Source organism: Watersipora subatra, chromosome 8 (assembly GCF_963576615.1).
Source record: "Watersipora subatra chromosome 8, tzWatSuba1.1, whole genome shotgun sequence".
NCBI lineage: Eukaryota > Metazoa > Bryozoa > Gymnolaemata > Cheilostomatida > Watersiporidae > Watersipora > Watersipora subatra.
This window is the reverse complement of record NC_088715.1, coordinates 39,584,689-39,700,652: the sequence shown is the minus strand read 5'-3', so window position 1 is coordinate 39,700,652 and position 115,964 is coordinate 39,584,689. Positions and strand designations below refer to the sequence as shown.

Here is a 115,964-nt window from a genome sequence, read left to right as displayed (position 1 = left end):
AAAAGCTATATTCAGCAGGTAAAATCACATATTGCAAAGCATAATATGTGCGTTTTCAGCTATACTTGGATGAGATGAATTATCAAGCACTATACTACATACCACACCTACGCATAACATTAAAGAACAACTCTAGATGGTCTTGTGAGAACTTGTACATCAGCAGGTAATCTAAATGACCAGGCTTCAGTAGCTTCTAAACTAAACCGAGCACTACATCAACAGCACACACCAATCCAGTAATGCAAACATGCCTACAAACAAACCACAAAAATATGTCAATACATAAACATTGTTAATTTTTTTTACTGTACATGAGAGATGCTCAAATAACGGCCTGTGGTGGGCCACTATCAAATTTAACCTGGCCCACCTTACAAGGTCTCAAAAAAGTTACTTTTTGCCCATATTTGGAATGCAACCCATTTTAGGCTGGTTTGTAAAGCTTTATGTAGAGTATTTCTCTATACAATAGGTGCACATATTCGCTAAAGACAACGAAGCATAATTTGTTATTGACACATGGATGTAGTTGTAAAGTAATATAATATATAGGAATATAGTTATAAAAATACAATAATGTTCTTAAACTCATATACAACTTCAGTTCATACCATCATACATCTTGTAGCCTATCAAGATTTTCAAATATATTAAATATTGGCCCTCAATTAAAAAGATTTGGGCACCTCTGCTGTACATCAATATAGGTTAATGCAGGCTTATAACAATTATGTACTAATATCGCATTACACTACATCACGCAGCTACTAGTCTAAAAAACTAAAAAGCAGAACAATACACACAAAGATCATAAACTAGAAAAGGGAACAATAAACAAAGAGTATTTAATCATAGAAGCAAACTGAAATATTGTGAAAAAATAACAGACTATATCAGGTCACCAAACAATAGATCATTACCAGAATATTATGTGTACAATTCTGATTCAAGCCAAAATTTGAGTTGGTATTTCAGTCTATATTGACCATAGCGAAGAGATATGAATCGAACAGTAAAACAAGCAGCAATTTCAACAAAAACATGTTGTACCGTCTGTATAAGTGTTGTACAAAGGTGTATCATCCATTGTTCTCAAACTCATAAGACATGTGTTTGTGTCTAGTAAAAACGAAGTTAGACACTCCATACTAGACAACTGTATAGGCCGTTTATAGCCTCGACCTGCAACTGAATGACTATTGAGTATATTAAATAGTCTATCAACTTTCTGTAGAAACACAAAAAGAAACCACATTTACAAACATTGGATGAATTTTAATATTTACAACCTATATAAGTTAACCTACATTATTCCAACTGTGATACCACTGCCATGCATGACATCAAAATGTCCAATAACAAGTCTTTGCAGTATCAAATTGCAAATACACATAAGAAAATAGACTCACACGAACTAACCTATATAAACTCAACTGTGGCATCACAGTCTTAAAATTGTGGCAAATTTAACGCTTTCAGGGTAATTAGAGAATCAGCCACCGACGCAGATAACACCTAGGTAGCAAGAACAACATATAAAACTTAAGCATACAGATAAGCACACTAGCTAAGCTAAATTGCCTAACCAGCTGCCAGCAAGCTACTAACCAGCTACTAGTGAGCTTCTAATCAGCTACTAGTAAGCTTCTAACCAGCTACTAGCAAGCTTTTAACCAGCTACTAGCAAGCTACTAACCAGCTACTAGCAAGATACTAACCAGCTACTAGCAAGCTTTTAACCAGCTACTAGCAAGCTTCTAACCAGCTACTAGCAAGCTTTTAACCAGCTACTAGCAAGCTTTTAACGAGCTACTAGCAAGCTTCTAGCCAGCTACTAGCAAGCTTCTAACCAGCTACTAGCAAGTTTCTTCTAAACAATTACTGCTGTACTAGTGCTACTAATGCAGGAATAAAACGCTAAACTCACTTGTGAAATGATATATCATTAATTCTCCGTGTTTCAAGGTTGTCGTAGTGGTAGCAATTAATGGCAAAACACTAATTTCCAGCGGATAAATTTTTTTTCTTGTATTAACTATGATCTGCCATTTCACTTATTACAGCCGGAAGACTATGTAGCATTGTTCAAGATGGCGCTCAAATTGTCGCACGGAAGTTCATTGGTTTAGATAGGCCAATGCCATTCCAGGAGTAGTATAATTTAGCGGATAACCCTACCGTAGAGCTGGCAACAGCTACACTCAAGAACGGGCCGATTTTAACCCATTTAATCGTTTTGTTGGAAGTATAATGTCATCATTTTAGACGTCTGCTATCTGTTTGTTTTAGCTCTGTTTCTGGATTCAAAGAGTTTAAATGGCTTTAATAGATGTCCTAGACACTGCAGAATGTGTCTTATTGTCGGTGCCAAAGTCCATTACTTCCATCTGCCTTCCATTCATTATTTTTACAGGTGGTTTCAATGGTGTTGCTGCCATTTCATTATTATTATATGTGTATCCCAAGGTTGCTACTCTGACAGAAACACCCACCTGGCTAGGCCCAGACTCAAATATTGTACCCCCAATCACCTGGTTAGTCAATTTGAAATACACCCCCTAAACACTGGGAGTTCCCTAGAGGGCGCCCAAGTTCCACACCCCTCTAAACATCCAATATGATTCAGTGGCTATAAAAATAATTTCCGCCAGGCCTATAGCATATGTATCCCCTATGTATCTAGGGGAACACCTTATCAGGCCAATCAATGAAAGAAATTGTTCAGCAAAACTTAGTAATTTAGCTTGTTTTTGACCTCAAAATCACCATTGAACAGTATGAAAAAAGCTATGAGAAACATGGGCCCTTTCACTAGCTTGCCTGTGGAAACCCCCTCCCCCCTTAAAATAGCAAAATCACTGACAGTGCTCCATGGCCTGAAAACTCCCCCTAAAACGTGATTTTGGGCCGAGCCTAATGGGCCTTTTGGGGGAGTATCAAGCCTGGGCTGTGTATTAAGTATTATGATTATTATTACTTACTACTAATACGACTACTAGTCTACTAGTATTACTTTAGTATTAATTATTACACATTCATCCATTGTTACCACTGCTGACCACCATTTACTCCTCTCAACCGCTCTCACTACTACTACTATTTTTATTACTATGGAGTAGTTTTAGTAGTTGTTGTTTCTCAAATAACGATTCAATAATAATAATTATTATTATTAAAAAAAATATTTCATGTATTTATTGAATTATTTATAGCGTGTTGCTCGACTCTCACCAATCAGAACACTAATTAATATTGTTGTTATTGTAGCTATGTTTTAAACGATTGATAGCAAGAGTAATATGTGATCTCTGCTTTGTTGCAAACTACTTTTGTCTTACTTTTTTCAGCTACAGATGACAGGCGACAGATGCCGTTTATTAGTTGGAAGAAATATTACTTGTGTCACTTATTGTGCTATTGATAACAAAAATGTGATGATAATAATAACTAAATGATAAAAGGTGATGACAATAATGGCAGTAAATGAAATTGTCACATTTGTCTGCTTCTCAATTTTTTCCCACATCTGGATGAAATTAGTTGCTTGCCAAAAAAGAAACAAAAGATTTTTGTAGACAACATGAGCATGCAGCTATCCAAAATTATAGTGTGAATTAGTGACAATCAACAGTATGTTCTTTTTTTACCAATTTCAGGCGTGTGCTCGCAATTTCCTCTTTACATAGTTGAGAGCAGATACATCTTCTCCTTCCACACAATATCTTCTCCAAAGGTTGGGCAGTTGTAAAAATTTTTAAAACAGACCAGTCTAGTTTTGCTCTCTACTTCATTGATGATATCATTTGAATTGCAGCATGTTGTTTTAACCAAAACCATGCCAAACTTTTGTGCTGCATTTGGCTGTGGCAGCAACTTTTTTAAAGCCCTTGACAAATCTCACCACAGGTTTTAGAAACATTTCACATACGTTTTTAAATGATGTGATAGGCGTCTTAACAAAACATGTGTTACTATTTTTAACTTTACACAAGTACTCGGTATTGGTTGCAGGTTTTATCCTGACCCAGTCGCTTCAGCGTCATGGGTAAAAGTGCCGAGTCACAAAGGTTCACTCCAAGTGAATTGTTTACTAAAACTACTGTGTAGTAATAAAAAATGGTAGTAGTGGTGGGAGTGGTCGAGAGGAGGAAGTGATAGTAGTCAGCAGTGGTAACAATGGGTGAGTGTGTAATAATTAGTACTCAAGTAGTACTAGTAGATTAGTAGTCGTAGTAGTGATAAGTAATAATAATCATAATCTGTAATATAATAATAATGAAATGGCAGCAGCATCAGTAAATCCACTTATCAGATTAGTGAATGGAAGGCAGATGGAACTGATAGATTTTGGCAATGATATATACTCTAATCGTCATTGCCATAATTCATTGTCTAATGTGTATAACTATTACTTACTCTTACTTGATAGTAATAGTACACTTGTAATTAGCCCCAGGGGCCTTGAGAAAGTGCCCCTGGGGCACTTTCTCAAGGCCCCTGGGGCTTCAGAAAGTCACCTGTTGAAGAAAAAGAATGGATCCCCTGTTCCCCTGTATTTTAGATGTGTTTTTTGTTGTTTAGCCAGCATTTTTGCTTCTGCAAAGTTTTGCTACTTTACAGAAGCAAAACTTTGGTTTTGCTTCTGTAAAGTAACTTCAGTAAAGCTACTCTTTAATTTCTTCTTCTGGATTCAAGCGATTGTAAACCTAGCTTTTCATGGGGTGTTGATGACACATTCTCTACCTTTAAGATTGGCTATGAATCGTGTTGCTCGGTTTTGAACCATTTCCAAGCTGTGTACTGTCTGTCTGTCACTCGGATCCCATACTGTACAAGCATATTCCAGCACAGGATGACACAAAGCTGTATAAGCAAGTTGTTTAGACTGATGGTGCATCGTCTAGAGTGTGTTTGATGCATACAAGAACTTGGAAGCTTTGTTGGTTTTCTCAGTAATGTGTGCATCAAAGTGTAGGTTGGACTGTAAGGTGACACCAAGATATTTTATGGTATCAACACATGTAAGAGTCCCATCACCCAGTAAATATTGTGGCAGTTGTTGCTCCAAGTTTCCAAATATTATCAGTTCACACTTGGCTGAGTTGAAGGGCATTTTCCATTTAGTTGACCAATCATAAACTGCATTAATATCAGGTTGAGAATTTCTTTGGTCTTATGCAAAATTTACTTCTGAGTAAAGCAGTGTATCATCCGCGTACAGACTGACTTTGCAGTCCACAGCTACAGGCAGATTGTAGATATAGATAAGATACAGTGTGGGTCTCAGGACAGAGCCCTGCGGCACTCCTGTAGTTACTGGGAGCTGAGAAGATGATGTTCCTCAAAGCACTACAGCTTGGTTGCGGTTTGTTAGAAAATCTTGAACCCAATTTGCTATTTGGGGATGAAGTAATTCGACTTGTCGTATTTTAAGCATAAGCAGTCGGTGTGGCACTTTACCAAACGCCTTTTTGAAATCAAGGGCAACAGTATGGGTACAGGACCGAGTCTCAGCAGTCTTAACTAAGTCATAATACGTAGAGCACAGCAGCTGCTGTGTCTCACATGAGCGACCTGAGCAGAAACCATGCTGGCGATTATGCAGAACGTTATCAAGAACAACATTTAGATAGTGGAGAACAATAAGCTCTGGCATTTTACAAAAAATGCTAGTGCGGGAGATTGGTCTAAAATTTGATGTTTCATCAATTGGACCTTTGTTGTGAATTGGGGTGACATGAGCAGACTTCCACCAATTGGGCAGCTTGCCACTATCAATGAAAACTTAGAATATGTGTGATAGACACTGTGCAGTAATGTCTGGGGCTATTAGCATCTCACACTTTCTTACATTATCTGGTCCAGGAGATTTATTATTTTTCAAATTTTTGATGAGTGTTCTTACTCCTTTCTCTGTAACTTCCATAGTTTTTTGCGGTACGTCCATCAAGGGGGGATTTGATATTAGCTCGTCTTGGCAGAACTGCTCATGAAAAAAAGAGTTTAAAGTTTCTGCACACATTTTCTCATCACTAGTAGTGAGACCATTCGGTAAATTCAATGACAATAGGATGGATTTGGAGGTATTTTGAGACTGTCTGACATGCTTATAGAAAGGTTTGCAGTTACACTTTTTAAAGAGGCTTACAGACTTTATATAAGAGATAGTCTTTCTTGAGTTTTTTTCAAAACCTTTTCATTTTCCTGTCTCTCCTGCTGGTAACGACAAAAAAAGAATGGATCCCCTGTTGCCCTGTATTTTAGATGTGTTCTTCGTTGTTTAGCCAGCAGTTTTTCCCTATGCTTGTTTAGCCATTTTGGCCGACTGTTTTGAGCTGAGAGTGTCTTAGTGGGTAAATGTAATGCGACAGCTGATTGAAATGAACTAGAAAAAAAGATCCTCGTCGCCTCCACATCATCCATAGTAGACAGTTGTTGTTCTACCAACTTCATATCATTTTCAAAAGCTTCAACATCCGCTTCACAAAAAATACAAATTGTTAATTCATAACTAGTTTTACAAATTTTAGAATTCTGCACTGAAATGCAAATCGCAGCTGTGACCATAAAATGATTACTAAGCCCAGGCATAATAATGTCTGTAACGGTGACACATGCAGCATTGTTAGTATACAGGAGATCAAGTGTGTTATCAAGTGTATTAAACACATTCTGCAGTATCTAGAACATGTATTGAAGCTTTCTGGATTTGGATATCAAGTTTAAACAAACAGAAAACAAACATGCAACTTACGGTTTAGAATGGTGACGTCGTTTCTCCAACAAAAGGATGAGATCAAAGTGTGTCAACAAAAAGTGGATCAAGATTGGGCCACCCATTGAACTCAAAACCCCTGGGGTTTTAAGTTCAATGGGTTTAAGTTCAAAACAAAACTCAAACTACACCAACTATCCTCTGACCAATAATACCATTCACCATATAGCCTTACCTATTTTAACCATTTTATATTACACTTTGTTTTCATAACTAGAAAACTGTTGTCATAGATATGTATACTATTTTCACTGAGCTATTATTTGTCCACTTTTTGTTTGAACAATACTCATATCAATCCTCAAGCTTGCGTTTTACATATTTTATGCATTCAGTTCTAATATTATTATATTAGTTAGAATACTCACTAGTTTTTTAGTTAGACTATAGTTTCTTTGCGGTCCTTTTTATTTTTTTGTTGTACACCGCTTTTTAGTTAGTTTACTTGCCGTGGTACCTTGTGGAAAACATATTGTAAAATATGACTATTGATTACCACAAGAAAGATTGCTCATATATAATGGGCCCACCCTCAATAGCCTGTCTTGACAAACTGTTGTTTTAGCGGAGTTGTCCCCCGTCGCGCGGGCGAGCAACACAACAGCTTGTCACACAGTCACAAGACCTACTGCACCGATGCATCAGCTGCACTTATAGGGAGTTGTTTTCTTCCATCTATGCGACTTGGTTGCGATGTTATGTCGGTCGCTCTGTTGTATTATGGGATTTGTTAGGCTCAGGCTATATTGGTGTCTGAGCTCAAGGCAGTACAGATGGTCTTGGTAATTACGGTGAGTGCATAAAGCTGGATAAAGCAGGTGAGAATTACATTAAATTTATACGAGTGGGGTAGAGTGGACTTGTGGGGGAGATAACTCTATGGGCTAACCCTCAAGCGTAGCAGAGTTGTTCCGTTAGGCCATCTCTATAATAGTGACAAAAACATATTTCTATGTCAAGGTCATTAATTAATCACGACCTTAACAAATTTAAATCGCTAAATGGTTTAAAGGCATTATGCCATAAATTATAATTTTTATACTACGTAAATAGACTGCCTAACAATACATCTTTTGGTGTATTTATTGTATGAATAATCTGCATCATTCAAACCTTCACAAAGTATACGGTAAAAGCGTTTGACACACTTGCAGATAGACGTTCGAAAATAAGACAAACTCTTTTATACCGCATTTTGTCTAATGAAGAAAACCATAAGTGTGTAGTTGTTACTAGTTAGATAGTAGAAGATTATTTATTCAGGACGTGAACACTGATAATAAAGAAGTAGCCATTGCCGTTGTCACGAGCGTAACTGTCTGTATTTACATGACGTCCTTTTAACACAAAAACCGGAGGTACACAACTCCTAGTATTATACAATGCAGTGTAACATAACACGAACACAGCACATCTCTTTTCCTAAGTATGTTTGAGGCAATGAGTAAAACAGATTATGCCTGTAAAATGAGTAAAACCAAACATGAGTAACAAAGTGATATAACTAACATGACTAGCAAGAGAAATGCACTGCGTACTGTAAGCAACTAGCTACAGAATGAATAACATATTTAAGCTATAATCTGACTGACTGGCGATGCCTAGCATTCTTCAATCAGTTGATGTAATGGTTTGATTGTACGACGAGGTCTCGAAGTCGTAGGCGTGCTATCCATACTTTGGGCACAACTTGACAGAGAACTGTGTGAATCCGGATTGTCAGGTATTGAATTGTCAGTATTGGGCGGAGAGTCAATAAGTGCTGTTCGGTTTCGGCGAATTTCGCTACCTGCAGATACTATGTACATGCGGTTAGGTAACACCTCCTTCACTTGTCCATATCGTTGTAAATCACGTACAAATAAGGTGCTACCTTTTCGTAAGGTAGGCAACTCTTTAACCTGTTGTGATCGGTCATGTCGCTCTTTCATTTTCACCTTGTATTCCTCATTGACAGACTGGAATGCTTTGTGATCTACCTGGCTGGTTGTGTGATAGTGAATTTGAGCAACCTGTGTACGAAGACTACGGTTAATTAGCAACTCAGCGGGTGATCTTCCTCCATGTATCGGCGGTGTACGATAAGCTAGAAGTCCTAGGTACAAATCTTCAGATTTCTGAAGTATGGACTGTATAGTCTCAACCATTCGTTCTGCAGCACCGTTGGCTCTGGGATACATAGGCGATGAAGTTACACTTTGAAACTTGTAGGTTTTTGCAAAGTCTCTAAAATCTTGTGAAGAATATTGTGGTCCATTATCAGACAGAACCATTTCGGGTACTCCGTGCCTGACAAAAATGCTTTTCATCTGGTTGATTACACGTTTGCTGCTTTCATTGGGTAGTAGGGCTGCCTCTGAGTATCGAGAGTAGTAGTCAGTCACGAGTAGATATGGCTTTCTATTGTGATAAAATAAGTCGGTGCCTACTATCTGCCATGGTGGGCTAGGAGTGGCTGTAGGTAGTAAAGGTTTTTTAGTGACAGGAGCGGTCTCTTTACATACCCTGCAGTTATTAATCATTTACTCTATCTCTCTTGCCACATTTAGCCACCAAACGCATCGACGTGCTCTCTCGGTACATTTATTTAATCCTAAATGCCCTTCATGCAGGTTGGCTTAAGTTTCCAGACGTTCTGTTTGTGGAATAATTATGCGGCTCTGTTAAGTCAACAAATCATTGCACAGCGTAATATACCCTCTGTTTTCAAAGTATGGTTTGATTATGGAATCGATACTGGACAAATAGTGTGGCCACCCAGAGGTTACATACTTCTTGACCTGGCATATCACTTCGTCCGCTTCTTGAGACAGCCTAAGCTTTTCGACATGCATATCTGTACTTGGCATGAGCATAGCTTGACGAGAATACGTATCTACTTCCTCTACAAATAGAGTATCATTCTCTGTGGGAATGGCGCACGGGTATCTCAACACTGCATCAGCAGAAACATTCTCCTTACTGGGAATATGCTTTATCTGGTATTTGAAACGTATTAGTTTTAGCCTGAATCGTTGTATTCGAGCTGGCAGTTTACTGATTTCCTGATCTCCAAGCAGTGACACTAAAGGCTTGTGGTCAGTCTCTATTATAGTAAGGTCAAGTATACCAATGATATATCGAGCAAACCTTTCTGCGGCCCAAGTAACTCCCAATGCCTCCTTCTCTATTACGGCATATTTACGTTCAGTTTTGGACAGAGATCGGCTTGCGGCAGCTACTAGTCGACCGGTGCCATCTGACTGTTTTTGACTCAAGACAGCTCCTAACTCGTAATCGGACGCATCCGTTGACAAATATGTCTCTTTATCTGGGTCACGCGGGGCAAGAATCGGTGTAGATTTAAACTCCTCTTTCAGACCATCAAACGCTTTTTGCTGGGAATCATTCCATATCCAACAACTCTTTTTTTCACAAGAGCTCTCGGAGCGGTTGGCTGATATGAGCTACAGCAGAACTAGACTTGCCATATTGGTTGACTATGCGTAGGAAGCTCCTAACATCACGTACACGCGTTGGTGTCGGAAAGTCAAGCAATGCAGATATTCTTTCACCTGCGTGAATACTACTAGCGTCAATGCGATACCCTAAATACTCTACTGATGTTTTCTTTAGAGCACACTTGGCATGATTTAACATTAGACCAGCGTCGTGCATGCGGCGTAGCACTTGCGATAAACGGGGGTTATGCTCTCTCTCGTCATTACCCATCACTAATACATCATCTATATGTACTACGACACCTGCGATATCTTCTAATATTTTTTGTCATTTCTCTGCAGAATATTTCTGGAGCTGATTTTAGTCCAAATGGCAATTTACGGTAGTAGAAACGTCCAAATGGTGTCAAGAAAGTGGTGAGATGTTGGGATTTGGCAGACAATGGTATTTGCCAAAATCCGCAGTTGGCATCTAGTTTTGAAAATATGTGACCACCATTAACTTTTGACAGACTGTCCTCGACGGTTGCCATGGGAAAAACTTCACGTTGTACGTACTTATTTAGCTGTGTAAAGTTTGTGCAAATACGAACACTCTCCTGTTTAGGTACAATGACCATCGGTGCACATCATTCCGCAGGCTGTTTCGCTTCTACAATAACACCTAAAGATTTCATACGCTCTAACTCTAACTTAGTTTTGTCAAGTAATGGAAAGGGTACGGCTCATGACACGAATACACTGTACGGCTTGGCATCGTCAGTCAGTCTGATTTCACATCAACATTATCAACATTACAGGCAAGCAAACCAAGACTTTGACATGCAAATTTGCTCAATAGGTTCACATCTTGATTATGCACAACGTAAATTGTTTCTGATATAGATTTGTTACCGTGTGTAAGAATTGCATCAGTTTGACCAACACAAGGTATTTCTAAGTTACCAGGACCTCGTAGTCTCTTAGTATTGGGCTGCAATGGAGCGGATATAGCATTTGGTCCACACACAGTTGCTGCAGCACCAGAATCTAGTTTAAATGTTGTTGTATTGGTATGTCCCTGTATGTCAATGGCTAGTTTGGCCATCCATGGTTTACTACCATTTCTATCGCTGTTCTTGATTTTTCCAGTAAACAACTCGACTTCAGTCCCAGATTTTCCAGAGAAGCACATTTGCTTCCAATGGCCTCTCTTGCCGCATGCAGTACATGTAGATCTCAATGCTGGGCAGGAGTCTCTGGAATGTGGGGCTTTTCCACAGCATTGACATCGGTCTTTAGGGATAGATGAGGCAACCCTATAATTTGCAGAAGTGTTGTCAAAGCTATTGGCGTGTCCTTGGGTTGTCGGCCTGTGTCTAACATTACCAGTATTCGATGATTTGTGTCCTTTTAAGTAAGAGTTTCGGTTTGAGCTAGATGTGTCATTCTTTCGGCTATGTTGTGGCTGTCGTGAACTGAATTTGTTGGCATGTACATCTACAGCTGATCCCCTGACTACTGACTATGCTTGTTTAGCTGATTCAAAGCATCTAGCTATCATCACTGCGTCATCTAACGTCAGATCTGCATCGGCTTGTAGTTTTTCACTCAACTTGTCTTCAGTAACGCCCACTACTAATCTGTCACGTATTAGCTCTTCCCGTAGATCTCTATAGTCACAAAACTCGGCTTGGCGATATAGATTGTGAATAAACACATCTATAGAATCACTACCTTGTGTCAGTTTGTTGAATTTAGCTCTCTCAACAATGAGATTTCTCCTAACTCCTAACTAAGTATTCATTGAATGCATCAATCACAGAATCGTAGTCAGTTTCTTCTATTCCACGGCTAAGCACTACATCTTCTGCTTGCTCCCCTAACATATAAATAAGAGTGTTAATCTGTTCATGCTGAGGACTAGTATCCAAACCGCTCGCTTCTCTACACCTCCTCCATCTACTATACCATCTCGTCCAACCGGCAGGTTCTGCAAAGTCAAATTTGTCAGGCGGGTACAGCTTGGGTGCAGAATAATGCACTCTTAATGGCTCCACCGTTCGTTCATCAGCATCACCGGCTTCCCCCTCTTCGTCAGACATGATACAAACACTGCTGCCACCATGTGTAGTTGTTACTAGTTAGATGATAGGAGATTATTTATTCAGGACGTGAACACTGATAATAAAGAAGTAGCCATTGCCGTTGTCACGAGCGCAACTGTCTGTATATACATGACGTCCTTTTAACACAAAAACCGGAGGTACACAACTCCTAGTATTATACAATGCAGTGTAAGATAACACGAATATAGCACAATAAGGCTTTATCAAGCTCATATGATGAACTTATACAAGACCACCCTACTGAAATGGTGACAACTAGGGCTGAGGCAAGGGGAGAACCTCCTACAATACTCGCCAACAAATCGGTGTATCATAACAGCTTCTTACTACCAACTGTCAGAGAACATAAATCAAAGATTGCTTGCTAACTGCTTTTGTAACATACTGATGCTTCTAACATGCTGCTATAACATATAGTCGTGACATAGTAAGACGCTACTGATAAATGCTGGCTAATGACTTTAATTTATGACGCGCACCACTTGTTCCTGCTTTAGTGTGTCCGAAAGAGGAAGAGAAAGAGCGTAAATTAGAAAATTATGCATAGAAAAACTATTTGTGACTTAGTAAATATCTGTGATTGAAAGCCTCAAGAGCAAATCAGCAGATGTAAGAAAGTAAACGGGAGTTAAATAGTACGCACAGACTGATGAATAACCAATTAGGTTCGTCATACGATATTGTTGCTGATAACTGTTGTTTCTAGGTGTAGACGTGGCTACCCACGACGTTTGCACTATAACAGTGATTATAGGTTTCTGTGTAAGATATAGTTTGACACTGTTAATAACCCTTAATTTGTCTATTTGACTTCATCGCCGATACCATTTATTCAAAACAAACAACAACCATGACATCCTGCTATTTGACAATAATTTGTATCTACAACAAACTGTTGGCTCCTGCAACGTTAAACAGGGCATGTTTAAACATGCTTGTTAAACATTGCAGAAGCCAAAAGTTTCTGAAAACTTTTCTCTGGAAACTTTTTATTTGGTTTATAAAGAGTTTTCAGAAAGATGTTTGAAATAAGATTGATCTTCTCATCATGACCATTATCACAGTTATCTTGACTATCTTGCAAATGGTATTATTCATATCCATTTGGCGTCCTTGTGTGTTGCAACCTATCCAAGAAGAAATATTTTTACTAAATAACCAATTATGGCGGCATAATGTTTTTGAGACTCCATTGTTTGTAAAGAATAGGAGTGATTCTGACTATAAGACAGGGTTTTTCTAAGCGAATGAGAATTTTAGAGAGGATTATTGCTGAGAAAGTTATTCATGTTCTTCTCTGAATATGTGGTTTATGAGACTCACTCTACTTTACCTAAAAATGCCTACAAGCATTGTGCAAATACATTCACACTTCAACTAGATACAATCAATAAAAAAGTTAATGATTTAGTTGTAAAACTTACCTATCGCATCTGAACAAAACATCAGCAAATTATCATAATATGTTTGTTTTAACTCAAGCACAAAACACCAGATTGTACTTCTCATGGGGAAAAAAGTTTTTGAAAGATTCAATTTTCTTCTATACAGCTCATACAGTATTGTGGGCTCAACTTACTGATTTCAATTGTGGTAGAAACAGTGTGCATATGAACTGTATGAAAGTATATTTTTGTACAGGAGTGATAGTTGTTGACTTCTTTTGCTGTCATAGCTGATTCCTTTCCAAACTGACAGCTTCAAGCAACCTACCTGTAATGATTATATTCAAATCATACTGTTTACTGCAGTAGACACCCACAAACAATAATCAAACAAGGTACATGGTTGTGGCAGGTCAATAGTTTGATAAAAATATTTCTTCTGTTTTCTTGATCGAGTAAGCATTTGATTATTAATTGAAGGATAGAGTAAATGAGTTTGCTATTTTCTCACCTTGGTTTCTTCATGTGGTGTGAGATTCCTTGCAGCTTGAGAAGCACTTCGATTGATAATTTTGCTCACTAGCAAACCTTTTCCAGCACGTAGTGTTGTATTTGCATGAGTCAACAATGCAATGCAAGTTTTTGCGATGACTTCTATTGGTGTGCAATGGACCTTGTAGGCCCTATGTAAATAGTGTTCCATTGGTCCCAAAGCGTTGATTATGGGTTTTTCTTCCATTAGTAAGACTTATGAAAATGTGATACTGGATTGTAAAGAATTATGTAACCCGTGATAGCAAAAAGGTGAGACTCAAATTTCGGTAAGATTAGCAGCGCTATCCGGTGTGCCTGGGTAATAAAAAAGTTTTTGGTCAGAAAATTGATTTGTATTTAAAGCACATAAATTACATAATTTTTTTATTATATATTTCAATACATCAGAGTCTTGGCTTTCGAATGAGCTTATATTCAATACACAAAGAATAATAGAACTATGAAAAACAGGGTGTCAAAAGTATGTCCTGCAAAAAACACACTTGGTTCAGGTTCTCAAAATGTGATGTCACAATTATTATTTAGCCTTAGGTAGTCAATCCCTTTTGCTGCCATTGAAGCTGCGCTTTTCTGTGACAATCGGTGCTGTTAAACCCAGAGAGCGCTAATAATAAACTAGGATTCTAGATAATCAACAATGCCCAGGATCGTGCTAACGCCCGACCAATACAAACACATGTTCTGGGTTAATTAATTATGCTTCAATAAATGTACTGTCGTTGATAAAGGTAATGAAATCACATCGATTAAATTGTCACCTGCGGCTGCGTGGCCCTAGGACTATATGTCAATCGCACTTTCGCAAGATCGCGCAATCCTTGAAACTAATTAGTCTCAGTCGTGCCCCTCAACGTCACAATAAAATGAGAGGAATAGTGCATAATATCATCGGGAAAACATAGTATGGTGCTTGGAATCTGAGTTATTTATCATAGAAATATTCTGTACATGGAGAGCTAATGACACTGATTCCTTTGTCATCTTCATTGGTTCTCTGGAGTTGTCCTATCTTCGCCTGACACTAGCGTCATTATCGTAGTTGATAATAGCCTGTCTTGACAAACTGTTGTTTTTGCTGAGTTGTTCCCCCGTTGAGCGGGTGAGCAACACAACAGCTTGTCACAAGACGTGCTGCACCTGATGCATCAGCTGCACTTATAGAGAGTTGTTCTCTTCCATCTATGCGGCTTGGTTGCGAAGTTATGTCGGTCGCTTCATTGGTAATCATAACGAATTTCGTGCAAAAATCTATGTAGAAAAAATAAAAAGATAACGTTTAACCAGCGACCAGTCTCTGCGGTAAACTTTAGTAAAATTTAAGAATAAAATAAATTGAAAATAAAATCTATAAGAACAAATAAAACTGACTGAGCGCACAAATAACGACATGTTTAGTCGCTGTTGTTGCCTAAGTTCTCAAGTTCTACTAAAGTTTACCGCAGAAACTGGTGGCTGGTTAAACGTTATAATCTTGTTTTTTCTAGACAATTTTTTGCGCGAAATTCGTGGTTTACCAATGGAGCGACTGACATAACATCGCAACCAAGCCGCAGACGGAAGAGAACAACTGCCTATAAGGACAGCTGATGCATCAGGTGCAGTACGTCTTGTGACAAGCTGTTGTGTTGCACGCCCGCTCGACTGGGGGACAACTCCGCAAAAACAACAGTTTGTCAAGACAGGCTAAGTTGATAAATCGCTGGCTGAGTTCTCAAACCAGTCATGTGGGACACAAAGCTAAATTCACAAAATGGATTACAAGTTTTGGTCTTCTGTAATTCCATTTTAATATTAGTTAGAATTTTAAAAATTGCAGTTGCCTCGGTTTCAATATCGGAATCGGTATCGGTGTCGATATGGGTGTTAAGTATCTGAATCGGTATCGGCCGATCTTTTCTTAAAAAATCGGAAACTTCAGATACTTTTTGCAGATCAACTATATCGCAGAAAACCGTATTTTAGCCTGCTACACTAATAAAAAATCATCAGCTGCAAGTTCCTTACTTTTACCTAATGAATTCCAGGCGTGTCACACAATCTATTTCATGTCTATAGCCTGATAAACATCAACACTGCTGAGGAATCCTTTGGCTTTAGTCAGGACGTAATCACCAAGTGCAGTATTTCCCAATTACAGCGATATGATTTATTGTAGCCAATCACGATCAAGAGACCCATGATGGAAAACAAGAATGCGGTGTAATGTTTCCATGTACTAGCATTACGAAAGTAATTTGAGCAGTCGATGCATAAAGTTATTTATCTCTCTTGATCCTGATGATATGATGTATCGAGTGCATTGCATAAAATAACCTCAGTGGCTTATCGGTATTTAGCCTGTCCTCCATCATCTGTGGCAAGTGAATCCTTCTTCAGTACGACTGGCTATACCGCTAGTGATGGAAAATGAGGACGTCTCACTGAGGTAATTGAATCACTAATGGTAATTTAGAGAAACATTTATTTGCTCTAAACTTGTACAGGTGCATCAGTTAGTTCAGCAGTAGAAGACAGACTTCATTATCACAGAGAAAGCTGTACCACTAACAGTAATTACCATTATTAATAGCAGATTACAAGAAACATGGACTATTTTGTTCACAGGTTTCCTTTGGCGGGATATTGCCAAAGCCGAGGCCGGGCCGTCGTCTACACACACAGAAAAAGAACAAAGGCCCACGTAGTTATGAGCAAAAACAAAAGTATCCACCCAAATATCTCACCAATCCGATGAGCCGCACACACAAAAACTAAACCAATCGACAGAACCACCCATCATGTCAAAATATTCCAAGTTTCAAGTCATGTCTTGCACAACTCACCTTACGGTTTCTCAAAACTTGTCCTAAAGTCCCTATTAATTTGAGACTGTCCAATTGCTGTTTTAGAAATAGTCGCCGCTAGCCTAGCCTAACGTCCTAATTCAACATCTCAGTAACTATCGGGGCATTGCTGAATGCTCCCGAACTTTTTGATTCCCTCTTTTAGCAATGCCCCGATAGTTAGTGAGATGTTGAATCAGGACGTTAGGTTAGGCTAGCGGCGACCATTTCTAAAACAGCAATCGGACACTCTCAAATTAATAGGGACTTTGGGACAAGTTTTGAGAAAGCATGAGGTAAGTTGTGCAAAACATGACTTGAAACTTGGAATATTTTGACATGATGGGTGGCTCTGTCGATTGGTTTAGTTTTTGTGTGTGCTGCTTATCGGATTGGTGAGATATTTGGGTGGATACTTTTGTTTTTGCCCATAACTACGTGGACCTTTGTTGTTTTTTGTGTGTGTAGACTACGGCCCGGCCTCGGCTTAGGCAATATCCTGCTAAAGGACACCTGTGGTTTTGTTACTAATGCACGGTATGTCAGTATGTGAATATACATTTATATACGAGACATGTATATCTTTTTTCCATAAATACAAACAAATAAATGCATCAATATTTATATTTTCTTGTACATTATATTTGTATAATAGAATTAACAATTGTCTATGCAACACAAAAGATTTGAATCGGATTATTTTTCAATAAGAATCGGTATATCGGATCGGTATCTGAATCGGTTGGTGAAGTTAGAATCGGGGCATCTCTATTAAAAATCTAGTAAACAATATCCTGACAAAAATGATAATGAATAAATAAAATATTTTTATCCTATCAGTATTCATTTTGGCTAAAACTCATTTTCATAATTCCAGTTGACTGGTTTGTTCACAAACTAGTTTAGAAGTTAGAGCACAAAGCAGCCAACTGGTATATCATTGAAGCATAACAATCTGACTGAGGATACACAAGTGCATAAAATTACATTGGTTTATAGCGTACAAATATGGTATTTGCTTTCTCTATATGAACAACCAGATAGTTTTACAACAGTAAAGTATATAAGCACAAGTTTATGATAGTAAACTGAGTCTATTTTAGGAGTGATTTCATGTATGATTTGTCTGCTTCTGCCATAAAAGGAAGCATTGACTCGACATCTCTCACTTTTGCTTCAGCTAACGTTATCACCCTTTTGTTTTCTGGAGCATTGGCTAATCTGATCTCAGATGAGGATCCTCATGACTTATAACAAAACTCAATTTTAGAGTAGGCTTATTCCAGTGCTTATGATGAGAAACATTTTGAGGTTTAGCTGCACGGTTAACAAGCTTATTTACCTTTGTGTAGCGTACCAGATTGTAATGTCCTGTTTTTGTCATTTCACTATACTTTTTGATGTGCTTTGTTTCCAAAGATGGCCTTTCATAGTTTTTTATTGTTTGGTTTTACATTGAGTAGGTGGCGAATGAGGGAGAGTGGACTGTAGATGTCATGTGGTGTGAAGCTTTTTCGATCACACTATGACCAAAATCGATTTTCTGTATTGAGCTGTGTCCAGACTCGCAATATTTCTGCGTTATCTACACTAGTGTGTCATGATTTTGCACAAACTGTTGCAAAGCATAATACATGACACTGTTTCTGTTCTGTGGGATGCAGCTATCAGACCAAAAGATAATATTTTGAGTGCTGGGATGGTCAGACATTGCTTTCTCTAAAATAGCAATCAGCGCATTTGCTATCACATTCCCACTTTGACCTGACAGGGTCTCACTCAAAATGCTACAGTATGTTTTCTTAATACTCTGAATAATCTCTATAAAATTATATGTTATGAGCTTTCTCTTGTAAAAACAAAAAGAAAACCTGGCATTTTGTCAATGCAAATATGTTCTCTAAGTCAAAGGATATCACCAATGTGTTTGTCTCAGCTAGTTTTTGATATGTCCCTTTCTTCTCGCTGATTGCTATAACCAGTTTCCTGTAAGGTTGTTACTCTTTTTTCTCTTCTTCGTTTATAGAGCCATGGGCTTTCTTTTACTCATATAATTCGCACCTGTCGCGTTGATCCTTCTTGAGTTTATGAAAGTCTATTTTAACCTCTCATTAAAAACTTTTCTGCTTTTCCACTCCAGGCCTAGATCTTTTTGATTGTTTATTTGTTTTTGATAATACAGCTTGTACATTTCAGCTATTGATAGATCTGGGTCCAAATAATCTTTCTTGGAATCTGCTCGATAGTAATCCGATTCCACCTTTGGAAAACTTTTGATGTGTTTTTCTATGTCTTAAAGAGTAATTACAGAATTTTTTGTACCATTAAATGGTCGTTTGTATTCACTAGCATCAGGTAAATTTGTGACTGGATCTCTTTTTTGCCATGAAAACCGAATCCTCTTGATTTATCAATATGTAATGTTTTACATAAAAGTTTTTGCAGACCTGAATGTCATGTCCATGAACAGGCAAGTAATATTTGATGAAGCATGTTTTGGTACCTTTGTAGTCTTTTCGCTTTCTAGAGTTGGTTTGTTCTATTTATAGTGGTGGTTGGAAAAAAGTTCTGTAGGCCATTCCATTCTTGTTTCCAGAATGAATCATAAATTTTGTCTCAATCTTGTTGAGTTAATTTTTGTTAGCATTTGAACTTGCATCTGGAATGATCTACTGCTTTCACTGTTTGCCTAAGAATAGCTTTACTCCTTTTCCACCTAAGAATGGCTTTTGTCTGAAACCAAGACTACAAAGGAAAAGGGAATTTCCTCAGTAAAAAAAAACTTTACCTATAACTGATAAAAATAAAACAAATCATCTTAACCGTTTAGTAATGAATTTTTTAAGTTGTGTCAGGATTTTACGGGCACCCTGTATATAGTCTGCATTGAACAAACCAGTTGAGGGGTTTGAGCTCTAACAAGATTGTGGAATAAAACCACTTAGCTGATTTGTATGACTGATATCTCAGAGAAAAACAAAACCTTGGCAAAGAAAATTTGTCCATACGTTTGTAACCCTGTAAACACCCAAAAAATGCAAATATCTCAATTTTTTTGTTTTCGCAGTTAACTGATTTGAGAACTGAGACAGCGAAATATAAGCGGTAAGCAATAAAATAGGCGGTAAGAGCACGCAACACCGCATATGAAAATTGTGACTTCACAATTTCTGAGCCTATGCCAGTAAACATTTCTGCGGTAGAGCTCTGGGGAAATCCTATAAACACCAACCAATGTCTGTCTCACCATGACAAACAATAGCTCATTCGAAAGCCAAGACTCTGATGTATTGAAATATACAATAAAAAATTATGTAATTTATGTGCTTTAACATATAACAACATTTGCCATTCTAACTTTCAAACTATATATCATGAGAAACGTTTTTTGTGCAGGTCAAATAATTAAAAAAAAATAAAGCAACTACGAAAAGGTTTAAATGTGAAATAATTAGCAAGTAATAGCGAAGTTAAGTCGGTTTTGCTACGATTACAATAAAAGATGATTTGGTAATGATACAATTAATACGAACTGAAAAAGCAAAATGAAAATCCTGAATATGTAGAATTAATTATAACAATTCTTGCATAGGATTGTGTATGTGTATAAAAAAGGTTACTGTTCCACCAGAAGTTATCCATCAAAACTTTGAATACGACGATACTGATACCTCCCGATACCGGTAAAAATGAGATATCGTACTGTTTTTGTCTGACTGAACGGAGAGATAATGTCGAGGCTTTTTCCACGGAGATGATGTAATTGTCCGCGTGAGAAGGAGTGGCCTTGACCCCAGATATAGTTATAAAACCTTACAAAAAATATTTCTTAACAGGGGCATCGTAATGCGTGGCCGCATTGGTAAAATAATCAGCGTGCGCTATATCTATAGCCGGAATGTCAGACAGATCCACATACTTTGAGAAATATATATATAGATATAAAATATTTACTGCTACTATTAGCATCAACGACAGCCTCAGCTGAACATTACCGGAAACAGGCTAATGACCCAACTGCTATGAATGCACCTAAATAACCCAAGTACACTATTAACAATGTCCTTGATTTGGGTCTACAATTATATAATAGCAGTAGCTGATTTGGCGAATTGTTCATAATGTAAGAACAATATTATTTTTGTAATTCTACCCACCATTATTTGGCTAGTTATTTCCAGCTTATCAACTAAAGCAGCGATAGTGAACCGGATTAGTAATTACTGGGCCAAACATGTAAGTGGTAAGTGATAAAGCGGTAAGCTTCTATAGACTCCATTTTCTGCCACTTGTTCACATTTGATGGTGTTTGGAAACCAGACTATAAACTGCATGCAACGGTTTATGGGGATTTTTGCTGAAATTCTTTGGGCCAAAATGCACATTTGCCGAAAGGCCATTGAAGCCTTTTGTTGAAGTGTAGTTGTGGTCAAAAATGTAGATTCTTAGTCAAAACTACAGCTATTTAGTTTTATACAATATTGAACAAATTGTTATTAATTATAATATTAATAGTAAGTTGTTACCTGTTAGCTAAATTTATGTTTAACCTAGTGTTAGTTTAGCTTTATAATTGTGTTCTATCTCTAACAGTTGAACATATGCTATGCTATAATTCCATACCATGAAAATACACAATTTTGATACACATGCAACTTTTGTTTATAAAATTATGCGATATATTATATACTAATAATATAATCTGTTTTAATAATGTACACATGTATAGCATATTGTATGTTCCGTTGATCGAAGGTCTAAGTTGCTATGCAAAATTTTATTTGTTGAACGTGTTGTGTTGGTAATTGTTAGAATTGGATTATCCTACCAATTATTCTACAACGATTAGGAATGGCTCAGTTTATCGAACATGGATGGGCTGCTTCAAGTAGTTATTCCTACTAGCCCTTCGATAAGGTCTGATCTTGTTTATTGATTGTTTTAATCAATTTATCTTGTTGATTAATGTAACTAAGATCTTACAGTTGGCTTTTCAAGAGGCTGCAATTTGAACTTGAAGTAAATGATATTCTCAAGGTAAAAGAGATGCGATCCTCCATAGCCGTCCACATGGTTGCCTCCTATAGGTCCACGTGCTTGTGGTGTGACTTTTCAATGTCAGGCTGGCACATGTAACTTAAGTTTCTGTAATACGAACGGGCATGAGGTAGACGCACACATATATAACCGTGCCCTTTCTTTTCAAGTTGGTTAAATAGGCGTCAGGCCTAACATGACCGACGAGCATAAAATTTAACCTCGTTTTGGAGAGTTGTTGCAAACCCTCAGGTTCTCTCCTATAACCTCACAGAAACTTTTCATCATCTAAAAATGATTCTCCTAGTTCAGGAGTTGACCTCCTCTGGTCTAACCCGTATCCATGTATGGGTCGTCCTCCACCTCTCCGCCATAACCTGTAGTGTCACTACTGTAGTGTACTACTTTTAGGAGCTTTTGTCATCATTTTTGAAACGCTAATATCGCTAGCCTTAGACTCAGCGCCTTCTAATATGGCATCAGACTCTCTTGGAAGTTTTCGGGCCATCAAAGTATCAGTTAAAGTTTTCCTATCTAATTTTGTCTGTTGTATTAACTGTCTACTTAGTGAACCGCTTCCCAAGCCATTGACAATTATTGCAAAAGCAAATTCTTTTCTTACATCATTATTACCTACAAAATTAACATTTCTACTGAGTTTTCAACTAGTAGTGAATATTCACATTTTTGTTCATCGGCTGTTTGCGTAACAGTAATGAACTTCATCCTTTTTACATACACGGTAGCCTCAGTACCATAAGTAGTAACTAAATGAGCCATAACTTCCTCATTAGTACAATTTTAATTTTGCATATGAAAACCAATAGAGCTTAGAGCATCTCTACCACCACTACCTACTGCATGTAATAACGTCTTAGATTGCCATCATAAAGCTTAAATCAAGCTAACTTTGCGTTATTTATTCTAATATTGCTAAATATTTTAATACAAGCTTTTGTTTAGCTATTTATTAAATAACTATAGCTAATGGTTATATAAACTAGGTCTGGAAGGCAACAGTGCAATACATACTATGAGAGTGAATAAACCACATCTTGTGTTATTATTCACACAGGAACATAACATAACGCAAGAAACTTTCCATTGCTGACCTCATCCTTAACCAATTTCATACCAACTAATTCTACCACAATTTGAAAACTAGCCATTTTTCCCTGAATCATTACTATCACCATTATCTAATTTTAACAAAGGGAACTCATTACAATTAAACGTCATAATTGATGTGTAACAAAACACAACACGAACACCACACAGGTTTTAGAAACACCGCTGCAATTAAATAGCACTATCACACTAAAATGCATTGGCAATCCTGCCGGCTGCGCCATATTAAATATTTATAAACTCATCACAGAACTCCAGAATAGAAGAGATGCTATGCTCCAATTGCTATGCACCATTTTTTATGCAAAATTCTCAATGTTCTAGTCGTGGCATAGGTGGGTTCAAGTCTGGAAGTTGATTTTAAGGATGATTTGCCTCAAATCCAGAGCCTGCAGATGTTGTGGTGTGGGAATGTTTTTCTATATAATCTGCTACAAGAGTTGCAATAGTAGTGTAAATTGCTATTCCTTTCATTTCTATCTGTACATAGTTGATATCAGATATAAAAAAGTTACTGCAACTCTACTGACATGCATGTTTGTTTGTTCCACAGGCTATATACATAGTTAAATCTCTGGAGATGACGTAATTCTGTTGCTATAGCTAGATGTGCGTTTTTAGCAATTGTAGCAAAATGATAGTGTTATAATGCAACTCTTTTCAATAGTCTCCAATTTCGACTAATAGTCTCTGAATTTGACAAATAGCTGGTCAGTTTTGACCTTAATCTTTTTTACTGAACCTCCATTTGCCCATGCAACAGCTCAGTTTTTGGACAAGGACTGCCTGTAATTTAATGCTCAGCTCAACACTAGCATTCTCATAAGTCAAAAAGGTTTTCTTTATCACTTGACCTCTATGATATGTTTAGCTTTGTGGAAAAGAATTACAAACCATCATGCTTGGAGGCTGTTGTATATGCCAACATCTATGTAGGATGACCAAGCTATAAAACTATATTAACAATCTTAATAATCTTAACCTTAATAATTAACAATCTTCCACCAAATATCCGTTCTCTTAGCAGAGAAAGGCATTTTAAACACTATTTGTCAGACTATTTATTCAATTTTAAAGGCTAACTGTTGCTTTTTTCCTTTTTTTTGTTTTACTATTGTTGTATGGCCTAATTTGAAAAACATTTTTATTTGTGAAATGAAATTATTGCCAATAAAGTACTATATATAAAACTAGATTAACAATATTTTTGTATTTGACATCTATCTTAATTAATAACCTTTAGACATGAGACCTATATTATGCCATGATTGGGGTAAAACAACATGTGTAAATATAGAAGCAGACAATCTATTCCAATTATAATGTAATTTAAATGCGACTATGTTTACACATGTACTACTGTATTCTCTCTAATTTCTAAGCAGCAAAAAGGTAACCAAATCTTGACCATAAATGTTAGATGTGGATGCTGTAGCAATAATGAGCCGGTGGTAATCTTTCTAGTTGCTTACACAGTAGCTCTTTCTAGTAGCTCACACAGTAGCTCTTTCTAGTCATCACAACTTTTCGAAGCTTCTCTCAACCACAGTTCTCTTCAAGCCCAATCAACCTTGCCCTGAACCACGTATCTAAATTTAACACTTCTATTGTGGCAGTAGTTGGTACTGATGATAAGCAACAAACTTCTGTTCATTTGATGTTGTAATCAACCACTATAGATATTGGTTGCTTTGAAATTTTACCGTGGCCCGTATGGCAGATTAGAAAGCTGCAGAGGTTCTACTGGCATTGGGAATGTGCCCTGGACAGTTTACTCTTTCCAACATATCTTTGAACTGTTTCGCCATACTTGGTCACCAAGTTGATTTTCTAGCACCCACCTTAAACTTTAAACTTCTTTGATGTCTTGCATGTATCTTCTCTTGCATGTATAATAGACAGCTGGCACTGTATGATAGGGTAATCTCTACCTTTATTAGTGTATATACAGGTTTACAGGAGCACGTCTATTCAGGTCCAGCGCCAGTATTCAAGAGCCGAGACTAACGGTATATCCGAGATTCCTCCGATATCTCTATGACGTAACATCCGCCACTCTACATCCTCCCTCTAAGCCATTTCTTCTCCCCCACAGGTGCCAACACACCTGCAACAAACATAACACAACCCAACAGCAGTATCTTATCTCAACATGTGCAACACACTATACTAACTAATGATTGTCAATAATTAACTACTGTCAAACGAGACTGGACTAACAATATACCATATAACGAACACAACAATAAACAAATGAAATGTAGATATACAATATACACGCTCCTTTTTTTTCTTATTGTTTCGTGTTCAGTTTGTGAACATTCGAACTACTATTTACACTATTTACCAGTTAGTTAGTGCCTACACACTATATTTACAACATGATATTGATGCCTACACATCAATTATACTGACATCCGACGACGTCGCACTTCCCTATGACTGCCCAGTGTTTCTATATTTATCTGGTTAACTCAACAAATTTCCATCTTCCAGTCATCTACAATTCGAGCACTTGGGTGTAAACCATCTGTTAGAAGATCATCTCTGAAGACATACCTTCCACGTCTCCTGGTGTAAACTTTCCTATGTAGATATGGGGTTACCATATCATTGTCCATATTGAAGTCTACAATGTCCTTGTTCTCTATTTCTGACATTCCTTTTATCTTTCTTGTTGAAGACTTGAATAATGACCTTAGTCTGGAAGTTAGGATCACTCCTCTATGTCTATTATAACGTTTAAAACACATAGGGTACACTGTACAAATCACAGGGTGTATCCTATACGCTGTCAAATATCGGATCCAGTCCTCAAATATTGTTGAGACATTTGATAGAGTCCTCCGACTCCGTAGACAACATTCTGAATATCCCTGTTTTTCCACCAGCTCCGAAAAACGTACAGGCCCAATATGTATATAGATTATTGAATTTTCATATTTTCCACTATTTTCAAATACATGTATAACTATATCATACCAATCTGATCCTGTTAGTGTAACTGTCACCCATTCAGGATCCAACAATCCTCGAACAATTGAATTACCGATTACATAAGTCTTCATCTAAAACATACATAGTATTAATAGAACTAATTATAAGTTAAGTTTTTTAACTGGTTTTGAAATTCTACCTGACCTAGTTTTCTTGACATTTGTTTCCGTAATCACAGGACTTCGACTTTCTGTGGGATGTTGAGCTTCCACAGCAGGCGCTCTCTTCTTATGAACTATGCTCCTGCTATGTGTTTCTTCTACATTGGGTTGTACTTCTGGCTGTACTGGTGGTATAACCTCTGGCTGTTGTCTTACTTCCGTTGAAATTTCTGGATTTTCTGATGGATTTTCCCATATTGCATTATCAGGATGGTCCGAACTTGTCTCTTTAGTTTGAGGCGTAGCACGTGCAACTTGAGACCTATTTCTTTTAATTAAATTATGTTGTTGGTTTGCCACCACCACTTCACGCCCTTGTGTAGCAATGACAGTAGCTGGCGCAGGTCTCTTCTGTGGCTCTCTAACTACAACTGCCTGTCCAACTGCTATAGGACTTCTTTCTCTAACTGCATGTCTGAGGTTATAGTTAAATGATTGTTTGATTCTCTGGTCTTTCTCAGAGGTCCTCAGCCTGCCAACATCAACTTGTTTTCCGGACATAATACCCATTGAATTCATGGGTCTATTAAATAGGAGTTGTGATGGAGAGTATCCGTTAGCAAGAGGCGTATCTCGATATGCACAGAGAGCAGCTTGAAGATTGAGATTTTTCCTCATCAAATTTTTCACCGTCTACACTGCTCTTTCTGCTTCCCCATTACTCTGTGGATATTTTGGTGAACTTGTGACATGGTCAATATCCCATTTTGTCACAAATTTCTTAAAGCAATCAGCTATAAACTGTGGCCCATTGCCGCTTACTATGGTGTTTGGAACACCAATCATACAGATTAATTTCTCTAATTCAGCAACTATTACTTTGGCCTCAGTTGAGTCCTTCAACTCATGTACTGATATGTACCTACTATAGTAATCTACAGTTACCAAATAGTTTTCTTCGTCTTTTTCAAAAAGATCTACAGCGATTCTCCACCACGGTTTCTCTGGAAGCGGGGTTGTTATAAGAGGCTCCTTTGGTTTCCTACGAAACTCCTCACATTTAATACATTCTTTTACTAAGTCTCTTATATCTCGAGACATACCTGGCCACCAGACAACTTCAGATGCTCTGCGTATGCACTTAGTTTCTCCTTGATGTCCTTCATGTATTTCTCTCAGAACTTTCTCTCTTTCCATCTCTGGAATAAAGACTCTGTTCATGTAAAATAAAATCTCGTCAATACATGTTAGGTATTCTCTGAATGTATAAAAGGATTTTACTTCTTCTGGCACATCTTTACTCGATGGCCAACCTCTTATAGTAAATTGTTTCAGCAGTGTTCCTATTTCATCCTCTAGCATGGCTGCTTTGATCCTGTTTAATCTTCCTGATGAAATTTCCAGAGAGTCCATCAACTCTAAGACTACACTGGAGTCCTTCAACTCCTCTATACTGGAGTCCTTTAACTCCTGTACCGGAAACCTAGACAGAGCATCTGCTAGTACCAGCTTACTTCCTGGAGTGTATATTATTTTATATGTATAGTTCATCATTTTCAGTCTGAACCGTTGCACTCTAATCGGAAGCTTAGCCAGTTTCTCTCCCAGAATTGCCAGTAAAGGTCTGTGATCCGTTTCAATTGTTATTTCTTTTCCAGCTACATAGTAGTGAAATTTATCACATGACCAACATATAGCAAGTGCTTCCTTTTCTATTTGCGCGTACCTCTTCTCAGCTGCTGTTAATGCCCTAGAAGCATACGCCACAGGTTTCCACTCTCCTTTTACTCTCTGTAATATGGCTGCTCCAATACCATACGCAGAGGCATCTGCGCTAATCATAGTCTCGGCACTCACACTATAAGGCGTCAGGACAGGAGTAGAGGCTAAAATATCTTTTAGCTCTGTAAATTGTTTTGCTTGTTCAAAACCCTATCTCCAGTCTGCATCCTTGCCAAGTAGCTGCCGCAAATGATTAGTCTTTGTAGCAAGAAGTGGTGAAAACTTTCCTAGGTAATTTACAATACCAAAAAAATGTCGTAGCTCTGTTCTGCTTGTCGATGTTGGAAAGCTAAGTATCGCTCTAGACTTTTCTGGATCTGCATGTATACCAGCTTCGTCAATCACATGACCTAAGAATGTCAATCTCTTATTATTGAATTCACATTTCGAGTCATTCAGCGTTACTCCTGCTATTTGAAGTTTCCTCAAAACTTCTCTCAATCTTTCGTCATGCTGATATTGATCTGATTCATGCACTAACATGTCATCCATTTGACAAACGATTCCTTCTACACCCTCTAATATCTTTTGCATTTCGCGCTGGAATATTTCGGGTGCGGAACTGATACCAAACGGTAGTCTTTTACATATGAATCTTCCAAAGGGAGTAATGAAAGATGTTAATCTTTGAGAATCATGATGTAGTTTCATCTGCCAGTATCCGCAATTTGCGTCTAATTTGCTGAATATTTTAGAGTTTCCCAATTCACTTAATGTTTCTTGGGCATTAGGCAACGGATGGAATTCACGTTTTACTGCTTTATTTAATCTTGTAAAGTCTATACATAAATGTAACTTTTCGCTTTTCTTCGGTACTACAATACAGGGAGCGCACCAATCTGTTAGTTCTTCTATCTTCTCAATGACTCCTAACATTTCCATCCTTTGTAATTCCTCAAGCAAAGGTTCTCTTCTCGCAGCAGCTACTCTTCGAGGTACACTCTGCGCAAAGGGTGTTACTGAGTCATCTAAGACAATTCTTGCTTCCGTTTCCATGGTTCCAAGGCCTTTAAACAAAGCTGGGAACTCCGATATCCAGTCAATTCCTATTTGTATATTGTCCATAAAAGTTAAAATCCCTAAATTTGCAATGGCTGGCTTGCCCAGCAATGGTGTCACTAATTTGTCAACAATATAAACATTTTTTCTTACAGAATTGTCTCCTGCCGAAATAACTGCTTCTGAGTATCCTAAAACTTTCAAGTTATAATTACCGGCACCTTTGAGTGTTTTATCTGTATTTCGTATTCCTGACACACAATGCTTTAGTGACGCCGGTATAGCTGTCACTGCAGCTCCTGTGTCAAGCTTAAATGTTACATGTGTTGAGTTTACTTTGGTGTTAACCAACCAAGCTTTAGGAGTTTCCGTTATTACATTATTTCCTATATACTCTATGTCTAGTCATTCTGACTCAGACCCCAAGTACAATCCCCCAAGCTCAACTTCATTTTCCTCCACAACTTCATCAGTAGCTCTAGTTTTTCCCAGTCTTCTTTTACAGACGGCTGACTTACTGTAATGGCCTTTCAGCTTACACCCAAAGCATGTTGCATTCTTTGCTGGACATCTTTCCTTGGTGTGTGTCTGCCTTCTGCTACAGTAAGGACACTTTTGTTTCTGTACAGAAGTTTCACTCTTGTATTGATTTGTGGTCCTTGGAAAACGAGATCTAATTTCATCTACATTATCACTGGCTGATGATGTACTCAATTGAAGCACTGAGGAGTGGTGGGTAACATGTTGTTTAGCATTCTAGATAGCTTTGGCTAATGTCAAATCCTCTATATCAATCAGATATTCCCGTAGCTTGTGGTCATTGACCCCTACTACAATCCTATCGCGTATGAGCTCATCTTTCATTGTTCCATAATCACAGTTGTCGGCTTGTGTCTGAACATCTGTGATAAACTGATGTATTGAAAGACTTCCTTGCTTCATGTCATTAAACTTGACTCGCTCATAGATTAAATTCTTTACTGGTTCAAAATGTGCATCAAAAAATTTAACTACATTATCTAATGTCTTTTTAGTTTCATTCTTTGACTCGTCGAATGTAAACTGGTCATATATTTTGACGCTATCTGATCCCATCAATACGAGTAGATTTGCCACTTTTTCTTCCTCAGAAATTTTAGAGCATTGTTTTGCAATTTTCACTATTGCAAACTGTGATTTGAAAGTTTTCCAGCTAGCTGACAGCCTGTTGCTATCTTTGAAATCCAATCGCTGCACAAATCTATCATCTTTTGCATCTGCCATGTTTTTATTTATTTAAATTAAATGTATAATAAATTCTGGTTTTTACTGGTTCCAACAAAACTCCGAAAACACACAAATGGCAGCAATATGGCTGCAATAAACTCACAGGCTCCAACAAGCCAAATTACAAATATAATATTACTATACAGCAATGTTAATAATATGATTCCAACAGATCACAGTACAGTTACAGTAATGGCACAAACGATTCCTTCTAACACCCTCTAATATCTTTTGCATTTCGCGCTGGAATATTTCGGGTGCGGAACTGATACCAAACGGTAGTCTTTTACATATGAATCTTCCAAAGGGAGTAATGAAAGATGTTAATCTTTGAGAATCATGATGTAGTTTCATCTGCCAGTATCCGCAATTTGCCTCTAATTTGCTGAATATTTTAGAATTTCCCAATTCACTAAATATTTCTTGGGCATTAGGCAACGGATGGAATTCACGTTTTACTGCTTTATTTAATCTTGTAAAGTCTATACATAAACGTAACTTTCCACTTTTCTTCGGTACCACAATACAGGGTACAATACAATCAGCCAGCGCCGTAGTTACTTACCATAGTTACTTACCTACTTAGTTCATACCATTATTAAAATAGACTGCACCTGCTGGCAGACCGAATGTATAATAGACAGCTGGCACTACCATTGAGTCATACATATGCAGTCCTTCACTGACAGTGGTAATACTCATCTCAGTACAGTAAGTAAAGTATGGCTGTATTAGCCTCACACCGAAAGGCAGACCATCAATTATTACCATAACTAATTATTACAATAATCAGCCAGCACCGTAGTTACTTACCATAGTTACTTACCTACTTAGTTCTTACCATTATTAAAATAGTCTGCACCTGCTGGCAGACCGAATCTCGTCTATGAGCCCGCTCCAACTGTGTAAGGACTGAATCAATTAGAAAAATTGTTAAAAATTTTGACTCAATATATTCCATATCATTACTTGTCACCTCACTAGCTGACTATTTTGCAAAAGCATCTGCGATGCCGTTTTAAGAGCTTGGAACATATTTCATTTACAATTCAAGCCTCATCAGTCTCTGCCTGCACAAGATTCTGTCGATCAATCAAGATTCTGTCGAGCACTTAATTAAGATCGTTCAGTCAGCTGAGTTACCAATAGCTTGTGATCAGCCTCAATCACGAACTGAGCACCACTAATGAAAAGCTTGAACCTTTTTCTAGCCCAAGCAGCTTTGAATGCCTCTTTCTCATTCATTGCATCTTATTGTCTAAAACGTCTATGCAGCAACAATGTCTATGCAGCATACATAAGAGGTGTTCAAGTGCCATCCTCGCCTGTCTAAAAAAAGTGTTGCTCCAAAGCCAATGTAGCTGACATCGTTGGTGGCAATAGTAGATTTACTAGCTTCGTGATAAGCCATTGTCTCAGGTGAAATAAATCTTTTTTTTTAGAAGAGCTTATTTATGAAGTGCATCCCATATTTATTCATGTCTTTTTGAGTAGGGTCAAGTGGGGTAAGTACACCATCAAAAAAGGGTAATTCAGTTTCGCAGTTTTACTGCTTTGCTTTAACTGAACATTTGAGTCTAATATTGGTCATTGTGAAACTCCAGAATGTTCTGAGCAAGAATATTAGCACTAGAAGACTGTTAATTAAATATCATTGCTTTATATGAAGCGCTAAAAAATGTATGTCTAGGTGGTGCAGTTACCCCATATACAGGGGTAAGTGCACCACCTAGCCTTCTTTGCCATTGTTATGCATTGGTTGATAAGCAGAGGCAAATGCACCAAATTGCTGATATTGAAATTATATAAAATTCAATGGAAATGGAAAAAAAAAGTTTTTTTGAGTTTGTACCGCACCACTGAAATATTGATCGTATTGAACATTAAAATTTTAAAAATTAGCAATTCTATACCATTGCAATTCAAGTGACCAGTTTCAATCAAGTGAACCACAAATTTGACATAGACTAATGCAAAAGTATAACAAGAAAGACTATAGAGATTGGGAGAACTTGAAATGAGATTGAACTGTCTCTTTTGATGGGGAACTACATGTGTGCTGGGTGGTGCACTTGCCCTGCCCCTGTTATATGTTAAGGTGCACATAGGTTAATGCTAATGTGCACTACATAGGTGCACTTGCCCCTGTCTCTAAAATTATCAGGGGCAAGTGCACCACCCCAGTTAAAATAAGACAAAATTATTTGTGTGGATTAAAACAATAAAAAAGTATTCTATGGATATACACCAGTTACACTCAATAGTTAGCCAAAACAAATATCCACTAAAATGAAAGTTATAAAATTATCAGTACACATCTCTGAATTTAAAGCCAACTACTTAAATAGTGCATTTACGTTTTTGTTGCTCACTTCACAAAAAATTTGAAATCAAGCATGCAGGGACTATAGCTTCCTGTGGTGGATCATGGGTAATAGTCCTGCAACTCAGAGACAGCTATGCAGTGATTGGCTGATAAAATATCAACAGCTGGTGCACTTGCCCCAATGGTGCACTTACCCCACTTGACTATAGCTCATTTAAAGGAGCATTTATAGATGCCATATTTGGAAGCAAAATTACCAACTGTTTGACCATAGCATTTGATCGGTAGGGCTCAGTTCGATTTTCTAGCTCCGAAAAGTTCTGATAGCTGCTGTCTTTTCAGAGTCTGCCTGTATGCCTTATTTATTAATTACAAGAGAGGCTTAAGTTTAGTTTTTAGAACTGAAACCTTTTTTTATTCAAAGGTTTGCAGAACCATTGGTACTAGGATTTGGTCTCGTCCCTCTCTTGGCAGAGAATGCGACAGATCATCCATATGACATGTTACCACTTTTAGCTGTTCATAAGTATCCGTATAGATGTACACTGTCATTCTCGTCGCTAAAGCATGAATGCAGAGTGCACAGTCTATTGATATGAAAATTTGACTAGTTCTTATGTTTCATCAACAGATAATCACCACTAAACGCTTACCAACATTTTGCATCCTAAAACTGGTTGGCTCAATAATATTTAGCTTTGATTTTACCTCTTTTATTCTCACCCTGGTTATGCTTTGTCATTCAGTTTTCATTAATCTTTTGTGGATTTCAGTGTTGTATATACAATCTACTGTACAAGTATGCACGATGTGTAAGGAAAGACATATACATGTGCTGGTTGGTTTTGCACACATTGCTTTGCTCGACTCTACTCCCACACAGACTCATTTTCTCCATAACTGTCATAACTTTTGAATGAAATGGTCTATAGAAAATTTTGATACCAAAACAATCAGCATAAAACTACATCACTTGATGCCATAAACACTGTTGCAAATATGTTACAGAATGAGCTCAAAAATTTTTTGGCTATTTTTATTATGTCTGCAAGCATGTCCAAGTCTGACAAATCATCAACATTATTACAGCTTATGGCATTATTATTATTATTACTGCTAAAATAAAAATAATCTCTGTCAGTAGTATTATAGTAACTCAATAAAAAATCACCCAAAGTTCATTGATTGCAGATTATTCAAACCTCTGTAGCTGCGTTGTCTCTCACATTATTGGTCATTGCTGAGAAGAAATATTGGTAAGAAATAGAGCTTTTACAAAGCAAAGCTTTTTTCAAGATGGGTTGTAAACATATTTGCTACTAGCTCAATGCACGCAGATAATTGTCTTCTTTCATTTAAGGGCAAATTCGGAGAAGCTATTCCTGCTTCTCTTTACCTGTTTATTTTTGCCTGTCACACTAGGGCTCACCTCTTGTACACTTACTACATCCTACAGTTTTTCCTTGATCAATGACATCTTACGGTTAGTCTTCATTAGCCGCATTTGTCATGTTATTGCTCCTGCCGCGTCCATGTTTGGTCATGTATCCTGGTGGTTTAACACACTTTGCTCTATTCAGCTTTTTCCTTACACTGACTTGCAATATGACGCACAGGTTGCTGCTAGATAGTTACCAAGCGGTCCTACAAGCTGATTGTGAAATAATAAAGCTAGTAAAAAATGTACAAACAAACACTCTGAGATATGCACAGAAAAAGTTATTTTTCCAGCATTACTTAGATGTAGATGTATAATAATTGCGAGAATTTAGAAAGCAGTTCAAGTGATATGAAGTATTTATATTATAGATTTTTCAAAAATTACGTTTTCTATTTTTGAGCATTTCTATCTTACCGGTGGATCTAAAACCTAACGCCCATGAAGTAGACTGGTTTACTGTGCCCAGCATTAGCACTCATGCAAGAGATTACAGCTGAACGTTACTCACTTTAAAACCTTTGATTGAACACCATCCTCTATTAAAATTCCACCTCCATTTGATTGCCACTTTAACTATTTATGATCTTTATGAACCCATAATATTAAGTGATTTTCTTTTTTTGTCATTAAAACTTTGAAAGCAACACCATAGAATAATCATGAATGGTCTCAGGCAAATAGTAGTTCCCTGTTTAACGCGGTCTTAATGCTTCAATGTACATATATAAAAAATGGTTTGCAATTTTTGAGCCGAGGGCTATGTTTAGGGAGCAAAACTTTTACGCGTTGCATTTGTGCTAAATGCACAAGTATTGCTTTGTCACAAAAACTGTTTGGACGCTAATATCGACTACTTCAGCAGTGCAGAAAAAGAGTTGAGGTCTGAAAACATATTGGAAAGTATTGGACAACCACAAAAAGCTCGTTCCATCGAAAGCAACAATCAGAATGCAGCTATCTGAGCAAACGATGCAAATATGTTTGTTTTAAAAACGTTAATTTTTGTTTTTGCATGTCATATAAGTGTCACTTGTTTATGAATATATATTTGTAGAATTCGGTAGATTATCATTATATAATTTATAAATTTGCAGATTTATATCATATTATTTGAGAGCATCATTGCGGTTATCTGATCTTACAATTGATCAACGCTTGTAACTCCTCTTCTATTGCACAGCCTTTATTTGAAAAACTAGTTTTGGCTGTAAACTGTAGCAAACATATCAGTGAGTGCAATGAGCTTTTATGCAACATTGTTAAATAGAAATATAAAATAGAACTATGTCTTCAAATTTAGAATGAATTAAAAATTAAAAGTGCCAATAAATTGCAAAGAAGGACACAGGCTATAATATCAACGCAGGTCAATTGCAAGCAATAGATATCAGCTGGTAGAGATATTTCTCAGTTTTACAATGCATATTTATTAAAAGATATTTGACAAGTTGGAGAGAAGTTAGCAGATTTATTGCATCCAAAAAGTTTAATATTGCTCCTCCGGAAATAAAGGCAAAATATCGGCGACATTCGCTTCGCCCGTAATAGGGCCAACTTTATCTTCCCCAAAATTCTGACAAGCCATTTGAAAAATACACCGCAAGCCTCTATTTGAACATTAACTGCCACTATAGACGAAGGGTTAAAAAATAGAGCTCCATGGCATTCAAATAGAGGCTTTACAGTAATTGGTTCAGTGAAATGTTATTTAACAGTTTAGCTTAAGGATCTTTGAGAAAAAAATTTGGCAAATCATCAAAGTAATGAATTTCTAGGACTTTTCGGGTAATTTTTTTCTATTTTGCTGTTGAAATCTTCCACTGGAAGCCTATCCATGCACCTGAATCTTTTCTTTATGAAAGCAAATGGACCTTTTGCAAAGCTCGTTTCGTAAATTTTCATAAATATTCTTAAACAGTTTGCAAAGTTTATTGTGACTGCTTTCAAAAGGTATGTTTCATAAAATATATTATGTAATTGTTGCTTTGACTGTAATCGCTTCTTGATCAACACTTTTCAAAAGATTTGGTTCATCATACAAACCGTTGTCAGTGACACGCATTAAGCTCAACGGACTACAACTTTATTATTGTCAAATTAAAGAAAAAGTATTAAAAAGAAGTCGATTTCTGGCAGGTCTAGAACTTTTATAAACATGCTAATTTTAGTTCTCTCTTTATTTGTGTTTGCAGTTTGCTGAATAGCAATAAAAAATTTGTCATATTTTATACTACTTCTCAGTATAAAGTTATTAAGGTTTAATATTCAGAATACATACGATACATATCTTGGCAGCAAATTTTTAGACCACACTATGCAATGTATGATTAGATCACAATACGCAATGTAACATTAGTCCACAATATACAATGTAACATTAGTCCACAATACGCAATGTAACATTAGACAACGATGTACATTGTAACATTAGTCCACAATAGGCAATGTAACATTAGACCACAATATGCAATGTAACATTAGACCACAATACGCAATGTAACATTAGACCACAATGTACAATGTGACATTAGTCCACAATATACAATGTAGCATTAGTCCACAGTATGCAATGTAACATTAGTCCACAATACGCAATGTAACATTAGACTACAATATACAATGTAACATTAGATCACTGTATGTAATGTAACATTAGTCCACAATATGCAATTTAACATTAGACCACAATATGCAATGTAACATTAGACCACAATATGCAATGTAACATTAGACCACAATATACAATGTAACATTAGACCACAATATACAATGTAACATTAGATCACAATATGCAATTTAACATTAGATCACAATATGCAATGTAACATTAGATCACAATATGCAATGTAACAATAGATCACTGTATGCAGTGTAACATTAGGCCACAATGTAACATTAATCCACAATGTGCAATGTAACATTAGACCAAAATATACAATGTAACATTAGACTACAATATGCAATGTAACATTAGACCACAATATACAATGTAACATTAGACCACAATATACAATGTAACATTAGATCACAATATGCAATTTAACATTAGATCACAATATGCAATGTAACATTAGATCACAATATGCAATGTAACAATAGATCACTGTATGCAGTGTAACATTAGGCCACAATGTAACATTAATCCACAATGTGCAATGTAACATTAGACCAAAATATACAATGTAACATTAGACTACAATATGCAATGTAACATTAGATCACTGTATGCAATGTAACATTAGTCCACAATATGCAATTTAACATTAGACCACAATATGCAATGTAAAATTAGACCCCAATATACAATGTAACATTAGACCACAATATGCAATGTAGCATTAGACCACAATATACAATGTAACATTAGGTCACAATATGCAATTTAACATTAGATCGCAATATGCAATGTAACATTAGTCCACAATATACAATGTACCATTAGACTACAATACGCAATGTATTATTAGACCACAATATACAGTGTACCATTACCCTACAATATGCAATGTAACATTAGACCACAATTTAGTCATCAAAGTACATCCTCCATTAGTCAGTTTTCTGTCAAAAAAGTACATAATTCTTGTTCTGACAGCTGGGATTACAGCCTTTTAAATTTAGTTTGTGGATGATCGTGCAGTGTTATTACTGGTCTAGCAAATTCTTTTGTTAAGGTTTTAGATACCATATTTAGTTAAAATGTGCTAGATTCAGCCTTGTTTGTTTCTCAGCAAGATGGACAGGAGAATTTTACTAAGTTTATTCAGATTGTGCTATTATGTGAATGTAAGTCTTGAAAAATAAACGGTTCAACATGTCTATATCAGTTTTGAGTTCATTTTATTTCTGTAGCTCATCAAAAACACACCTGACAACGTAGGCCTATATTCTTTTTAAAAAGGTATAGGCTTCCTAATAATGTATATCTTCCCTAATATGGTAGGCCTATATCCTTTTTAATAAGGTGTATGATTTTTAATAAGGTGTATGCTTCCTTATAAGGTATATTCTCCCTAATAAGATATATCCTTTCTAATAAGGTATATGATTTTTAATAAGGTATATGCTTCGTAATAAGGTATGTCTTGCTTAGTAATGTATATCCTTGCTAATAAGGTATATCTTTCCTAATAAGGTATATCGTTTCTAATAACATATATCCTTTCTAATAAAGTATATTTTTCCCAATTAGGTATATTGTTCCTATTAAGGTAAATTCTTCTTAATAAGGTACATGTATATCCTTTAATGTCATACCTATTCCTTAGTTCAATAGCTCTACTATTAAAATATTGTATATTTGACTTTTTTAGGGTTTTTTACCTTTTACTCTTTATTTGATTTATTATGTATTTTAGGTTGTACACTTTCAAAAGGGTTTAGCCTGCATTATACAGCAAGCATGGTTGTTTCTTGCATTTAGTTTCTTGTTGGTTCTGCCATGTTGAATTTTAGGACCTGGCCGTTATGCTTTTTTGAAGGTAATAATGGCCCAATTATGGAAAACCAACTGATTGAGAGTTGAAATAACCTTTTTGTTGTGGCTCAATACAATAAAGGAATTTTGGCGATTTCAACTGTTCAACAAGGCCTATGCCTCTCCTTCATTTTCGGTATTAATAGTTTTTCAATGCATGAATTTCAATTTAATGAAAGTTTTAAAATCTGTTATCATATAGGTACGTTGCTGGCAGATGTCAAAGGAAAGTGTTGAGGTCAAGGAGCCTAGCTTTCAGGTTGATAGATTATACACTCGAGTGACTCAACTAGATGATGGCCGAAGTATTTCCATCTACCAATCCGAAGTCGGGGATGTTGGATGCGTAGTTTGGGATGCGGCAATAGTCTTGGCCAAGTTCTATGAGCATATAATATCTTATGGCTCGAGACAGGCTAAGACTTCTGACCAGTCCGTGAACTCCGCCGATGTGAAGGCCATACAAGCTGTTGAATTGTTATATGAGAAAATACAGAGTAATCGTGCAATCCAGGCCATTGAGTTGGGATCAGGCACTGGATATGTTGGTATTATTGCAGCTGCTCTTGGGTAGGTTCTATTACTCTCTTGTGTTTACCAGTTCACAAACCAGCCTTTCCCAGTACTCATCAGTAGCCCTAGTTCACAGACCAGCCTTTCCCAGTACTCATCAGTAGCCCTAGTTCACAGACCAGCCTTTCCCAGTACTCATGAGTAGCCCTAGTTCACAGACCAGCCTTTCCCAGTACTCATCAATAGCCCTAGTTCATGCCTGTCAGTGTAAGATTAGCAAAAATGCTCCCGAGTTAATCTGTGAGATTCCTGCTATTCTTCATTTCATAGTGACGGAGATTCTTAAGTGTGACCCTTGTTTATGACAAAACTTGTTATAGTTATATAATAATTAACAAGTTAAATAACTATAGGTATATAATAATTATAACAAGATCAATTTATGCGGCAGTAACCGGAAGTGTTATGGTGAAATATTTTATAATATGGGGTCTAATACTACTTGGTGAGGTTCTAATGCAATTCTCTCTTCAAAGCTAGTCTTCCTGTCTCTTACTTTGTTTATGCCGGTAAGTGAAAAAACCTACAAGCTCACAGACAACTCTATTTAGCACTTTGAAGGTGGTGATTGCTTTGTTACTGGCTTTCATGTAATCATGTTACTGACTATACTGTTGTTAGTAAGGATATTCATCATGTGACTGACTATACTGTTGTTAGTAAGGATATTCATCACGTTACTGACTATACTGTTGTTAGTAAGGATATTCATCATGTGACTGACTATACCATTGTTAGTGAGGATATTAATCATGTGACTGACTATTCTGTTGTTAGTAAGGATATTCATCATGTGACTGACTATACTGTTGTTAGTAAGGATATTAATCATGTGACTGACTATACTGTTGTTAGTAAGGATATTAATCATGTCACTGACTATACTGTTGTTAGTGAGGATATTAATCATGTGACTGACTATACTGTTGTTAGTGAGAATATTAATCATGTGACTGACTATACTGTTGTTAGTAAGGATATTAATCATGTGACTGATTATACTGTTGTTAGTAAGGATATTCATCACGTTACTGACTATACTGTTGTTAGCAAGGATATTCATCACGTTACTGACTATACTGTTGTTAGTAAGGATATTAATCATGTGACCGACTATACTGTTGTTAGTAAGGATATTCATCATGTGACTGACTATCCTGTTGTTAGTAAGGATATTCATCATGTGACTGACTATACTGTTGTTAGTAAGGATATTAATCATGTGACCGACTATACTGTTGTTAGTAAGGATATTCATCATGTGACTGACTATCCTGTTGTTAGTAAGGATATTCATCATGTGACTGACTATACTGTTGTTAGTAAGGATATTCATCATGTGACTGACTATACTGTTGTTAGTAAGGATATTAATCATGTGACTGACTATACTGTTGTTAGTAAGGATATTCATCATGTTACTGACTATACTGTTGTTAGTAAGGATATTAATCATGTCACTGACTATACTGTTGTTAGTGAGGATATTAATCATGTTACTGACTATACTGTTGTTAGTGAGGATATTAATCATGTGACTGACTTTACTGTTGTTAGTAAGGATATTCATCATATGACTGACTTTACTGCATGTATTAATCATATTGGTCATGTGACTTGGTTAATAATAATAATCATAATCAGTCATAAGGAAACGATTCCTATTGGCTAATTTGTTCCATTAGCGTATATGTTCACTGCTATTTGTAGAGCCCAAGTAACTGTAACTGACCTCCCAGAATTTGTGGAACTTATGAAACACAATGTGAGAAAGAACAATGCATTGATTTTGGAAAGAAATGGTAGATGTGATGTCTCTGCTCTGGTTTGGGGTACACAGGCTAAGATGAAAACAGATCTTATTTTACTTTCTGACTGCATATATTATGAACAGGTACTTGGTGGGATAACGTTCACTTGTCTATTTAAAAAGTTTCACCAAAGGGTTTTGTTACAAATCATTTCACTGTGTTGTTGCTAAGATATTGACTACAAATTGAATAAGTTAGCCAGTTTTGCAATTTTTGCATGTAGTATATTCGTTGTCTGTTCGCAAAAACATTGCTTTGAAAGAAATATTTCTTCAAGCAATCGCGGAAGAATAAGCTCCATTCATATTGATGTAGCTATTATTGTAATAGGCACTGACTCCACTCGTAAATTCTATGGTCGACCTATCCAAGCCTGATACTATTATATTATGCTGTCATGAAGAGAGGACAACTGACAATAAGCCTGCTCTACAAAAACAGTTTTTTAAAGTGAGTTTATAGAAGGTAATGGCCTCTGCTCTGTACCTTTTATATAACTTTATCATGCACTATACACGCATGTACATGTATATTATTGATTTCCATCATTCGGTGATATCTGTCCGATTATTATTGTAGGAGGTTGCAGAGCATTTCAGCATAGTTTCTGTGCCAGTCCATTTGCAGCACCCCACATTTAGCAGCGAGGACATTCATATAAATATTCTGCTACCTAAACTTGAAGAAGTCGGGCATCCGTGAACTATAACTTTCAATTGTACTGAAGTTTCCCATCTTTGCTATCCATTAGTAAATACAGATTTGTCGCTAGATATGACTTCACAAAGAAGTGTCAGAGTTCTTTACACTCTAATCTGCGACAAAAATCATGCCTTATTATTATGCTTGGTTAAGTCAGTGTGGCACGTCTTGTGGCTTTTTAAAAGCCATCCTCATTGCATGACTTTTCAAAGGTTTGGGTAGTTTTAATCCAACCAACACCTCCTATGTTATTCTTAAGATCTGTCAGGTTATTGTCAAGTGGTGTTAGTTACGATATTTATCATGTGACTGACTGTAATATTGTTAGTGAGGACCTTTTTCTAGACCCATCTGACCATATAATGTATGTTCCCTACTAGTAGTGCTCTCAACTCTGTTAGATGCATCTGACCATATATGTTCCCTACAAGTAGTGTGCTCTTAACTCTGTTAGATGCATCTGACCATATATGTTCCCTACTATTAGTGTGCTCTTAACTCTGTTAGATGCATGTGATCATATATGTTCCCTACTAGTAGTGTGCTCTTAACTCTGTTAGATGCATGTGATTATATATGTTCCCTACTAGTAGTGTGCTCTCAACTCTGCTAGATGCATCTGATCATACATGTTCCCTACTAGTAGTGTGCTCTCAACTCTGTTAAATGCATCTGATCATACATGTTCCCTACTAGTGGAGTGCTTTCAACTCTGCTAGACGCATCTGATCATACACGTTCCCTACTAGTAGTGCGCTCTCATCTCTGCTAGACGCATCTGATCATACATGTTCCCTACTGGTAGTGTGCTCTCAACTCTGCTAGATGCATCTGATCATACATGTTCCCTACTAGTAGTGTGTTCTCAACTCTGCTAGATGCATCTGATCATACACGTTCCCTACTAGTAGTGCGCTCTCATCTCTGCTAGACGCATCTGATCATACATGTTCCCTACTGGTAGTGTGCTCTCAACTCTGCTAGATGCATCTGATCATACATGTTCCCTACTAGTAGTGTGTTCTCAACTCTGCTAGATGCATCTGATCATACACGTTCCCTACTAGTAGTGCGCTCTCAACTCTGCTAGACGCATCTGATCATACATGTTCCCTACTGGTAGTGTGCTCTCAACTCTGCTAGATGCATCTGATCATACATGTTCCCTACTAGTAGAGTGCTCTCAACTCTGCTAGATGCATTTGGCCATACATGTTCCCTACTAGTAGTGTGTTCTCAACTCTGTTAGAGGCATCTGATCATATATGTTCCCTACTAGTAATGTGCTCTTAACTCTGTTAGATGCATGTGATTATATATGTTCCCTACTAGTAGTGTGCTCTCAACTCTGCTAGATGCATCTGATCATACACGTTCCCTACTAGTAGAGTGCTCTCAACTCTGCTAGATGCATTTGGCCATACATGTTCCCTACTAGTAGTGTGTTCTCAACTCTGTTAGAGGCATCTGATCATATATGTTCCCTACTAGTAATGTGCTCTCAACTCTGTTAGATGCATCTGATCATATATGTTCCCTACTAGTAATGTGCTCTCAACTCTGCTAGAGGCATCTGATCATACATGTTCCCTACTAGTAGTGTTCTCTAAACTCTGTTAGATGCATCTGATCATACATGTTCCCTACTAGTAGTGTGCTCCCAACTCTGCTAGATGCATCTGATCATATATGTTCCCTACTAGTAGAGTGCTCTCAACTCTGCTAGATGCATCTGGCCATACATGTTCCCTACTAGTAGTGTTCTCTAAACTGTGTTAGATGCATCTGATCATACATGTTCCCTACTAGTAGAGTGCTCTCATCTCTTCTAGATGCATCTGGCCATACATGTACCCTACTAGTAGTGTGTTCTCAACTCTGCTAGATGCATCTGATCATACACGTTCCCTACTAGTAGTGCGCTCTCATCTCTGCTAGATGCATCTGATCATACACGTTCCCTACTAGTAGTGCGCTCTCAACTCTGCTAGACGCATCTGATCATACATGTTCCCTACTGGTAGTGTGCTCTCAACTCTGCTGGATGCATCTGATCATACATGTTCCCTACTAGTAGTGTGCCCTCAACTTTTCTAAATGCATCTGACCATACATGTTCCCCACTATACATTTATGCTTAAGTGTGGTCAACAATTTGCAGATGTGGAAACTCACTCCGGAACACAAATAATGCGACCTTTCTTTTGTTAATAGTTTTTATCTTAAAATGTTGTATAAAATTTAGTATAAAATAAAAAATCAAGCAATAGACCGATGTTATTGGATTGCGTTAAATAAACCCTTCCGAAAGATAATATTGGATATTACGTGTTGTTTAAGCATTGTTGATATTTTCCTGACGTCAATTGGTTCAATATTGAAAGAAATAGATTAAAGCTATGTTTTCTTCTCCTATCATCTAACAAGATGGATTATGGCGAAGCATTCAATTGTCAGCAGCAGCTAGGCACTCGATTGCAGTGCTCAGCCGTAACAGTTCGGCCATGTGCATTCCTTCACCTATTAGCCTGCTATAGTAATCATGCGGAGATGCATAGTGCAGCCGTATTAGGTCGCATAGCCCATCACCATTCATCTCTCTCCAGCTACAAAATCATCCAGAGGCACTATAAATAATCGAACAAACCGGTTGGAAACTGCAAAGTTTGAAATATTTCAAAGCATTACCTGGCCGCATAATGTACCAATCCATTATTCACCATCCACTTTGTGACATCATCACAACTCCAAGACTGGCAGCGCTGCGTAGCTTTGCTAATGAGTTCCAACTTGCAATCTTTTTTGAGCACGTTTCTCACTTTTGGTCGAGTCACTTCACCGATATCCATTACGGCGCAGTTAGAAAGGTTGCAAACCGAAGAGAATGAATGACAAAATACTCTCTGACAACCACCCCGTTGGAGATGCAGATATTTATATGGTGGGATTTTTGAAAGCAGGGATTTATGAGCTAGGCTTTTAAAAAGCTGGAATTTATACGGTTTGCTTTTAGAAAGCCTTGAATTATACCGTGCTCTTTCGGAAAGCCGAGATTTAAGCAGTGAGCTTTTATTAAGCATAGATACTCTTGGGCTAGCTCTTCCATTGATGTAGGTTTCTAACTGTGAAACAAGCAACCTTCAGCAATCTAAAATAGACATTCGCAAGAATTCTATACTTCAACCTTTTTGTAACATATTTCAGTTTTACAAAAGTCTTGCTTATAGATTTGCGCTTTTCTTGTCTTCAATGTGAATTACCCGTTGATCGCTAAGCTGTTGATTGGTTAACCCTGTTGAATAAAAACAGTCTCAGCAAATAAGAATAGTGTTGGCATATACTCTCAGGTGATGCCATCCAGAGAGGATAGATATGAAGCCTGCCATTGCTTGATTGCAGCAGTACAATTGTAATGTTTGTACTGCCGAGCATCCAACATTTGACAAAGTCTATTCCACCTTCTCTAGAGCAAACCAACATTTCACTTGATCACGTCTGCCAAGTTGTGTGAATCATAAAGCGTCATCCATTCACTCTGAAGGTCCTTTAGGAAATGTTCAGGTGAAATAATCAGTTAGCACTGTTTTGTGAAGCAGTCATTGTTGTAGACTACTACCCTGGCAATCTTGTGTGCCATGAGTGATAGGCACGTGCGCCAATAAAACACAGAGAAGTAGTATACATACTATTTCTCTTGGAATCCATAATCTTAGAATTATTGTATATATATACGCAATAATTCTAAGATTTTGGAATGAGGTTGATTGAGCAGTCATTTGATAACATACAAAAATAATTGTTTGTGATTACTTAGAGCAGCTGATGTACCGGTCAAACCTTACATATTGAACCTTACATATTGAACTATCGCGCAAATATGGACAGCTGAAATTCTCGGTTATTCTATAGAATAAAAGCAAATCAGTGCTGTGGCTGATAAAATCCTGCCTTCATTTGCATCTCCTTTAATCATTTTTAATATTAATACTTTTTCAAATAGCTTGTAGACTTCGGTAACAAAAATATTCTTGTGATGAATGGATAGAGCCTGTCTTTTAATATTGCGAGGATTCCATTGAATATTATTCGTACCTGTAAAAAAATGTTCCACTGAAATATTCTGCCCATGTTGGGAGAGCAAAATTCCTTTACTTTGAAAATAGAATGTGATTGGTTAAACTCCAACTAGCATTGCATAAACAATAATGCACAACCTCCTTATACATCATCCAATCACTGGTCAGGATTGCAATTGTTTTTGGTTTGATTGGTTGTTTTACAAGCCATCGCGAAAAGGCATTTACTGTTTAGCCAACTACAAAGTGAACTGATGCTTCAAATAACTAAAATTTGATGACTTACACTAAAGACCATACGTGACAGCACGGTGTCCCCTAAACATGGCCTAATAGGACCATCACCTCTGATTTGATTTTTCAGTTCAAGGGCACGACATCTGCTAAAGGCCACATGATCAAATTTCCACAAGCACTACAGAATGAGTTAATCGGTAAATGAGCTAACAGTATCTTGTCTCTCCCATTCTGATAGGCTCCTATCTGACAAGCTCCATCTATATGACGAATAGGAAATGTGCAGCTAGCACTAAGAGAAAGCCTATACTATTCTGACACTGGTGATATAAGAGTTCCTGCTCATTCCTATTGACAGTAAGATGAACAAGTAAAAGTTAAACTTAGTGATTCTGAGGCAGGTGTGAGCTGAGTTAGCTGTAATCGATGAATATCATATTGCAGTTCAAGCATCTTGTATGCTAGAAATATGCTAAGAACATCTTGTCATTTAGAGGAGTCATGAGTGAAATATGTCGCACATTTTATTATTAATAGCATAAAAAAAGATTTTAGGCAAAATATATTTTTTACTTGTGAAACCAAAGAGCGGTACTGATGAATATACGGACAAAAAACAGGACAGAAATCAAATATGAACCCGGTGATGCTAATCTCTGTGTCAAATTAGCTCTATTTTTATACGATTAGAAAATCCTGGTAGAGTTGTCTGCAATCAATCAATGCTGGTAAACTTTCCTTTCAAGAGCTGCAAGCAGATGGAGGGTCAGCTGGGCTGGCAGCGCTAGACATAACAACTGAAGGCAGTTCTTTCATCGGAAGAGATGCAGTACGAGGGAGTGGGCCGAGAAGACGGTCAAGAAGAGGAACCTTGCGATGACCTTTAGCCGGATACGACTTTTTTACCTATAAAATAGTACAGAACTCCAGTGCAGTCACACCTCGACATACGAGTGTAATGCGTTCTAAGACTGAGCTCGTATGTCGATTTACTCATGTCTCAAAGCACTTATTTCCTATATAAAATAACTTAATACAAATTAATCTGTTACATACTATGAAAAAAAACAGGATATTACAGTGGAAAAACAGGTTTTTAATAATTGTAATGCAGTACCTACGGTAACAAAGTAACAAATACCGATTTAGTTGTTAAAAAATGCAATAGAATGTTCCATTACTATGAACACTACTGACAGCACACTAGACGTTTGTGACGCTATTTAACAGAAACTTTAAATTTAATTTGAATTGATTCAACCTACTAAACACACACTTAAAGCTATGTTTTAATCTTTTACTAAAGTTACTTCAACTTTGTTATCTTAATTTTTTATCAGCCGTTTCTGATTTCGCGTTTCTTGCCTCGTGTTCATTATAACCTTCAGCCAACCTTTTAAAAACCATTTCAAAACGAATTTGAGGAGAAAGACCGAGCGATGTTGTTCTTGAAAACAGCCTTTCTTTCCCATACTTGGACATACTGTGGCCGTCAAGAATCGACTCTTATGCTCGTCTTTCAAAGATTACGTGTATCGCAAAGGAAACTTGCTCGAAATTCTGCTTTATCACGATTTTCTTGAATTTTGAGACAATCGTACGTCGACGTATGGCTGTATAGCTTAAAAAATGATAAAAAGCTGAAAAAGTGAGCGCGATTAAAAAATGTTTTATACGAGTGTTGTGGGCAAGGCATCCAATAAAGCACGCGACAATCTCAAGCGATCACATATTTTAACAGGACAATTAAAGGTGTGGCGACACTGCATTAATACAGTGACCTGAGCATCAAGTGCACGAAAACAGATACTTGCACATGGCAGACAGATATAAGTACAAGGTGGACAGGTATTAACATATGGCAGAATGATATATGAATAAATGGTAGACATATATGGACGCATGGTAAGACGGATAGGGACACATGGTTAGACAGGTAAGAGATCATAATGACAGGTATGAACATGCTGTTGACAGATGTGAATGCATGGTAGACAGACATGAACACATGGTAAACAGATATGAACACATGGTAGGCAGATATGAACACATGGTAGGCAGACATGAACATGTCGCAGACAGATATGAACATCGCATCGCAGACATCTATGAACACACGGTAGATACATTAGATATGAACACATGGTAGATAGATATGAACACATGATAGATATGAACACATGGTAGATAGATATGAACACATCGTAGACAGATATGAACACATCATATACAGATATGAACACATGATAGATAGATATAAACACATGGCAGATTGATATGAACACATCGTAGACAGATATGAACACATGATAAATAGATATGAACACATGGTAGATTGATATGAACACATAGTAGACAGATATGAATACATCATATACAGATATGAACACATGATAGATGGATATGAACACATGGTAGATAGATATGAACACATCGTAGACATATATGAACACATCATATACAGATATGAACACATGATAGATGGATATGAACACATGATAGATAGATATGAACACATAGTAGACAGGTATGAACACATGATAAATAGATACAAAAACATGGTAAAATATGGGAATGTTAAAAAGAAGAGTGTAGTGCTAGTTATTATTTAAATACATCATTATTAATAGTTAATTATATTACAGATTTAGGATTTAATAAAATAGATTTTCATAAGTTAAAACTTACATGAAAATATAAAATGCACTCAATAAACCCATGACTACTTATAGTTATATTTAATATAAAATGCACTCAATAAACCCATGACTGCTTATAGTTATATTTAATATAAAATGCACTCAATAAACCCATGACTGCTTATAGTTATATTTAATATAAAATGCACTCAATAAACCCATGACTGCTTATAGTTATATTTAATATAAAATATCAGTTTGTGTCTACAACAAGGGAGCATGATTAACTGGAAAATTCTAGAGTGAGCTCAACTGAAATGAAGATGACACAACAGAATAACGACTCCGCTAATTCAGGGCGCCTGGTAAAGCTGGTGTTTCTAAAAGTTGATCCGAAACATCGTCTGGCCATAATTAAGAGAAATCAAGTTGCAGGATCAAAGCTAATCCTGCATAGAATCCTTGCATTATGCACTTTATCAACACGACATCAAAGAAACTTCTGGCAGACATATCACATAACACGCGAGAAGGCTTGGACTAAAAGGAGAATGTGTGTGACATCTTACATGTTTCCCATAGCATGTAAAAGTTTACGATGACATTGATAGTAGAAGTATTAACATTCAGTACATATTAACTCAGGTTATCATTATGACCTTGACATTCAATATAATTACTAGCCGAACGGGCTATCAAGCTATAGAAATTGCTCATTTTGCGCAGTCATAATAAAGCAGTCTTGCATTTGTGCCAGCAATAGTTTTACGGATTAAGTTTTTAACTCACTTGTAACTCTTTTGATTTGCTGAGTCATAGGTCTAGCGATTTTAGAAGTCGTGTTACTATTATTATCATAATGCTTTGTAAGCTGCATTGTAAAATTAATAATCTACTTTGAAAACTGGTAAGTAAAATGGAACCTGGAAAGGTTGGAGATATGAATTTTACCTACATAGCAGTTGACCGGTTAGCTGGGACACAAAATTCTACACTAAGAGGTAGATTGGGCTGAAAACAAGGAAGAAAAGAATCGTCAGGGCAAAGACAGATTCAAATATGAGAGACTCGCCAAGAATGAAAGATTCACCCAGTATGAGAGACTCACCAGGAATGAGAGACTCACCAGGAATGAGAGTCTTACCCAAAATGAGAGACTCACCAGGAATGAGAGACTCACCCGGGATGAAAGACTCACCCGAGATGAGACTCACCAGGAATGAGAGACTTACCCAAAATCAGAGACTAACCCAAAATGAAAGCCTCACCGGGAATGAGAGACTCGCCGGGAATGAGAGACTCGCCAGGAATGAGAGACTCGCCGGGAATGAGAGACTCGCTGGGAATGAGAGACTCGTCGGGAATGAGAGACTCATCCAGAATGAGAGACCCACCAGGAATAAGAGGCTCCCCAGGAATGAGAGACTTACCCAAAATGAGAGACTCACCAGGAATGAGAGACTCACCAGGAATGAGAGACTCACCAGGAATGAGAGACTCGTCAGGATTGGAGACTCACCAGGTATGAGAGACTCACCAGGAATGAGAGACTCACCAGGGATGAGAGACTCACCTGGGATGAGAGTCACCAGGAATGAGAGACTTACCCAAAATGAGAGATTTACCAGGAATGAGAGACTCATCCAGGATGAGAAATTCACCAGGAATGAGAGACTCACCGGGAATGAGAGACTCATCCAGGATGAGAGCCTCACCAGGAATGAAAGACTCACCAGGAATAAGAGACTCACCAGGAATGAGAGATTCACCAGGGACGAGATACGGGTCATGGAGTATGGGTCAAAATGAAAGACAGATCAGGAAAGAGAGTCGGCTCTGAGAGAAAGACTTGTCAAAGAAAAGATACTTGTCAGATATGAGGGAAATGAAGACCAAAAGATATCAGTAACTCACCCCGGTTTTTTTCTTTTCATGATAATTTGTATGCCTCTTCAAATCAGCCTATAAAAATGGTATGGCTTAGATAAAGTACAATGACTAACAATGAAGAGGAACATGAGTAACAATTCAGAAAAGACCCAAAGTACAAAAATACAAAAACTTCTGAAGTCTAACGAAAAAACGGAAAGAAGGTTGGAGATGAAAAACAAAAGAGTTGAAATGTGCGTAAAAGAGGTAGGATGTTTAGAGAATTAGATATAAGAGAAGAAACTATGGCGACACCATGTTTCATTAAAAAGACAAATAATAGAACTATAGAATAAAAACAATGCTGTGAAGGATGTGAGCGGAGAATAACATTGTGATTAGTAAACTTACAAGGTGAGGGAATGCAGCAACACAATCATCACATTTATATGGCAGCACTCCATGGTGTTGTGCTTTGATGTGCTTACGCAGTGTTGCGACTCGATCATATTGCTTTTCGCAACCACTTGACATGCATTTGTATATCTGCTTAGTTCCTGAGTGGGAGAGTTCATGCCTTCGTAAGTCACAAGGTCGTTGGAAGGTCTTGGAGCAATGGGAACAGTGAAGCACTGCAAACATAATCATTGCTGGGATATAGTGAGTTCTCAGTCACTTATTACACTGGTTAGTAGACTCACAGTATCTCTGTAATCAGTCACTTATTACACTGGTTAGTAGACTCACAGTATCCCTGTAATCAGTCACTTATTATACTGCTTAATAGACTCACAGTATCTCTGTAATCAGTCACTTATTACACTGGTTAGTAGACTCACAGTATCCCTGTAATCAGTCACTTATTATACTGCTTAATAGACTCACAGTATCTCTGTAATCAGTCACTTATTACACTGGTTAGTAGACTCACAGTAACTCTGTAGTCAGCCACTTATTACACTGGTTACTAGAGTCACAGTATCCCTGTAATCAGTCACTTATTACACTGGTTACTGGACTCACAGTAACTCTGTAGTCAGCCACTTATTACACTGGTTAGTAAACTCACAGTATCTCTGTAATCAGTCACTTATTACACCAGCTTCTATACTTTTTAATAACACACTACTGATTTCATATTAACTATTCAGCACTTTTAGCAATGCTAAACCCAATAAGAGGTATTTTGAGATTTCCGAAGGTGTTAATCACTGTTTCCATGATGCGCAGTGCTTCGGAGTTGCGCCCTCTCCGAATCATGGAAACGGCGTCTTCGCACTGAAATCCCTGCGCATTGATCAGTGCAAAGCCAGTGCAAATTCGCAGCAAGGAAACAGCAATTGCGCAGTGGCTGCGCATAGCTCTCATGCTGTTATGGCGGATTCTTCGAGGACCATAAACTAGTACAAATGTTATCCCGCTAATCTTGTTTTTTTTCTATTCTTCCGATCTTCTTTCACCTAAATTTAATTATGGTCTGCACCCACGAGGATGATGAGGTGATTACTTTCCTAGACATTGTTATCGATGCCAACACCTTTCGAAAAATAGGTAGCAAGTCCTAAATTAACGTTTAAATAATATATTACTGAAAAAACACTTATTAAAAATATATTACTTTGTAAAAATTGTGTTAAGGTTTGTAAAACCTTGTGAATGTGTATTGTAAATAAAAGTATGATGACAAAAGCATAAAAAGACCGTTTCTGACGTTCGGTATCCATGATCAATTCAATTTCTCCATCAGGCGATTCGATTTATACAATTTCTCTTCTCTGGCTAATTTGCTGAAAACCACAGCGCAGCATGGAAACGTACAATCCCCTCGACTTCGGAGGGGGCTGCATCGCAGTACTGCACACCATGGAAACATAGTGAATTAGTGACCATAATAGCGTGAACGTATTTTCAATTATTACACAACCACCTTCATGTAATTTTGAAAAACTTAATGATATTCTTTCTGCAACCATGAAATTAGTTTCCATGAAATTTAACAACTTATGAATTGACCTAGTTAAAGGCAAGCTGACCTCTAATGAACGCTACACTTACTAATCACAGGCAATATGTTAGAGCAATTTAACAATAGTTAAAATTCTAACTTCCAAACTTCATACCATGAGAAAAGTGTTTTGTGCAGTTCAAATAAATTAAGAGAAAAAATAAAACAACTATAAAGGTTTTTAAACTTTTTCAAACAACTGTTGTTTTTTAAATTTCATATAATGAAAAAGGCATCGTGTTTTATAGAGTAAGGCAAAAAAATCTTATAACAGGGACATCGTAATCCGTGGGCGGATTACGATGTCCCTGTTATAACTAATTACTGTTATTACTAATTTATAACTATTATTAGTGATAAATTAATTAACAATTTAATGTGCGCAATTGTGAAAATGGTATAGTAAGAGCAATGGAAATGATAAGGATGGGATAGCCTTGTGGTTAGGTGCACTCATCTACACACTTGTGGTTACTATCTCCATGAGTTCAAATTCAGTCCAAGGCGGATATTTTATTCCAGATTTTAATCGCTGTAGCTGGGCAGACAGCGAATAACAAACTTTGAGATTTATATACATTGCAAATAATGAGAAATTGACAGCTTTTTTCCTACCTTTTTTATGCTCATTGCTGACATGCTTGCGGAGGTGGCTCCACTTGCTAAATACTTGAGAACACTGCTTACAGCTATATCCCTCATGTGATTTTAGATGCCTCTTCAACAAGTTGGGAAATACAAATACTTTGTCACACCCTTCCACTGTGCATCTATGAGAAAGAGAGGCAGCGGTTGTCAGTGTACATATTGCTAGCACAAAGCTACATGTATATTATTGATTACATTATGTCATTACATTATGATAGGCAGAGCCTTTATACTGAGAAAGTGACGGTGATCTTAATACGACTAAAATGTTATTACGTGTATATATAATATGCTGTTAATAATGCTTATATATGTTATATATGTTACATACATTTATAATATCTATAGATGTTATATATGTTAAATACATTTATTCCACGATCAAACACGAGCGAAGCGATTGTTTGGGAGAGTTATGATAAATGCATATGTACACACAACTCATGAAAATTATTCATCAACACCGTCGCAAACCCTTGTACCGAAATCTCATCAACAAATTTAACCATTTTTCAATGGAGTTGTTTGAGTATAATAACGATACAAAACACATATAAACCTATTTAAATATGTTACCAAGTCTTTATTATTTGTAAACAATATCTTAAACCTTACCTATCTGATCGGATTATACACAAATAGACAGATTAATTTGGCCTTAAATCGCAATAAAACACTTGAAAAGCTCTTTTAAATGATAACTAAGACCGGCCAACGATAAGCCAATAAAGCCGTGCGAAAAATAGTAGAACTATTAAGCAGTGCGCATTTCACGAGAAAAACGTGCTCATTTCACCAGTCTATGGCATTGTTTAATTGCCGAAGGTTTCTAATATTTTTCCGTTTTTAATATCTTGCACAAATATTAATTATAAGAATAATTATTCGATTTTATAAAATTATTATAAGATTTAATTATAAGAATAATTATTCAAATTTATCTGAAGGTTTCTGGAATAAACGTAGACCGTTTGAGGCGTAGACCGATTTACAGGTACGAAATTGTGGTACACAGTTTATCAGCCTATGTTTTTTTTGTCCAATTACCGAAGGTTTCATTAAACTATTTAAAACGTTAGCCAAAATTCTTTACATCTTACGTACAAGCTAGGGCCAAACTACAATGCCCCTTTATGACGAGAACATTTGTATATTTTGCTCCAGTTTGCAGAAAACTTCCGGACGCGTGAACGCTCATTCTTGCTTTCTGTTAAAGATCGCTATCAAAACCATTCTACATTCAACACAACCAACTTTCAAACTGTGTATATTATACAGCAGCTTGCCATTTTACTTCTAATATTGCATTTCAGAGATATAATAAACATATTTCATTATTGCTGTTGTTAAATTACATACATTACAGTAGGTTAGGCCTACAGCTTTAATTAATATTTATTTTATTGTGGTAAAACATAAGTTTGACATAGTAGTAGATTAGGTGTGATTTTTTACAACCTTTTGTTTTGCATAATTGACTTTTTGAATTTAATTTCAAAACAATTTGACAACTACCATGGACATACGACTTCCTAGAACACCATGTCGTGGCCGACACAGTGGCCGTCCACGGTGTCTCTCAATTATTACAGCTCAATAGGAGGATAAATAAAAGGTCCTCACAGCAACCATCAACATCAAATGCAAATGTTCAACAACACGCTACTCAAATTAATACTAACAACTCATCTGATTCAGATAATTCTTTAGTAGATGTTGTAGGCGATGTAAATGACATGGACTTGGCAGCCCCTTTGTTTCCAGATTATGATCATGATTTTATGGACATCATTGACCATGAAAATATTGCACAAAACAATATTGCTCCTTCCAATGCTGCCCCCTTCATCACATTCCTCATTTTCAATCTTTAGATTGTCCTGATTTTCAAGAACTGCGTAACAACTCTCTAGGCAGACTTGACAACAACATATCACCGCTCACAAGTACTGGATGTAATGAGAAACATTTACACTAGAAATTCCACTGTCATACAGCCCACGACCAAAATGATATTGAAAAAAAGAAAAGTACTGATGGTTGAGAAATGCAATATTAGCAGTCAAATGGCACTGCAGTGCAATAGGATAACTGCAATGGTAGCTGCAATGGTAGCTGTAATGTATTGGGTGTTATTATGTACAACAAACAGCAATAATCAAAGGAAAAGATTATATGTTTATATTTTCCTCCTGCAATAGGAGAAATGCAATATTAGAAGTAAAATGCACTGATATTATTAGAATAACCAATATTATTAATATAGTAATACAGTAATAATAGAAAACCAATGCGCAATTTTGTTTACATTTCAAAACGTCATAGCTAACAATATCAAGAAGCTGTGATATTTATATAGATTTTTAGAAAATCTATTTAACAAACTTATTTATAAAAGATAATAACAGTAACATGTTGCCCAACATCGGTCACTATATACTTCGATTTTGTAAATTCGAATGACTATTCTTATAATTAAATTTTATAAAATCGAATAATTATTCTCATAATTAAACATCTTAATAATCTTATAAGAATCATTAGAAAAATATCATCGTCATTTCCTTTACTTCCACTGCTTTAGACATCAGTTGGAATACCAAAGTACTCATTATAAGTGTCTAAAATGTCAGTTACTTTGAAATCGGCAAAAAATAAACGATTACTTTTCATTACTTCTACATTAGTTACAGAAACCTTTGGCAATTCGACAATGCTATAGACTGGTGAAATGTGCACAACTTAATCGATCTACTCTCTGTTTCTACGGCCTTTTCTGCATTCAATTGGCCGGTCTTCATTTTGGTTAAAGAAAGCTTGTCAAAGTTTTAATAGTGATTTTAGGCCAAATTAATCTGTCTATTTATGTATAATATAATCAGATGGGTAAGGTTTAGGATATTGTCTACAAATTTCAAAAACTTGGAAACATATTTAAATAGGTTTATATGTTTTTTGTATCGTTATTATACTTAAACGACTACATTGAAAAATGATTAAATTTGTTGATGAGATTTCGGTAAAAAAGTTGGCGACGGCCGTTGATGAACAATTTTCGTGAGTTGTGTGCACATATGCATTTATCATAAATCTCCCGAACAATCGCTTTGCTCGTGTTTGGTCATGGGATCATTTTCATTGCAATCATAGCAAAACAGACTTTATTTAGCAATTGCTTGCTAATTATTTCACATTTACATTTAAGAACCTTTACAGTTGTTTTATTTTTCTATTAATTTCTTTCAACTGCACCGTTTTTTCATACCACGAAGTTTAAAAATTGACAGAATTATTAAGAAAATTAATTAAGGAAAATCAAAATTAAGAACAGAAAATTAAGGAATTGACAGAGTTTAATGTAAATGAGAATTGTTTGAGATGATATAAAATAAATTTGAGGGAGCACGACTCTAAAAAAAGCGCAACAGAAATAACAGAAATGTAACAGAAATAAATATTAATAAAATAAATATTTAACTATCTCAAACTTATGTTTTACAATAACAAAATAAATATTAATTCAAGCTGTAGATCTAGCCTACTGTACGTAATTTAACTAACAACAGCAATAATGTAATATGTTTATTAAATCTCTTATTATATTGAAATGCAATGTTAAAAGTAAAATGGCAAGCTGCCGTGTAATACACAATTTGAAAGTTGGTTGTTGGTTAAAATAAATATTAATTCAAGCTGTAGACCTAAACTACTGTACGTAATTTAACTAACAACAGCAATAATGAAATATGTTTATTATAGCTCTGAAATGCAATATTACAAGTAAAATATATTGTAATATACAGTTTGAAAGTTGGTTGTGTTGAATGCAGAACAGTTTTGACAACGATAGGCCTATGTAACAGAAATAAATATTAATAAAATAAATATTTAACTATCTCAAACTTATGTTTTACAATAATAAAATAAATATTAATTCAAGCTGTAGACCTAACCTACTGTACGTAATTTAACTAACAACAACAATGCCAACAATAAAGAAATATATTTATTATATCTCTGAAATGCAATATTAAAAGTTAAACGGCAAACTGATGTGTAATATACAGTTTGAAAGTTGGTTGTGTTGTGATGAATGTAGAATGGTTTTGACAGCGATATGTAACAGAGAGCAAGCGTTGGCATTTACACGTCTGGAAGTTTTATGCAAACTGGAGTGAAATAAAGAAATATTCTTGTCATAAAAGGGTGTTGTAGTAACGCCCTACCTTGTAGATAAGATGCAAAGAAATCTGGCTGATGTTCTAGATAATTTGAAAAACCTTCGGTAATTGGACAAAAACGTAGGCTGATAAACTGTGTACCACATTTTCATACCTGTAAATCGGTCTACGCCTCAAACAGTACACAGTAAACAGTTCTACTATCTGTCGCACGGCTTTATTGGCGTTTCGTAGGTCGGTCAAAACTATTAATAAACCAAGCTGTTCAAGCGTTTTGTGGCGATTTGTGGCAAGACTTTATCGTTCTATTCTCTGTCGCTCGGCGTTTCAATTTCCGGTCTTAACTTTTATTAAACGAAGCTTTTCAAGCGTTTTGTGACGATATTCGTCCTAATAAATCTGTCTATTTATGTATAATCCGATCAGATGGGTTAGTTTTAGGAATTTGCGGTAACCTTTCAAAGGCTTGGTAACATATTTAAATAGGTTTATATGCGTTTTGTATCATTATTATACTTAAACGACTTTACTGAAAAATAGTTAAATTTGTTGATAGGATTTCGTTGCAAGGGTTTGGTGACGGCCGTTAACGGATAATTTTTCGGGAGTTGTGTGCACATGTGCATTTATCATAATTCTCTCAATCAATCGTTTCACTCTTGTTTGGTCGTGGGACTATACTCTGTCAATTCCTGCTGACAACTACTATTTCAACAACCAGCACTACCCTTTTTTTTCCATTATCACTTATTCCATTATCAGGTCGTGGGCTGTATGACAGGGGAATTTCTAGTAATATTTATAAATGTTATATATGTTACATACATTTATAATATTCATAGATGTTATATATGTTACATACATTTATAATATTTATAGATGTTATATATGTAACATACATTTATAATATTTATAGATGTTATATATGTTAAATACATTTATAATATTTATAGATGTTATATATGTTACATACATTTATAATATTCATAGATGTTATATATGTTACAAACATTTATAATATTCATAGATGTTATATATGTTACATACATTTATAATATTCATAGATGTTATATATGTTACAAACATTTATAATATTTATAGATGTTATATGTTACATACATTCATAACGTTATATGATTGAATACTACCTGTGATTGGAGGGACGCTCATGTTGTATGACTTTGTGATTGTATAAGCTTGTTCTTCTCTTGAACGATTTTTCACAGCCCGGTTCTTTGCACTGACAAAAAAGATCATAAATTATCAATTCGCCAAAACAGCACTACATCTATGGATGCCTTTTCTACATCTACTCTGCACTTTTCTATGTTTTCTATTTGTTCTATCCACGAGTTGTCATGATGTGGAGTTACAACATCCAAAAATATGCTAAACCAATCAATAATTTACAATTAGTATTTATTATATTATTTTTTTTGAGTGTGTACATTTTGCCTCAGTAAGAGAAATAAAATGTGTGTACATATGCTTATAAAAAACTGATGCTGACTGAAAACTACATAAACAAAAGAAAAATTAAAAACCATAAAAATTCATATTTGTTGGTAGAATGTGATTAAGATACGATATACACTTGGATCTAAAACAGTGTTTGCGTAGGTTCACTCTATATTTTATCCCAGACAGACGTTCTGAGGGTAGTTTTGTCAAAACTAAATATGGTATGGCTTCTGATGCTATGATGCTTTTGGTGGCTAGGCAGCAGTGATATAGTTGTTGGACAGACTGCAACTCTGAAACGCCACTACATCTTATAGCTGATTCTAGTACTCTTTGTAATAACTTCTTGGAGTCATTGGTGCGATGGGAGAAGACAACTACCAGACGGTAAGTCAGAACACTTGATAAAAGACTTGCAGCATGATGTAGCATTTATAGCATGTGATGAGACTGATCGATACCCAGATGCCGCAGTTTACTCATAATATGTAGTCTTTTGAAAGCTTTGGATTCACACTTTTCAGTGTTGGCTTTAAAGTCTAGTTTCTGGTTCAGAACTGTGCCAAGATAGGTGAATTCTGAAACATGCTCAATAGTCGAGTTGTTAATGACTAGATTGTGGACGGCAGGGTTATCACGACAGCTGCTAAATATTAACTCTTTCATCTTTTTTAAAGTTTAGCATTGACAGCGCACCAATTACTGAGATTACCTGCTTCATCCTGGAGGCTTGATATTTGCATTCCTGTAAGGAACTCCAGGACCTTACGGAAACGCAATACATTTTATTTAAACATAAAACACATGCGACACTCTCAACTGAATATCCGTTTATATTAGGGTGCACATTGTTCTTTCAAACACGACACATAAAAGCGCATACAACTAAAAGATTGTCAGACTTTCATGCAGTAAACCAACTTTGTCTAATGATCATCATATTCTGCCACTATTATTTTCTAACACAAAGGATCTGAATGACCCGATAATTACTGCTGGTGCAACAACTGGAGATGCTTTAAAAAGAATGTTCCTGTGGGCAGTTCCTGTGTCATTAGGGTTCGGCCACATGAACTGCTTACATGGTGCACTTTATAGTGTAAATACCTTCATTAGTAACCGTTGTGCAAACTCTTTCAATGCTGATTAAAAACTGTATGCTGACTCCATGGTGAAACCTGAGGAAATCTTTGTAAAATTGTTTCTTTTCATTACCTCTTGATTAGGTTCGCTGCTCTGTCTGGATGGAATTGGCGGCCAAGTGAAAGTACACCATTTCATCGGAACAACTTTACCATTTTCTTTAATTGCTGGGTGATGGTAAGATGGAATGCTATGAATTAGAAGCATGATGGATCAGCGTTCTCAACAGAGCCACGCTATTTCAGTGATCATATCTTCTGATACGTAGAACATCTTCCTTGCTGATTTGGAAGTTATCGTTGTTGCAACTTACAAAAATGACTGCCGAGTTTATGACAAACCTTCCCCGATGCACTGCCATTAGAACCTGTTGTTTGATGTTTTCCCCAACACCATCTACTGCACCTTTGCCACGTGATGTGAGTTTCGTAACCATACTTTAAAACACGCATTTGGTTCAAAGATGACCCAATAATTTGAAGGCATGGCACTAGGTATGTGTATCAAAAGGGTAATGTTGACAAGCTCCATATTTTGATACACAAAAAATTGTAAAATAATTCCAATTCATCATGTTTCTAAAAAAAACTGGCTTTTCTGAGTTGGAATATTCAGCATTACTTTCACATGCCAGGGTATCAAAGTAAAATCACAAACAAAGGCAGACGTCATATTATTAAAAATGTCTGGTGCATCACGAATACTTCTACGTGCCTATAAAACAAACACTTGCCATATTTTCAGCAAATTGGCAAATTTGGCTAAGGCATAGCAGCCCAAAATTGAATTATAGATATAAATTTTTTACCTCAGATAGCTTAAGGAGAACAGGTTGCAACCAAATGCACTAAAATTGTGACTCACGGGACAAACTATTCTTTGCTCGCCTGAATGGTAAGAATAAATTGCATTTGCTAAGAAAAAACACCTGGGCTAAAAAATCTACTCTTGTATTGATTATAAAAGCAAAGCAAAATTTATTTCAGAATGAATAGTGTAAAGTTCTGCTATCTGTTAAATTTCCTAATTTGATAGTGCACTGCAATGTCTAGTCACCCTGTGTGATTCACTGCTCCTGCCCAGAGTGAATGCCAGTTGACCTGTTAATCTTGGGTGGTCTAATGGTCTTGTGTGGTCTGTCTGACTTGCCACAGTGCCATACGTTTGATTAGGTGTCCTTGTTTTGTCAGCCTTTGAGCCAACAACACGTAGTTTTTAAGCCTCATTTTTGATGCTGATACTTTCTTTTATCTATATTAAGTTTCATCATTACACCAATATCTATCGCATACACATATAATCAAGAATTAAACAGAAGGGAAATCACATACTATTTAGCAATCTCCTGGATGTGTTATTAAGGTAAATATTATATCTTTCATTTTATGTGTTTTATTTTATATGTTTCTAAATGGCTTTGCAGATGACTACCTGTATAATTAGCATACTTTCAATAACCTTTATCGACAATCGAGTTATTGTTTTATTGTAGTTTCACGGTGTTGACAAGCATACATAATAAACTTTTAATAGAATATACACTATGCCTCATCACCCGTATGTGACAATATAACTACGAACCAGGGGATTCGCTACAAATAGCAAAGTGTAAGAGAAGATGACCAATTGTCCCAGGTGTCACGCACTGTACCACAAAAATCTACTTGCATGCCCCATATTAAAATGAGAGAAAATCTCTTTATAAAAGGTTGTATATTTCTGTGTGTCTGAACATGTTTACTCACTAATTGACGAAAAATTATGATCACAAAAGGTAGAAAAAAATTTGCCAATGTGTGTGACACTATGCTTGGCCTTGGTCACTGTATGTAAAGGTACATTTGTAAGTTAATTGTACACATAAGTTGGGGTTTTCTTTGAAGATCAAAAAAAATCGGTAATTTTGTTTCGTCTTACGAATCCTTCAAAACATAGTTTCTAATCAAGGGCACCTAGGTACCAGGGGTACAGTACATCATGTGCTACTACAGTCAGACCTCGACATACCAGGGGTACAGTACATCATGTGCTACAACAGTCATACCTCGACATACCAGGGGTACAGTACATCATGTGCTACAACAGTCATACCTCGACATACCAGGGGTACAGTACATCATGTGCTACAACAGTCATACCTCGACATACCAGGGGTACAGTACATCATGTGCTACTACAGTCAGACCTCGACATACCAGGGGTACAGTACATCATGTGCTACAACAGTCATACCTCGACATACCAGGGGTACAGTACATCATGTGCTACAACAGTCATACCTCGACATACCAGGGGTACAGTACGTACCATAGTACTACAGTCATACCTCGACATACCAGGGGTACAGTACATCATGTACTACTACAGTCATACATCGACATGCCATCATCACTCGGTCTTTCTCATTGAATCAGTTAGAAAATATTTTTAACAGATTGGCTGAGCGCGAGGCAAAAAGTGCCAAACCAAAAATGGAAAATAATGAATTAAAACGATAAAATTAAACTGAGTTTAGTAAAAAATTAAAACTTTAAGTGTTTGTTTAGAAAGCAAAATTAATATAAGTTAAACTCAAAGTTTATGTTACCGTAGCCTCACATAAGTTTAGTGTACCAAACACGTTGCTGTCAAGTCTCTATCAGACCGCTGTTAACCACTACATCTGTCTCAATGGTAAAAACTAGCAGTGGTGTGTAAATAGTAATGTAATATTTTATTGTATATTTTAACAATTAAATGGGTAATTGTTACTTTGCTAGTGTTAGTACTGAATTAAAACAATTAAAAACACGTTATTCCATTGTGATATCCTAGTTTATGTGTGTTTTCATAGTATGTTGGCGGATTAATTTTTATTTAGTTATTTTATATAGGAAATAGTGTCTTGATAAACGAATAAATTGTCATACGAGCTCAGTCCCAGAACACATTAAACTCGTATGTTAAGGTATGACTATATCTCAAAGAACTTTCAGGCCTATTACAACAATCTAATCAAATTTATGACTTTAGGTTGATACCTCACAAAACTGAAAAGTGTGGTTATGCTCAAGGATTGCAGCCTTCTAGTGGGTACCTTATATTTGTAGGACATACTGTTTAATGTCATTCCTTCTACCACACAATCCTGCTCTGTCCCATCCACCAGTTCATTGGGTTCATCAACCGGCTGCCTTTCATCTGAGAAATCAAAGAAAAAACAACTGCGATACCAAAACAAAATGACCGTGTAATGCAAGCCCGAGAAGTTTATAATAAGAGGATATGTAGAGCAATTGTATTTTAAATCTTCCTATCAACATCAGGACAATCTTACTGATATTTTATAAGAATCAAAGGAATTGCTCTCCCTGCACTCTATATAGGAACCCAATTAGAACTTACGTAAATTGTTACAGATTCGAGGAACAAAAATTTTTAATTAGCGACAGATCTTTTTGTCATGAAATGATGAACAAATTTTTATGCCGGTCATTGGTCATGCGTCTACCACAGATAGACCAACATTTAAGTTAAAAAATTCCCTGCGTAGAATCAAAATTTCACATAATCCCTCATTTAGTATAGCATTTAGTATAGTATCCAGGAGAATTAGGGAAGGTCTCTCAAAAAAAAACTGAAAGAATCTGGTTCTCTTGTAATTTCTTTAACATCTTTAATTACAGTTTTAAATCAACCTAGGAGTAATCAAGTACGATCAACCTCTTAAATCAAGTACGATCAACCTTGGAGTAATCAAGTACGATCAACCTAGGAGTAATCAGGTACGATCAACCTCTTAAATCAAGTACGATCAACCTAGGAGTAATGAAGTACGATCAACCTAGGAGTAATGAAGTACGATCAACCTAGGAGTAATCAAGTACGATCAACCTCTTAAATCAAGTACGAGCTTTACTGATCTTGACCATTTCACATACCGTAATCAGACAAACGTAAACAAGACTTACAACTTCAACTCTTAACCTGGCATATACAACTGAGCATATGTGTAAGATAGTCTAAGACTTTGCTTTACCTTTTAGTCTATCATTGCTAGAATTGAGAGGATCGACACCAGATGAAACAATACACTCCTGGCTGGCTGTATCGGAAATTAAGAAGCTGATAAACTTTTCATCAAGTGTCATTTTGTGAAAAGTCTTGCAATGCCTCCTCAACTTAGTTGAAGTAGCGTAGGCTTTGCTGCAATCTCCCATACGACACTTATATGGCTTCTGTAAGTAAAGTGTACGGTTTAACCTTCCAAAAACCTCATGATCATGCTGTTTGGATTGAGAACACCTGCTGCTGCCTACAACACTGTCAAGAACAACAAGAATAATTGTATTGTTAGTATCAAATCCCTTATGATCATAAACGTATCTAAGATAATCTGACAGTGTTGCTGACGCACTTGATATTTACTCGATAGTAATAGTACACTTGTAGGGGAGAGCGGGGTGAAATGGGAGTGAAATGGGACGCGGGGTAAGAAGGGACAGGCCTGTTTTACCATCTAGGAATTGATAATCATGTGACTTTAATTGCCTAGGGGTCAAAGGTTACTACAAGCATGGTCCATAAATCATTCTCTTTGTTCCTGCTCTACCGGTAAATAAGCTATAGTAAAATTTATAATTTTGCACTACTTTTGTAAATTTTTATTTTTATACGTATGGTGAATTTTGTTCTTGAAAGCATTGTTTGATTAGCATAAGTTTTAGTAGGTTTTGAGCAAGAGGATGTCTAATTTACCTTGATCACAGTATTTTGGCCTGCTTGTCTGATTTCAAATAAAATTGTGACAAATAGTGACAAAATGGCGGATGGGGTAAGATGGGACAACAAAAAGTGTGGGGTAAGATGGGACGTTCCATCTTACCCCACTGTCCTCAAATAATAGTCGGATGTAAGTATTATCTCAGGATCTCGTGCCCGCGGGATCTATCCGCCCAACAAAGACATATTTTCTGATGCTGATTTTACGCCGTCAGATGTTACAGACCGCCCAATTCCCTTAGAAGCTAACGAAACCTCTAGAGAATGTTTCTCAGAAGTTGAAGTCAGCAGAAAAGATCATACTGCAACACCATCACAGGCAGGCCCATCAGAGCCAATCACAAGCAGTGCTGTTACATCACATCATACCCCTGCAAAAAGCATCCAAACCCAAGAATACCCGAAAAAGCCTTAAACTCAAGTCAGCCATCATTACCAACACCCCTGAGAAAGACCGTTTCGCTGCCTTGCACAGTAAAAAGGCTCCCAAACTTGTCAGCAAAGTTAAAAAGCGAAAAGTTGTAAATTTACATGAGAGTGAAAGTAAAGAAGATGAAGTGGTGCTGAGCAGCAGTTGGAAAGCATTTCTCTTATACCTTGATTTTTCTCTTCAGAAGAAGAGAGAAATCAAGGTATTGAAGAGCAAACCGAACATGAAGACATGCCGATTGCTATTGGAAAGTTTGCTCTCGTCCTATTTCAGAGAAAGACGAGGGAACGCTATTATATGGGTGAGTTTGTGGAAAGATGTGAGCTCGAATGGACGGTTGATTTTTTTTACCGAAAAACCACCCAGGGTACCTTCATCAAGCCAGCTCAGCAGGATGTCAGTTTGATTAAAGAGCAGCAAATCATTTTTCTGCTTCTACCTCCATCTACTACTGGAATCACTGCTTGAACACTTGGAAATGTTACATTCGCAGGACTGCCATCAGGTGTTAACATTGAGTATACTTGGAACATAGATGGGTATATGTCGTTGAAATTGTAATGATACTGTCATATATACCATCTTCATACTTCTTTTATAAATCAAACATTTCATTTTATTCATACTTGTTTTATATTGTATCAAATGCCTTTAAAAGCTATTAAAATGTGTGTGTCCCAACTTACCCCTGCCCTGTCGCAACATACCCCGTACGCGGGGTATGTTGCGACAGTAGACATCCCATTAGATTATCAGACGTATACAAAATTCAAAGAGGTCTACAACCTTTAATTTCAACAAACTGGTGGGTAATATATATCCACATGGATTTCTATAAATTCAGTTGTTTCTTTGGAATGGTTTATGAACTAGAGGTGGCAAACCAAAAATTGTCCCATCTTACCCCGCTCTCCTCTAATGAGCCTCAGGGGCCTTCAGAAAGTGCCTCAGAAGTAAGACTTTGGTTAAGCTTTTGGTTCACCTAAATTCCAGCATCAAGCTGAGTCATGTTTCAGTCTGAGATTGAAGTCTTGAGTCGCTAACGGTTTTGGGTAAGAAACTGTTATGATTCACAGCTAACTTGAGCAGTTAGTTGTAAGTAGTCTAGCAACACTTGTTCATTAAAATCAGTCACTTCGCACCATATTATCTCAAATATGAAAAACGTTACAAAGTATAGGAAATCACGACAAGCTTTAAATCCAAAGTTCGTCATAATTTTAACAAACGTAACAAAAATTAGGAAACAAGGGTAGGGAAGCATGTGAACTAAAACCAGCAGCGTGATTTCTCATTATATCAGGCTTTGCTAATCCATGGATGTTAAGTTATAACGTAACAAAATAAATCTTGATAGGTGAGTCATGCACAAACTAGGTAAACTAGGTAACCTACGCATAGGCCGGTTCCACAAAGCCAGAAAAACTTAGAACATGCTTTGTACAGAAGCGCACCAGTCATTTTGACAGTATAATTCTAGTGTTAACAAATTATCATGTTGAATATCAAATAGTTGACATAGTAAACAAGGTAATTCTCTTGCTCAGTTACTATTGGTTGTATAAATTGTACTATTTCAAAAGATAATTTACTGCTGTGCAATAAAACGTATAATCTATATATATGTACTTCTCCGGTATGGTTTCGGATGTGCCATTGCAACCGACTAGGTCTGTCGAAGGTCTTGCTACATCCATCGAATGAACAGAAGTAAGTCTTATTTTGCACCATTTTAACGCTAAGGCTTGTAGAAAACTTGCTACTGGGTGGAGCTGGGTGAATGAAACTAACTCGTGTACCCACTAGCCCGTGAACCCGCTCATCAAACGAAGCCGTCTACAAATAACTCGTCTACTTTGAGGAGGTCGCGTTCTAATGAAGTAAGTGAAGGCAATTCCATTATTGTCCTACGATTTGCCTATTATTAGAATGTATACAGTCATAAACAAAAGTTTGAGACCACTCAGTAAATCAATGCATATTATTGGTTTTATAGCAGTATATGTGGTTTTATTTAAACTTGTGATTAAACAATATAGTTACATACTGAAACACTTCTACTAATGCAGTTTTAAAGTTCATTAAAAACGTAGCACAATACTTTTGAGTCTTTACTGTCAGTATTTGGTGTGTCCATCATTATTGGGGATTATCGCCTCAAGTCGCTTTGGCATACTTTCTATCAGCTTTCTGCAGTATTCTGCGATGATCTCAGTGCATCAAACACTCTTTATAACCTGTACAGGTTCTGCAATACTTGATGGCTGTTTTTCTGCTACCTTGTCCTTTAGCACTGTCTAGAGATTTTCAATCGGATTGAGGTCCGGGCTGTTGCCGGGCCACTCGAGCTCTGTGGCTCCTTGTGGCTTCCACTGGTCCCTACCCCTTGTGGCCTCCACTATGGCTTCCGGGCCATAAAGCATGACACAATGTTGTATAATTCAAAGTTCACTTAGTGCAAACCATAGCATCACTTCTCAGCAGCATAGGGAAAAGGGGTAGCCCTTACATTGTATAACCCAGGTAAAACAAGCGTGGTCTCAAACTTTTGTTAATGACTGTACTACTTGCGTATTATAAAAAATGGTCAGTACACAACTGTTAGATATTCACTGTTGACACTTTTTAACTTTTTACACTCTGATAAACGCTAAAAAATTAGAATCATCTCTTTAAATATGCATTTGAGGTAAACTTTTACTTCTGAACAATCTGTTGCATTACCCACTAAAACCAATGATATACAGCCCTCTGTGGGGGTATATCATTGCTAAAACCCAGTGGATAAGCCAACAAGGTTTGTCGATGGAGCTTTCATAACTTGCTAGAGCTAATACTCTGTTAGGTCCTATTATCAAATGACTGTTTTTTTCTAAAAAATAGAGACTGCTTACCAGCCTAAGAGTGTTTATGCTCAATCAATACTTTAAGACCTCCAATTTGTAAAATTTGTTTCCAAGATCAGTAAGTGAGCCAAACTTGTAGTTGAGTTGAAATGCACAAGGTGCAAGTTTTAGTTTTTAGAGATGGATATAGACAACATACTAAAACATACATTTTGTTAATTGTTAACATTACTATAGGTGCATACAAAAGAGATAGATAGCCTGATGTCGCTTATGCCATAAGATAATTCAAAAGTTTGTTTCAATATTTCAGCAAAATACTAGCAATTACTTACCGACAATTACTTACCGACAAATCTTTCCAAGCTGTATTGCCATGTTTAAAACCATTGCATCGATCTGCTGTTATTTTGGTGTTTCATTCATATGGCTACCAGAGGAGTAACCAGACTGGCCACTGCCTCAGTAGATAGTGGTGCGCTGGTAATTCATTGAAAGTTGTGTTAAAAAAGGACCCTAACAAAATTAGGTAGGCCTACTCAAAATTGCATTTATGTGAAAAACTATTATAGATATTTCTGCACTTCTACTCCATTTAAAATCTAACGGTACCACCCAAACATAGTAGACACAGAGGGTCTCATAACTATCAGTGAAATCCCTGACAGTTACAGATACCAATCAAAAAAGCATGTATGAGTTTTTAGTTGCTGAAATCCCACTCAGTCATCCTGGGAATCAGTTCAGATCAGTCAATTTACATTTTTTAATTTGTTTTGTTAATGAATAAAGCGATTGTAGCGGATCAGCAGTCTCAAAAATCAAAAGTGGTGCACCAAGTATAAGCTATTACTCTAATTGCAAAGGAAACTGCCGGTTCCCTTTACTGCTCCACAAGATTAAAGACGATAATCAAGCAATAAGACAAATATATATTTAAATATAAATTATATATAATATATACATGTATATATTTTAAATATATATATTTGACAAATATATACACTATGTATTTATTTATATATATTTCCTGAACATATATATAAATACATTTAATCAGTGTTCATACATAACAACAGAACAACATGCAAGAGGCTGCCACCTATCTCTGTCTCTTGCCTTTTCTTGTCTCATTTTATTGGTACACTCGGTGGATACCCGGCGCTGCACAAGTATTAAAAAACAGCTTATAAACCGTGGCAGGTAATGTAGCTGCCTGTCACTTTCCATTAGCCTGGCACATTGCCAATGACTAATGCGTGTTCGCTATTAATCGTATTGCTAAACTTACTAATATGAGCTGTGAGAACAAGCTTTAGTCATGTCGCGTTCTGTAGCGCAGAACGCTATGTTTATTTTAATCGACATAACGACATTCAATGCATCTCACGTAGCTTAATTGGTAAGATTATAACTAAGGTATTTGCCTGATGAGCGGGAGGTTCCAAGATCAAATCCACCATGAAGTGGATATTTCATTCCAGCATTTTAATAGCTATAAGTGGACACACCGAAGTACAGACAGACACAAACTTTGAGATATATATATATATATGGACCGGTAGATGCATTGTAATGTATGATTGTCGGTGAGTAATAGCCCACAGAGAGAACTGTTGGGTGTGCTTGGAGTTCGCTACCAGCCGGCGGAGCAGAATAATAATTCCACAATGTAATACCATACCATACGTATACCATTGCCAGTGGGTACGTGTACGTGCTTGTACATGTATGTACAGTACATACATGTACAAGCGCAGTAACTGTATTTATATCGCTTCTTGTTTGGCGAACCATCTCGCCTTTTAAAATTGGTTAGTCGCCTATCGATAATTCACGTTGGACATGTCTCACGAGAACGGAAAGCGCAAAGCATGATGTGCGCTACTTTTGTTCGTAATAGTGCGTTCGCTTTTGTCTTCATCGCTAATCTACCGCATCCATTTTCATCAATTTTAGGCATAAAAGCACCAATCAATTCTAACAAACGGGAAGTGTTTTTTATATCATAAGTCGACATAATGTACCAGGTTACGCACGACATCATTTGATGCGTTGCGCAACAACTTTGACTACTTCAACAATCTATTGCGGAAACATAGGAGCAAAATGCTGCTAGAAATTATTTTGTCCACCGTATTCGTTGTTCTTGCTGTATTTTGGTATATGAGCTACAATAGAGATAACACTCGTGATAGCGTAAAACAAACCTCGCCTATCGGTCAATTTCCTGAAACCACTAGTGTTCAGAATGTGGTAAGCTGACAAATGCAGTATATGGAAATGCTGTTGTTATGGGTGGATATAGAGAAACTATGTTACGCATCACTAATCCAAACCCTCACACAACATCAGTATTGAATTTGCTTTGTCATTTCATTCTATATTGACTAAGTTCAGTTTGTATACTTTTACTTTGTCACGTGGGAACTAATTTGATTATTACTGGTTCAGGTACAAGTGAAGGTGTTAAGCTATTGTAAACAGTACTGATATTTACCAGTAAAAAGTACTTCTTTATTCTATAAGTGTTGTATAAATCAATGTAAGTAATTGATGGGGTTGATACTACGCCACCAACCATGTGGGTTGGTGGCATAAAATATATTGTGTAGTCATACCACATTAACCTCATTTTAAACCTCTGAACCCTGACTGGTAGGGCTGACAAGTCCTTTTCACCTAATAGTGAAATAAGCGGCTTATGGTCAGTCTCAACCTCAAACTTTCTGCCTACTAAATAGTAGTCAAACTTCTCACACGCCCATGTAATTGCTAATACCTCCTTCTCTATTATCGCATACCTTTCCTCTGTCTCGGACATTTTCCTTGACCCATATTCCACTGGCTGCCACACATTACCCTCATTCAATTGTAACAATACTGCCCCTACTACATTTCTGCTGGCATCTGCAGACACCCTATGCCTCTTATTCAAGTCATAGGCACACAATACTGGTGCTTTAGATGAAGCTATCTTCACTTTCTCGAAAGCCTGTTCCTGATCTGGACCCCAATACCACTCTGATCTGCTCCCTGACACTTTTTAAATTGGCATGCATAGCTCTGCTAGCTCTCTACTGAACTTACTCAAACAGTTTACCATCCCTGTAAACCTTCTAGCCTCTGTTTTATTAACCGGTGGCTTCAAGCCTAAAACTGCCTCTACTTTACATGGGTCTGGCTTAACGCCAACCGCGCTAACCAAATGGCCCAGAAACTTGATTTCACTTTTTCAAACTCGCACTTATCCTTCCTTAACGTCATGCCTGAACACCTGATTCTCCCCAGTACCTCCCTCAATATCGACCAATGTTCACTTGCGTCCCTTCCATATACTAGGACATTGTCCATTAAGCATACTACTCCTTTCATGTCCCCAATAATTTTCCATCGCTCTCTGGAAAAATTCAGGAGTCGAGGAGATACCAAATGGCATACGATTGAACCTATATCTGCCCCAAGGGGTGATAAAGGTTGTCAATGACCTTGACCCCTCCTCCACCTGATCTTGCTAAAACCATGAGTTCGCTTCTAACTTTGAAAAAATTGTTTCCTTAGACAATTCACTGAGCAGATCTGAAATCTTAGGCAAAGGGTAAACCTCTCGCTTGACAGATCTGTTCAGTCCTGTTAAATCTACACACATCCTTATCTTCCCCCCCCCCTGCCTTAAGCGCTATAGTTAGCCTTGAGCACCACTCAGTGGGTTTTTCGACCTGCTCAATCGCTTTATTCGCCAACATATTATCTAACTCCTGCTTAGCCTGCTCTCTTAAACCTGTTGTTATAGGTCGAGGCGAGTATAACCTCACTGACTATAACCTCACTGACTATAACCTCACCTTCCCTTAACCTAATCTTAAAAAGACCTAGCATAGTGCCTAGACCTTTAAAAACTTCCTCAAACTCTTTTACTGGGTCAAACTCGCTGTTGCTCACCGCGTTGACTACAGCCAACAAATTCAGCTGCCTCCACTAGGTTATTCCCAACAAGTTTGCCTTAGATCCCTCCATCACGTACACTTCTGTTTCCATAAATCTACATTTACTTTCCAACTGAACTCTTGCTTTACCAACCACTCTTAATTTACGACCATCTACTCCCGCTAAGACAGTGGATGGCTCCTCTAGCCGTAGGTTCAACCTTTCGGCCATCCCCTCAGTTACAGTCGACACCTCTGCCCCAGTATCGAATGTAAACTCGACATTCTCCCCATTGATTTTTAAAACTTGTACAATTCTCCGTCCTAGTCAAGTGTCATCATCATATTTATCCCTAGAACCAGAGAATCTAACGCTTTTGGCCTTACTACTATCCTGGTACCTTTCATCATACCGACTCGTCCCGCGCCTCTCCTTATACCTCTCTCCCTCAAGCCTATCCATACTATTGTCCCTGTACCTACTCAACTCGTCTCTCGCCTCGCGGAGGTTTTCTCGGCCCCTGTACCTCTCCCTACTACTATCCCGGCTACCGTACCGCTCATAGCTATTATCACGGCTACCTCTTGACCACCTGCTGCTACCCCGTCTGTCGTAACCTACATCTCCCTTACAACAATTAAAATGCACAGCTAACAAAATTCTAAACAATAATATTAATGACAAAAGCATAAAATAGCCATAGGGCTGCGAGTTTCGATAGTCAGATGAAAATCATGGCAGTCCTTATATATAAAGGCGAGATAGTGAAGTAGAAGAGGATCAGCTGATGATGGAGAAGAAGGCTTCATAGGTAAGGAAAATGTAGAGACTACAAAAGCAGAGGGAAGCACGAGGGAGGCTCCAAAGGCAGAGGAACGTGCCTCAGCAGGCAGAGGGAGCCTCAGCAGGTCCTTCAGGAAAGAGAGATAGATCAACCGCAGATAGAGGCTGAGTCGTTGGAGCTGTTCTCTTTTATTTATGTCTCTGTTAGCCTGTGATAAGGTGTTTAGACGCTCAAGTTCTGTTCTTTATGTTGCAGAGGGTTAGCAATTCAGTGAACTTGTCTTAAGTACGTCATGAGAGTATAATGATTGGAAATGATGACTAACTCCAATTGTCTTGGACGTGTCTGGTACAGGTCTGATATCTTTTAATGGTTTTCTGGCATGTCAATTGATGTCTCTTTCCTCATGAGCTACTTCCACAGGACGTTTTTAAGCTGTTTGTAGATGAGTATATGATGACTGTCTTTATTGCTGGTCCTCTAATGTATTAGGTATCATGTTCATTGTGATATTGTCAATGCCTCCGGTGTTTAGGCGTTTCTCCATTATGCTATCTGCTTTTGCTAATACTTCTATACAACACTGTCATATACATGATGCGAAATTTCCTAATTCTCTTTTCGCTTGATTCTGCAACACAACTAAAAATCACCGACGTCTCCTCCCTAGGATGTGGCAGATTTATCTCAACATTGCGAGTTTTTTCAGACGTAATGAAGCAAAATTGTTTGGAGTGGGGTGGGGGACAACTTTTCCATTTCGGCAACTCTAAGTTACGTTCTTGAGACCGGCTGCTAAAGCTCTGCTGAAACCAACAGAACCCAACGCTCCCCATGGTACAACCTGCTGGAACCAACAGGAGAACACTGAAACTACATCTCTTGGGTTCGTCTGAAAACAACTGAGTTCGCTGAACCCCATGCTTCCAATGACACAGCCTGGTAAAACCAACTCGCTTGTGCTCTGCTGAAACCAACGGAGTGTGCTTAACAAACGCTTCTTATGATACAACCTGCTGAAGCCAACAGGAGAGAACCCAGATTGATAGATATGGCATCGTTGGGATGTTATCAAAGAGAAGTTTTGCAAAGAAAATTTATGCAAGACAAAATTGACAGATTTTATTTAACATGTTGGCTATCTAGTTATACATAGGCCTACTTTGCGCTATCTGACAAGTTGTGTACAAGAACCACTAGTTATGTATGCATGTTAATGGAAAGAAGGGTTATTTTTCATCAACCATGAAATGGTTATAAATCACAAAAAACTTTTATCAGTTTACTGCAAAACTTAGCAAACTGGCTGTAAAGTTCACTGTAAGTAGTTTAGCTACTCGTCATTCTCTTTTAACATTCTGCATTTGCTAAGCACTACAAACTGGAGAACCTTGTCACAAGTGAAACAGCTGCTCTTTCAAATCTGCATTGTTGTTCTAAAGTTTTTGTTGTAAAGACGCAATATGTTGTAAAACTTGAAATCTGTAGAACAGACTGAAAATTGTGGGAGCATCGAAAAGGACTGTGGAGTAGAAAACACTGGATACCTATTCAACTTGGAAGCCATTTGTGCCCAGTGTCCAACTCAAGGACCAAAGGGCTCAATTGGTACAATCTGTGAGGTTCCTCCCTCACTGGAGTTAGTGCCACGGGTTCAGATGGAGTCGAGGAATGTCACTGGGGTGTCTTGGAGACCTTTTTGTTTTTTGGGATTGAGAGGGTCGAGCATTTTGGTACCTTCTGGGATTTATCAGGTGATTTCTATGTAATTATTGATCTACGATTCCTAGCCACCACCTAATGCAATGCAGTTCCCTTCATTGCACTATTCATGGCTTTTTTGCAAAGTTGAGAAGCTCTTTGTACATTTTTTGCAAATGAATAATGATCAGACACAGAGGAAGAGAAGAGATCAGATACAGAGGAAGAGCTGCTATTTAAAATCTAAATTTTATCTAGATGAAGTTGACTTTGAAAATTGCAGCAAAAAAAAACCATTTACTGTGTTTTAGACAAGCTAGCACACATCTGACAATTTATTTCAAATTATTTGATCATGTGAGTGCGTTGTTGAATTTTAATTGATATCTTGTGCGCTTGCCAGAATATTGGAGGCTTTAATTCCATTAGTTATTGGTGGTTGGAAATTTATATAAGTAGCATTTTCACTAGTTTGTTCATGCTTTTTCTAGTAAAGTAAATTCATATTTTTTACTTATTGGCTATAAATATGGCCTGTGGTTATCAAAACTTGCAGTGAATTGCTAATCATATTTAGTTTTTTATGGTCTTTTCAATGGTGCTTATTTTGTTGTATAATTTTGGTTGCTCCTTACCTATAAATTTTTCTAGAGTTATGTAATGAAAACTTTTACTTAGTTTGCTGCCAGCAATGCATTGTGATTGGATAATTCAAAGATTTGCTGCCAAACTAATTTATGCCCACTTATGTATGATAAATACTGTCAAAATTGTTATGGTATTTTTGTTGTTTTGCTCTCATAAGAGACATTTTACAAACTTAAGTAAGTAATTTTATCTACTGAAAAAACCAGTTTATTGGTTTAGCAATTTCTAATGAGTAATATCACATTAGTACATCATATCACATTGGCGCATTACTGCAAGGTTAGAATGGGAAAGATTACAAAGGTTAGAAGGACATGGATTAGGATGAATGTATTATCCTAATAAAGAGTGTAGTTTCCTCCTCCTTTTGTGTCCAGCTGGTTACATCACAGGAAGAGTTGAGTATGGAGCCCTTTGTTGATTTCAGCTCTACCATGTTGTGTTCAGTAGGTTTCATTTTAGATAACATTGGGTGCTATGCATCGTTGGCTTCAGCAGAGGATAACGAGTTTGTTTCGGCCTCCTGCTGGCTTCGGCAGGTTGTATTTAAAATACTGTCAGGTTGAGCACACTCTGTTGGCTTCAGTGGAGCGAATTAATTGAATTGCAATATAAAAGAAGTAGTCTCCTAATTTTTCTTCCCTTCTACGAATTTACTTCGCAGGATGTTGAAACCAACATATAATCTGTTAACTGCTCAGTTTTTAGGTTTTTGTTCTTTCATGCCATTTATTCTACCTTAGCACCTAATCTGTACCCAAAGTCCATACAAGCAGTAGCTAGCTAAATTGGTGAAGTAGTTTGCGGTTTAACTGGCCAGTGTTCGACTTTCCGTCTTCCAACTTTTTAAAGGACGACTACTAAATTTGTGATCGCGAAAAACTTATCAAGTTTTAAAACTAATACTAGGGAAAATAAGTGAAAACAATTAGATACAAAAACTTGATGTAACGCATGGGTGCTCTAATGGACTGCTCTCGTGGACTGCTCTAGTGGACTGATCTAGTCAACTGCTTTACTGGACTGCTCTAGTGGACCGCTCTAGTGGACTACTCTAATGGACTGCTTTAGTGGACTGCTTTAGTGGACTGCTCTAGTGGACTGCTCTTGTGGACTGTTCTCGTGGACTGCTCTAGTGGACTGCTCTAATCATTTGAATAAGAGAATTGAAAAGAAATGAAAAAATCAATAGCTGGTAGTTCTAGAAGGTTTTTTGCATAGGTCAAATGAAGCATTGTAAAAGATATATATATATCTATATATATATATATATATATATATTTCAATGTTTGTCCATCTGTACATCCGTCTGTTCAGCTATAGCGATAAAGTTGTAAGAATGAGAAATCCGCTGCGAACTGGATTTGAACCCACAACCTCCAGTTCTGCGATCATCCATTTATCCAATGCACTGCACTGTCCAACTGGCTATACCCTGGAATAAATTGGGCACAAACTTGGATCACATGCAAATCTTTCATGGATCCATGTTAAACACTGCAGCTTGCGTTATGCGTAAAGCCTTACCAGAAGAAAAATGCATGCCAATACTTCAAGAAAAATGCTTAAACTCATATAGTGAACAAGACGATTGCAATCGGTATAGATCGGTAGTAGGCACTGCAGCCTGTACAGTATGAATTACACAGAAATAAACACAGTAAACAGAAAAAAACACAGTACACAGAAATAGACAAACGGCTTCATTTAAAAAAAAAGGTAGCATGGTGAATGTTTCTGTTGATTAAAAGTAAACTTTCTGTAAAAACACTTTTTAAGTTTGGGTAGAAACAGTTTTAAGATAGGTGTACATTTATCTATTTGGAAGTAGGATTTAGCGTTCATAGGGTGCAAGTGCATGATTGTGACTACCTGTTCTATTGGTATATACTTTAGCACTTTTTGTTGGCAATCTTAGAGTAGGTGGCAAAACCAGCTAACTAGAAAAAGGAATAGTTTTCTCTCTAAATACGACGTTAATCCGTTTTTATGTCTCAACTCTGAATAATAAACTCTGGACATTTGAAGTTGATCTGTTCCGATAGCGAAAACTCATACGAAATCAATGCAATTCGATAATCAACTCTCAGCTCATGATTAATTCACCATATTTTGATAGTCAAGCTTCGACATACAAAGCTAGTCCGTTTAGGTGTTTGGTTTATATATTTCAAAATCATCATGTTTTAAAACTATCATTATAAGAATATATTGCCTTTTTTCATTCATTCCCTGAGCCTTAACATGAATGATAACTATCTCAAGTAATTATATGTAGCATTGAGACTAAGGAATTATCTAAAATTAAGCCAAATAGCTATATATTATTTATATTTTTTGTTTACATTTTTGCTATTTTTTAACTTTGTTGTTGATTGTTGTTGCAATTTTACTCTGTTATAGGCTTTTATTTCTTTTCATTGTACTTTTTTCATGTTAACTGCTGATTAGTTTTTTAAATATTTTAATGAATTCATCTAAATAGTTTGCTCATGTTTACTTCATTATATATTGTTATAGAATTATAGCAATTCTATGAAAAAATTTGGCCATTTCCTTTATTTTACCATTGCTGCTCACTTGTATTAGTTTTCACATAATAATTACATAAGGAAGGTATAAAGCGCTGTTTAATGTTATTTGAAACCAAACTAATTTAAAGAGAACGTAGTAGAAATGTACAGATAATAGATATGTACAGATTTACTAAATGGCAAAGTTTTGAGAAATTCCACATGCCATGTTAAAAGTTATTTCATAGAGTGACAAATATTTGCTCACGTTTTATAACATGTCAAGCAATTCGTATGCCAGTTTGATTGCATCTTGTCATATTTTGCGCTAGTACCAAAGCTACTAATGACAATATGTTTATTCCTAGAATCTGCTATAATTTGGTAAGTCTGAATTCTCGAGTTCACAGTTGTATGTTGAAGAATGAAAGGGGTTGGCAAAACTTGTTTTTGCCTTAGTAGCCAGCTCGCTAAGATTTCTGGCTCTGTGAGTTGGCTCATGGTTGTAATTTATCAGACTTGCTTGTCATCTCTATTGACGTTTGATTTACAAATTTGGCTTAAAATTTTGGCCAATACTCAGGCTCTTCTGCTATGGCATCTGCATCCTCCGTATTTGTCTAAATTGCGACATAGCTGTTGTATGCAGTTGTTGCATCACACCTCAACGCAGAGCTATTATCTGCATTAAATTCAATGGTATAGCTGCTATCTGCAATCAAGTCTCACAGCTACTGTAAGCTTTGACTTGTGTCTATAAGACTTAGAAGGTTAGTTTTGTATACAATCAGAACCCCTGATCGTAGACCTTGATCTTGGTGCTATTAGTAGGTACACAGTTGGGTAGGAGCAGTCAGGACCCCTGATCTTAGACCTTGATCTAGGTGCTATTAGCTTTTGAACTAAGTGTCATTTCGAAGCTCTAAAATTGTAGAATACAAAGAAAAACAGAAACCAAATAGAGTAAATAATTTTTATTCCACACACTCAAAAAAGTGATGTTTTAAATGTAACAGAAAATATTAATACATCACCTTCATTATTATTGGTGGGTTCCAAGTACGCTTTCAACTTCGAGTAAGTCACCACAATGTATTTAGTGAATGCATATTGTGACATAGCTTTTCACAATTTTGTTATCATGAGCCAAGGCCTGATCTCCCTCAGGTATATTTAGTTGTTTTATACATGTACATGTATGTAAATGGAAAAAGGTAAATGTTCGACCATTGACGTGCGTACCTATACTCTTTTTTAATAAAGCCTGACTGCAGTCACACAATAATTTAGGCCTAATTTAATAATTTAATCTAGGCATAATTTAATTTAATAAAGCCTCATTGCATAATTTATTTTTAGTTTTTATTTGTTTATTATTGAATTGATTTTTATGGCTTGCCATAACAACAGCAGTAGGCTTTAACCTAGTGTGAATCGTAGGACTATAAGCACCGACCTGGATCACTCTCCGAATTTATTTTTGAGTTTTCATTACCAAGAATTTCAACCGGGGTCTTATCAAAAACTCCTATTTTGTCAGCAGTCAGTATTCATTTCTATTCATGTTTGAAATGTCCTCAATATTCGGTAATGGTACTAGTAGTTCCATTGACTCTGAAAATATGGAATTATTCTGAGAAATCAAAGTTTCATAATCATATCTAAGCAAAAACAAACTGAAACTACGCAGCCGAGGTTTCACAGGCATGGGATGGGATGGAAAAATACCTTCCTGCATTATTTCGGGCCTAGGCTTCAAATTGTTAAACAAAATGAGAGTTCGCCAAAATTACAGATAGCGGCAATTACAGACAGACAGCAATTTACCTACCTGGTTATGTCTTTTAGATTTCACCAAAAAAGATTCCTGAAATCCACCCCAAATCATTAAGGTAATGTTTGTTGTGATTAAGTTTGTTCCTTGTTAGTATTATTCTATCAATATTTGTCTCAAAATCACTTGGGCTACATGGTAGGCTATATGAATGTTGTGAAGGCTGTTTGAATGTTGCGAAGGATGATGGATGAAATTTCTAGGTATAATGCTTACGTCTGGTATGCAGGATTTCATTGAATAAAATACGCTTGTATAACCCTTCTAAATCATTAACAATCAGCAATGAATAAAATAATACTTGGAATAGAAATATCTGTCTATAGTGATAGTTTCACTTTGAAAAAGTTTTGACATTAATCTTTTATGGCTAAGTTTTGTTTACAAAATGTCTAAAAAAAACGATAATTCAGTTACTCACAATCTTAAACCTTTATACAGAGCGGAGGCGAGTTGATATGCTAAATGCTACGGGAAGTTGTTTAAGCTTTGTAGCCAATTAGCGATATACATGTAGCTAATAGTCATTATTTCTCTTTATTGGCTCTTTATTGACCATTTCTTTGTGTTGTACTAAGTACCGAGCACATGTAATTACAATGTCTCAGAATAATTTTATATTAGTTTTGAGAAAAATCGCTGGCACTATAGAATAAGCCACTTTTTAATGGCTTTTGATTATGCAACTCTGAAAATTCATGAATTACCTATAAGTTTCCATTATTAGGCTTGACAAATTGAACAAATATTTACAAGAAGTATATACTTCATAGCAACAACTATCTGTCTAAATGGGAGGTGCTGTATTACAATAACAAGTGTTTTTGGGCAGCATTTGAGGGAGGCTTTGCGTTGTTTACCTTGTTCGTATGGACAAAAAGTATTGTTTCAAGCCTTATTTTATTATAAGCATGAAAAATAATGTGCTTGAAGCGTATTGCACTCGTTATCAGTTGAATTTATTGCTTTTAAGGTATTCATTGTAAATTGGTTGGCACATGAGTAGACGGAGATGTATTAGCAGATTATTGGCTATCATACATAGACCTATAGATTAATTGGCAGAGAAAACCTTTTTTTCGGCATGAGCTTGCAACACCTTTAGCCTGTGCGCCTCTACGATTACACGCATTGTAGATCACTACCATTGACTCATCGAGCATGAGATTCGGTTTCCGATGTTTCGTGTGTTTATCATTCTGATTTTGTTTCCAGTTAAACAGCAATTCTACAAAACTTTACCAAGTATGTAGAATTTTTTAAAGGTTTTCATTTTTTTCCTTCCATGATAGCGAGGGCAATGTGCCTGACATCACTGCAGCTGGTAGCCTCACCCAGTTTATAACGGCACTTCACAAGCAGTTGGGTGCTATCGCTGGTTTCTGGTTGAAAGAAACCTTCATAGTCAGCATTGCATCTTCTGAGCTCTTTGGAAAAGTAATCCATCTCTTTGATCGCCCTGGTAAGAGCCCAAGCTATATATGGCTTTGACAACCTTGGTAAGAGGCCAAGCTATATATTGCTTTGACAACCTTGGTAAGAGGCCAAGCTTATATAATGCTTTGACAACCCTGGTAGGAAGGCGAGTTAAAAACATAAATTTAACCTCTAGTTGGACGTGATTTCACCTTCAACCTTACTCAGCGGTTAAGCAATACACGATAGTAACAATCTAATCATCTGTTAGACCATGTCTGTCATTTTCTTGAGGAAACATGTTGCAAGATCCTTGCAGTTATTTGACAATGTAAATTGAAATGGAGCCACCAGGAATCTTAGCTAGTACCACTTGTTTATCCACAATTTGTGACTAATTGAATGTGACCTATCAAATAGTGACATGATTTAATGTAACCCAGAGACATTAAAACCTGCTTTATCATATTCCTGTTACTTAGTCTCTGACTTGCATGTAGCCTACTTACCTCAGAATCATTTGTTTAATACTTTTGCTCATACAAACATAAAGAGTGTTGATAACAGGGTTGTGACCATTATTAAAAAATTGATAAGTATTCACTGATGCCCAGATGAAAAATGCATTACAGTTGCAACAAATCTCTGCCTGTATATTTATTTAGTTGCATTATTAGTTCAGTAGAAGTACTCAGAGTGTCACAGTCATAGCATCTGACTATTTTCTTTACAATCGAGTACAGCCACTTGGAATGCCAGCGGTCTCAGTTTATCCATCCTATCAACTTTATACTAATGTATGAACTTTATACAGTATCGACTTTATACTAATGCGAAGTTGCAGTATACATGCAGTTTCAAGTTTTGAAGAATGCACATTTGCAGTATGCATAAACTGATGGAATTCAGGTTTTGTTGCACATAAGTAAATGCACAGTTGATCACAGTGGGTATTATGCAGTAGGAGCACAGTTCCAGCAGGAGCACAATTGCAGTAGGAGTACAGTTGCAGTAGGAGTACAGTTGCTGTAGGAGTACAGTTGCAGTAGAAATACAGTTGCTGTAGGAGCACAGTTGCAGTAGGAGTACAGTTGCAGTAGGAATACAGTTGCTGTAGAAGCACAGTTGCAGTAGGAGCACAGTTCCAGCAGGAGCACAATTGCAGTAGGAGTACAGTTGCAGTAGGAGTACAGTTGCTGTAGGAGTACAGTTGCAGTAGGAGCACAGTTGCAGTAGGAGTTGCAGTAGGAATACAGTTGCAGTAGGAATACAGTTGGTGTAGGAGTTGCAGTAGCGTTAAATGTCTACTGAGCATTAGAAAGTTGTAATACACTGTAAAATTACTGTAATGATACAGTGCAGTTTTAATGCAATACAACCCTAATTAATAATTGCAAAATATGCCTTTCGTATATGTTTTGAAGGACTATTTTTAAAATTCATAGCTTCGGAATTATTCTTTCAGTCATACCTCCACGTCTGGCATATTTAAAAGCTTTTGGTAGATCTTCAATAGTCGAGGTGTAGATCTTCAATAGTCGAGGTGTAGATCGAATGGAGCTAACTAAATGATCTTTGTAGCTGTTCTCTTTGCCGATTTCTTACCCTTGATTGGCAAGGGCAGCATTCAGTATGCCAATGGAGAAGCTGGACAGAAAAGGAGGAAGCTGCATGACAGGTCATTTGCTCAGCGAAAGCTCGATGCGCAACTTCCATTGTTTCAAGAGGTGTGACTATAATATACTTCGTATCACCTTGTTCAAGCGATAAAGCGGGTTAAACGCTACATTGCTCGTTGATATGTATATATATATAATTTTGTCAATGGCCAATTTGTGTAAATAAAGAACCTTTTGCTAGCTCACTCCGCAAGATGTACACACAAGCCGATTAGTGTAATTCTATAACATTCTTAGATATGATGCAGACTTTTTAGTATTAGCTAAACCTGTTTTGACTTTGCGTTATAACCATCTGACAAGTTGGGTAACTGTAATGACTTCGTGTGGCGACTAGATAGAAATTGTATAAGAGTGATGGCCAACAGAAATGCTTTTGTCTCGCGTTCGTTCATTGGCCAATTGTCGGTATTGACATCTCAGTTCGTATATCTATATATACATTGTATATGTATGTATGTATATATGTATGTATATATATGTATGTTTATATACAGTATGTATATCTATATATATATGTATGTTTATGTATGAATATGTATGTTTCGCCAACAAAATGACCTCTCTAAAGGATCCACTGAGACCCTTTATTACTAGAGATGCCCCGATTCTAAATTCACCAGCCAATTCAGATACCGATCCGATATACCGATCCTATTGAAAAATAATCCGATTCAGATACCGATTCAGATATTTTGCGTTGCATAGATAGTTGTTCATTTTATTATGCAAATACAAACATAATGCAAAGAAAACATGAATATTATTGTATTTATTTGTTTGCATTTATGGAAAAAATATATATACATATTCACATACTGACATACTGTGCATGTAGTTACAAAACAGTCCATGTTTCTTGTAATTTGTAAATAAAGGTAATTACTGTTAGTGGTACAGTTCTCTCTTTAATAACGAAGTCCCTCTTCTATTGCTGGATGAACTGCTATGTCTGTACAAGTTTAGAACAAATCAATGTTTCTTTCAATTACCGTTAGTGATTCAATTATCTCAGTAAGACGTCTCTTTCTTCCATCATTATCAATGTAGCCAAGCGTACTGAAGGGGGGACTCACTTGCCACAGATGTTGGAGGACAGGCTACATACCGATACGACACTGGGGTTACCGTTTTTTGTACAATACAAACGATCCATTGTATCGTCAGGATCAAGAGAGTGATAAATAACTTTATGCTTCGACTGTTTAAATTACTTTCGTAATGCTAGTAAATAGAAATATTACACTGTGTTCTTGTCTCCCATTTTTGTTATCTTGTTCGTGATTGCCTGCAATAAATCCTATCGCTGTAATTGGGAAACACCACACTTTTTGTTTACGTTCTGGCTAAAAAGTTTCCTTCGCTGTGTTGATCAGGCTATAGACATGAAATAAATTGTGTGGCAGGCCTGAGATTCATTAAGTAAAAGTAAGAAGCTTACAGCTGATGATTTTTTTTATTAGTATAGCAGGCTAAAACACAGTTTTCTGCTAAATGGTTGATCTGCAAAAATAATAATCGTTCAAATAAAAGCTGGCGGTGTATTTTTCAAATGGCTCGTCAGAATTTTCGGAAGATAAATTTAGCCCTTTTACAGGCAAAGCGACAATCGCCTATATTTTGCTCTCTTCCGGTGGAGCGATATTAAACCTTTTTGATGCAATAAATCTGCTAACTTATCTCCAACTTGTCAAAGATTTCTTAATAGATATGCATCGAAAAACCAAGAAATATCTTTATCAATTGATATCTATTGCTTGGTCCACGATGATTTAGCTTGTGTCCTTCATTGCAGTTTGTTAGCATCTTCAATTTTTATTTCATTATAAATTTGAACACATATTTTTATTTTATATCTATATTTAACAATGTTGCATAAAAGCTCATTACACTCATTGATATGTTTGTTACAGTTTGCAGCAAAGACTAGCTTTTTATGTAGAATAGAAGTGGAGTTATGAGCATCAATCAATTGTAAGCCATGTTAAGATAGCTGCAATGATGCTATTAAATAACATGCTATAAATCTGCATATTTATAAGTTATACAATAATAATCTATCAAATGATACAAGTATATATTCATGACAAGTGACATAAACGAATCATACTTATATTACATGCAGAAACAAAAATTAATGTTTTTAAAACAAAAATATTTTCATCGTTTGCTCGGATAGCTGTGTTCTGATTGATGCCTTCGATGGAACGAAATGAACATCTTCTAGTTGTTCAATACTTTTTACAATATCTTCTGGCCTAAACTCTTTTCTGTACTGCTGAACTAGTCGATATTAGCGTCCAAACAGTTTTTGGCTGAGCCAAACTTTTACGCGCTGTGTATTTAGCAAAAATGCAATGCATAAAAGTTTGCTCGCTAAACGTAACCTTTGGCCCAAAACGTGCAAACCGTTTTTATATGCATGTTCTTCGGAGTATTAGACTGTGTTAAACAAGGAACTACTATTAGCCTGAGACAGTGATTAATCACTTCTATGATGTTGCTTTCAAAGTTCATCTACCAACGTAAATTTAAACCATTTTGTTATATATAGGTACATGTACTTTGAAGTAACAAGGCTGCATTAAACAAGGAACTACTATTAGCCTGAGACCGTTATTGATTATTTCTATGGGGTTGATTTCAATGTTTTAATGAAAAAAAGTGAAAGCTTTGGAGTTGGACAACTAGAGAATTGATTGGTAATAATGTAAACGATTCATTATTAATACGATTTTGTGGCCACTTTTCTATTGATTTGTTTTATATTATGGATTCATGAAGATCAAAAATAGCCAAAGTGGCGGTCAAATACAGTTGGTGTTCAATTAGAGGTTTTACGATATGTACGGTATATGTATGCTCAGCAGACAACTGTATGAATTAAGTCTTTTCTACGCTCTGCCAACCTCTGCTTGACGGGCTCTTTTTATATCGTAAACGTTGTCAGGCTTCGCCCCTTTGTCGGGAAGGCTGACTTAGTGGAGGTCAGTACTTCCAGAGGCTGGCTCTGTAGCAGGTCAGTCTTTCATCTGACCTCTCGGTAGCTGGTTAGTCTTTCATCTGACCACTCGGTAGCAGGTCAGTCTTTCATCTGACCACTCGGTAGCAGGTCAGTCTTTCATCTGACCACTCGGTAGCTGGTCAGTCTTTTGTCCGCTGTGACACCACTGCATAGTGGTTAGGGTTACAATACTGTATAGTGGTTAGGGTGACACTACTGTATAGTGATTAGGGTGACTCCACTGTATAGTTGTTAGGGTGACACCACTGTATAGTTGTTAGGGTGACACTACTGTATAGTGATTAGGGTGACTCCACTGTATAGTTGTTAGGGTGACACCACTGTATAGTTGTTAGGGTGACACTACTGTATAGTGATTAGGGTGACTCCACTGTATAGCTGTTAGGGTGACACCACTGTATAGTTGTTAGGGTGACACTACTGTATAGTGATTAGGGTGACACTGCTTTATACTCTTCAACTACAGCACATGTCTGTAGATTGGAGAGGAATTATGTGACCAGTGGGCTAAATGTGCAAAATCAGAAGAGCACATTCCCCTTAGTCTCAACTGCTCTGCCATTGTGATGAAAGCTTTGACTCGCTTTGCCTTTGGCGACTATTTTAAGAATGAAACAGCGCTCAACAACTTCCGCAAAGACTATGATTTGGTAAGTCAAGTAGCTCCTGCCATCTACTAGCTAAATCCTCTTGCAAGCATGAGGCAACTTCATGTGAGAAAAAATGTTCAAACATAATTTTCTTATTTTATCAAGAACTACTGAATGATCAGCATTGCACGGGTAATTTTTGCATGGCTGATAAAACAGGTTTTGCATAGAAAATGTGTTTTTAATTGACTAAATTTCTTTACCCAATGGCTTTGAGTAACTTAAAGATTGACTTGCAGCAAAATTCACATTACAGTTATTTGGGACCAAAAGATTCACCATGTCTTACTCTGTTGTGTTTTAGATGCAAAATAGGAGGGAATACGATTACAAGCTCTTAAAAGCTAAAAAAACGAATTGTTAATCGCAGCCACACGAGACCGCCGTAGTTTGGATTCTCCTTCCAAAATGGCTCAAATTGGACGTAGTTGTTACAATATGGTTTCTGTTTACACTTTCATGCAACCTCATTCATCGAAATATTTTCACAAATATACTTAACGCATTCAATAAAACCATGTCTATTGTTCTTACGCGTCTGTTTTATCGTCATTGTAATGCTGTCACTTTTAGCAGTGATATCTTATAACTTACCGTAAAAATTCGTTAAATTTTTTAACCTTAGCTCGACGGAGTACATATCATTGTCTGATAATCACGACGAGCCTGTTGGTCACCTGTAATAATCGAAAAGTGCTGCAGAAATTATTTGCAAAGTATTGGGTCACATGATCAGATTATGACTAGACGATTAGATCAAGCCGAAACAAAACTGTAAAGTAGCGAGCATCTATATTTGTTACGGGGTCTTCAGTAAAACCCGAAGTGTTTGTCATAAACTAGTGCTACGATAAGTTTTATGTTGAGCTTTTTATTGGCCTTTCAATTCACGTGAGAACATCGCGTGACAAGACAATAACCAAATTTAATGACTACGTCATCGAAATAAAGAGATTCCAATCTACAGCGGCTTTTTGTTTTTGAGCTTTTAAGAGCTTGTAATCACATTTCCACATTTTGCACCTACAACACCACAGAGTAAAACATGGTGAATCTTTTGATACCAAATAACTGTAATGTGAATTTTGTTGCAAGTCAACCTTCAAGCTAATCTAAATCGTAACTACATATAATAATAGCCATCTCCCTCCTTCTGAAGCCAGCATTGGGAAAAAGCTTGCATCATGATCTCTCACACAATCATGATCTTCAAGCGTTCTGGCTGAAGCGCGAAGTGTGCTGTTTAGACCAATCGTCATTAAAGATTGGCAGGTGTTATAAGTATGATGTGCACAATTATTCCATAGTACAACCAGCTGATTTCGTAATCTCAGATATGTAATATACATAACTAGCAGTCTTCAGTCTCAACTGGTGATACTGGTTTTCGTCAGGATGCCAAGATGATTTTCGCCAAAGTATGTACAGTATATAAATCTAAATGTTTGTCAGTCTGTCCAGTTATAGTGATGAAGTTTTAGGGACTCAAAATGCGCTGCGTGCTGGATTACTGGATTTGAACTCACAAAGATTGCAACTGCAAGTTTGCCAATTACAACCAACCCACAACCACAAGGCTGAGCCATTCTTATCGTTTTTCGCTATACTATCAACGGTATCACTAAATGGGGATGCGCTTTTTATTATTAATTATTATTACCTTTTGCGTTTGTTTTGATTTTTAAAATATTTTAAAAGCTATTTCCAAATTCATGACCCATTTTTTTAATTTTTAGTGTTCAAATGTGACATTGTAAATGTACCAGCTCCAATTTCCAGTTCTTCTTCGTGGCCATCGCTAAGAACTATTAAATTTAAAACTTATATGTGGGCTGTTTAATTATCTCGAGTAAGAATTGCATCTACATTCTCTCTTCGTTCAGTTAGACAACGCATCTGTCAAAAACAGTCCGATATCTCATTTTTTACGTTCGTACCAGTAGTGAGAACTACCAGTATCGTCGTATTCAAAGGATGGATAGATAGCGTTGGTTACAACAGTGACCTTTTTATACACACTTTTATGTAATCATTGGTATTATTAATTCAACATATTCATGATTTTTATTTTGTTTTCTCAATTCATAATAATTGTATCAGTTGCCTAATCAGTTTTCATTGTAGCAAAACATACGTACTATCATGCCAATTACTTGCCAATTATTTCACATTTAAACTCCTCAAGTTATATTGGTATATGTTTTATATGTTACGTAAAAATAAATTTTTTGTCCAAAGACTTTATTACTCGGGCAATGTCGGGCAGTCAGCTAGTATATATATAAGCTAAAATGTATATATACTAGCTGTGCTACCCGGCGTTGCCCGTGTAATAAAGATTCTTTGGACAGAAAAGTGATTTGTATTTAACATATAACAACATTGGCCATTCTAACTTTCAAACTACATATCATGAGAAAAGTGTTTTGTGTAGTTGAAATAAATTAAAAGAGAAAATAAAAACAACTGTAAAGGTTTTCAAACCACTGCAAATTTAAAATTTAATAACTTTCAGCGATGTATATCTTTTAACAACGTACAGTGGAACCTCGGTTCGAAAATCGAGTTGTTTGAGATCCGAAACAATTTTTCTCATTAAAATGAATGTAAGTGAAATTTAATCCATTCCAAGGCGAGAAATCAACTTCAGTAAAGTATTTTACATTTTACCATAAACTGTAAAAATCGTAGGAAAAGGAAAATATAAACAGCAATGGCACGTTTACTTTACATCTTTGAAGGAGAATCCTCCTCCAAAACAATTTAGGGTAACTCGACTGAAGGGGTTATCTCTCTAGCAAATCTCTTCAGTAAAGAAATCGTCGTCCCAGATGGTTCCTCTCTTTTTGTAAAGAATTTATTAAGCGTAAATTATTTCTCCGTTTGTTAACGAATGTTTCCATGCTGTTTCCGGAGCTGTTCCAATTTCAATACGCATGCTCTCGAATTTATGTTCGAGATCTGAGACGAACAAATCTCAAAATCTTTGGTTGAAAACCGAGTTGGTTGAGAACCGAAGCGTCCAAGAGCCGAAGTTCCACTGTATACAATAAGTACACAAATAGCCAAATTTTACGTTCGGTGTAGTGGATTAGCATGCCTGTATGCAGAATAGGGGATCCAAGTTCAATTGCAATACGATGTATCTACATGTGTATATATATATATATATATATATATAATCAATAAAACAGACTATAACTTTAGATAAAACACTTTATTACTATTAATAGTAATAAAGTGTTTTATCTAAAGTTATAGTTAATAAAGTGTTTTATCTAAAGTTATAGTCTGTTTTATTGATTTTAATTTGCTCTGATTTTATCATTGAGCACTCTCCTCGCATCTTACGCTTTTACTTATATATATATATATATATATATATATATAAGTAAAAGCGTAAGATCAGAGCAATGATAAAATCAGAGCAAATTAAAATCAATAAAACAGACTATAACTTTAGATAAAACACTTTATTAACTATAACTTTAGATAAAACTTTAGAAAAAACTTTAGATAGATTTTTTGGCAAGATATATATATATATATATATCTTGCCAAAAAATCATGGCAAAAACACAGATTCTTTTCAACTATCGATAGATGGTAGCAACATTAATTGGCAATTAATGAATTTGAGTTGCCAATTAATGAAGAGAAACAAAAAATTTGCTTCAAAGATTCTTCATCTGATTATGAAATTATTATATTCTTAGGATTGAATAAGTGTTGTTTCTGAGTGCCCTCAAAACTATTTGACTTGGCTTTGTTGCGGCTGATCAGAGTGTCTCATTCTATGAGGAAATCATGCCTGAAGTCGCTTTGTGAATTTTATCTGAAGATCGGCAATTCACAGTCAACTGTATGTTTTCTTTTCGAACTCACAGATAGAATTCATTATACCGTAAACAAGTCAATTTTAAGAATCGGTGTACATAAACTGTTAGAACTTGATCGCCAGTTGAGTGCCAGTTGAGCGCCAGTTGATCGCCAGTTGATCGCCAGTTGATGGCCAGTTGAGCGCCAGTTGATGGCCAGTTGAGCGCCAGTAAGTGCAGCTCATCACTTAGTAACACTAACAAATTTAGCAGTTTAATCATTGAAATACTGACTTGGTCTACTTGTGCTCAATTCGCAGTAACTATCATAAGTGCAGCTGATTTGCTGAGTTTATTTTGTCCATAGGCGGTTAAAAATTGCCTCGTTACAACTTGCCTTTTTATCAGGACCTTTGTGGTGTTCTGCTTCGTCATACGTACCTGTTTTCAGGTGTTTCTATATTCTGACCAGAAAAATGTTGAGAATATTGCGTGTGTATGTTACAATATATTCACAGGTATTCTGGACACTTGAGAATGTGATCGTAAGTGGACCTCTGGAGCCAGGAAGTGACAAAGAGAAAGAGTATAACGAAGGTTTGGTCACATGATGAAGCTGTTCAGTTTACTACATTGTACAGGTTGTCAGTTGTCACTGGAATATTCTTCAATGACTGGAATGGCCTTTATGTTAGGTAGAAAATTGATAGTCCTCTCTGATAGGGTTAAACATGTTTACACTCTCGCTTGATGGGACAAGGCTTTATTCTACCTGCAACTAATCATTTCTGACCATTTTTACCACATTCTGGCCGCTTAAAGGTTGACTTGCAACAAAATTCACATTACAGTTATTTGATGTCAAAAGATTCACTATGTCTTACTCTGCTGTGTTGTAGGTGCAAAATATGTGGAAATGTGATTACAAGCTCTTAAAAGCTCAAAAACGAACAGTTAATCGCAGCCACACGAGACCGCCGTAGTTTGGATTATCTTTTTAAAACGGCTCAAATGTGACGTAGTTGTAGGAGATGGCTTCTGTTTACACTTTCATCCAACCTCATTCGTCGAAATATTTTCACAAATATACTTCACGCATTCAATAAAACCATATCTATTGTTCTTACGCGTCTATTTCATCGTCATTGTAATGCTGTCACTTTCAGCACTGATATCTTATAACTTACCGTAAAAATTCGTTTAATTTTTTAACCTCAGCTCGAAGGATACAAATCATTGTCTGATAAACATGATGAGCCTGTTGGTCACCTGTGATAATCGAAAAATGCTGCAGAAATCATTCACGCTGTTTGGCAGGAAGTATGGGTCACATGATCAGATTACGACTAGATGATTAGACCAAGCCGAAACAAAACTGTCAAGTAACGAGCATCTATATTTGATACAGGATCTTCGGCAAAACCCGAAGTGTTAGTCATAAACTAGTGCTACGAGAAGTTTTATATCGAGCCTTTTATTGGCCTTTCAATTTACGTGAGAACATCACGTGACAAAACAATAACCAAATGTAATGACTACGTCAAAGAAATAAACTGATTCCTATCTACAGCGAAATGTGATGGCTCCGATTAACTGTTCGTTTTTGAGCTTTTAAGAGCTGGTAATTACATTTCCACATATTTTGCACCTACAGCACAGCAGAGTAAAACATGGTGAATCTTTTGATACCAAATAACTGTAATGTGAATTCTGTTGCAAGTCAACCTTTAAGGATTGAAAGTCTGCAATATTTTTTGATAAATTTTGGTAGGACTAGCTAGGATGAGAAAGGTTGTCAAAGGGATCATTCAACAACGTGAAGAGGCTGAGGTTGAGCCGGAGCAGAAGATATTCATAGGTTAGTGGATATACTAGACCTACTTGTGGTCGAGATCGGAGTGCTCGCTGTCGCTGATCATCTTAGCGAGTGTCTTTAGTAATATACATTACAAATTGTTTGCAACCAGTTTGCGAGGTAAATCAAACTTCACCAGAATTTAATCAGAGTTTAAATTGTGTGATATACAAATTATAGAGTCATGACTGAAGTTGCTTTGTGTTTTTTTCTGAAGATCGGCAATTCACAATCAACTCTATGTTTTCTTTTAGAACTCACAAATAGAATTCATTATAAACAAGTCAATTTTAAGAATCGGTGTATATAAACTGTTAGAACTTGATCGCCAGTTGAGCACCAGTTGATTGCCATTTGATCACCAGTAAGCTCATCTCGTCACTTAAGTCTGGTTCCCATATACGTTGCAAAGCACCGGCGACAGCACCGCAGGCTATTAGCGGTGAAATGGGAACCTACGCGCCGGGTACTGCCAAGGACCGCCGGTAGTTGCCGGCGGCAACGCAAGAGTTTAGCGCTGTTCAAATTTCGCGAAGAGCCGCAGACAAAACCTTCCCGAAATGCACTGTACAGATGAAAGTCAGCATTATAGAAATGGCATGGCGAGCAAAGATTTTTATGCTGTTATTAGCGATGCAGCTTTATGTGAACATAAGCCGCCGAGCCTAGCGTCGCAAGCGCTTTGCCGCGCAATATTACTGTCGAAGTCTCGCAATCGATATGGAAACCAGGCTTTAGTAAAATTAGGCACTTAATCATTTATGAAAACCAAAGTAAATGGACTGATAAATGTTGAGCACTCGCACAGGTTTGTCTATAACGATTTTGCTTATAGAGTCACATTATATATATATATATATACAGGACAGATAGCGCAGTTGGTAAGGTATCGGGACCGTGATCATTAGGTCCTCGGTTCAAACCCCAACAACTGCACTTTTCTGGTGGTCTTTAGACAAGACCTTGCATGTATAACGTCTACAACCTCTATGATGAGTGCAATAACCAAAGCCATGCCGGCTCGGATGTCGCCCGGTCAAACAAGGTCCGCGCCGCCTGTAGCTGAACCAGGACAAGGCAGTGAAAAATGGGCTACTGGTTCAAAACGGATGAAATGGACTCGGACTGATAACACAGACCTCATGCAGTGCTACTTTATAAGTGAACCTCAAAAGTGGGGTACATGGGAAGGATGCGTCAACTGTGGATAAACATGTGCCCTGAATAGCCACTAACCGCTAAGCAACTTGTAGCTCAGAGGAGTAACATAATCAAGCGGTTCCTCATATCGGAACTTGAGGTAGATGAAATTAGTGTACAGTTCACCCAATGAGGAGTGCATATCAACACACACTGTCACGCATACACGATCATGTGTTGACTCATGGGTTGAAGAAGACATGGACCTTGGACTTGGTCCTTGACCCAAGGGTGAGAGAGCTTGCGGAAAATATCATCAACAAGATGTCAGCTGCTAATGATTATGGAAGCAGGGTACCACTACGAAGAGTTAGCAAGGCCATACCTAAGAAGCTGTTAGAAGACATTAACTTGGCACTGGAGTCGATCTCAACTGGATCAATCAGTGAGACTAATGCCTTAATCTACAGTACAGCAACCGTCATCTTGGAGGAGATTAAGCCACTGCCAACAAGGCTTCAAGCCATTCCATCCTGGCAGCTGAGGCTACAAAATAAGATCAAGGACTTGCGCAAGAAAGTTAGTAGGCTCAGTGAGAGATCTAACCACAGTTTGGAGCGTCCAAAAAGGGAAACCACAATAGAAGCTCTAGAATCTGCCAAACAGCAGCTAGTAGCACTCTCGGCACGACTGAAGTGGTACACCAAAGAGCGGGATAACAAGAGAATGAACAAACTGTTCATCAATAATCCATCTAGAGTGTATTCCCAGTTCAAAGGTGAACTGCAGGGGCCAATGTTTGAGCCTCCCCGATCTAGCACTTCAAAGTTCTGGGAGAAAGAGACTACTCATAACACCACTGCAAATTGGCTGAAGAGGCTTAAAGAGAGCCATCAACACACTGTGGCTCAGCAAGGACTCACCATCAGCAAAGAGGACTTCAAGTGCAGAGTGCAGCGTATGAAGAACTGGGCAGCACCTGGCCATGACATGATTCAAACCTTCTGGTTAAAGAAATTGACATCACTTCACACTAGAATGGCTAAGCAGATGGAATGCCTAATAGAACAAGGTGACCATCCAGAATGGCTGACCAAAGGACGAACTGTACTTCTGATAAAAGATCCAAAGCAGGGGCCGATTCCCAAAAACTATCGACCAATAACGTGCTTGCCGACCACTTGGAAACTGCTCTCAGGAGTAGTTACAGACAAACTGGAAGAGCACATGAGTCACTATATGACCAGTGCTCAGAAAGGAATTGGGCGCAACACCCGAGGAGCCAAACATCAGTTACTGGTGGATCGGACGGTCTATCAAGACAGCAGGAGAAGGCAAACCAATCTTGCCATGGCTTGGATTGACTACAAAAAGGCCTATGACTCAATTCCCCATAGTTGGATACTTGAGTGTCTCAGTATGTACAATGTTCACCCTGCTCTTGTGGCATTCATCAAGATGTCAATGACCAAATGGAAGACGGAACTGGAGGCTAATGGCAAAAAGCTGGTGAATGTAAAAATTAAGCGAGGCATCTATCAAGGTGACTCCTTATCACCACTGCTCTTCTGCATATGCCTAAACCCTCTAAGCAATATGCTGGAGGAGACTCAATATGGGTACCAGTTGAAGAGTGGCACTAAGATAAACCACCTCTTCTACATGGATGACATCAAGCTGTACGCTAACAAAGAAAGGGACATTGATTCGCTAATACACTTCACTCAGGTATACAGCAAGGACATCGGAATGACCTTCGGTATTGAGAAATGTGGAAGGCTAATTCTTAAGAAAGGCCATTCTATGCTCACAGATGGCCTAAGAATGCCAAATGGTACCATCAAAGATATAGAAGAAGGGTACAAGTACTTAGGGATTATGCAAAGCAACATCAACCACGAACCCGAGGGACGTCACAAAGCCATTACCGGATACAAGAAACGCCTTCGGCAGGTCTTACGGAGCCAGCTCAATGCCAAGAACCAAGTCATGGCAATAAATACCTATGCACTGCCAGTAATAAGATATCCAGCAGGCATAATAAAGTGGACTGAGGAAGCCATCAAAGAAACAGATATAGCAACTCGTAAACTGCTGGACCATGCATGGAGCACTCCACCCAAAATCTGATACTACTAGATTGTATCTTGATAGGAAAGATGGTGGTAGGGGACTCAAAAGTGTACGGCAGACAGTGAAAGAGGAGCAAAGCATCAAAGCATATGCAGCCTCCATGGCCATTTCAGATAAGTTGCTAGCTGAATTTCAATCGGCTGCTCTTACAACGGACCTACGCCCTGATGACGAGGAAATTGACTGGCACACGAAACCTCTTCATGGTGCTTACCACCAACAAATATCTAAGGTTGGCGATCTTCACCAGACATATATGTGGCTGAACAAAGGAAACCTAACGGCCAATACAGAGTCGCTAATCATGGCAGCCCAGGAGCAAGTGCTCCCAACAAGGCAACTCCAAACGAAAATCTATCACACTAGAGACGATCCTAGATGCAGACTGTGCAAAGATGCACCTTAGACCATCCAACACATCATCAGTGGATGCAAGCAGCTAGCAGGAAACGCATACACTGAGCGGCATAATCATGTCGCAGGTGTTATGTATAGAAGTCTATGTGATGAGTATGGCCTTAATGAACCACAACACTGGTGGAAAGCTCCTGGTAAGGTCAATGAAAATGACCGCGCTAAGATCCTCTGGGACTTCTACATCCAAACTGACAAGCATGTCCTAGCAAACCAACCAGATATAGTGGTGGTAGACCAGGAGAACAAGAGGGCTACTATAATAGATATAGCAGTACCCAATGACTACAATATAGCCAGCAAAGAAAAAGAAAAGGTAGAGAAATATCTCCCTCTTGGAGAAGAGATTGAAAAATGCTGGAATGTAAGAACAACTGTAATCCCAGTAGTCATTGGGGCACTGGGCGCAATAACACCAGCGCATAAAATGTGGCTTGCCCTAATACCAACAACAATCAACTCAGGTGAGTTGCAGAAAAGTGCGCTATTGGGAACAGCTAAGATCTTGAGGCGAGTGCTCAAACTCCCAGGTCTCTGGTAGAAGACCCGAGTTAGAGCAGAATTTACCACCCATACGGGGTATCCGGGGTGAGGAAACAATTTTTTTTATATATATATATATATATTCGCTACAAACAGTACTGTTTCGGCTATTGAAGCCTCATCAGTGCAGCTCAGAGCAGGCAAGAGAGACAAATCCCATTACCAATGAGAGTTGATTTCCTGCCATGCCTTGCTGCCATATATATATATATTATATATATATTATATATATACTAGAAATTCCCCTGTCATATAGCCCACGACCAAAATGATAATGGAAAAAAGAAAGGGTACTGCTGGTTGTGGAAAAAGTAGTTACAAAAGGTCAGAATTCTACAAAAGTAGAACTCTTTAGTTAGATGTTGTAGGCTTCGCCTACAACATCTACTAAAGAATTCTTTGAATCAGATGAGTTGTTGTTATTATTTTGAGTAGCGTGTTGAACATTAGCATATGATGTTGATGGTTGCTGTGAGGACCTTCTATTTCTCCTCCTCCGTAATAATTGGGAGACACGTGGACGGCCACTGCGACGACGTGGTGTTCTGGGAGGTTGTATGTCCATGGTAGTTGTCAAGTTGTTTTGAAATGAAATTCAAAAGGTCAATTATGCAAAACAAAAGGTTGTATAAAAATCAGACCTAATCTACTACTATCTCAAACCTATGCTTAAAAACAAAATAAATATTAATTCAAGCTGTAGGCCTAGCCTACTGTACGTAATTTAACTAACAACAGCAATAATGAAATATGTTTATTATATCTCTGAAATGCAATATTAAAAGTAAAATGGCAAGCTGCCGTGTAATATACACAGTTTGAAAGTTGTGTTGGAAAGTTGAAAGTTGGTCGTGTTGGATGTAGAATGGTTTTGACAGCGATATGTAACAGAAAGCAAGCATTAGCATTAACGCGTCTGGAAGTTTTCGGCAAACTGGACTAAAATAAAGAAATATTCTTGTCACAAACGGGCATTGTAGTTCGGCCCTAGCTTGTAGATAAGATGTAACAAAATCTGGCTAATGTTCTAGATAATTTAATGAAACCTTCGGTAATTGGACAAAAAACAGGCTGATAAACTGTGTACCACATTTTTGTACCTGTAAGTTGGTCTATGCCTCAAACGGTCTACGTTAATTAAAGGAACCTTCGGCAATTAGACAATGCAATCATATACTTCGATGTTGTAAATTTTAATGATTTTTCTTATAATTAAATATTATAACTAGAAATTCCACTGTCATACAGCCCACGACCAAAGTGATATTGGAAAAAAAGAAAGGGTACTGATGGTTGAAAAATGCAATATTAGCAGTCAAATAGGATAACTGCAATGGTAGCTGTAATGTACTGGGTGTGGGTGTTATTATATACAACAAATAGCAATAATGAAAGGTAAAGATTATATGTTTATATCTCTCCTCCTGCAAAAAGAGAAATGCAATATCGGCCAATATTAGAAGTAAAATGCACTGATAAAGATTTTTAGAAAATCTATACTACGTAGCCATTGTTCTGTAGTCATCCAAACCTATATTTAATTATTGTAATAATCTCATTACAACCGTTAGAAAAAATATCATCGTCTTGCCCTTCACTTACACTGCGTTAGATTTTTAGAAAATCTGTACTACGTAGTCATTGTTTTGTAGTCATCCAAACTTATAATTAATTATTGTAATAATCTCATAAGAACTGCTAAAAAATATCATCGTCATTTGCTTTACTGACACTGCGTTGGACATCAGTTAGAATGCGAAAGTATTCACTTATGTCGGCAAATGAAATTGAAAATGAAAAAATTGAAATCGGCAAGAATGAAACGATTTCTGTACTCCTATGTTAATTGCCTCAACCTTCGGCAATTCGACAATGCTATAGACTGGTGAAAAGTGCACGGTTTTTTTTCGTGAAAAGCGCAAGACTTCATCGTTCTATTCTCTGTCGCCCGGCGTTTCAATTTCCTGTCTTAACTTTTATTAATCCAAGCTTTTCAAGCGTTTTGTGGCGACTTTTGTCCCAAAAAAGCTGTCTATTTGTGTAGAATCCGATCAGATGGGTTGGTTTTAGGAATTTGCGGTAACCTTTCAAAGGCTTGGTAACATATTTAAACAGGTTTATATGCGTTTTGTATCATTATTTTACTTAAACGACTTTACTGAAAAATAGTTAAATTTGTTGATAGGATTTCGTTGCAAGGGTTTGGTGACGGCCGTTAACGGATAATTTTTCGGGAGTTGTGTGCACATGTGCATTTATCATAAGACTCCCAATCAATCGTTTCACTCTTGTTTGGTCGTGGGATAATTTTTTTTATAAAATCAATTAATTAATTCGAATAATAAAATCGGCAAAAAAGAAACGATCCTTTTCAGTACTTCTAAGTTAATTACAGAAACCTTCGGCAATTGAACAATTCCATAGACTGGTGAAATGAGCACGTTTTTCTTGTAAAATTTGGAAGACTTAATGGTTATACTATCTGTTGCACGGCCTTATTGGCGTTTCGTTGGCCGGTCTTAATTTTGATTAAAAAAGGCTTCTCAAGTTTCTATTTCGATTTTAGAACGAATTAATCTGTCTATTTATGTATCATCCGATCAGATGGGTTAGTTTTAGGATATTGCGGTAACCTTTCAAAGACTTGGTAACATATTTAAATAGGTTTATATGTTTTGTATAATTAGTATACTTGAACGACTCTACACAAAAATGGTTAAATTTGTTGAAGAGATTTCGGTACAAGGGTTTGGTCACGGTTTGTAACGGATAATTTTTTGGGAGTTGTTTGCACATGTGCATTCATTATAAATCTCCCAAACAATCGCTTTGCTCATGTTTGGTCGTGGGATAATTTGACTCTATAAACAAAATCATTACAGACAGACCTGTGCGAGTGCTCAACATTTACCAGCCCATTCACTATGGTTTTCATGGTCTTTCTGCATCGTTGTAACCCCTGGATATTTTTATACTTTAAAAAATTCTAATCTAAAAATTGAATTGCTCTAGTCATATGTACGCAAGTGCTCTATGCTCTAGTCATGTGTAGGCAAGTGCTCTATGCTCTAGTCATGTGTAGGCAAGTGCTCTATGCTCTATTCATATGTAGGCAAGTGCTCTATGCTCTAGTCATGTGTAGGCAAGTGTCCTGTGCTCTAGTCATGTTTAGGCAAGGTTAGTTCAGTTCATTACTGGTTACTCAAGAAATTAGCTGAAATGGCGTCTTTGATATTACAGTAGTATACCATCCTGACCTAAAATATATGAGATAGCATCTTTAGGTATTCTCTGCATTTTACCATCAGCAAATTTATAAAGCACTTTTATATACATAAATGACAACATCTCCTACTCACATGTACTTGGCCTGCTTTTATGGGCTCATACTCACGTATTTATTTACCCATGTAGACCTTTGCAAGGATATTGGTTCTCTATGCTTACAGACAGTCTTCTTGACAATTATGATAATGAAGATATGCTCTTCAGTGATGTACTCAGCTACCTTATAGGTGGTTCTCACACAACCGGCTTCTGTAAGTAACCAATTTCTTTTACGGATGTACTTACCTACCTCATTAGCGGCTTTTATTAAACTGATTTGTGTAAATTATTAGTTTTGCTGTGTAAGGGTGCTGTCTAATTCTTATGCATAGGGGAGGCAATACATGATTGAGTGCTCATGTGTAGCTCGATATCCAATCGCTTGATCCTTACATTTTTGACTAAATTGACGTAGAACTACTGAGGTGGTTAGGGTCTGTTGGTACCGGATAACTGCATGTGTGGTTTTGCATCAGCAGAGGCCATGTACTGAATGCATATCATATGACAAACGAGTTCTAAAAATGTTTTTATTGGATTCATTTTTAGCATTAGATAGAGTAATTACTGTGTCACTTAGTCACTTATCACTTAGAGGTTTATGAACACACAATTAACTATATGAATGCTAATCATATTTCTTATTACACGATGAACTATATGAATATTTATTACATCCCTTATTATATGATGGACTATATGAACACTTATTACATTCCTTATTACACGAGGAACTATATGAACACTTATCACATTCCTTATTACATGATGAGCTAGATGAATGCTTATCATATTCCTTATTACATGAGGAACTATATGAACACTTATCATATTCCTTATTACATGAGGAACTATATGAATACTTATCATATTCCTTATTACATGAGGAACTATATGAATTCTTATTATATTCCTTATTACACGATGAACTATATGAATACTTATTACATTCCTTATTACATGAGGAACTATATGAATACTTAGGTTTTGTAAGACATTCAAACGCATGTGAGCTCAGTGTAATTCAATGAAGTGTCAACTTTTTACACAATTCTTATATTGTAGTCATCTTTTGGATGCTTTACCATCTGGCTAGCAACCCTAAGATGCAAGACAAGTGCTATGATGAAATATGTCAGGCATACTCTGGTGGGCCTCTCAGTGTGGATGTCATCCAAAAATTGAAGTATGTTTGCTTGAAAGGTTGACTTGCAACAAAATTCACATTACAGTTATTTGGTATCAAAAAGTTCACCATGTCTTACTCTGTTGTGTTGTAGGTGCCAAATATGTGGAAATGTGATTACAAGCTCTTAAAAGCTAAAAAATAAACAGTCAATCTCAGTCAATGCGGTCGTAGGTTGGAATCCCTCTCAAAATGGCTCAAATGTGACGTAGTTGAGCGCGATGTGCTTCCGTTTACACTTTCCAATATACTTCACGCATTCAATAAAACCATGTCTATTGTCCTTACGCATTTAATTCATTATCATTGTAATGCTGTCACTTTGAGCGCTGATATTTCAAAACATAGCCTAAAAATCCGTTTAATTTTTTAGCATTAGTTCGAGGGGGTGCATATCATCTCCTGATAAACATGATGAGTCTGTTGGTTACCTGTGCTGGTCGAAAAATGCTGCAAAAATTGTTCGCGCCATTTGGCGGGAAATTTGGATCACATGATCAGATGGTGACTAGATGATTAGACCAAGCTGAAACAAAACTGTAAAGTAGCGAGCATCTATATTTGATTAGGGCTTCCGGTAGAACCCGAAGTGTTTGTCATAAACTAGTGCTAGGAGACGTTTTACATTGTGCCCTTTATTGGCCTTTCATTTAACATAATAACATCACGTGTCAAAACAATAATCATGCCTAGTTGAAAACATCATCAAAATAAGGGATTGCAACGTTCGGCCGCTTTTTTAACTGTTCTTTTTTGAGCTTTTAGAGCTTGTAATCACATTTCCATATATTCTGAACCTACAACACAGCAGAGTAAGACATGGTGAATCTTTTCATACCAAATAACTGTAAAGTAAATTTTGTTGCAAGTAAACCTTCAACCCGATTCCACAGTCGATGCAATCATGAAAGCTCGTTCATGTCGCCAGTTGTCTAAATAAAAAATTATGTGAGCTTCCTATTTCTAAAAAGTATTCACTGCAAGTTTCAATTCAAGTATTGCAAGTATTCATTGACTTTTATAAAACATCAGTGTGTCCAGTGAAAGCATCATCAATTATTTGTATTGATGCTCAGGTACTTAGAGTGTGTCATGTCAGAGACCCACAGATTTACCAACCTTGCGCCATTTGCTGCTCGCCAGTCGGCGGTTGACATGACTGTTGGAGGCTATCTGGTGCCAGCCAATGTGAGTACTGGTTACGCCTGTAATGTACAGTCTAACTTCGGCATTTCTGCTAGTTTATTATATCACTACCAGTTTATTATATCTCTACTAGTTTATTATATCTCTACTAGTTTATTATATCACTACTAGTTTATTATATCTCTACTAGTTTATTATATCTCTACTAGTTTATTATATCACTACTAGTCTATTATATCACTACTAGTTTATTATATCACTACTAGTTTATTGTATCACTACTAGTTTATTATATCTCTACTAGTTTATTATATCACTACTAGTTTATTATATCACTACTAGTTTATTATATCACTACTAGTTTATTATATCACTACCAGTTTATTATATCTCTACTAGTTTATTATATCACTACTAGTTTATTATATCACTACTAGTTTATTATATCACTACTAGTTTATTATATCACTACTAGTTTATTATATCACTACCAGTTTATTATATCTCTACTAGTTTATTATATCACTACTAGTTTATTATATCACTACTAGTTTATTATATCACTACTAGTTTATTATATCACTACCAGTTTATTATATCTCTACTAGTTTATTATATCACTACTAGTTTATTATATCACTACTAGTTTATTATATCTCTACTAGTTTATTATATCTGTACTAGTTTATTATATCACTACTAGTTTATTATATCTCTACTAGTTTGTTATATCACTACTAGTTTATTATATCACTACTAGTTTATTATATCACTACTAGTTTATTATATCACTACTAGTTTATTATATCTCTACTAGTTTATTATATCACTACTAGTTTATTATATCTCTACTAGTTTATTATATCACTTTCAGTTTTTTGTCCTGTTTTATCTTACTTCTGTTAGTCTTTTTATAAGTTGCAGCTTAACAGTTAAACTGGATTTGTTGTTGATTTTGTGTGAATATTTGTATCAAATATTTTCATACGTGCAATTTGGGCCTATTGTTATCTGTTCCAGACCTATATTGTACAGTTATAGTGTTTTGTTTTTTTTTCAGACCCCCGTCATGATATCCCTATATGCCATGTTCAAGGATGAAAAGCAGTGGCCAAATGCCAACACGTAAGTTCTTTTGTAGTAAGGTTAATTTCTTGTTGTATAATAAGGTTGAAACATGCTAATAAAAGGTAATAAGGTTAAGTTCTTGTTATAAAATATGGGCTAGTGTTTGTCATAGTATCTTTGTCATAATATCGTAATATGTCATAATAATGTCTTTCTCATAAAATAAGTTTATGTTTTTGTTATATAATAAGGTCAAGTTATTATTTAGTAATGTAATGTATTAAGGTTAGGTTTTTGTTATTTAATAAGGCTAAGATTTTGTTGTGTAATACGGTCAAGTTCTTGTTATGTAATTCTGTTAAATTTTTGTTTTCTTGAAACCTCTAATTGAACGTCACCTCTATTTGACTGCCACCTATATTTGACCACCATCTCTATTTGACCGAGACTATGAGAAAAAGGTTCAAAAATTGAGCGCCACCCTCTATTTGAACGTCACCTATATTTGACCACCACTTTACCATTGTTTGATCTTTACGAACCCATAATATCAAGTGATCAGTAGAAAAGTGTCCACAAAATGGTATTAATAATTAATTGTTTACATCAATACCAATTAATTTTCTCGTTGTCTAACTCCCACTCTGTACGCTTTTTTTCGTTGAAACTTTCAAAGCAACACCAGATAAATAATTAATAAATATATCAGGCTAATAGTATTTCCTTGTTTAATGCGGTTTTGATACATCCAAGTATATAAAATTGGTTGACATTTACGGTGGTATATGAATGACTGGCTTTAGGCTAAAAGTTGTGCTTAACGCAAATGAAGCTAAAAGTTTATCATTACGTGTATTTGTGCGAATGGGACGTGTAAAAGTTTTGCTTTGCTAAAAAAATGTTTTGACGCTAACATCGACTAGTTCAGCAGGGCAGAAGAAGAGTTGAGGCCAGAAGATCTTGTGAAAGGTATTAGACAACCAGAAGATGTTTGTTCCATCGAAAGCAACGATCAGAATGCAGAGCAAAGCATACGATACAAATATTTGTTTCAAAAGCATTAGTGTTTGTTTCTGCATGTAATATAAGTATGGTTCATTTATGTCACTTGTTCATGAATATATATCTGTGGCATTTGATAGATTATTCTTATATAGCTTATAAATTTGCAGATTTGTAGCATAATGTCTGACAGATTGATATTCATAACTCCTCTTCTATTACACATAAAAAGATAGTTGTGGCTGCGAACTGCAGCGAACATATCAATGACTGCAATGACCATTTATGCAACATTTTTAAATATAGATATAAAATAAAAATATGTCTTCAAATTTATGCAATAAAAATTGAAAGCTTCAACAAATTGCAAAGCAGGGCACAGGCTATAATATCATCACAGATAAATTGTAAGCAATAGATATCAACTGGCGGAGATATTTCTTGGTTTCTTAATGCATATTTTTTGAGAGATCTTTGACAAGTTGGAGGCAACTTAGTAAATTTAGTATATTTGTTGCATCCAAAAGGGTTGACAAGTTGGATGTAAGTTAGTAAATTTATTGCATCCAAAAGGGTTGATATCGCTCTACCGGAAGGAGAGGGCAAAATATAGGCAGCATTCACTACGCCCGTAAACATGCTAAGTTTATCTTCCTAAATTTTTATAAGCCATTTGAAAAATACAACGCCGGCCTCTATTTGAATGCCACCGCTATTTGACCACCACTATAGAGCAAGGGTTGAAAAATAGAGCGCCATGGCGTTCAATTAGAGGTTTCATGGTATATAAGTAGGTTAAGCTTTTGTTATGAAATAAGGTTAAGTTCTTGTTGTGTAATACAGTTTTTTGACTTGAGTAATATTTTTTTACCAGTTATGCATCATTATAGCGTTAAAAATGTTCCCCTTTTTCGTGGCAAGCATTTACCCGTGCTATTCACTAATTACTAATGTAACTAATCACTTAGTACAGTGGTTCTTAACCTTATTGGAGCTACCGAACCCCATCAGTTTCATATGAGCATTCACCGAACCCTACTTTTTTTCTCCTGCTTTGTCTGTCCGAGTCACAGGGCAGCATTCCATGGATCCGCAGCTTAGTTCACAATGCAACCGAATTCTACTTTAGTGTAAAATAAAATATGATGTTGTTCAAATTCAAAACATACATGTTTTCTACTGGTGCACAAAATGAACCGTGCATGAACATCACCTTGTTCAAAGGACAAAACCAACATAGTGCACGAATTCACAACAAATTACATGCAGATCAATATGACTTCTGTTGTTGCCTTTGAGAGACCAGTTCAGATATGCGTGGCTTCACCTTGGCAAGTGTCAATCTCATGGCATTTTCACAGCAAAGTTTGTTCCTTTTCTTCGTTTTTATGTCCAGCATCCTTGAAAAGGATTGCTCACAAAGATATGTTGTAACAAATGGCACAAAAAACTTCAAGGCTTTCTTAGCAATAACTGGATACTTTTCTATTTGTTGACACCAAAACGTTGAGAGCGTTGTTGTTCTGAAGAGTTGCTGTTGAACCTGGCTCTGCTGAATTTCAATGATCTCGTCGAGGTATTCATCATTGACCTTTGCTGTCTCACCCATGCTGGATATGACTCTCGTATAGGGAAGTATCTGTTGAGAGACTTTGCAAACTCATCCAAGTGTGTGGCAGTTGCTTGCTCCAGTTCCATGGGTACAGAAATGTCACCAATTCCAGACACATCTTCGATCTTACTTATACAGTTGTCCAGAAGGGGAAGGTTTGCGAAGTTCTTGTTCTCTATTCGTTATTTTCATAACGGTAGCTTTTTTGAAAAGCCTTCAGGTCTTATTCTGCATCCATGATGTTGACTTATCCCTACATTTGCTGATTAAGGTGATTGAGAGCTGGAAATATATCAGCCGTGTACACTGAAATGAAAATGAACTCGGAATTTTTGAAGCAATTTGCATGGAAATGTTGGTGCTCGTGCAAAAACATGGCTAATTTCACACGCAAAGTAAAAATCGGTATAACCACCGAACATTAGAATGGTATAGAAGTACCTCGAATTCAGCGCTTATTACTTTGCATAGCTCACTGGAGATGCAGTGCCTCAGAGCACTAGTTTGCAAACAGTTCACACATTCCACTACAGTTTTTAATACTTCTGCAATTTTGGAGGCAAGCTTTTTGTTGCCAACGCATGCCTGTCCAGAATGCAATGCATAACAATTTAGTTTCGGCCGTTGTTCTGAGTATCACATTCGCCATCTTTAACGCCGCTGGTTTTACAAGTGTTTCACCAATGATGTGTGGCTTCCCCTGCTTTGCGATCAGGTACGCAACTTCGTACGATGCTGTGACGACCGGTTTGTTAACGGGTACAAATCCATAAGCAGGCAGAGTGGCCTTATCATCGAATCTGGCTCTCTTTAGCTTGAATTCAGCAAGCGTTCTGTTCTTGTATTATCCGTCTCCATGCAGCTTCATAAAGTGTTCCTTTAGTTTTGCCAGTGTGAGGCTAGAGTTGCTCAACTTGGCAGTGCAAATCATGCAGGCAGGGCGCTGACTCTCATCCTGTTCCAGGATACATGAGAATCCATATTGTACAGATTCGTCCGACCACTTTCCTTTTTTGCTCAGCAGTTAGTATGGATTAAAATATAAAGAAATAAGTTGCACTACGTACTACGATGACAGTCACACGTTGACCACTCCTGAGTATGCTAATGTTCTCGCAGCACTGATTGGTTAAACAATGTAACGTGAACATCTGCAGCCAGTGATGGCCAAGCGGGGCATCACGTGTTGACATGAGTCGGTGTGTCAAGACCTCCACGACAGAGGCTCTGCTGAACCCGTAGGGTTCGATCGAACCCAGGTTAAGAACCACTGACTTAGTATGTCGCCCTGTAATTACCAACTTTCTATGTAACAGTTTGTCTTCTACTTTCACACTGATGTCAGCTAACTTACTCATTATCTCTGTTTCCTATTAGCTTGTTCAGACACTCGCTTACGTCACACACTCACTTCGTCATACACTTGCTTACGTCATACACTTGATTACATCATACACTTGCTTACGTCATACACTTGATTACATCATACACTTGCTTAATTCATACACTTGATTACATCATACACTTGCTTACGTCATACACTTGATTACATCATACACTTGCTTACGTCATACACTTGATTACATCATACACTTGCTTACTTCATACACTTGATTACATCATACACTTGCTCACTTCATACACTTGATTACATCATACACTTGCTCACTTCATACACTTGATTACATCATACACTTGCTTACGTCATACACTTGATTACATCATACACTCGCTTATGTCATACACTCACTTACGTCACACACTTGCTTACATCACACACATTTCTAACCATCAGTCTACTCTTTTCTAAATTATTTACATGTACTCTTTATATACAATACTGTCATACTTCAACATCAACATTCAACAGTTTGTTCTTGTATGTTAATTCACTTGTATCTCAAAGCACTTTATTCCTATATAAAGCAACTAAATACAAATTCATTCATTCCTTATCTCTGAAAAACACACAAAAACAAGATATCGCAATGGAAAAACATGTTTTTAATTGTTCTAATTCACCATCCACGCTGACAAAGTAACAAATGCCCATCTAGTAGTTATGATCTGCAATAAAATATTTCTTCATTATGTATAGTACTTTCTGGATCTCTCATCTTTGATACAGACAATAGCAGCTAAGAGTCGTGTTTGCAGAGGAGGGAGAAAGAAATCAAATTTAACTTCAATAAATTTGGCTTCCTATGCACACACTTAAAAAAGGGTTTAATGTTACACTAAATATAACTATATTTTTTGTTTTCATTTTGCAATTTCGTTCTTTCAGTGTAGCTCTTTTGTCCACAGTTTCGTCTTCATGTTTTGCCTGCCATTTTTAAAGTAACCTGTATGTTTGCTTTTGTCTCTCCTTCACAAGAACAAAAGTTACAAAAACGGACATGCGCAAAAACTTGTAACACGTGTCGTCACAAAGTCCTCGTTGGTCTTTTGGCAGGTGATTATTTCGGCCACGCTATCTCCCGTCAGCTGTTTGCTCTTTATCCATATTATAAGAACCTTTTCCATGTTGTTATGAATATCACTGTGCCACTTGGAAAGAATGGTTAGTCTTTCTGTTTGGTGATGGTACATTTCTTGGAGGTACTCTTCTGATATTGGTGCACCAGCCCTGTCATGCCTACGCCGCTCTCATGCTTCTCTATTATTTCATGCCTAATATCGATTGTCATTACACGCTTTTTCTTTTCACTTTTTCCTCACTGGACTGACATGCTTAGGACCTATTGTTTATTCAATTAATTCCGCATTGATTATTGGTCACAAAAACCGTGTTACAAATGCAAACTGATCAGATGAGAAATACCTTGAGTACCACTTAAGCAGCCTCTGACGCGCTTGTACCTTAAATTTGTCTCATATCTCAAGGCAAAAACGTGCTCGGAATTTTGCTCGTATCTCAAATGTCTCGTATGTTGGGCACCTATATGTCAAGGTATAACTGTACATGTAGTTTTATGGGTTTGTTGTTCGTGCGCAGTTAAAAGCCAGCGGCACTGCTGCATCTTTTAATTTGTTTTTGCATACCACTCATTTCAGGTTTGACCCCGACAGATTCCTCAATGCTGATAAACTTCCGCCGCTCGGTTTTGAGCCTTTTGGTATGGGCAAAAGGAAATGCCCTGGCTACAGAATGACCAATGTGGAAACTAAGGTCTTCCTCACACTCATACTCAAGAACTTCAAGGTGAGATAGCTCTTCCTTTGACCTCTTTATTTTTATTTTGCTAGTTGACATTTTTGTTCACACCCACATATTTTTCTCGAATCCTTTGCTTTTGCATTGCTTCACCAACCCAGTGACAGACGGAGTAGAAAATAGCATCACTTATTCAGACTGAAGGGTTTTTGTGAAGGATGCCTTATTACGTGTCTTTTTATCTGACACATCTGACACCTAGTATGCTGGCACAGCCGGCAGTTCCGTGGGGCGTGAGAAATCATGTGTAATCAGTATGTGCACAAGTATTCCATGATGCTGCAAGGTGGCACAGTGGCACAGTTGGTAGCGTGCTTCACTGTGAAGTCGGAATTCTTAGTTCAATTACCGTGTGATAAATTTGTTCCCAATGCTCTTAGCCTGGCTTCAGACAGATGGAGGGGCATGGCTCTTATTGTAGTAAAGACAATTGTAAAGATTTAGTGAGCAACTTCTACATGTGGTACAGCCAAAATAAGGTCTAGTCAGACCAGATAACCCTTTGATATAATAAGGTCTAGTGATACCAGATAATCTTTTGATATAATAAAGTTTAGTGACACCAGATGACCTTTCGATATATGTTCTAATGAGACCAGATAACCTTTTGGTATAATAAGGTGTAGTGAGACCAGATAACCTTTCGATATAATAAGGTCTAGTGAGACCAGATAATCTTTTGATATAATAAAGTTTAGTGACACCAGATGACCTTTCGATATAAGTTCTAATGAGACCAGATAACCTTTTGGTATAATAAGGGCTAGTGAGACCAGATAACCTTTTGGTATAATGAGGTGTAGTGAGACCAGATAACCTTTCGATATAATAAGGTCTAGTGAGACCAGATAATCTTTTGATATAATAAGGTTTAGTGACACCAGATGACTTTTTGATATAAGTTCTAATGAGACCAGATAACCTTTTGGTATAATAAGGTCTAGTGAGACCAGATAATCTTTTGATATAATAAGGTTTAGTGACACCAGATGACCTTTTGATATAATAAGGTTTAGTGACACCAGATGACCTTTTGATATAAGTTCTAATGAGACCAGATAACCTTTTGGTTTAATAAGGTTTAGTGAGACCAGATAACCTTTTGGTATAATAAGGTCTAGTGAGACCAGATAACCTTTTGATATAATAAGGTCTAGTGAGACCAGATAACCTTTTGATATAATAAGGTCTAGTGAGACCAGATAACCTTTTGATATAATAATGTAAGTTCTAGTGAAATTAGGATATATTATTCTGATGCATGCAACCTTGTAGGTACAAATCTTAATCCAAATTTTCATATTTTAAAACAATCTTTAGCTTTCTTCATTCATGTTCTTCTTGCTTATGGTTACTCGCCATTTTCTCATCAGCTAGTAGTGTCAAACTCATGGCATCTGCTAACTCAAAAAAATTCGCGACTTGGAACTGTTTTTGTTTCAGATGTACAATGCGGTGGCCTCTTCCAGGCAAGCTTTTTATTTTCTTTTACAGATATCATTGGTACCAGGACAAACGGTGGGCCACAAGTATGGGATACTGACTAAACCTGATGTGGAAGTCTTTGTTACCGTGGAGAGAAGGCAGTGAACACACATGTAGTTACTAGTTTATATGAGGACTATTTGTGCAGAGTTAGATCACTCTAGGGCTAAAATACCATGAAGAGAACTTTTTATAGCATTTCCTGTTAAGTGTGTCAAGGTGCTATCACTGCTAAAGATATATTTATATGCTAATTTGCTTTGTATATTTACAGAAAATATTAGATAAAACTTGCATAATTTTTGCAAGACTTTCAAGATTTCCATGAGATATACTATTACAATAACTCTTGAATGCATCCAGTAGCATTTGTGACTACCATGTTGCATATAGTTACTGTATGTACCCTCTTGCACATGCCCTTCATACATACCCTTTCTACATGCCATTTATACATATCCTTTCTACATGCCATTATACATACCCTTTCTACATGCCATTATACATACCCTTTATACATACCATTATATATACCCTTTCTGCATACTCTTTCTATATACTTGTTTTGCTTTTTGTTGCACATATTGCTTAGGCTCTTTTTATTTACGTAGTTACAACTTGATAACTCAATGGCAATTTTGGACTAACAATAACAGGGATTCACCGTGTTCAATATGCCTACACCGCTCTTCACTATTTAATCTGATTGTAGTTTTGGTACAGTAAATATATGGCCAGAGAATGGGCTGCTGACCATCATGAATAGAAAGACAGTTATGAGATAGCTCTTTTTAAAGACAAAAGATGACTGTCTTAACATATAACTATGTCTAACATAGACATAGTTATATGTTAGTCTGACATATAACTATGTCTAACATAGACATAGTTATATGTTAGTCTGACATATAACTATGTCTAACATAGACATAGTTATATGTTAGTCTGACATATAACTATGTCTAACATAGACATAGTTATACATCAGACTAACATATAACATATGTCTAACATAGACATAGTTATACATCAGACTAACATATAACATGTCTAACATAGACATAACATAAACATATAGGCAACTGAAGTTATTCAGGTTCCATAAAGGTGCATCGACTTATTGGTCATTACCTGTGAGACAGGTGCGACTGAACTGTATGCCATGTTTTACTGGAAGTTTGTTAAGTGATATTGAAATGGCAACAAGAATGGCGGGATGTATAGAATTTGCTACAAATTTAACAAATTTAGTTTTTCAATTTGATAATAGCAACAATAGTAAGTTTAGCAGCTTAGGCGCTGTCAAAACACAACCTCCATAGCTGCCAGAGGTCACACTCATCACTGTCTGCTGACAATACACCACCTCTAAAGCTGCCAGGGGTCACACTCATCACTGTCTGCTGACAATACACCACCTCTAAAGCTGCCAGGGGTCGCACTCATCACTGTCTGCTGACAATACACAACCTCCATAGCTGCCAGAGGTCACACTCATCACTGTCTGCTGACAATACACCACCTCTAAAGCTGCCAGAGGTCACACTCATCACTGTCTGCTGACAATACACCACCTCTAAAGCTGCCAGAGGTCGCACTCATTACTGTCTGCTGTCAAAACACAACCTCCATAGCTGCCAGAGGTCACACTCATCACTGTCTGCTGACAATACACCACCTCTAAAGCTGCCAGAGGTCACACTCATTACTGTCTGCTGTCAATACACTACCTCCACAGCCACCAGAGGTCGCACTCATTGCTGTCTGCTGTCAAAACACAACCTCCATAGCTGCCAGAGGTCACACTCATCACTGTCTGCTGACAATACACCACCTCTAAAGCTGCCAGAGGTCACACTCATTACTGTCTGCTGTCAATACACTACCTCCACAGCCACCAGAGGTCGCACTCATTGCTGTCTGCTGTCAATACACCGCCTCCATAGATGCCAGAAGTCGCACTCATCGCTGTCTGCTGACAATACACCACCTCTAAAGCTGCCAGAGGTCACACTCATTACTGTCTGCTGTCAATACACTACCTCCACAGCCACCAGAGGTCGCACTCATTGCTGTCTGCTGTCAATACACCGCCTCCATAGATGCCAGAAGTCGCACTCATCGCTGTCTGCTGTCAATACACCACCTCCATAGCTGCTAGGGGTGACCTATCTCCATAGCTGCCAGCAGAGGCGCGATTGGCTGAGTGCTGTCATGTCGTGCCCTCCTTGGCTGCCAGGACAGGTAAATATAACCCATATACTCTGTGGCAGTGTTAAAAGTTGAGGAACTGGAAGCTTATTTCTGTTTCAAATCCAGACTGCTATGACAAAGAATTAAGATTACCTATTTCTTAAAATATGTAATCCTCTGTGTTCACTAAATTCAGGTTCATGAAAAGTTAAGTTTCTTTTCATTAATCTTTGAGAACATATCTGAGTCTAGCGTAGTCTAAATTTAAAGTAGTCTAAATATAGCGTAGTCTAAATAGCGCGTAGTCTAAATATACCGTAGTCCAGATATACAGTAGTCTAAATATACCGTAGTCTAAATATACCGTAGTCTAAATATACCATAGTCTGATTATATCGTGGTTTGGGTATATCGTAGTCTGAGTATCCATAGTCTGAGTATGGCGCAGTAATTATAGCACAGTCTGAGTATAGCTTTGAGTATAGTGTAGTCAGAGCATAGTATAGCAGTCACAAAAACATATCTTTATGCCTTTGTCTGTTATGACTTTTCATGACTTGCCCAGCTCAAAGAGATTTGTTCAATACTACTTGCATAGTATATGAAAGAAGGAAAAGGTTAAATGTGATGTTAAGAAGGTATTCATAGCCATTTACAAAGTGATATATTGAGTCATGTTACTGCTCTTACATTGAGAATGTCCAGATGGTCAGCTATCTCAAATGGAAAATTTCTTACGGAGATTAGCAAGACCCTTTGATAAACTGCCTTAAGACTTGTGTCAGTAGAAGATGAACATCAGCAATTTGACAAAAGTTATTTTCAGCATCTTTTTTTGTATCGCTTTTGCTGACATTCAAGTGTCAGTACACTTGGTAAGAAAACATTTAGATGACAGTAACCATGGTAAGGAGACATTCATGTGACAGTAACCATGGTAAGGAGACATTCATGTGACAGTAACCATGGTAAGGAGACATTCATGTGATAGTAACCATGGTAAGGAGACATTCATGTGACAGTAACCATGGTAAGGAGACATTCATGTGACAGTAACCATGGTAAGGAGACATTCATGTGACAGTAACCATGGTAAGGAGACATTCATGTGATAGTAACCATGGTAAGGAGACATTCATGTGACAGTAACCATGGTAAGGAGACATTCATGTGACAGTAGCCGTGGTAAGGAGACATTCATGTGACAGTAACCATGGTAAGGAGACATTCATGTGACAGTAGCCGTGGTAAGGAGACATTCATGTGACAGTAACCATGGTAAGGAGACATTCATGTGACAGTAACCATGGTAAGGAAACATTCATGTGACAGTATACTACTAGATGACAGGCTATTTGTGAATCTTACCATGGATATAAATTATTATTAACTGAATCGTGTAGGCTTACTTTCTTTAGACCCGCATTAATGGAACTGAGCTGCACATATCTGCTCAAGAATTTGCCAAAATAGCAGCTGAAGCAAGATTAGAAGGGCAAATCACAAAGAGAAATGCAGTGAGAGATTGGAGCCATCTCTGGCCTTTAGGAGTTGTCTACTATGATATTGATGCCAGGACAGCTGGTATGTCCTACAATTGATGGGTAGTAGAGCAAACATCATTTTCTAGCAAAATTAAATATTTATTTACTTTTAAATTTAAGTAGCGCTAGGTCATGGCATAATTGAAAATTCCATTTCACAAAAACAACTGAACGGGTCAAAAATATCATTCAAACAAATGCTTTGATCCTCATAGAAATGCTACATATGACTTACATATGATGCAAATCAATTTTTCTAACAAATCTGTGTATTAAACTTTATTCGCTACGCATTTACTGGTAAAACTTATTTTATGTTGGATAAACCGTGACTTGCTGCTTTTCACAGTAGCAAATACATTTACTTTGTTGAAATAGTAGCATACATCAACTCAGATACTCCGAAATGGTTAAATTGAGCAAAAATATATATATAGTAGTGAAATGAAGAAAGCTGCAAAACATCTTATCTATTATATTAAATTTCTTAGAGCACGCTTAGATCACGCTTCCAGTAATATGGAAACTGTCATAAGTTGATCATCACTCACACCTTCCTCCTATCTCTCAATAAAAAAGATTTGACTAAGGCATTCTTCCTGCTGAGATCTCATTCAGCTTATTGCATATAATATCTACTCATGCCATGCCAATGTATCAGCTCCATACCATATCATATCTACTCATGCCATGCCAATGTATCAGCTACATACCATATCATATCTACTCATGCCATGCCAATGTATTAGCTACATACTATATCATATCTACTCATGTCATGCCAATGTATCAGCTGTTTATGTACTTTTTCCATTTGATTTCGACTGGACTTCACTAATGGTCTTTTCTAGATTTTCAGCTACTTCAGATGCTGGCGCCAGCCTTTGAGTTCTTTAAAAAGTACACATGCATCAGGTGGAGGAGGAGGCTGCCTACCAACTACGCTGTTCAAGATTATGTCATATTCTCTATGCCACGAGCCGGAACCAGGTGCTTTTTTTGCTTTTTTCATCTCATGTTGACGCATCTTTGTATTTTGACCCAGCATAAAATCCTATGTTTTTAACTACATCGGAAGATAAATTTATTGATCAAACTATTTGTTTGTTACAATTTTAGAACTTCAAAAAGCACCGTTATAACCTTTTTCCTGTTTTAAAGGAATGAAAGACCTTAGATAGACAGAGATGCACTTTATTACCACCTGTCGAGGCTCCTCAAAGTAAATCAGATCATGAGGCAGGAAATAAAGAAAGGTTAAGGAAAATTATGTGTATTGGAAGAAAATGCTCTTTTTGCATAACGTTGTTGTATAACCTCACTATTTATGCCTACCGATAATAGCAGGATGTCACTCCTATCTTATACGATGGGGTGATGTACGGTAACCATTCTACCAATTTTACTATTTCACTGACATATGCGCTGCTATGACCCTGCTATGACCCTGCTATGACCCTGCTATGACCCTCTGATAGTTCCGGAAAACTCCAAATTAGATCATGAGACAAACAATAAATAATAGTAATATAAAACAATGCATACTGGAAGAAAAAGCCCTTTTTGCATAACACTGTTCTATAATGTGTATCAGCGATGTGTTGGCGTCTGGTATAAGGTGGAGTGGTTTGTCTAGGGAAGTAAGAATGTAGTGGATTGTCAGGAATGTAATGAATTCGTACTTAACAGACTGTGTAACAGCGAGGTTGGAAGGCAAACAGGAAGACAGTACATATACTTGGACGCTGAGTGTGTAAAATCATTAGCAGAAGTCCTTCACCAGATGACACACGCCCTAGGCTTCTATCATATGAATAACCGGCTGGATAGAGACAAGTACATTACAGTATTCCCACAGAATGCTGCGCCTCGTAGGTTATTTTTTACTATTTTAAGGTACTTGAGAGTTTCCAGCTGGCAGCCCAAATGAGTGTGATCAGATTGAAAGACAAATGAGTGCAAGAACTTATTGTTAAACATTGAATTGTTTGTTTAGATTACAACTTTAGTTTGCAAAAAGCCGCTAGTCATGTTTTTGTAGAAAACAGAAAATTCTTTGACAAGTCTCCAGCAAACGTCG

At 36.9% G+C, this 115,964-nt stretch overlaps 4 protein-coding genes across 4 annotated transcripts in view; 3 read left to right on the top strand and 1 right to left on the bottom strand.

The window, feature by feature from the left end:
• Positions 1-7,811: 7,811 nt before the first annotated feature.
• On the top strand, positions 7,812-43,917 carry LOC137401531 (protein N-lysine methyltransferase METTL21D-like). Its single transcript, XM_068087931.1, has 5 exons — positions 7,812-7,907; positions 38,845-39,212; positions 40,926-41,109; positions 41,357-41,476; positions 41,606-43,917. The coding sequence occupies exons 2-5, from the start codon at positions 38,860-38,862 to the stop codon at positions 41,726-41,728; spliced, it is 780 nt and encodes a 259-aa protein (XP_067944032.1). The 5' UTR covers positions 7,812-7,907; positions 38,845-38,859; the 3' UTR covers positions 41,729-43,917.
• A 2,630-nt stretch (positions 43,918-46,547) lies between these two features.
• LOC137401899 (transcription factor IIIA-like) lies at positions 46,548-66,959 on the bottom strand. Its single transcript, XM_068088374.1, has 8 exons — positions 66,808-66,959; positions 64,006-64,204; positions 63,064-63,167; positions 58,532-58,623; positions 53,170-53,324; positions 50,961-51,181; positions 50,595-50,642; positions 46,548-46,947 (listed from the first exon to the last, which is right to left on the bottom strand). The coding sequence occupies exons 1-8, from the start codon at positions 66,907-66,909 to the stop codon at positions 46,783-46,785; spliced, it is 1,086 nt and encodes a 361-aa protein (XP_067944475.1). The 5' UTR covers positions 66,910-66,959; the 3' UTR covers positions 46,548-46,782.
• A 3,091-nt stretch (positions 66,960-70,050) lies between these two features.
• LOC137401592 (cytochrome P450 20A1-like) lies at positions 70,051-110,892 on the top strand. Its single transcript, XM_068088020.1, has 13 exons — positions 70,051-70,280; positions 79,446-79,489; positions 80,724-80,893; positions 82,429-82,574; positions 86,031-86,201; positions 90,538-90,616; positions 91,791-91,877; positions 99,554-99,643; positions 100,497-100,617; positions 101,694-101,805; positions 102,824-102,888; positions 108,503-108,650; positions 110,157-110,892. Exons 1-13 carry the CDS (start codon positions 70,134-70,136, stop codon positions 110,250-110,252), a joined length of 1,476 nt encoding a protein of 491 aa, XP_067944121.1. The 5' UTR covers positions 70,051-70,133; the 3' UTR covers positions 110,253-110,892.
• A 1,469-nt stretch (positions 110,893-112,361) lies between these two features.
• LOC137402547 (zinc metalloproteinase nas-14-like) overlaps positions 112,362-115,964 on the top strand; it is an 8,613-nt gene continuing 5,010 nt past the window's right edge. Inside the window, exons 1-5 of the mRNA XM_068089049.1 lie at positions 112,362-112,391; positions 113,759-113,924; positions 114,736-114,874; positions 115,574-115,755; positions 115,926-115,964. The exon at positions 115,926-115,964 is cut by the window's right edge and continues 180 nt beyond it. Coding sequence (XP_067945150.1) covers positions 112,362-112,391; positions 113,759-113,924; positions 114,736-114,874; positions 115,574-115,755; positions 115,926-115,964 — 556 coding nt within the window. The remainder of the gene's footprint in view (positions 112,392-113,758; positions 113,925-114,735; positions 114,875-115,573; positions 115,756-115,925) is intronic.

Coding starts and splice junctions, on each gene's coding strand:
- LOC137401592 (XM_068088020.1), top strand. CDS start 70,134: ATGCTGCTAGAAATTATTTTGTCCACCGTATTCGTTGTTCTTGCTGTA. Junction 90,617..91,790: donor AGAGAAAGAGTATAACGAAG/GTTTGGTCACAT, acceptor AAATTTTGGTAG/GACTAGCTAGGATGAGAAAG. Junction 101,806..102,823: donor GCTATCTGGTGCCAGCCAAT/GTGAGTACTGGT, acceptor TTTTTTTTTCAG/ACCCCCGTCATGATATCCCT.
- LOC137401899 (XM_068088374.1), bottom strand. CDS start 66,909: ATGGTGCAAAATAAGACTTACTTCTGTTCATTCGATGGATGTAGCAAG. Junction 53,325..58,531: donor GAGCGTCCCTCCAATCACAG/GTAGTATTCAAT, acceptor TCTTTCTCATAG/ATGCACAGTGGAAGGGTGTG. Junction 51,182..53,169: donor CAGCAATGAGCATAAAAAAG/GTAGGAAAAAAG, acceptor TTATGTTTGCAG/TGCTTCACTGTTCCCATTGC.
- LOC137401531 (XM_068087931.1), top strand. CDS start 38,860: ATGTCAAAGGAAAGTGTTGAGGTCAAGGAGCCTAGCTTTCAGGTTGAT. Junction 41,110..41,356: donor ACTGCATATATTATGAACAG/GTACTTGGTGGG, acceptor TTATTGTAATAG/GCACTGACTCCACTCGTAAA. Junction 41,477..41,605: donor TACAAAAACAGTTTTTTAAA/GTGAGTTTATAG, acceptor TTATTATTGTAG/GAGGTTGCAGAGCATTTCAG.